At 47.0% G+C, this 125,574-nt stretch overlaps 3 protein-coding genes and 3 non-coding genes across 6 annotated transcripts; all 6 read left to right on the forward strand.

Moving 5' to 3' along the window:
• Positions 1-40,833: 40,833 nt before the first annotated feature.
• Positions 40,834-95,484, forward strand: LOC121360646 (CXADR like membrane protein). The gene is given in 9 exon segments (XM_041480660.1): positions 40,834-40,950; positions 41,645-41,961; positions 41,963-42,003; positions 82,657-82,814; positions 83,463-83,664; positions 85,207-85,374; positions 85,937-86,059; positions 88,480-88,621; positions 91,844-95,484. Coding segments are annotated over 8 exon segments (1,236 nt in total). The 5' UTR covers positions 40,834-40,950; positions 41,645-41,851; the 3' UTR covers positions 92,136-95,484.
• Positions 95,485-98,499: 3,015 nt separating this feature from the next.
• HSPA8 (heat shock protein family A (Hsp70) member 8) lies at positions 98,500-103,951 on the forward strand. The gene is made up of 9 exons (XM_041480663.1): positions 98,500-98,655; positions 99,792-100,001; positions 100,429-100,634; positions 100,721-100,873; positions 100,961-101,516; positions 101,763-101,965; positions 102,260-102,458; positions 102,735-102,967; positions 103,448-103,951. The coding sequence occupies exons 2-9, from the start codon at positions 99,797-99,799 to the stop codon at positions 103,631-103,633; spliced, it is 1,941 nt and encodes a 646-aa protein (XP_041336597.1). The 5' UTR covers positions 98,500-98,655; positions 99,792-99,796; the 3' UTR covers positions 103,634-103,951.
• On the forward strand, positions 101,597-101,693 carry LOC121360654. The gene has a single exon (XR_005956238.1). It is a non-coding gene; the product is annotated as a small nucleolar RNA SNORD14 (small nucleolar RNA).
• Positions 102,088-102,184, forward strand: LOC121360655. The gene has a single exon (XR_005956239.1). It is a non-coding gene; the product is annotated as a small nucleolar RNA SNORD14 (small nucleolar RNA).
• On the forward strand, positions 103,045-103,147 carry LOC121360653. The gene has a single exon (XR_005956237.1). It is a non-coding gene; the product is annotated as a small nucleolar RNA SNORD14 (small nucleolar RNA).
• An 18,664-nt stretch (positions 103,952-122,615) lies between the features above and the next one.
• Positions 122,616-124,596, forward strand: BSX (brain specific homeobox). The gene is made up of 3 exons (XM_041480560.1): positions 122,616-122,883; positions 123,639-123,835; positions 124,357-124,596. Exons 1-3 carry the CDS (start codon positions 122,616-122,618, stop codon positions 124,594-124,596), a joined length of 705 nt encoding a protein of 234 aa, XP_041336494.1.
• Positions 124,597-125,574: the final 978 nt, after the last annotated feature.

Here is a 125,574-nt window from a genome sequence, read left to right on the forward strand (position 1 = left end):
TGTCCATCCCCCCATGACAAATCCAGGGATGTCACCAGCACGAGGACAATGCCATGAGTGTGACAAGGAGCTCCTGTCCAGAGCAGGGCCTGACATTTCAAATGTTGGCCGCTCCTGAAAGCCTGGCCCTTCCTCAAAGACACATTAGGCGATAAAAGGCTCATCTACACGAATAACAAACATCCAGCTGGCCTGAGCTGCTTACCCAGCCCTGCGATTGGGAGGGCTTGGAGAGGGAGCACCAAGTGCCCTGAGATCTCTGAGGGCCTGGAAAGGAGCACAAAGTCACTCCTGAGGTCTCTGAGGGCCTGGAAAGGAGCACAAAGTCACTCCTGAGGTCTCTGGGGGCTTGGAAAGGGAGCAAAAAGTCACCCCTGGGCCAATTTATAGGATATAGGGTTTATATATAGGATATAGGATAGCCCTTATCTGGCTCCCACACCCATTTTGCTCTTCACGCCCCATAAAGCACTGCCAGGAATCCACCTGGCTGCTCCATTCACTCTCGATTTCGGGAATTGCCAGCCAGAGGAGACAATGAAAGGATGCAGCCACATAAAAGCACAGCCTGGCAGTGACGGAGGAACCCCGCCGGGAGCACATTAAAAACAAATCACTGGAGGAGCAGCTCCATTGATTCCTGCAGAGCTGCCTCAGCTGCTCAGGAGCAGGGGGAGCTCGGCTTTGTGTCCCCCAGCTGCAATCCAGATAAGCTGTGCTCTGCTACAAGTGTGCTCCCCTGGAAAAACACAACTGCTGCCGTGTAAACCGCTAACGAGATTAAAAAGCTCGTTTTTATCTCAGATGTGCTGCTCCCCGAGAAATTCCTCTTGTCCATCCCCCCATGACAAATCCAGGGATGTCACCAGCACCAGGACAATGCCATGAGTGTGACAAGGAGCTCCTGTCCAGGGCAGGGCCTGACATTTCAAATGCTGGCCGCTCCTGAAAGCCTGGCCCTTCCTCAAAGACACATTAGGCGATAAAAGGCTCATCTACACGAATAACAAACATCCAGCTGGCCTGAGCTGCTTACCCAGCCCTGCGATTGGGAGGGCTTGGAGAGGGAGCACCAAGTGCCCTGAGATCTCTGAGGGCCTGGAAAGGAGCACAAAGTCACTCCTGAGGTCTCTGGAGGTTGGAAAGGAGCACAAAGTCACTCCTGAGGTCTCTGGAGGTTGGAAAGGAGCACAAAGTCACTCCTGAGGTCTCTGGGGGCTTGGAGAGGGGAACAAAGATCCCTGAGTTCTCTGAGGGTTTGGAAAAGGAGCACAAAGATCCCTGAGATCTCTGAGGGGGCCTGGAAAGGAGCACAAAGTCACTCCTGAGGTCTCTGAGGGCCTGGAAAGGAGCACAAAGTCACTCCTGAGGTCTCTGGGGGCCTGGAAAGGAGCACAAAGTCACTCCTGAGGTCTCTGGGGGCTTGGAGAGGGAGAACAGTCACTCCTGAGATCTCTGAGGGGGCCTGGAAAGGAGCACGAAGACCCTGAGATCTCTGGAGGAGGGCTTGGAGAGGGAGCACAAAGTGCCCTGAGATCTCTGAGGGCTTGGAGGGGGAGCTCAAAGTCACTTCTGAGATCTCTGAGGGCCTGGAAAGGAGCACAAAGACCCTGAGATCTCTGGGGGCTTGGAGAGGAAGCACAGTCACTCCTGAGGTCTCCGAGGGCCTGGAAAGGAGCACAAAGTCACTTCTGAGATCTCTGGGGGCTTGGAGAGGGAGCACAGTCACTCTTTAGGTCTCTGAGGGCTTGGAAAGGAGCACGGGCCTGGAAAGGAGCACAAAGTCACTCCTGAGGTCTCTGGGGGCTTGGAGAGGGAGAACAGTCACTCCTGAGATCTCTGAGGGGGCCTGGAAAGGAGCACAAAGTCACTCCTGAGGTCTCCGAGGGCCTGGAAAGGAGCACAAAGACCCTGAGATCGCTGGGGGCTTGGAGAGGAAGCACAGTCACTCCTGAGGTCTCCGAGGGCCTGGAAAGGAGCACAAAGACCCTGAGATCGCTGGGGGCTTGGAGAGGAAGCACAGTCACTCCTGAGGTCTCCGAGGGCCTGGAAAGGAGCACAAAGACCCTGAGATCGCTGGGGGCTTGGAGAGGAAGCACAGTCACTCCTGAGGTCTCCGAGGGCCTGGAAAGGAGCACGAAGGCCCTGAGATCTCTGCGGGTTTGGAGGGGGGGCTCAAAGTCACTCCTGAGCTGTCTGAGGGTTTGGAAAAGGAGCACAAAGTGCCCTGAGATCTCTGCGGGTTTGGAGGGGGAGCTCAAAGTCACTCCTGAGCTGTCTGAGGGTTTGGAAAAGGAGAACAAAGTCACTCCTGAGCTCTGTGAGGGTTTGGAAAGGAGCACAAAGACCTCTGAACTCTGTGAGAGTTTGGAAAAGGAGCACAAAAACCCCTGAGCCCTGTGAGGGTTTGGAGAGGGAGCACAAAGTCACTCCTGAGCTCTCTGAAGGTTTGGAAAGGAGCACAAAGACCCCTTAGCTCTCTGAGGGTTTGGAAAGGAGAATAAAGTGCCCTGAGCTCTCTGAGGGCTCCTTGGCTCAGGGCCTGCGCTTGGTGCAGAGCATTTCCAAATCTGAGATGCCACAGACGGCTCAAAACCAGACAAAAAGGGTGCTGGAAGTGATCTACCAGGGCAGAGGCTGGAACATTCTCTGTCCAGAGCAGCACTGCCTCTCACAAGTTTGGAGCTAAAAGCTTCAGGGACTCGGCCTTGTTCTGCTCTCACCCAGAGCTGATAAGTGGGAGATCAGCTCCAGCTCTCTGCACCCCAAGGTCTCATTAAAATAAATTTAGCAGCTTCTGTCAGACTACCAAGGCAGCCCAGAGCCTCTGTCCACACCAGGCATTTCTCAAACTTTCCCTTCCTTGTGGCACAGGGGAGAATTCTTTCAGCACTTAGGCTACTCTAAGACTAAATAATTACAATTTCTCCTTTCTCTATCCAGCCTAGATCCCCAATGCTGGCAAAGGCAAGGAGGAGCAGATGTTCAGGTCAGGTGAGATTAAAGGGAAATGTCCCATATTGGTTTCCCTAGCCTGTAAAAGAAAAGGTAGAGACTAAAATGAAAGTCAAGGGAAAAAAAAATCTCAGATATGATAACTGGTTCTGCTGCTAAAAGTGACAAGAAATTGGCCAAAACCAATGGAACCAGTGGCAGCACCAATGAACTTGGCTTCAAAAATTACCTTGGCCTGAGGAACTGGTTCCACTCTGTTGATTTTGCCTTGCCAGCCAAGCATATGGCCCAGCAACCAAAGTGTGAAATCCTAATTTTTTATTGGGCACCCCAGAGGCAGGAAAAGTTAAACATTATAAGGGAAAAGAATAATAGCAGAAGAAAGAAAGAAAAATCAGGAAGAGCCGAGGAGAAATTGATAAATTAGGTTAGAATAAGAAGTTTCTATGTGTACATCCGGGCTGGGTGACTCATGATATAAAACATCACCCAGCCAATGGAGCTGTTTGAAGAGGTCTCCAGGGAGGAAAGCAAGGAAGAAGGGAATAAAAATGAACCAAGACAATGATGTGGATGTTTTTTTCAGTCACAACACAGCCCAAGTGGAGGGTGGGAAGGTGGGTGAGGTGCGTGGGTTAAGACACAAACAAGGATTAAAGGCATTTTGTTAAAGCTGGATCCAGATAAAGGTTTGCAATTCCCAGCCTGGTGATCTGAAACAGATTATCTGTGACCATTTCCCAGCACAAAGGGTGGAACTGATTGTGGAAAGGAGCCATTATTCCCTGATTTTCATTAGAGCTGCACCAGCCCTAGCGCAACCATGGAAAACAGCAAACACTCACATGGGTGGGATGAACGAGCTGCTGATTTTCTCCATCCTGCTTTCCCAACTTTTCCAGGTGTCCTGTTTCCTGTAGAGCTTTATCTAGCCCAGGGTCCTGCAGTCCTAAGTGTGATCAGAGACCTGCCATTGTCATGAAGCCAAGTCCTGAAAGCTTCTCTCCAGCAGGGCTGGTGGCAAACCTGCCTGGTTTGGCTTAGGGGTTTGGAGCACGCTGCTGTCACCAAGCTTCTCATTTTTATCTCTGCTAATCCCACTAATCTCTTGCTCTTTAGTTAAATTAGGCCCTCAGTAGTTACCAGTATTTATGCTCTGAAGATTCAGAATGGGGTTACAGCAAATCCAATTTCTGTTCCCTCTTGAGTGAAATCTCAGAACTCTCACTGAAGCAGGTAGGAAATACTAAATTAACATTTTTGTGAGCATCTGAAGCACCCCACAAGGGAAATCCCAAGAGAATCCATAAAAAGAAGGGCACATACACCAAAGAGAACAGACTCTGGGCACCTTAACATGAAATTACACAAATTAAATGCTCTCTCCACCAATTTCCTCACCTGTAAAAGGGGGAAAGCATAAAAAAGCATCAGGACCATAAATTCTAGGACAAAGCACCACCACTGAAAGGCAATGCTGACCCAGGCCTAACAGAGCTGTCATTTCCCTCCCCAGAATTTCAGGTTTCAGATCTAAATCTGGTAACAAAATTGGGTTTGCACCTGGAAGGTAAATGCAGAAGCATGTTCCAAGGGTGAGGAAAGGTGTGAGAAAAGGTGTGAGAAAAGTCTTCAGAGGAAGAACAGTGAGGGGACAGGGGCTAAAACTGAGCAGAGGAAGGGAACAGGCAGAAGACCAGGGAGTAAAAATAGCTTGGGTGAATTTCTCATTTTGCTTGCCATCAACACGTTAGTGAAGAAGAAATCACCTTGGATGAACGTGTTCCTTATTTTCTTAGAGCTGCATCCAACAAAAGGAGTTTTCAGAGCAGCCCACGGCTCCAGCCTGATTCTTCCTCTGCCTGAAGTATTTACTGGGCACAGAGTTCCTATTTTTGGCTTCACAAGTGCCCTGAGCATCTCATTTCCACCCTGAGAATCTGCCTGAGCTCTACCAAAACCACACTTTCAATTGTCCCAGTCACTGCTCAAAGGCCACAATCCCTGACACAAATTCTCACAAAGATTTTGTGTCACAAAATCCACCTGGATACAACTTTAACAGATTCCAGGTGTACAGAATGCTGTGCAAATTTGGGGTGCAAGTCCTTAATATCCTTAATTATACCATGGAGGTAAAAAGGAGGATTGTCCCCTTCAACATGGACATGAGAACATTTAGTTTTTCCATAGATATTTATACCCACAGGAAGAGCACCCACTCCATGTACCTTGAATTTCAGATCCTCTTTTAGAAACAGCCATTTTTAGACCCATTATGGCATTCACATTCTCTGAAAAAAAACCCTTTGCCAGGATTTTTCTCCTGGGAAGCTGAGAAGCCTCAGAGAAAAAGGAAAACAATTCTTATCTCATTTGCTTCTCCTGTGTTTTGCTCATGTGGAATGTGTTTGGAGATTGTTTACCCACAGGTGATTGTTTCATTGGGTTCTGGTGTGAGTTGTTTTGACTCTTTGTCAGTGCCAAGCTGTGTCGAGACTCTGGAAAGAGTCAGGAGTTTCATTATTATCTTTTTAGCATTGAGTAAGTATCCTTTCTGTATTCTTTAATATAATATACTATCATAAAATAATAAATTAGCCTTCTGAGAACATGGAGTCAGATTCATCATTCCTGCCTTTGTTGGGGCATTCCCTGCAAATAGAAGAACCCGTCACTTAATTGAACTTGGGCTCTCCATTGCAATAATTAATTGTGCCAGGGAAGTTTCTGGAAAGTGCAATCCAAACCCACAGCTGGTGCCTTGCATGTGGATAATCACAGGTGGGGAAGTGCTCCGGGTGCAATAAACACTCCTCACCATTTCCCTCCCTTCCTACTGCTTGCAAGTGCTCTGCCAGCAAATCCTGGGAGCTGAGAGATCATTAATCACTTGGGTACAAAAAGAATATTAACCCAGCAGTGCTCCCTCCTGGGACTGAGGCCTCAGGCAAGCAGTAAGTCATTAGCTGGACTCTGCAGCTCCACCTCACTCACAGCAGAGCACCAGAGCAGCTCCTTGATTAATTTTTTATTTCAACACAGATTATCTGTTAATGTTGGAGGCTGTTTGTCCATTTTCCTTGCCAGGGAGTTAATTAAAAGTGTAACAAAGAGCAGCACACAGTTCCAGGAGTGAGTTTTTCCTGTGGTGTCATCACAGAACCTAAGGTGTAGATGGTGCCAAGTCCCTCCTTCCTGACCCCCCAGATTCTCACAAGAGCTACTTCAAATTTTCTATTTGAAGTATTTTATTTTATTTTATTTTATTTTATTTTATTTTATTTTATTTATTTTTCTCTCTTGTGAGAGTAGCTCTTTATCCAAGTTCCTCCTTCCTGACGCCCCAGATTCTCAAAAGAGCTACTTCAAATTTTCTATTTAAGTATTTTATTTTTCTCTCTTGTGAGAGTAGCTCTTTATCCAAGTTCCTCCTTCCTGACCCCCCAGATTCTCACAAGAGTTACTTCAAATTTTCTGTTTGAAGTATTTTATTTTATTTTATTTTATTACTCTCCCTTGTGAGAACAGCTCTTTATTCCTGGGCAGAGGATTGGGATGGAGCAGACCTGTGGCTGTGTGCAGTCAGAGCCCTGCCAGCCAGGCATGGGTGCTGTACATGACCTAGCTGGGAATGGAAATGTGAGTGAGAGCTGCAGAAATCTCCCACTCAGGCAGCACTCCAGCCCACCCTGAGCCTTGGCTTCCACCTCCCTGCCCCACCAAGAGCAGAGATCCCCCAAACAGCATTGTGAAAAATTAGTATTTTATGATTGGCTTTTTGCAAATATTCAAATCAATATAATGTGTGTTATGTTAGAAAGTTATGCTGTATTAATTTTCTTAAGTAGTGTGTTAAATATAGTTTTAGATTATTACATAATGTTAAAATAGAAACTATGCTATGTAAGATACTTTTAAAAGAGAGAAATGAGGTACTCCCACAGAGATAGCAGCCACAGGACACCTGAATTTTTCAGAGAAAGAGAATTTATTGCTCCATTATCAGAAGAAACTAACTAACTTCTTCCTGCCTCGCTCAGCCCTGAAGAGCTGTCAGGATTCAGAGGAAGAAGCTGACACTGACCAGACAGAATCCTGTGTTTGAATGGAATTTATGCATCATCTATGAGGTGTATGAATATGCAACAGGCTGTTGCTTTTAAGGGTTAATCCTCTGTTAACCTGGGTCCTTTTTTGGGTTTATTTTGCCCACAAAGAGGTACCTGGACTGTCCCTAATTCTTTCTTCTTATTGTCTCCTATTGTCCTAAATCCTAATTGTGCAAATTTTTATTACTCTAATTATATTACTATCTTTATAACCACTTTATTACTATTAGACTTTTAAAATTCTAAAAACAAGTGATTGGTGTTTTTTGCCCAGGAGGAGGTATCTGGACTGTCCCTAACTCTTTGTTTTATTGTCTCCTATTGTCCTAATACTAATTGTCCAAATTTTTATTACTCTAATTATATTACTATCTTTATAACCACTTTATTACTATTAGACTTTAAAAATTCTAAAAACAAGTAATCGGCGTTTTTCACAGCACCAACACTTTTGGGTTCTGACTTTGTGTTCTGCAGCTCAGCTCAGCAGAGCTCAGGGGAGGATCCATCCTCCTCCCCTGCACTGCTGCCTTCCACATCCTGTGCAATTAGCTGGGAGCCGAGCCTGCCACATTTATTAGCTGGGAACCAAGGCTGTCACAATTATTAGCTGGGAACCAAGGCTGTCACATCGGCTGAGCCTTTCCTGGGTGGATGGGCTCCCTCCTTGCTGCAGGGCCAGGAGGGCAGCGAGGCTCTGCAGCCCCGGGCTCCCTGCCCTTTCCACTGTGCCGTGTGTCACAGCGAGGAGTGTCGCAGGCACAGCAGCCTGCTCTCCCTCATTAGCTTCTCCCGGCAGACAGAAGGGCTCAGGGTGGTCATCGTTATCTCCAAACAGAAATTCCAGCCCCTCTTCCTCCTCTGGTAGGTGTGGAATGCCGTGGTTGACTCTCACAATTGAAAGGTGAATATTATGGATATGTTAACAGAAGTTTTACGGGTTTATAGTTGTGTTTCACCCCCTTGTGTTGTTAGCAGGGGCAGTCAGGATATCAAAGACACAGCACAGCAAAGAAGGAATCAATTACAAGACTTTGAGAGAGGCTAAAGGGTTAAAAGGCAAAATATCCATTGTGTGGGTGAGCACATGATGGGAAAAATCCTTCGCTCCCGGCTCTGTAATATTTTCTCTATTCAGTCTGCTGTTGTATTTTTTTGATAAGGTTTTAATAAACCTTTTAAAATGTTTTGAAAGTGAGTAGCGTTTCTCACACTCCCAAAATAGCAGGCACAGGACACGAGCAGCAGCAGGTTTGCTTGACGAGGAGGAGGTGGTGGAAAAACTCAGGGCAAGAGTTCAGAACTGGGGAGTGGGCCATAGAAAAGCCTAAAACAGCAGAGCACAAAACTAGAACCCAGCATGGGCACCCCCATCCATCCCTCCTGCCTCTTCTGGGGGCAAATCTGAGACTTCAGCTCCTGCAGCCCCGAGTTTCCAGGACATTTCCCATCCCTTTCAATTGTAACTCTGTTTTCACCTGGTTTAGACAGCCAGGTGTCACCAGCCTTTCTAAAAGCCCAATTCCTTCATTCCCATCTTGCCCAGCAGCCAGGGGAGGAAGGAAGCTGGGATGAGGATGAAGAGAAGCCCAGGGGAGGTTGGGATGAGGATGAAGAGGGGCCCAGGGAGGAGGGGAGGCTGGCAAGAGGATGAAGAGAGGCGTGGGTAGGTGTGAGAAGTGCTGGGAACAGCACAAAGCTGCTAACAGAAATAAAACTGTGCCTCCACAGGAGCTGGATAAGCTGAAAAGCACAACACCTCTGCTGGGTTTGCAGACAGGAGACACCACGTGGGACACTCCACCCCCAGTTTTGGGGCTATAATTCCAGAGCTGGATCATCCAGCACCTCAGGAGAACCCTCAGGCACATCAGGACAGACCCCACAGCAGGGAAATACCCACAAACCCAGGGCTGGTAAGAAACTGGGACAGAATAATTCTCTGAACAGGAGCATCAGCAGGCTCTGGCACAGGCTATAGGACCACTGGGGGGTTTCCCATCGAGGTTTCAAGCCAAAATCCCACAAGCAGACATGGGGATGGCCCAGCAAGAGGTCTCAAATCACCCAAAGGTAAGGAAAAGGGTTTAGGGTTTAGCTCTTACAGGCTGTCATTGGTTTGGCTGCAAGGAGAATGTGCCTAAAACAGGCAAATTTAGGAAGTCAGGAGGAGAGCAGGAGAAAGGAAAAGCTGTAGTGCCAGGTTGGTTCCCACTAGAACTGCAGAACATTTCTTGTGTTTATCATTCCAGCATCCTCCAGGACGGTGCTGGCAGCCACGGGCACAGCTCTGTTCACTCAGCACTGAGAGAGCCCCAAAATCAGCCCCAAAATCAGCCCCAAAAATCACAGCCATCAAGTGCCTGACCCTAAATAAAGCCCCAAAATCAACTCCAGCACAGTCATCAATGCCTGACCCTAAATGACCCATTTCCTGTCCCTACAGGAGCCTGCTGGAGCAGGGCAGAGCTCCAGCCTCCTTTTTAGCCTTCTAATCATTCATTTTATATTTAAATTAAAGTTTAAAATACAGATCTCAGCCTCTAACAGGGTGGATCCTGCTGTTCATGGAGGGACAAACCCCAGGCTTTTGGGTTCGAGGCCAGAATTTCAAACCAGGCACAGGCTATAGGACCACTGGGGGGTTTCCCATCGAGGTTCAAATAATGTTCAAATAATTCCAAATAAACACTTGTGGGTGTGAAAGAGAGGAGAATTCCCCAGTGAGAGCACACCTGACCCACTCGAGTTTTGCAAGGAAATAATTTATTTCAGAGACTCCAGGACTAAACCCAAATATTTTTAACTTCACTCTGCACCTGCACACCCAATGAAGATTTATCAGAGCATGGAAGCACAGGAGAGTTCCTGATTTGCATCTCATTAACATGGATGTTTATTGCACTCTGCAGCTCCAGCTCTGATTCCAGGGCAGAATTGGGATAAACAAACTTGTACCCCACAAACCTTTGGGGCAGGCGAAGTGCACAGGGCAGCTGAGCTCCAAAATGCAGGAGCAGGGGAAGATAAAAATGGAAAATTGGAAGAAAAATTCAATAAAAAATCGGGAAATACGGTGTTATAATCAGCAATTTTACTTTTTGGCTCAAAAAATAAAACATGCCATAAAACCACTGGAAATGTGACAATTCCTTATGGGATTGCTGTGCTTTCTCCCTTTTTTTTTTTTTCCCCACTGTGTTTTTTACTTTTTGCTGCTTCATATTTCTGCTCATCTCCAAACCAGCTGAAGATTTTTTTTTCCTTTACCAAGAGCCCACAACTCCAGCAACCTCAGCCCTTATGACATAAAGCAAATTTGGTCCAAGAGAAAAGCTTGAAAATCTGTTTGGAATAGAAAAAATCACTAAGAAAACACCCCAAAACCCCCATGAGTGTGAATAGTTCTGTTAAGTAAGATATATTTATAAGTTACTCATGTTATTAAAGAGCAACAGATGCTTGGAGATCTCTGTAAAATAGATCAAACTCAAACTCATGGCTTAAATTCCCCTCTGACACGTGCACATCACTGCCTAAAATCCACATTATACACAGGCAATTCAACTGCAAGTTGTTTGTCTTTTATAAATGAAAGCTTTGCAGAAAGTTAGCAAAACCACAACAGGATTATTCCCTGTCAGGTGTTGCCCTGTGTTTCCTTCTCCTCCTCAGGGTCTCCTTCAAAAAGAATTTTTTGAAGACATCAGGGAATCACTCCTGTGTTTGCTGCTTTTCAAAATATCTCATATTATTCTGTTATTAAATATTATTAAATATTAAATAGTAAATTAAATTTAGAATTACATATTATTCAATTATTCACTTGTTATTTATCCTGGTCTTGATCAGGGATCCAAAATTTAGAATTAAATATTATTCAATTATTCACTTGTTATTTCTTCTGGTCTTGATCAGGGATCCAAACACGCTCCTGCTTCTCCACTGAAGGATCAGAATCCTCTTTATTTTGTGAAATTAAAAGGAATGAAGACTCTAAGCCAGCAGCACAGAGTGATGTTTGCAAGGTGAGCGATACAAACCCCACATATTCCCAAGAAATTCAACTTTTTCCACCCCTTCAAGGCTCCTCACTGCTACATCCACACATTTTTACATCATTTTCCTCCTCCATCCTCTCTGCCCTGAATTCCCCCTGACTCCTTGGCACACCCAGAACCTCCAAGAGCTCCTTTTGTGCTCCCTCCTGATGTTCTTTGGTCTGGGAACTCTTGATCTCTGCCTTCCCAGCCAGCAGCTGATGAATTGGCAGATTAATTTTAATATCCCTGTTCTCAAAAGAAAATTGGTGCTCTGAGGTGTTGAGACAATGTTCTTTTCAGATCAGAAATTGAATTATTCCACTCTGCTGCTTCCAGGTTTAGGGAGGAGGAAAGGCAACAGGAGCTTCAAGGCTCAAACTTTTGGTTTTCCAAGACCAAACTCCAGCCTTGTTGTTTATATTCACAAAATACAGGTTGTAAAAGGAAAAACAATAACTATTCAGAGCTCATCTAGTCCAGATAAAGCAAGATGCAGATCAGGGTCATTCATAAATAAATGAAATTCTGCATAAAGCCCTTATTTATTTAACATTTACCCAATAGTTTCAGGCTTCTTGTATTGAAAAGGTCAAAAGCAGATGATGGTAACAGCACCTGATATCTCCATATTGACCTTAAATTTCTTTTTCTCTCTTTGCCTCAGCGTGTTCTCATGAAAAATGCACAGAAGCATCATGGATTAGATATGAAATTAGACAGAATTTTGGTTTAAGATAAATAAAACAAGCTCGGGTCACCAATGCATAAATTCCATTTACATGCTTGCAATTACTCTGAACAACAGGACATGAAGCTGTGGAAAAGATTAAAGATAAAAAAGAGGGAATGTTTCCTAGATTCAAGTGATGTTTTTTCTTTTCAGTGTGACATTTCTATCCAGTTCCCAGCAGTGTGGGAACTCTGCAGTTCCTGCATCCCCTCCATACATTGACAGCACACTGCTAATGTTTCAGAAAGGTTTTCTGTCAAGCATCCAGAGCATCCCAGCCCCTTAAAACCTCAAGATTAACGGTGTCATCTTTTATTCAGGGCCTAATGCCTGCTCCTGAGGAGGATCACTATTAATGAGATTAGCTGGGTGTGCATTTGGAGCTGAGTGTGCTCACAGAATAATCAATGCCTGGCCAAAATCCTGGGCTAGGCTCAGCCCAAACTCCAGCCAAGGATTTTTGGCAACTGTTTGTTGCTCTAAGTAATGCCTCCTCTCAATATTTGTGTGAATTATATAATATATTTGGGTTCATCCTGAAAGCACACAAACAAATGGCTGTAAAAATTGTGGTCCCACTGATACTAATTTGTGGCAAAAGCTGTTCTGAGAACTCAAATGAGAGATCTGCACCGACCTAAGCCTGCTAACTCCCATCTAGCTGCTATTTCCAGGGCAATCCCTTCCAAAAGGAAGCTAGGAATACTTGTTGACAGGCAGAAAAGCTGCTCAAAAAAAAGAAAATCAGAGGAAAACCACCACAGAATGAAGATACAAGAGCAGAGTGTTTGGTTTTAAAATTGAGTAGCTGCACAAGTGGTTTGGAATATCCAGGAAGTCCAAAAAATATCCAAAAACCACTCTGTTATCAGAGCTGTCTGAACACCTCATCCTTCCTGTGCCAGCCCTTGGTTTGGAGGCTTTTAATGCTCCGAGACACTGAAATCTCGTGGGATGAGCAAAGCCCAAAGTCCCCGAATTTCCAATCCCCTCCGCACCCCCATCACAGCCTGTTCCTCAGTCCATGTTAATAGCTTTACCAGCAGCTCCGAGCCAGCGGCAGGGCTCTCCCCGCACCCTCCAGAGGGGCCGCTCCCAGAGATTTCCACTTTTTATTCCCTCATTTATCCGCCTGCCTCCAGCGCCGGTCCCGGTGAGGATGGAGCAGGAGCGCGGCTCTTACCTGGCGCTGTGGCAGTGCCTCGGGTGAGGATGGAGCAGGAACGCGGCTCTTACCTGCTGCTGTGGCAGTGTCCCAAGTGAGGATGGCAACAAGAACACGGCTCTTACCCGGGTCCCGGTGCTGTGGCAGTGCCTCAGGTGAGGATGGAGCAGGAACGCAGCTCCTACCTGGTGCTGTGGCGCACCAGGTGAGGATGGAGCAGGAACTCGGTTCTTACCTGGCTCCTGGTGCTGTGGCAGTGCCTCAGGTGAGGATGGAGCAGGAACACGGTTTTTACCCGGGTCCCGGTGCTGTGGCGGTGCCTCAGGTGAGGATGGAGCAGCAGCTCGGCTCTCACCTGGCTCCGGGTGCTGTGGCAGTGTCCCCAGTGAGGATGGCAACAAGAACACGGCTCTTACCTTGCTCTCGATGCTGTGGCACTGCCCCCGGTGAGGATGACGACAAGAACACGGCTCTCACCCGGGTCCCGGTGCTGGGGCAGTGCCCCCCGTGCGGATGGAGCAGGAGCACGGCTCTCACCCGGTGCTGTGGCAGTGCCCCCGGTGTGGATGGACAGCAGCTCGGCTCTCACCTGGCTCTCATTCATTCAGCAGCCGCGGCCAGCGGGGCATCCCACTGCGGGGAGGAGGATGCGCTCCGGGGTGCGGGGACGCTCCGGGGGGATGAGAGGCGGCCCAGCCAGCACAGCCCCCCGTGCCGGAGCTCATCTCAGCGCCAAGGACACGCAGAGCGCCCGCTCGGCGGCTCGGAGCCTGGTAAAAGCCTGTTAACCCTTCCCCGGCTGCGGCGCTGCGAGCGGCGCTCCCGGATCCCCGGGGATGTTCCCTCCGTGCCGCCAATCCCGGCGCTCGCAGCCGCGCCTCTTCCACGGCAGGTGGGGTTTGGCAGGCTGGAGGTTGGAAAGGTGTCAAACCAGCGATCTCCTCTTTAAAAACCAAAAAAAATCCCTGATGGGGAAGGTACAAAAACCTCATTATCAGCAGAACGAGGGGGTGCCATGGAAAGGGGATGTCTGCAGCGACTGAATCCCAAACCCATAGGAGTGGAAGTGGAAAGGTGGCTTGGATCTTACAGAGGAGGGGTCTGAATATTTGTATTTCCTCCTTTCACAGCAGTTTGGAGCATCTGTGCCCACCATCTGCAGCAAGAATGCAGTTCTTGGGGAGTTTAAGGATTTCTTTGTTCCCAGAATCAGAGGGGTGAGGGCAGCACCTGAGAAGTACCTGGCAGAAATGTCATAGAGACACAAACAGATCAGATTAATGGGCAATCAGGTCCCTTCCAGCATTAAAGCCCTTGCACTGGAGCACACCAGCCCTGCTGCCAGAGCAAGCTCAGAGCTCTCATTGATTCTCTCTCCCCCACCGTGATCACTTTCCCTTTGCACAGTGCCTCAATTCCATTTCTCTCTCAGCAATGTTTATCCTATTTCTAAATCAATAGTTCTTATCTCAAAGTTTGCATACAAATACAGGTTATGTAAGCCTTCTGTCAAGTTTTTAAAATTCTCTACAAATTAATTTCCCACAAAGAACCAAATATTCCTTCCCTAAAAACACCCCCTGGGGACTTGGACGCCAAGCTGTCATTAACTGTAATGAACCAAAATCCACTGTGGGGGCTCAGGTTCAGCTGCCTGGTCCTGCTTTTCACCACAGCTCAATACAACACCTGAGACTTCCAGCCCTGACAGAAGTACCAGCTCCCATCCTGGGGTTGCCAAGTCTCAGGGGACAGCCTGGCTTGTGCAATGGCAGAGAAAACAGACTGGTTTGGAGCAGGCTGGCACAGCCCATGCTAATCAGAGAAAGAAAAAAATAAAATTACAAAGCACATTTCCTCAAAGGCTCCTGCTCAGGAACAAACTCGCACCACCAATGCACCAGGGTCAAGGAAATAAAGCACGTGGGGAAGGCAGCAGATGGCAAAAAACCTTCACAAAGCAAAGCCCAGCCAGCACATCCTTCCCCTCCAGGACAGGCTAAGTCAGGGCTTCCTCTCTCCTGAAAACCCAACCAATAGTAATGAACTTTTCCACTTCAATTTTCACCTGCAGAACACAGATGTGTCTTCCAGGCAAGGAAAATGCCTCTGTTCCTCCCTCTCCCACAGCCCTGCTCAAAGAAAATTTAAAATTTTCTCATTTCATCTGCATCCTGCATTGCTTTGTTCCCTCTTTCCAGGAGCAGATCCAGGACTGGGTGTTCATTTCTGGTAAAATGGGGGTGGCTTGTCTGGCAGGGTCGTGGTGGATCCCCATCCCTGGAGATGTTAAATTATGGATGTATTAATTAAACTGGGGACATGGGTCAGAGGTGGCCTTTGCTCTCAAAGCAAACCTCAGCCTTCCTCCCAGAGTTTCAAGGCAGACATTGGCAAACTCCAGTGCTTGTTCTCTGGAGTGAGAGATGTCCTAGAAAAACAACTTTTGCCAGCACAGGGGAGCACCCCAGGCAGCAGCCAAAGCTGCAGGCAGGGGCTGAAGGTGCTGTCTGTGCTCTTCCAGCACAGACCTTCTTCTGTGAGCCCTCCTTGCCAGCCCTGGGGGAGCAAAGAGGTACCAAAACACAGGAGGGACACCTTAAAGAGACATAAATCCCCATGGCTCACCAGCAGAAGTGTCCACCCACATGTTTCATGCTTCATTAATTAACAATTTAGCTGCTAATGATGCTCACTCCATATATAACCACAGTTCCATTAGACAGACTCTTCACCCCACATCAACCCAGTGGTCAAAGTTCCCCTCAGAAAATAAAAATCCCAGAAAATGTGTCTGGGGTTAAGAGGCACAAATTCCAAATTATTGATTAGACCCAGAGTTCTGAGCAGTCTGAGACAATCCACAAATAATCTGTTCCATCAGATTTGGTCTCAGGCAGTGAGTGCCATCCAAGCAGAGCCAGAGCAGGAGGATCCTTCACCCTGCCCAGCCTGACGCCTTGGAGCTGCTGGGATCCTCATGGGCACAACAAGGAAAAGGAAAATCTGACATTCTTTGAGTCCTCCAAGCGGAAAAGAGTCTCCCCTAATTCCCAGGATGGAAGTCCCTCTTCGCAGAGGGTGGAATTTCCTCATTGCTCTGATTTAATGCTGCAAACCTGCCAAGATCCACCAGTGCTGTGGTTACCTCTGGACTGTAGGGCATTGACAGGTAACCAGCAGCACACCCATCCCAAACACCTCACTCAGGCTGTTCTCTCTGATGTTAATCCAGAAAATTTGCTTAATTAACTTTTTTCCTTTGAATTTGTCTTCTCAGGAGCACAAGCAGCATGAAGCCCATCCCAGCATCCAGTAGAAGTAATAAACATAGCACAGCTCCATCCCTTGGTGTCTCACTGAGGAAACTCCTGGCCTGGACTCCTTAAAAAGCACAGAACAGACTGGGGGTGTAAAGCATTTCTCACTCTCTTCTGCAGGCAAAACAATCTGTCTGCAAGAAACCACCCAGCCACCCTGAAAATCCACATTTTAATCAGAGTCTGGGGTTAGTCTACCCAGACTTGAATAAAAAATTGTGCTGAGGAGCCACAATTTATCAGGGAAATGCAGCCATTATTCAAACACAGCCCTCACTGCTTCGCTCCGTTATCTCCATCCCTCTTGCTTTGAGTGCTCCTCTATAAAAAGCAAAGCTGACCCTTTGCAGGAGCCAACTCCTTCATGCATCACCCGCCAGCTCAGAAAAACATCCTTGAAGGGAGCTGTCAATGCAGAGCTTAAAATATTCCAAGGATGACAGAGTTACACGGGGATTTCCACGGGAGCAGACACGGCGACTTTTGGAGGTAACAAATACAGCAACGACACCAAAAAATCACACTTATTGTGCTCCCAGCCAGCAGGAAATTGGACATCAGGTTTCCACCTGCCTGTTTTCAGATCTAAATCTCTTCCCTTGGAAAAAGGAAAAAAAAATCTGTGCCCCGTTTTGCCTCCCCTGGGCTCTAATCTCTCTTCTGCAAAGCAGGGAGTCAACACAAAGCCAACCCAGGGCTTCTGAGAAAGGAATTTGACCTCACAGACTCGTGTGGATGTTGATAAGCTGCAAAAGAAAAACAGTTTCACAAACAGGAGAAAAAAACCCAAACCTCAAACATTTGACTGAGCCCACCTAGACGTGGGATTAAGTCTGTCTGCACAACAGGTTTGTATTTATTCCCCTCGAATATTGAGTTCTCCGCAAAGACTCAACTCAACAGTAACAAAAAACCAAGTATGTGGGTTTTAACGAGGGAAAAAACAATAATGGTAAAAAAAAAATCAGTCAAAAGCTGCCTTATCACTACACAACCAGAGAATTCCTTATTCTCTGAGCAGAATTAGCACCTAAATTGTCTCCAAATGTTGCAGTTGCAGCCCTTCAAGGCAGAAGTGCAGCATCCCATAAAGGCAGAAAACAAATTGGCAGAGATGGGATCAGAATTTAGGAGCAGCCCCTACCCAGGCTGAAGAACTCCCAGTTTTCCCATTTTGCTCTCCATACATAATTTTTTTTAGGGCCACGCGTTCGTTTCAGTCCTGGAGCAAGCAGGGAACGCAGCTGGGAGCTCAGCTCTGCAAGAACAACTCCTAAATTATAAATTATCCTGATTTCAAACCAGCCAGGAACTGCTGGGATTCACTTCTGCTTTTCCAGCTGCCAATTAGAGGGAAAAGCCAAAAAAAAAAGGGCCTCATCCTTCACTTGCAAGTTCTTCAGGGAGACCTGAGGGAAAGTGGAATTTGGCCCTCTCATTCCAGCTGGAAAGAGCTCTGGGGATTTTGGAAGGAGTTTTGAATGAGTTAGAGATGGGATTTCTGAGGTTTTTAGGTGATGTGGTTTATTTTTCTTATTTTCTGTAAAGGTAAGAAGCATGAGTTTGGTTTACACCTTTACTGTATACCACAAGGTTTCTAGCAAAAGATTTTTTAAGGATTTATTCATTAATAAAATATTGTTAACAAGGTATGGTTTTGACTTCATTTTTATGTATTTCATTTTATGGACTTATAGTGTATGTTTTTTTAGCTAATCATGTTATTACACACAAACTTATAGGATTGTATTTTAAACTTCTTGTTTATTTTTGTAACTACTTTTATTTTTTATATCTTAAACTCTAAAACTCTAAGTTATCGTCTCTAAACTTCTCTAACTTCTCCAAAACTCCTACTCTCTTCTACTTCTACTGTTTCTACTTTAAATTATAAATTTACATTCTTGCTTTTAACACTGAAGTCTAGAAATATTTTCTAAAGTCTCAAATCAAATCTTGTGTTTAAGCTTTAGCTTATGGACCCAAAATTCTGAGAGTTTCTTTTATTTCAGATCCCAACAGACAGCAGTGGGATTTATCTCTGCTCCCACTACCTGTAAATTGGAATCTGAGGACTGGAGCAGGGAGAAAGGAAATTCAAGAGGAAATTGAGCAGCTTCTGGTGGTTGGGATGGGGACTCAAGAGATTTTTTATGATTTAAGAGGTCACTGGACATCAACTCAATCCCCTTGGGCAGAAATGTCCCCACTGGGGATGGGTGGAAAATGCAAATCCAGTGTCCAGGAGAGCCTGGCTGTGCCCTGTGACACCAAAAATGGATTCACCTCCTCCTTAGGCAATCCACAGTGCACTCACCCCCTGCTCGTGGAAAGTGTTACCCCCAAATCCTATTGTACAAGTTAAACTGCTCAGACAGCTGCACAGAAAAATAAAAAGCTGGTTCAGCTGCTCAAAATGTTGAATTCACAGTCTGTCAGCTCATAATTGCTGCACAAACATAAAAGGAGTTCCTCAGAAATGGGATTTTTTTTTAAGACCCAGTGCTTCTATTAAGGAAGCAGGGCCCAGGCTTTGTTCCTGCTCCTTCTGTATTTTTTTGCCACATAACCAAATTTAGTTTCAAATAAGTGAGGCTCCAGATTTAAAGTCTGTGCACAAAAAGTTGATCCTGCTTAGTTGTGCACTGGGGAGGGAAAATAAATCCCGGCTTAGGGCAGAATTAGGACCTGCCCTCTTGAGCCAGAATTCAAGTTATTTTTCAGAGTCATGGCCATAATTGAGGGCTTTTGCTTGAAAGTCAGGCAGAGAAAAGAATCACAACATCTCCACTGTGGCCCTGTGGTCATTGCCACCGAGGCCAGGAAAAGCAGAAATCTTAAATTCTCCAATTACATCAGACACAGGCAGGCAGCAGTAAACAATAAATACCAGAGACAGAAAAGTTCACCAGGCCTCAAGGCTTCTTCTTTCAAGGGCTGGGGTGTTAAATAATAAATGGGAGATTAATACAGCTCTCCATCAGCAGGGCAGGCCCTGGGGGAGAGCTCAGGGATGGAGGCTGATTTTATTAGAGCCATTTAGAATATTCCCAGTGTCTGCCCCATCCCAAACCCGCCCCACATGGATAAACACGGCATCCAAATTTAGCTCTCTGATTTCCCCCCTCTTCCCAGCACTTCCACAAACAAAACCTTTGTAAAAATAAGATTTTTGCAGCAGCAAAGAGAAAAGAGTGAAAAACCAGCAGGATATCAAGGGTGTAGCTCCTGCTAAGCAGTAGAAGTGCTCCTCTTTGAAATGCGATGAGAAAATTCCAATGAGAGAGGAGGAACTGCATGGAGCATATGGGAAGAGAAGCTCTTGTTTTGGGCGTTTTTTTTAACTTTTTTCTGCCACATTTCTGCCTAAACTCCCCTTGAGCACCACCAACCTATCCAAGGCTGCTTTACCCCATCTCCAAACACATTCCCAAAATTCTTGGAGGCCCTGCAGGATCGCACCACCAACCTATCCAAGGCTGCTTTACCCCATCTCCCCTCCAAAGACATTCCCAAAATTCTTGGAGGTCCTGCAGGATAATCAAGCACAGATATTCCCATTAAAATGCTTCCTATTCCATCCAGATCTGCTGCTACCTCTGGAAAGGCTCCAGAGGAGGAATCTTTTTTGGGTTTAAATGAAGTGACTTTGTGTGTGTCACCTGGGGAGCCCTGTCAGAGGCAGAAGTGGAGCTCAGCTGAATTCCTTCTGCATCTTTTAACTGCCTGATCATGAAATTTTATCTTCTTGCAATTCATTGGAGAGCTGTGTCCAGCCAGGGACTAAAATAGAGCTAATAGGCCACTGTTCCTTTTTTATTATTCCTTTGGAAAGGAAAATCTCTGCTTAAAACCCCAAAAATCAAAGTTCCTTCGTTGGGACTTCTTCCCATTGCTGCTGGGAGAATGAAGGATTGATAAAATGATAGAAAGCTGGAGAAATAAAGGTGATTTTAGTCCTGGGAGCCAAACCCTCCCTAATTCCAAGGGGTTCAAGGTGCAGGCACTAAATTGTGTGTCTGGTGTGCACATGGACTCAGCTGGAACAGAGATTCCTTTTATCCAAGGGACGAACCTCCCTGTCCTCTCTCCTCCATCTCCCCACAGGATTATTGCACATTCTGGTTATCCCAGTGGCCTCCAGCCAGCCTGCTTCCATCAGGAAAGGGCAATTCCTTCTTTCACAGTAAATTCAGGATGCTGCCACGTGGAGCAGCCACCAATCCCACTCAGGAGTATCAGTGAGGTGTAAATGAGCTGAAATCCAGGGTGACAATTCCTTTCTGACCCTCATTTCCTTATGGATTGGCTTTTCCTTGCACACACAGAGGCAGAAAATGTTGTACCTGTTGCAAACATCCCTGTGAGACAGACAATGGGGAAAAAAAACCCCAAAAATTATTCTTTAAACAAAATCTTAAACCTAATAACTGATAAAAAATAATGAGAAAGGCATGTCAGCCTTAGTTATGGCAAGCTAAAGAAATCCATTCCTTAACACAATGTACCTGGGACAAATAAGCCAGTGCAGCAGCAAATTTGCTTCTTCTGGAGATAAAGATTGGATTACTTCAGTAGGAGGCAGAGAAAACTCGATATGAAATCTGAGGATTGTACTAATCCAATGCAAGAGACAAGCCCTTACATGGGAGAATTGAGAGAGAGAAAGCACTTGCCTGTCTCAATAAAAAAAAAGCTGGAGAAGCCTGGCAGAAAAAATTCCCTTCAGTTCCTCCAGGATGAAGTACAGGATTTGAATTTTAAGCTTTCCAGTACAAGACATTTCCATGCAAATTCTTTCTTCTGTTGTCTAGATCCAGACTAGCTGAGGCTGAGATTATTTATTCATTGCTCACCCAATGGAAAGTGTTAATATTGCACAGTTTCCTGGGGTAACAGCATTTCAGTCTGTTGAACAGCAGAGTAAAATATTCACAGCAATCACTCTGGGAGGATCTATCAGGAAAAAATATTCACAGCAATCACACTGGGAGGATCTATCAGCAAAGTAAAATATTCACAGCAATCACTCTGGGAGGATCTATCAGCAGACAGCCTCGGGGGGGAAGAAAAATGTGGTGGCACTTGCCAATATTCCCCTTCTGTGTAACAAATTCAAAGTAAAACCTAAACCAGGAAAACACAGAGGCCATGTCACAAGTTTTTATTTACCCCCTATTTTCTGTTGTATCTTCAGGCTCCATTGCCATGATTTTGTGCACACTCAGGTCACTCTGCTCTTTCCCCAGGGCCATTTTCTGGGTGAAATGCTCCAAAGAACACCTGTGTGTTCACAAGTGTGACCTGTCTGTAGGGACAGAAGGCAGAGGAAGGGTTGAAAATTCCCTCGTGGATCCCCCTCATGGGGACGCTCCTAAAAAGTTCTGTGCCAGGAATGAGAGACAGACGGGATTTTTGTTTTTTTGGCCTTCAGGTTTTTGTTTATTTTTCTCTTACCAGAAGTTCTGCATGCTGTCTACATCTCAGACTTAGTGTACAAAGAGAAGGCACCAAAAGTCACCTGACACACAGGTTTAAGGTCTTTTAAAGGTGTTTTGTCCAATTAACTCTTAGAACATACTTTATTTCTACCTTTCTACCAATAACTAATTATTTGTCTGTTCACACAACACCTGCATTGTGGCTCTTTTGAACCAGTCACTCTGTGCCACCAACAGTGCAGAAAGTGGAGTAGAAAAACAAGGAGATCAGACAACGCCCAAAATCCTTCATTTTGTCTCCTATCCACCTCTGTGGACCAGACCCAGAGAAACGGATGCACCTCCATACTAAAAACCCAAAACTCAAAGTTTTTCACCCCGTGATAAACTCTACTAGTATCTATGTCACACACTTGCAGATTGTGGTAATCACATATCCTCTGAACAGAGGGAGACACAATTCTCTCTCAGGATTTTCCTGTGAAGCTGTGAGAAAGTTCAGAGAAGAGAATGAGGAACAATTCCTATCTCCACTTGCTGCACCTGTTGTTGTGCACATGTGGAATGTGCTATGGAGATTTGTTTACCAAAGGGTGGCTTCTTAATTGGACACTAGATGGTGTTTAGATTAATTAACCAATTAAGTAAAAGCTGTATCAGACAGTCTGTAAGAGGTACGAGTTTCTTAATAGTATAGTATGATGTAATATAGATGAATAAAGCAATTAATCAGCCTTCTACAATCATAAAGTCAATGCTAATTATTCCCCATTCAGGGGACCATTGCCATGACAGTAGATTCCAATTCATCCCAAAGCCTTGGAAGCTCTCTCCATGGATGAAGGTTAAAAGCAGCATTCTCCTGGGGACCAGAATATCTCAGGACAGGCAGAGAAATATTCCCTGTGCCCTGGGCTCCAGCAAGGCAGAATCACTCTTGAGACTTCTTGCTGTGATTCACTTTTTCATCATCGTTCCTTTGGGATTTGGGAGATGCAGAGCAGCCTCTTGGCTGATGGGAGGTTGGATGGCAAGAAGCAGAAAGATGTGTCTGCTGGAATCAAAAAGTGTTCAGCCAGTCTCCAGAGAGCAGAAGGAAAATTAGGAGGAGACTGGGTGCCCTGGAGGGCAGAACTTGTGGCAGGCAGGGCCAGCAGCTCATCCCTTGCTTTGACTCCTAAAGGTTGTGGCAGCAGCAGGTCTGCCAGCCTGGAACAATCCCAATTATTTCCAGTGCTACAGCAAATTATGGACCTTCCAAGGAAGAATCCGTGCCAAACCATCTTTTCATAGCTACAGGGGATGCATCAAATGTAGAAGGATGAATTTTTTGCTGGTATTACCCAGACTTGTGTTCCTGCTGCAGCTGTGCCCTGCTAGACTTTGTTACATAAGCACAGCCAGTGCTTGCCCAGAGGCTGAATTTCCCTTTTTATAGGGAAAAAAAAGGCTGAATTTCCCTTTTTACAGAAAAAAATCCGGGCAGATGCACTCCCCGGGCTGAGCAGGGGGAAATGAAGCTCTATCACATCAGTGTACTGAGAATGTGCATTACCTTGACAATTTTCTGTCACAGGCTCCAGCCCTTCCAGCCTCCTTCAGCAGATCCACGCCTGATCCAAGTGTATTTGTCTGAACTGGAAAAGGGAATGAGCTTTGCTACACTTTGCTCTGCAAAAACTGGTGGGCGGGAGAGAAACTTTAAATATAAAATCCACAGGGCCTGACCCAGCCACTGAAAAATAAGGAGGGATTTTGAAGCAGTTGATGTTAAATTTGGGTTTACACAGATCTTGTTCCCCAAATGCAACCACAAAACACTTTGTGGAAGCATCTTGATTTTTAATCAACTTCTGATGGCAGGGTAGAGTGATGCCTTGTGCAGGCTGGCCTAGAACAGAGGCTGGACAGAGCTAAAGAATAAAGCAGGGATTGATTCAAAGGATCTCCTCCATGGATGCACCTTGGGCAGCACAAGAGCCCAGCCAGGGCTGCACCCAAGATGAACCCAAATGGTCCCAAAATGCACGAGCGCTCACGGGGTCTCTCCCTGGGATCAGCTCTGCTCCATGTGCACATTGCAGTTCAGTGTCCAATTCCAGCTCAGCCCCTGCACTCCCATCCTGCTTGTTTTTCTCTCTCCAGCCCACGGGGTTTGTGCTCCTGGGCTGAGATTTGGATCATTTGTCCTTGGTGCCCAGCTGGAGCAGGAATTGTTTTGTGTCCCTGCTCTGTGCAGAGAGCTCCCCATCCCCTGATGTGAACCCAGACCCACACACTGAAGCAGCACAGAACCTGAAAAATAAAAACTCAAACCTGAGGCATCAGTGTGACACCTGGCAGCTCAGGGTGAGGAATTCTGTGTCCCCCTGGGAAAGGACACAGACTCCCTGTTGGGCAGGTCTGTCCTGGTGTGAATCTCTGCCTCAGTCACATCTTTAATGTTAAGATTTTGGAGTGCAGAGGTCACCTCTTCCCCCATTTTTTATTCATACCCACAGCAGCTCTTCATCACCACCTTCCAGCTCAAATTTCCTTTTCTCTCATGCCCACACCCTTCCCAGCCACTCTGACACAAAGGACTTTGGCCCAAAAAGCAAAGGATTGCATGAATCCTGTTAACCGCACAAATCCTGGCTCATTTTGCCTGCAGGGGTTTTGTTGCATTCTGCACAGCCAAAAGCCCAGGTTTTTGTCAGGTGTTTGCACAGTGCTGGAGGACACTGCTGTGACAGCTGGGAGCAGCTGAGGCTTCCCTGCCATCTGTTCCCTGTGTCCCTGTGCAGGGAATGGCCATTCCTGTGTCCCTGTGCAGGGAATGGCCATTCCTGTGTCACTCTGCAGGGAATGGTCATTCCTCTGTCCCTGTGCAGGGAACGGCCTTTCCAGGAGCATCTTCATCCTGCGTCCCTGTGCAGGGAATGGCCATTCCAGGAGCATCTTCATCCTGTGTCCCTGTGCAGGGAATGGCCATTCCAGGAGCATCTTCATCCTGCGTCCCTGTGCAGGGAATGGCCATTCCAGGAGCATCTTCATCCTGGCTTTGCAGGGCCCCAGGAATTTTCTTCAGAGAGCAAACCCTGGTGTTTGGCACCAAAATTGGAGCACATTTTGCACCCATAGCACCGCCGAGGGGTTTTTAAACAGCACCAGTGCTCCCTCTAATGTGTAACCCTGCCTTTGAATTTTTAATTCTTATGGAATTTAGGGGTTTTCTTCCCCATTGTTTCTTTTATCTTTCAATGTCCAATTTCATTTATCAGCAAACCTACAATTTACTTGTCAAAGCAAATATCTTTTTCCATTCATCAATCAGTGGAATCCTTCCCATTGTTTCTTTTCTCTCTCAGTGCTGGTTTTATCTACCAGCAGCCCCACAGCTTGTTTGGAAAGACAAATCCGCTATTCCCCTCATCGTGGAACAGCTCCTGCAAAGAAATGAGCTTTAATTCCTGTGCTTTCCTTCTTGGACTTCCCAGACTTTTTGCTTCAAACTCTCCCCAGACTTTTTACTTCAAACCCTTCCCAGACTTTTTACTTCAAACCCCTCCCAGACTTTTTGCTTCAAACCCCTCCCAGAGTTTTTGCTGCCCAGGGTGTGTTCTGCAGGACTGGAAATGCTCCCTGCCACATTTCACAGTTCATTTTCAGAGCAATGTACCGCTCCAGGAAAACATCACAGCAAGGCACCTTTCATCTCCTCGGTGTCTTTCTTTGCTTGCTTTTCTCTGGAGCTTTCACAAACAGCCAGATGGAAACAGCACTAAGGTTAAAGCCAAGTGTCTGCCGTGTGTAAGAAACAAAAAACGTTTAGAAGTCCTTGTAACTTCCATGAGATATAAAATTAAAATAAAAAGTGCTTGTATGGATGCCGAATGTGTTTATTATTTGGGGTTAGGGTTAGCTTTAAGTTCCACTTTGCAGGAGGTCCAGAGATTCCAGCTCGGCAGGGGCTCCACCTGCTGGGACACGGGACAGCCTCGGGCTGGACGAGAATGAAAGATACACGATGAAAAATCATTGTATTTTCACAAGGATGAAGAAATATATATTCATTGGTGTCACGAATTGATTTTTTTTTTTTTTTAAGAACAGCGCAGAAAAATCAAATTATTTCGTTTTTCAAAGGCAGCTCATCAATCCTGGGGAGTTGAAGCTTTCCAGGACAGACCCAGATGTTGGAATATCAAGGAGCTCCTTCTCCATGCCTTGTTTTTATCCATTTCTGCTGGATGTGGGACTGAACTATGTTGATTAAAGTAGTTAAAAAGCACTTTGAAATCTTCAGCAAAGCCCCGGTGCCCAGTGTCTGTGTGATTAAAATTTCCAACTAACGAGCTGCACTTGGCACTGCATTTCTTTGATATGGATTTGATAGAATTGCCCAGAAACTCCTTTGAAAAATGCAAATTAAAATCGACCAAATATCTCTTGTCTCTGTACAGCAGAAAGAAGAGTAAAAAAAGTAATTGTTAACAAGAAAATTGTTGTAAGGTGAGGCAGTAAAACGGGAATTAAAGAGCTGGGAGCATCCCCTGCTCCCTGGGTTTCAGCCCTTCCTCCCGGCCGAGCCCACGAGGTGGCACCGTTTCTAAAAGAATAAAAACTCAGGAATTAATTATTTCATAATCCGTTAACCAGCGGTCAAACACAGCCCCTGAGCTTTGGTGGAAGTTTGGAGCTGGCTTTTACCCAAAAAATTAGCTTTTAAATTCCAATTCTTCCTTTTAACCGACACTGAGAAGGAAATAAAAAAAAGTCGGATTAAAAAGAAATATAAAGGATTAAAAAGAAAGAAAAAGTCGGATTAAAAAGAAATAAAAATATTATAAAGAAATAAAAATTATAAATTATAAAAAATATAAAAGTATAAAGAAACAAAAAGTCTGTTCTGCATTTCCAGAGCACATCAGAGAACTCAGAGAGGCTCTTCAATGCCCCGAAAAATCAAATTACACCCAGGCACCCCCTCCAAGGGGCGGGATGAGCCTCACTTCGGTCTCCACAATATAAATTATAGAACCTTTGGTCTCTACAATATAAATATTTTGTTTTAGCAGCAGCTGCTGCCTGGATCCAGCTTTAATTAACCTGGGCCTGTGGTGCCCCAGAGCTCTCCTCCTGTTGTGCATCTCCTCTCCAGCCCTAATTTTCGTAACAATAACATCAACAGAAGCGCCCTCATCAGTTCCATTGCTTTTGACATCTGCCTCAATATTTAATGATGGAACAGCCCCTGCCTTCCATCTTCCCATCCCTCGCTCCAAGCCTCAGATTTTTGCCTATTTCCATCTCCAAATGATGAAAACGCTCCCATTTTTTCTGCTCAAGCACTGAGAAATGTTGAATTTCCATTTAGCAAAATAATACCGATTTTTCCCCTCTCCCAGGAGCAGTTGAGCAATGTCAGTACCCACAGAACATTTCCTGCAGGTGTCTAATGAAAATAAAATTGTCCCCACTACAAATTAACAGAGAAGGAGGGAATTTAAAAGCCTGCATTGAGTAGATCTAATTAACATGTCCTAACTCCTGAAAATCCAAGCATGGTGATGCCACCCTTGAATTAAGCTCATCTTCAAAACCTTCAGTTGATACAAAGCTGAGACCAAAGTTAAAATCAGACCTTGCCTTCACCTCGTTTTTCTGAGCACAAGGGACAAGTGACACCAATATGGGTGATTTATTCATCAATATTGCAAAGACAGGAAAGGAGAATTTATCCTCAATTAACTAAACCAATACTAAAAAAATAAATAAAACTAATAATAAATAAAAATTAATTATAAGAAACAAAACTATTATAATAAATAATAAAGAAAAATCACAAAGAAAATTGATACTAAATGAAATATCAATAGTAAACAATAAAATAATAAAATTTATATATGAAATAAATAATAAGTGGTCTTATTTTATTTCAACTCCACTGGCTATTCCCAGCCAGGCTGAAGAATCCCAAGGGTTTCCTGCAGAGCAGGAAAGCTGCAGGAATCCTGAGCTTGTGCAGCTAAAGATCACCCTGCCCTTCTCCAGGCCCGCTGTAATCGATGTGACAGAGGAGAAGCTGAAACAAGGTGACATTTTCTACTTCGCTGTGCAAAACGCCGGCCAGGAGTGGGTTTGCATTCCCAAATCAGCAGCAGCACCTTTCCAGCCGAGGGGAAACATCCCAGAACTCCCCCGGCACCCGCACAGGCACGGATGGCAGAGCCCTGCAAAGGTGCAGGGTGAGCTTTCCTCCAGGGCAGCGACACAAACCGGGCCCAAAACCCGCTCAGATTTTCCCCGTCTATGCCAAATTCCTGTTTTCAACCACCAAAATCTCCCCTCACCTCACTACACCCTTCCCCTGACTGTGGGCATCTCCTCATTTCTCCTCCTCATCATTTTCCAGTTGCTTTTCCCTGAGCTCTTGTGGAAAGGAATCCCCAGACAGGCCAAATGGGAGCTCTAATTAACACAAGGAGCAGAACCTAACAATGTTCACAGAATCACAGAACCACAGAATTACAGATTACACGATCAGAGAAGCAGGGAATCACAGCATCACAGGATCAGAGAATCCCAAAATCACAGAATTACAGCATCCCAGGATCAATCACAGGACCAGAGAATCGGAGAATCACAGGATCACAGAATTACAGGATCAATCACAGAATCACAGGAGTACAGAATCACAAAATCACGGGATCACAGAATCCCAGATTCCCAGAATCACAGGATCACAGCATGAACTAGGTCAGAAGAAACCTTTGAGGTCATCAAAGGCCATTCTCAGGTGGCACAGCACTGAGTTGATGCTGCTTTAATGGGTGCTTTCCATGAAATTCTCAAATCCATGATGTGTTCATCAGAAGTTCTGGAAGATAAAGGAATTTTCTCTCTTTTGTCTTTCGCCAAGTTCAACTCAGCTCCTTCAGAGTGTGTTTGGTTCCTGACTGTTCTTGCACTGCTCCTCCATCTGACCCTGAAACTTATCAAAAATAACATCCAGAAACAAGATTGCAACAGAGGCTCCGGAAGCAGCAATGCTGACACTCAGTCAGGGGCACTAATCCTGACAGAGCACGAGCTGTGAATTATTCATCAAGTGACATTTTCCTCTCCTCTTTGTGGGCAGACACTGGAAAAGCCACAGGATGTGGCAGATGATCTGTAACATTCTCCATATTTGGCTGGAATATTTTTCCTTTTTTAACAGGCTTTTAGTTATGTTCATTAGAGTGAGGAGCTTTATTCAAACACCAAGGAACAGCTCCCAAAAATTCCAAAAGTTTCACCAAACATGGAGAAACCCAATTTTTGAGGTGCACATCCAGCTTTAAATTCATGTTCAGTAGAGGGAGGAGCTTTATCCAGACACCAAGGGACAGCTCCCAGAAAAAGCAGCTTTGAGCTCTATTATGCCAGACTGAGGGCAATGAAATAAAATGGGAGAAGACTGTTCCAAGTCCAGAAGTCCCACCAAACAAGCAGAAACCCAGTCTTTGGTGTGCACATCCAGCTCTAAATTCACACTGGCATCAGTTTTGATCAGTAGAGGAGACACTGGAGTTATTCCCCTGCCTGCTTTCTCCATTACAGAACTCCAACCCCTTGCTGCCCCCCAGGCTCCTCAGGCTCCTCTGCAGCCAGGTCCTGTCAGATCTGCTGCCAAATTATTGCCAGGAATGGCTGAACCTGTCAATGCAGGGCTTGGAGTGAGCAGCCACTCACAGAGCATCAGTGAACAGAACAAACCACAAATCACCTGGCCCTGAGCAGAGCTGCTCTCTGTTTCAGAGCTCTCTTTGATTCCCAAAGATATTTGGGATATTTGCTGCTCCATCCCTCCATCCTCAGCCCTTCAACAACTGCAAAGCTTTCACTTGGAAGTGACTGAACAAAAGACAGGAGAGGGGAAGGAAGAGTGAGCTGCACAAAGGAGATTTTATCACATTTATGATCACCTGGGCAGGTGAAAGTTGTCTCAGCAGAAGGCCCCACCACAGACTACATTTCCTAGCAGATGGCAGAAAGCACAGCTGCTTTTTGCAACCTTTCTCTGGGTGGAATTCAAAATAAACTCTAGCTCTCCTTCTTTTCTGAAACTCAGAGGATTCATAACTCCAATTGTTCAGTGAAGGGATCAAAATCAGCTGCCAGATATGGGTGGTGGTGCAGGAAAAGCTCACAAAGATTGGAAAAGACCCCAAGGATTATTAAATTCATTCTCTGTCCAAGCAGCCTCTGATAAACCGGAGCAGAGCACCGAGTGCCACAGCCAAACTGAGTCAGACCAGCCAAGGAGATCTGATAGAGCAGTTGGAGTTAATGTCCTTTTATTCTGAGAGACTAAAATCAATTTAAACTCCAGACTAACACCAGGCAAAGGCCAGACCGTGGCCTGTCCCCTCTGTCAGCAAAACTCCTTCAGGTGTCCACAGCAACATCAGTGATCCCGTGTCCCCCTGTCCCAGAAGATGAAATTGTGGTGAGTTTTCTGTCCCAGAAAATGAGCTTCTGGTGAGTTTTCTCCCCGTTTTCCTCTCCCTGTAAGGAATGGGATGCTATAGTAAAATCAGGGTGCCCCAGACATGGGGAATGATTGGCATCTGTCTCCATTGATTCAGAATGCTCAGTAATTGTTTTATTAAACTATATTATATTACATTACACTAGATTATATTAAAGAATACTACACTACAAAGAATGCTAAAGAAAAATCCATGACTGTCTTGAGACAGCCAGGACGCAGCTTTGGCCCATTAGGCCAATTAATATAAACAACCATCTCCAGAGTCCAATTAAGAACTCCCTTCAGGTAAACAATCTTCCCAACACATTCCACTTGTGCAAAACAACAGGAGCAGCAAGTAGACATAAGAATTGTTTTCTCTTTCTCTGTGCTTCTCCAGGAAAAAACCTGAGAGAGAGAATTATCTCTGTGTTAGAGAATGTGAATGCCCAGGATGCAGCAGCAGGGAAGGGCTCCATCTGCACACTTGGCAGTGCCAGAATCCCACCCAGCATCCCCCTGCTCACACACAGCAGGACACAACTTCCTACAATTTATCTCCCCAGGAGCTTTTTTGCTTCATCATCTCCCAGACATGTTATTTTGTCTTCAGCTCCAAAGGGACACATGATGTTCTGGCGAAAGATATTTGCATTTTGAAAGCATTTCCATTAACTGGCTTTTCCTCGTTAGGTTTTTGTTTTTTTTTTTTTTTTTTTTTTTTTTTTTTGGGTTTTTTCCCTTTATTTTTTTAAGGGACATTTTTTTTTTTCTTATTTTTTGGGTTTTTTTCCCTTTACTTTTTGAAGGTCACATAAATAATTCAGGGCTACATGCTGAAAGAACATGAAAAGCTCAACTTTGGACAGGGACTGGAGCTAAAGGAGAGATTTCCACGAGCAGAGGATCACAGCTCATCTGAGTGCTGCTCCACTCAGCATGCAAAGCTGTTCAAGCACAGCAATAATGCAGCACAAAAACCACACAGAGGTGCTTCAAGGGATTCAGCTGAGCACAGGAACCCTTGATCCTCTGACACAGGCAGAGGGAGGTGGGCCACCTTGTCTGGATGCAGAGCTGAGTGACTCAGATCAAAGCTCAGGGCTGTTTATGCTCTGTGAAATTCCTCAGCAGTGCTGGTGGGGGTGGGAGATAAAAAATGGAGATGTGAATAGACCAGATGAAAATAATTGGGTTTATCTTTCATTTCCCAAGCTCTGTAGAGTGAAAATAGTTTGGTTTTTGTCCAATCTCTGAAGGTAATGTGCAGAAATTAGCTGTAAACTCTGCTGGTTATTAAACAAAGCAGCTTCCTCCAAAAAAAATCAATACACAGGAGTTCTCCTGTATACGGAGCCAGAAAAATTCCAGATTACACCTCAGCTTTATACATCTCTTAAATCAAAGTTTCAATATTTGATTTAATTCCTCTAAGGCAGCATTGGAGAGGGAGGAGCACTCCCTCCTGGGTGGGAATTTACACACTCCTTGCAAGAATTTACACTTTGCAAGAATTTACATACTCCTTGCAAGAATTTACACACTCTTGGCAGGAATTGACACACTCCTTGCAAGAATTTACACACCTTTTGCAATAATTTACACACTTTTTGCAAGAATTTTCATACTCCTTGCAAGAATTTGCACACTTCTTGCAAGAATTTGCACACTTCTTGCAAGAATTTACACATCTTTTGCAAGAATTTACACACCTTTTGCAAGAATTTACACACTCCTTGCTGCCTGGAGCTGCTGCCAAGGCTGGCCTGGTTTGGGCAGCAGCTGCTGGGGAGATTCCCAGGGATGGGGCTCCCATTCACAGCCCAAACTCTGCACTCACAGCACAGTCCCTGTCCCCTGCTCACAGCCCATCCTTCAGCACAGCCTCAAGCCCTAAAAGACTCCACCTCACCCAAGCCATGTTCGCAGGGTTGATTAATTCCCTGAAATGCTTTGCCATGACAAAAGACACGAGCGCTGCCCCAGACAGACCTGTCAAGTTTCTGTTGGGAGCAGGAAACGAGTCACCTAAACCCGGGATCCACTTTCCTGCAGCATCTGCTCCTCATCTGGGGGCAGAGCAGTGACACCGAGCATCATCACACACACAGGATACACGACTGGGATCCAGCAGACACGGGGAAGTGCAGCTGGCAGCCCCCAGGGGTGAGCCAAAGGGCCTGCTGCTGAGCAGCTTGCTCCAGTGACAGAAGGAAAATCCTGCTCCTGGAGAAGGAAATTCCGTGTTCCTGGCAAAGGCGCCGTGTTCTGGCTGGCTGTGCTGCAGTGTACAAATCACATTTCTCCCCCACGCTGAGCGGTTTTCATTCCTGACCTCTCTGTCCTTTCCCCTCCCCTCCACCTTTTAAAAATATTTTGCATTTTAAGACGGTCGTGGAAAAAAAAAAAAAATGTTTGAGTTTGGAGCTTTTCCAGGTTGGAGCCTTCACGTCCCTGTCAGCAGAAGCCTCTGAGTTAAGAGAAAGAAATTTGCAAAAATCTGACACCTGCCACTTTCCATTGAGCTTTGGGTGGAAAATGTCCCTGGCCTCTTCCATTTTTAATGTCAGAGCCAGCCTGGCGGAAAAGATTACCTCAGGTAAAGTCATTGGGAACAGGAGCTGCTGCCAAAGCCCTCCCTCCACACAGCTCCTCCTTTTCCAGGGATAATCCTCCACGGGGGAGCTGCTCACAGCCCCCACAGCCAGGATTTCTGCTCTCAGGGGGTATTTGGGAGCCCGGGAACCAATCCTGATGGGATTTTCCTCTCCAGGAATGGGGCAGAGGGTCTTTGAAATCCCTTCAGAACAAAAAACAGCCAATTTCTGGAGCTGGAAGAGAACAGAACAGGATTTCTGCTCTCAGGGGGTATTTGGGAGGCCAGGAACCAATCCTGATGGGATTCTCCTGTGCCCTCTTCAATTCCTTCACAAGAATAACCAGCCCATTTCAGGAGCTGGAAAAGAACAGAATTTCTTCCTCTCCTGGTGTATTTGCACCCAATCCTGATGGCATTCTCCTGGGCAGGAATGTGGCAGAGGGTCTTTGAAAATCCTTCACAAGAAAAACCAGCTCATTTCAGGAGCTAGAAGAGAACAGAAGAGGATTTCTGCTCTTGGGGGGTATGTGTGAGTCCAGAACCCAATCCTGATGGGATTCTCCACACCAGGAATGGGGCAGTGTCCTCTTTGAAATCCTTCACAACAAAAAGCAGCCAATTTCAGGATCTGGAAGAGAACAGAACAGGATTTCTGCTCTCAGGGGGTATCTGGGAGCCCAGCACCCAATCCTGGTGGGATTCTCCTCTCCAGGAATGGGGCAGAGTATCCTCTTTGAAATACTTCACAAGAAAACCATCTCCTTTCAGGAGCCAGAAGAGAACAGAAGAGGATTTCTTCCTCTCCTGGTGTATTTGTGAGGCCAGCACCCAATCCTGTTGGGATTCTCCTCTCCAGGAATGGGCTCTGTGCCCTCCCTGAAATTCCTTCCCAATAAAAGCCAGCTGGTTTCAGGAGCTGGAAGAGATGCCAATGCAGGAACCTCCGCAGGTATTTGACAGCTCTCAAATGCCCTTGTTAGTCTTCAAGGGGAGAATCTCCTTAGGTAAAAGTCTGGTTTGTTCCCAAATCTATAGGATTGTGTATTTTAGCCCTCCCCAGCCTGGGCTGCAGTGATAATAAATGAACAGCCTCCTCCTCTTCTGCATATCAGCACTTGCAGAGCTCTTTTGTGCTACAAACTGGGGGAAAAAATATCTAAGGATCTAGCAGAGCTTCCTAGAGTCAAAAAATTATTGAGACTGCTCAGCTTTAGGGTCAAATACATTTGGATTGAAGTGAATCCCATGGAAACACTTGGATTCCCTCCTCAGCTCCCTGGAGAGACCAAGATCTCCAGCCCAGCAGAGACTGGAGACCTGACAGGGCAGAATTCCTCCTCAGAAAGGAGCTACAGAACCACCAGGGCTGTGCCACCAGGAATAGCAAGAAAGAAAAGCAAACAATTACAAGAAAAGCAGACAACTCCAAATTAAAATAATGCTGCCTTGGAGGTGATGCATTTCTGATTAGATTTCTGATCTTACTAGACAGCAATCAGGTCACTCAGACATGGAAACCTGGAAGGAACAAGGAATTCCTGAAGGAAACTCAGTAACAGAAGAGTTGAAAAATGGTTCCCTTGTTACTGTACAAGATAGAGCAGTTGTGGCACGACTAGAGCAAGATTTTACCAGATAGCACAGTAAATAAGGCTCATCTAATTAGTACTGGACTAATTACTTTAAAAAAAAAAAAAAGAACACCAAAAAAAACCCCAAACAAACAAACAAAAACCTTGATCCTTCTGAAAAAAAAATAGGATTTGAGTTCTGCCACAGCTCCTATCCCTGCCAGCACATGGAGAGCCCAGCTCTGCTTCCTTCCCTGCAGGGGCTCCGTGGGCATTCCTGCACCCCCTGGATCCCCCAGGACTCTCCAGCCCCACTGAGCTGCTGGCAGGGCTGGGTGCCCTGGCTCAGGCAGGAGGAGCCCGTGGAGAGCCCAGGGCAGGCTCACCCAGCCCCCTCTCAGCTTAATGGATTCCTTTAGCACAACACAAATTCCCCTTTTTAATCCAGAACCGTGCTCCAAGTGCCACTTGGAGCTGAATATTATAACTTGAATGTTCCAAAATAGAAGGAAATAAAAGCAAAAGAGATGTCATTCTTTCCTCTCTAATGCCATAAGATACTGATGCTCTTTATTTATTGATGGAGTGCTCTCACTCCAGCCTAGCAATCTCAACATCTTCATGAATATTTCTGTGCACAGGGGAAGGAGATCCTTCTGCTGCTTGCCTTTCTGCTGGGACCATGAAAAAAAATTCGTTTCCTTTGAGATGCTGGGCTATTGTCATTTGGCTGCCAAGAAACAGGAGCAAACTCATCTTGGTTATCTGCTCTGACTAAACTCCTTCTAACCCACAGAAATCCAGGTTCAAGTAGGCAGGAAGAAATATTGAATATTGGAAAAATATTCATTTAATAATGATTAATTCACAGCATGGCAAGGGCTGTTCCAAACCCTTGAACCAGGAATGGTGGGAGGAAGAGAGGAACAGAACAGGGAAGGAGACTCCCATGAATATATTATCATTCACAGGATTATTTAAGATAAACATGTGGTACATAAAGCTTTGCTGCAGTTTCTGGGAGTTTCATTCATGACAGCAAAGAATTTTCTCAGCTTTCCAGCAGAGACATAGAATTCCTCAGTCCTTGGAACAGCCACATCAATACCCACAGCAATTACTCCTGAGGGTGATTTATCAGCCCCATGTGAGGAAAAGAAGGGGGAATGGGATTCCCTCAGAACATGAATGGCACTGGATGGGTCAGTCCAACACACTGATCTGAAACGAGAATTCCAGCAGGAGCCTGGCTCCAGGGCCTCAGAAAGGAGGAGAAATAGATCTGCTGTCAGAAGAGATGTTCCTGTGGAACCAGAGCAGACAGGAGCCTGGGAGGGGCAGCTCCTGCTCAGCTCCTGCCTCCTGGGAGGAAAGAGCTGCTCCCTGCTGCCTGGCCTGAGCAGTTATCCCAATATTCCAGTAATTCCTGTAATTCCCATTATTCCCTTTAACCCCACTCCTGCCTCTTCCAGGCTGCCCCAAAGCCCAACCAATTTGCTCAGAGCCCAGAGAAGGAGCATGAGGGAAGAGATGAGACATTTCCTGCTGTGTTCCTGCCTTTTTATTCCACTGCTCCCGCTCTTCTGAGGGCTGAATTTCATCCACTCCTCAAACACGGACAGGGAAACTTCAAAGAGCAGATCCCTTGTGCTCATCCAAGATTTCCTCTCTCCAGTGTCCTCTGGGTTTAAATGGCTTTGATTGGTGCACTTGGGGCTGTCGGGAGAGGGAACAAAATGATAATAATATCAATATTAGCGAGCAGGAAGCTTCCCAAGTGTCCTTCAGCCAGCCAGAGTCAGCGTCACCACCCCAGTGACCACGCTGGCACCTGATGGGAGCTGAAGGAGCAGCTCTGGGAGCCCTCACTCCTTGCACTTCACATTAAATCAGCAATACCCGTTAAATGATGATCTTAGCTGGCGTTATTTAAACATAACCTGGCAGGACATTGGCCTGGAGCAGCTGCAGCAGGGGCTGAGGGAGGATGCAGCTCAGCTGTGCATGGGTGTGCGTGAGGGGCTGTGCCAGGCCCTGCAGGAGCTCCAGCACGTTTCCAGGCTTATGGACACCCAAACTCATTAAAACCAGGCTGAAAGTCAGGGTTTTGTAATGGATAAAGTAATTTTTTGACAGATTTGATGTTGCATTTGCGTCGCCCCCAGATGAAGGAAGGAATGATGCATCTGACTCTATGTTTTCAGAAGGCTAATTTATTTATTTATTTTATGATATTATATTAAAGAATACTAAACTATACTATACTAAAGAATACAGAAAGGATACTTAGAGAATGTTAAAAAGATAATAATGAAAACTCGTGACTCTTTCCAGAGTCCTGACACAGCTTGGCCCCAATTGGCCAATAAGTCAAAACAATTAATGTGAAACCAATGAAACAATCACCTGTGGGTAAACAATCTTCAAACACATTCCACATGTGAGCAAAACACAGGAGAAGCAAACCAAATAATATTGTTTTCTTTTTCTTGGAGGCTTCTCAGCTTCCCAGGAGAAAAATCCTGGGTGAAGATGTTTTTCAGAAAATATGAATGTGACAATTTGAGGCTTTCCATTTGTAGGTACCTTCCTTAAATATCAAAAAGCTGAGTTTAGGCACAGGGATTTCAGGGAATCTTAAAAGAAATACCTCAGAGTTGTGCTCCTGTATCAGTGCAACAGGACTCCAAATTATGGTTTGCAGTAATTAAATGGAGCAGTTCCACTGGGGGTGAGCAGCACAATGAAACAGAGAGTTAAAACACAGAGAGCAGAAGTGGAGAGGGCAGGGATGTGGGAAACCACAGTGACCATTCATTCCCAGAGGGAAATGCCCTCCTGGAGCCTCCCCTGCCCTTCCCTGGGGCGAGCTTTAGGCCCAGTGACACCTCCTTGAGTCCTTCTTCAGCATCTTTCTTTCTGTTTTCCTCCATTTTACTCTCACTTAAATTCAGTTTATGCACTCAAATCCCTCCCCAGCACACTTAGGAAAAAAGTAATTCCAGAGTGCTGAAAAAATCCAAGGATTTTACCTTGCACTAAAAGAAACAAACAATTTGTCTTTTTCAGAGCCATTACTTCCACATCAATTCCTCTCCCTGGTCAGTTCATTCAGCTTTTCCTCCAACACTTTCTATTATTATTACGTATAAATTCATGAATAACAAAAATTCATTATTTTCAATATATTCATTCATTCTTATTACATATAAATTAATGAATAATGAAAAATTAAGACCTGTAAGCTTACAAGCCATTATTTTTTTTGCCAGCTGTCCCCTGGCCCTCCCTGTTTAATCCCCTGAACCCCACACCTGCATTCCTCTGCACCCTCACATTTTTTCCTTGTAGCTGGGGCCTGAAACTTGAAGGAAAAGAGAAATTCTTGTTTGCTTATGATGCCTTGGTGCATTTTTTGGACCAGTGGGCGATGTTTTCTTCTCAGAAGTTTTCTAAGAGCTTGGCTTGTAAACAAAAGTCTTGTACTGTAAAAATATTTCAAGATTTTATGGTGATAAAAATTCAGCCTTGTTGGTTTTTACCTGGTTTGCTTTCTAGCAAAGATTCAGTGTCACGGGTTTGTGCTCAGTTCTTTGTTTTTGAAGCATCAGTGTGAAGTTAGAAAGTTAAAAATGCTCTTTCTTTGTGTGAGGATTAATTTACTTTGAGTCTATTGAGTTACAGCCTCACAGAGGAAAATAAGAATATAAAACAATAATAGGAAAATAAGACTATAAAACAATTGTCTTGTTTATATAAAACAATAAAACTATAAAACAATAAGAATATAAAACAAAATAAATTGCTTTTCCCTCAAACAAACAAAAATAAACCTTGGAGCTCTGTGCACCGAGGCTCTGAGCTTTAAAGAGCTTTTTAATTGTTTTTTCCCCCTCAAATACATTTACTGACACTGTGAGTGCTGAGCCTCATTGAAGGGATATTTTCCTACTGATACTAAATGACTAATTGTGCTTTTATAATCAATTATTGAAGGCTGGCTGAGAGAGGAGAGCTCCTTCAACAACCACTGCTTAACAAAGCAGGCTCTGCCTCCCACAAAATATAAATCAGCCTTTCCTCCAGTGCTGATTGTGAAAATAATCTGTGTGAAGGGTTTTATTTCTCCCCTAACATTTTTTGTTGTCTGTTTTGAGGTTTGTTTGTTTCGTTTGGGTTTTTTTTTCCCCTTTGTGTTCTTGGTGCTTTATTTCAGTTGCGACCCCAAAAATGGAACAGAAATGTTTGTTTTTTTTTTTTCTCAAAAGATTGAAAGTGATGAATGGATTTTGTTCTTTTAGTGGTTTTATCAAGAAGCTGCTCAGATCATTTAAACTGAGTGAGGGAAGTTGATACAGGGAATCTTGGAGAAGGGAGAAAATTGAATCAGCACCAGGGGGGAGTCAGCAGCAATAGTGGGAGTTTTGGGCAGAAAATGCAGGTTTTTGATAAGTTTTGGGTGGTGGGGACATTAAAACACCACTGAGAAGAGAATGAGCAGCTCGGCAGCCCTGGGGGACAGCTCAGGCTCAAGGAGGGCTTTCCTTGGAGGAGGAAGAGCAAAGTGAAAGGAATAAATCGATCAACCAAAAAAATCAGTTGGGATTAGAGAAAGAGTCCTACACATTCTAGGGGGGTATAAAACCATGTTAAACTGTGCTGGGCAGGCTCCTGGGATGTGAGATTTAAGGTTTAAGGTTTAAATTTAAGATTTAAAGGAGTGAGTGTGTTTTCTGAAAGGTTTCATCATCCAAATGTCAAGGGGCTGAAACTGAGGCAGCTCCAAAAAAAACTGGTTTGTGCCCAAGAGGATTTCTGTAGATTTTTGTAGCCAGGTGTTTTAATCTGAGTTTAAAAGTTGGGCTCTGTCAACAGCAGTACAGAAACTCTGAAATACTGAAAAACTGATTCAGTTTATCAGTTTTTCACACAACGTTTTGCTTTAATGCTTATCTCCAACATCAGTTTCCCTCTCCCTGGTGAGAATTCCTGATGCATCCCCCAAGGAGCAGCAGCTGAGGCTGTCACAACCCTCCTGGAAGGAATTCCTCCCTGCTGGAAAAACACAAAGAGCTGCAGAGAGGAGTTTTTCCCCCAAACCAGAACCAGCGTGGGCTGAGTGTGTGAGCAGCACCTCTGCCCTGCTTCTGCCCTCAGTGCAACTGTGCAGGAGCCAAAACCAGAGGGACAACCCCCAGTGCACCCCAAAGGAGGAGCTGATGTGGGAACAGGGATGGGATGGGATGAGGATGAAGAAAATGAGATTTTTCACACTCAACCTCCCTTTCCACCTCCATCCTCCTCCCCTGAACACCCGGGCCCCCTGGGATGGGAATTTGTTTTAATAGAGGAAACCCCCTTCGAGGTGTTTCTTCTAAACCAGGACAGAGGGGCAAACAAAACTTTATTTTAAAATAAAGTTTAAAAACTTTAAACCCTATTTGAAAGTAAAGTTTTGTTTGGGGGAGGTTGGGCAGGCAGTTCAGGGTGCCAGCACTCCTCTGCCTCTCCCTGGGGAGGAATTGATCCTATTAAATCCATCAGGGAATTCACAGCAGAGCCAGGGACATCTTCTGTCACACTCCTAATGCACAGAGACAAGCTCTGTGCTGCCTGGCCTGCAGAAAAATGAATTTTTCTCCATTGATTCATGTCCTGCTCTGAGAATCGAGGGGGGTTTAGGTGCATTCATTAAGGAAATCAGGTTTGGACAAGTGTGTGGGGAAAAGTTCTGGAGGAGTCTTGGGATTTGGTTATGTGGGATGGCCAGAGCTGCTCTGTGGGAACTGTGACATCCACCTAATCTAGATTGGATTTGGATAATCAGTCTAGATTAGATAAAAATGCTGTTTAAAACATTGTGATACAGAGAGAAAATCAGTTCTGGAGAGGAGGAGCCAAATGCTGCTCCTGTCTCCATCTGAGGCTGGGAGGGGCAAACAAAACTTGGATGAAACTGGGTGCAGAAGGATGATTTTTATCCCTTTTATTCTCTCTGGATCTATCCAAACCTAGGGTTTGATTTTGGTTCTAGGATTCAAAGATCTGGGTTTTGATCTTTGTTGTCTTCCCATAAATACCTGCAGAGCTCTGTCATCAACACCAAAGGCACCAAATTCCTTCAGAGCTTCCAAGAGTTGTGCCCCTCGCTGAGGGCTTCATAAATATTTCTGTATTCCTTAAAAAATAGAATATCCTGAACTGAAGGTGACCAAAAGAATCACCGAGCCCAGCTCCTGGCTCTGCACAGGGTTTGTTTTCATCCCTGGAGAGGCAGAGTAGCATTTTAGCCCTGATTTTTTTTTTTTTTTTTTTTTTGGGAAAGTATAGAGAAGTGGTGTGTGGGTGGAGTAACACAGGGAAAGGGAAGAAAGCTTGGAAAACTGGAGGGTGATGTCCCAAACCACAGGCTGGCAGCCTTGCCCATGGTTTGCTGCCTTCCTCGAGGCTTCACAAACACTTTCATAACTGTTCTGAGGGGAGGAATTTCTGCTCTGTGTTCCAAGGCACCGAGGTGGGTAAATCTGATTTATTTCCCTTCTGCTGTGCGTGCTGGGTATTTCTTTGGGGGGTAACTGAGGTAATTTTAAAATCTTACTCCCCTGCACGAGGGTGAAGCTGGAGCTGGGCTGTAAAGGTGTCTCTGTGTGCCTTAAAAGCCCTTTGGGAGGGAGTTAAAACTCACACTCCGTAGCCACCAATTTCTGCTTGATGCAGCTTTGCCCTCATCGGTGAAGCGCAGCTACGACGGGAATTAAATTCGTTTTTAGGGGATTTCTTTCCCTCCTAAAAACACAGAAAGAAAACCACGCAGCAGGCAGAGCGAGGGTTCAGCACGCCTGAAATCTCCAATTTCCAGTGCAGAAAAGAGCCCAAAGCTAATACATCCAGGGGAGTGTGTTTATCCTCCTGAGGAGCTTTTTCCAAGAGTCTCCCTCCAACCCTTGAGTGTCAAATCTGATTTTTTTTTTCCATTCTGGATTTTTTTTTTTTTTTTTTTTTTTGCTGCCTCCAAACTTAACTGTTTTGCCACTGGAGAAATCCTCTTGTTTCTCTGTTAAATATCTTGCTGGAAATCAGCTCTACCTCACCCACATGACTGGTCTTCACTATTAATCCCAGCTGATGGCAGGGAGGGGCTCTAGTGGGAGGCAGCCATGTGGTGAACATTGAGCTTAGTGTTTTCCCCCTGCTTCTCTCCTCTCCAGACAGGCAAAATTGTTCTGTGCTGCCGTGGATGTGAAGTCCTCGCCGTGCTGCCTCTGCCTCTTCTCCCCCAGAAACTCCAAGGGCCCTGAATTTGCAGCCCCAAAAGAAAAAGAAATCCATCTGGCTGGATCTGGGTGGAAGATGGACCAGGGGGTGAATAGCAGGAGGGAAGAAAGAGTGAAGTTGGTGATTTTTCTGGCACATGGATGCAATTACACTCAGTGCATTCCAGAGGCGTTCCTTTGAATCCTGTGCAGGTCTGCCTGCCGTCCTTGGGAGAGAGGAAGAAAAAGAAAAAGGGAGGAAAAGTCCCTCTTGCTGGGAGACGGAATGTCTGCATTTTCAATCCTCTTTTTAGGTAGGTTGGCTTTTTTGGTGTTGCTTGCTTTTTATTTAATCAAACTTCCACGAGTCTGCTCCGTGTGCCTGAAATTCATTGCTGGTGAGTTGGAGAAAAGGGGTTTGTAAGGAGGAAACTTTTATGGAAAAACTGTAAATTTCAGTGGTGTTTGAGCTCTGATCCTTTTCTGAGCAGGTTGACAGCCAGAGAGCTCTGATTATCCAGCCTAATTTTAAAAAGTGCTGGTCAAACAGACTCGTTTGGGAATGTGTGTTTCTTGCTTGAAGAGAGCAGCGCTTTTCAGGGATAAAGGAGAGAGGGGCTTGGAGGTCTTGGGAAAAACAAGGTGAATAAAATGTCTTTGTTCCAGGCAGAGTGTCAAATTTGTGTTGCTGTGTGGAATTGTTGGGCACTGAGCATTCAGAGGTTGGAAAGAAAAAGGGGTTATTGTTTGCAATGGATGGCTGAGATTAGAAACAGATGTGTTGGAGTGCAGCAGGGAGCAGTTGGGGGAGAGAAGGATGAGAGAAGGGGGAAGGAGAGAAAGAAAAGAGGGAGAGAAAAGAGAGCGAGGCTGATTTGTTGAGGAGGACAGGAGCAAAGGAAGGAAAAGGAGAGCACAGGAAAGCTGGAGGGAAAAGAGTTGGCAGCCCTGAGGTGTCTGAGGGGCTCCTGCAGGGAGCTGTGCCTCCCTCCTGCTCACCCCGTCCTGCTGACAGCTCCAGCCCTGGCTGGGCAAAGCCTGCCCGTTCCAGAGCTGCTGAGGAACCTGGCACAGGTGTGCCAGAGAGGGCTGGGCTCTGCCTCCCTGGGAGGAGCCGAGGGCATGGGGCTGGCAGAACAGGATTTCGGAGCAGCTCTAAAGGGTTGTGGCAGGGAAAGCCCAGTTCAAGGCTCCCAGGTGTGGAATGTGGACTGGAGAGGGGAGGTTTGGTGGTCAAATTCAACGTTTGTGCAGCTGCTGATAAATGGAGAAGTGGCTTTGGCCCTGGGGATTGCTGTCAGCAAAGGTTTTTCTCTGTAGGGCTCTGAGGTTCTTTTCTGTAGGGCTCTGGGGTTTTTCTCTGTAGGGCTCTGAGGTTTTTCTCTGTAGGGCTCTGGGGTTTTTCTCTGTAGGGCTCTGGGGTTTTTCTCTGTAGGGCTCTGGGGTTTTTCTCTGTAGGGTTCTGGGGTTTTTCTCTGTTTTCTCTGTGAGGGGTTTGGGTGTGCTGGGGGATCTGGGCAGTGCAGGCAGCATTTTGTCCCTGCACATCTGCTCTGGCCCTTTGTGCCTCTCTGTGGTGGGGAGTGTTTGAGAGAGCAGGGCCAGGCACAGCTCAGTCCTTCAGGAAGTGGCTCTGTGGAAATTTGGGACACAGAAGGGTGAATTGCTCACCTTGCTGGTGGAGACAATGGGGATTGCAGTCTTTGATCCTGTTCAGCTGCTGAATATTCCAATTTGTGGAAGGTTTGGAGAGAAAGGAACAAACTGTTGCTGCGGAATAGGTGGGTTTGTCTGTAATATAACAACAACTTACCTTTGCTGCTTTTATCTAGAAAACACAAGTGGCTTTATCAATTGTCTAGATTTACAAGGCAGGTGTTTGCTAGGGAAGGCAGAAAGCCTTCCTGGAATGGGGAATTTAAATTATCAATGTGTCCTCAGCATCTCCACTATGATAGGAACACAGGAATACTCAACAAAAGACACTTTGCCCTCCCCTGGAATCGGGTTTCTCAGCCTCTCCTGTTCAAGCACTGGTGAGGGGAGAATTGTCTTCAAAACTCCAAAACCTGGAATTTTTGTTTCCTGGTCCTACAATGGCCACTGAACTTTACCTGAGCTTTACCTGCCCTGCCAGCAGAGGACTTGGTCTGTCTGCTCCTTGTCCAGCTTCGTTCACCAATATTAGAAGCAAGTCCAGGGAAAAGGAAGGAAATGGTGTGGTTCCCTGTTCCTGGATCCTCCTGAACACAAGGAGGATAGGGAGTCTGATTTGCTGCCTAGAGCCTGGTTTTGTGCAGTAAAAATCTACAGAACTGCCAGTGATATCTTGCTATTTTTTTATTATTTTTTTGCTGATAAAGTGAAGACTAATGTGGAAAAAAAAGGGTTTTAGAGAAGCCTTGAGAGGAAGGTTTGTGTTTTCATCATTAAACATCCCAATAATGTGGCTAATATACACAAGCCTTGTCTTTTCCACTGTTTACCTCTCTGGGGCACACGAGCAGCTGTGTGAGGAGACAGGAAGCCAATCTGTTTGAAGGAGACTTTATTAAAACAGGACAAGATGAAAGACTTGGCTGAGTGTGGACAAGAGCTCACTTTGCCAGGAGAGGCTGAGGAGGGGAAGGTGGCCCTGTGAGTTCAACATGATTGTGACCAGCTGAGGAGTGAGAATCAGGTGTCACAACCTCCTTTTGTGTCACTGCACCCTTGAAAAGCAGAAGTTTGAAGTGGTTCTTCACTTCAGAGTGGAGAAAGTTTGTAATAAGATGTTGCATTTTTCACCCAATAAAGAAGTAGGCAATGCTTTCATTGAAATGTGTTCCTGAAGTTTACATTTTATGGGGTGGAAAATCTCTGCCTTTCCCCCACTCCAAGTCAATCATGAATGTTTTTAATGACCCAACAACTAAGGAAAAAGCTCATTTTCTTGTGATCAGAACAGCTTGGAGGGGTGATTATTTGTATGCCTGGCTTTGTCCCTGGTTCCGTGTGTCCTTTGTCCCTGGTTCCGTGTGTGCCTTAGCTCAGTCCTTCAGGAAGTGGCTCTGTGGAAATTTGGGACACAGAAGGGTGAATTGCTCACCTTGCTGGTGGAGACAATGGGGATTGCAGTCTTTGATCCTGTTCAGCTGCTGAATATTCCAATTTGTGGAAGGTTTGGAGAGAAAGGAACAAACTGTTGCTGCGGAATAGGTGGGTTTGTCTGTAATATAACAACAACTTACCTTTGCTGCTTTTATCTAGAAAACACAAGTGGCTTTATCAATTGTCTAGATTTACAAGGCAGGTGTTTGCTAGGGAAGGCAGAAAGCCTTCCTGGAATGGGGAATTTAAATTATCAATGTGTCCTCAGCATCTCCACTATGATAGGAACACAGGAATACTCAACAAAAGACACTTTGCCCTCCCCTGGAATCGGGTTTCTCAGCCTCTCCTGTTCAAGCACTGGTGAGGGGAGAATTGTCTTCAAAACTCCAAAACCTGGAATTTTTGTTTCCTGGTCCTACAATGGCCACTGAACTTTACCTGAGCTTTACCTGCCCTGCCAGCAGAGGACTTGGTCTGTCTGCTCCTTGTCCAGCTTCGTTCACCAATATTAGAAGCAAGTCCAGGGAAAAGGAAGGAAATGGTGTGGTTCCCTGTTCCTGGATCCTCCTGAACACAAGGAGGATAGGGAGTCTGATTTGCTGCCTAGAGCCTGGTTTTGTGCAGTAAAAATCTACAGAACTGCCAGTGATATCTTGCAATTTTTTTATTATTTTTTGCTGATAAAGTGAAGACTAATGTGGAAAAAAAAGGGTTTTAGAGAAGCCTTGAGAGGAAGGTTTGTGTTTTCATCATTAAACATCCCAATAATGTGGCTAATATACACAAGCCTTGTCTTTTCCACTGTTTACCTCTCTGGGGCACACGAGCAGCTGTGTGAGGAGACAGGAAGCCAATCTGTTTGAAGGAGACTTTATTAAAACAGGACAAGATGAAAGACTTGGCTGAGTGTGGACAAGAGCTCACTTTGCCAGGAGAGGCTGAGGAGGGGAAGGTGGCCCTGTGAGTTCAACATGATTGTGACCAGCTGAGGAGTGAGAGTCAGGTGTCACAACCTCCTTTTGTGTCACTGCACCCTTGAAAAGCAGAAGTTTGAAGTGGTTCTTCACTTCAGAGTGGAGAAAGTTTGTAATAAGATGTTGCGTTTTTCACCCAATAAAGAAGTAGGCAATGCTTTCATTGAAATGTGTTCCTGAAGTTTACATTTTATGGGGTGGAAAATCTCTGCCTTTCCCCCACTCCAAGTCAATCATGAATGTTTTTAATGACCCAACAACTAACTTCAGAGTGGAGAAAGTTTGTAATAAGATGTTGCATTTTTCACCCAATAAAGAAGTAGGCAATGCTTTCATTGAAATGTGTTCCTGAAGTTTACATTTTATGGGGTGGAAAATCTCTGCCTTTCCCCCACTCCAAGTCAATCATGAATGTTTTTAATGACCCAACAACTAAGGAAAAAGCTGATTTTCTTGTGATCAGAACAGCTTGGAGGGGTGATTATTTGTATGCTGTGCTTTGTCCCTGGTTCCGTGTGTGCCTTGTCCCTGGTTCCGTGTGTGCCTTGTCCCTGGCTCCGTGTGTGCCTTGTCCCTGGTTCTGTGTATGCTTTGTCCCTGGTTCCATGTACCTTGTCCCTGGTTCCGTGTGTGCCTTGTCCCTGGTTCCGTGTGCTTTGTCCCTGGTTCCGTGTGCTTTGTCCCTGGTTCCATGTACTTTGTCCCTGGTTCCGTGTGTGCCTTGTCCCTGGTTCCATGTACTTTGTCCCTGGTTCCGTGTGTGCTTTGTCTCTGGTTCTGTGTACTTTCTCACTGGTTCTGTGTGCTTTTCCCTTGGCTGTGGGCTGCAGGGATGCTCTGCCCTGCAGGAGCTGCTGCCTTTGGGACCAGAGCAGGAGCTGTGCCAACCCCAGCCCCTCACCCCCCTCTCTGCCATCCTGCCGCGGGCACTGACCCCTTCCAGCAGTGCTGGGGTCACCCCCACAGGGCAGGAAAGCAATCAGCTCCTCAGGGATTCCGTGGGAGCCCTGTGGGAGCCGGGGTCACTCTGGGGTGCTGCGGAGAGCCGAGGTCCCTGCAGAGCAGCTCAGCCCTGCCCTGCACGCTCTGAGCTCGGGATCTCTTTCAGAGCTGTCCCAGGGCTCTGACCCCACCGTGCTGAGCCCCAGCTCCTCCTGTCTCACTGCACAGCAAAAAGGTTCTGGAGCAGCTCCTTGTGAGGAATTGCCTCTGACAGCCGGCATTTGCCCAGGTATCCACGGCTGGTAGCTGGGAAATCCGAGCTGATGCAGAGCTGGGGCTGCCCGGGGCTGTGCTCTGCTGGGAAAGCCTCCTGCTCCTGCTGTGGGAGCACAGCCAAGCTGTGGGGTGCCCTGGGCTTGGCATCCTGCTCCCCAAACCCTCCCATTCCTGCTGTGGGAGCACAGCCAAGCTGTGGGGTGCCCTGGGCTTGGCATCCTGCTCCCCAAACCCTCCCATTCCTGCTGTGGGAGCACAGCCAAGCTGTGGGGTACCCTGGGCTTGGCATCCTGCTCCCCAAACCCTCCTGATGTGGGAACACAGCCAACCTGTGGGGTGCTGGCCTTGCCATCCTGCTCCCCAAACCCTCCCATTCCTGCTGTGAGAGGATGGCCAACGTGTAGGGTGCCCTGGGCTTGGCATCCTGCTCCCCAAACCCTCCCATTCCTGCTGTGGGAGCACAGCCAAGCTGTGGGGTGCTGGCCTTGCCATCCTGCTCCCCAAACCCTCTTGCTGTGAGAGCACAGCAAAAGTGGGGTGCGCTGGCCTTGGCATCCTGCTCCCCAAAGCCTCCCATTCCTGCTGGAAGAGCACCCTTGAAAGCAGCAAACCTGTGGCGTGCCCTGGGCTTGGCATCCTGCTCCCCAAAGCCTCCTGCTCCTGCTGTGAGACCACAGCAAACAGCAACCCCTGGCCTTGCCATCCTGCTCCCCAAATTCTCCTGTCCTGGGCCACAACAAAGCAAAACCCCACTGGGATAATTGGATTTTAAAGAAGTGCCCCTGCTCTCAGTGAGGATTGGGAAATTAGTCGGATGCTGCTGCCTAGGAGTGGTGGAAACCAAAGGAGAGATGTTTCAGGGTGCTTAAAACAAAGTTTATGGATTTTTGTTTCCCAAAAACCAAAGGAGAGTTTGCAGGTTCCTTAAAACAAAGTTCATGGACCTTTCTTTCCCAAAAACCAAAGGAAACATATTTCAGGTTCCTTAAAACAAACCTTGTTTCCCAAAAACCAAAGGAGACAAATTTCAGGTTCCTTAAAATCAACCTTGTGGACCTTTATTCCTGTTGATTTTCCAGAAACAGTAAAAAACCAAAGGAGAGTTTTCAGGTTGCTTTAAACAAAGCTTATGGTTCTCTATTCTTGCTGATTTCCCAGGAGTAAAAACAGTTTTTAGGTTGCTTGAAACAAATCTTGTGGACCTTTATTCCTGCTGATTTCCCAGAAATAGTAGAAAGTAAAGGAGACTTTTCAGGTTGCCTAAAATGAAGGTTGTGGACCTTTATTTCTGCTGATTTTCCAGATATTTCCAGAATTTCTCAGTGATAACTGGAGAATAGCAAATATATTGCATATTTTCATTTTCTTTGGCTCTTTCTCTTGCCTTTGACTGTTCTGTGGTGCTGAAGGTTGGTGGTACAAGAGCTTTGCCTCACTTTTTTCTAACATTTAGCACAAACTTTGGCTCAGAAATGGTGTAAACAACAACACCAAAACAAAAAACAAAACAAAACAAAAAACCCAAACAAAAAAAACCCCAATCTGCAGCTGGGAAAAGAAGTTTTGTGTGTGATTTTTTGTCTTGATTTCACCTCCCCTCTGTCACTGGCTCCTGAAGGAATGCAGGGATCTTGGTGGTGTATTTAGCTTTAAAAAGGGACTGTTCTCCCCAGGACAGCTTCGTGGAATTGATAATTTCTCTCAAATTCCAAGAGCAGGCAACAAAACATCAACAGTGGGAGATGTTCAGGCTGCTAGAGGAGTTAAACTCGGGTTTAATTCCAAGTCTTTATTAGAGCGCTGCTCTGGGAATACCTGAGGAAAGGGAATAAAGGAGAGCAGAGGATCTATTTGGCTCCCCAGGGGGAATTCAGAGGAGCCAGACACAATTGAGCTGCTCTCTGGCAGAATGTCAGGGTTAACACTCCTCTGAGACACTCCAGTTCTTCCAAAGCCAGGGATGGTTTGCATCAAATATTTGCTGTTGAGACACTTGATGATAAATTGCCTGTTTTTTCTCTAGTGGTGCTTTGTTTTGTATGAAATAGTTGGGATTTTTAACATTTAATACCAAATAAATTTTATTTTGGAGGTTTTTTTTTTTTTTTTTAAATCCAGAAAGGTCATTTTACCATGAGGAGGAAAAGGGAGAAAAAAAACCCCTGCCAGAGTGAGGAAAACAGCCAAATTTGTGGAGAAAAATTCATTTTTATGGCAAGTAGAGGCGGAGGGAAGGCAAATTTTCTGAATTTCCCATGGAAAACAAGTGGTGTTTTGCCTTTGTACCCACCCTGGCTTTGTCTCCTCCACACAAAATTAGTGGTTTGGTTTTGGGGGGCCCTGGCCCACTTCAGAAGGATATTTTGTGTGAGAGCAGCACAAGTTTCTTGGCAGAAATGCCACTGCACAACGGGCAGGGAGGGATCCTGGTGTTTATCCTCAGGATCACAAGCAACACCCCTGTTCTCCTCCAGGCAAACACAGGCCTTTGGAGGGGATTCAGCAGGTTTGCAGCCTGGGATTTGTTTTCAGAACCAGAAAGAGACGTAAACAGACTTAAATGTGTTTGGAAACTCTTTTAGGTCTAAATCTTTGTTACACTGGACTAAAAATTATGTGTAATACCGAAAAAAATTGGTGTTACAGTGCTACAAATGTTGCTGCAAGCTGCTTTCTGTGCCTTTCCCCCACAATTTCAGTCAAAATTCACCTTAAATCCCTAGCTAAGCAATGCCCTGTGTTAGCCCGGGCTGCAGGCAGTGTTTGTGCCTCTGAAATGTGTTTTATTGTGCACATTTGTGTGCTGCAGAAGAGGCGGCTCTGGGGGCAGAAGGAGCTCGGTGGTGCCTTGATGAAAAGATGAATGGGTCTGGTTTGGTTGTTTTTTGTGTTTGGGATTGTTTTGGTTTGTTGTTGTTGGTTTTTTGGGGGTTGGTTTTTTTTGGGTTTTTTTTGGATTTTTGGCGGGGGTTTTTTGGGTTTTTCTTTGGTTTTTTTTTTTGTTTTTTTCCCCCCAAAGTTATGCCTTCATTTGTTTTTAGAAATGCTCAGTTTACAGAAGCAGCCCAGCAAAAAGTCAAGGGTGAAGCCAGGTCAGGGAGGTCTGTGAGCAGAGCCTCGGATGACAGGACAGTGCAGGATGCTGGGCAGGAAGCACAACAATGGAAAATGTGTGAGAAGTCAAGAGGCACGAGGCTGAATTCCAGCTCCTCCATCTCCTGGGCTCTCTCCTCCCCTCAGCATTGCTGGGGACAGTGGCAGCCACCTCTGTGCTCTGTCACTTTTCCTTTAGCCCCACCAGGGCTAAAATGTGTTTCCTTTGAGTGCAAGGGGAACCTGGAGCTCTGCACTGGTTATCAACCCAGAATAAATAATAAATTATATAAATAATATAAATAAAGCTGCTCCTTCTTGCCTGAAATATCCCAGTCCTAGAAAAGGAGATGGGGCACCAGGCCAGGCTCTCCTAAAGCACACCTTGGCACCCAGGTTTATTTATCTGACTCCTTAATGAGCTCTGGCTCTTCTTTGCAACAAGTTGTAAAGAGAGCAGAGCAGCTCTAAGGTGCTGGATGTGACAGAAAGCCACAAACCCCATCCTGTCCTCATCTGCTCCTTCCCTTCCTCCAGGAAATCATCTGGCAGCTGAAAAAGGCAAATGTTTAACGGGGAGCTTCCCAGCCCCTGCCCCAGGGTGTCAGATTCGCTGTCCCACGAGGATCAATACCCATCACAGCCTCTCTCTCCTCCTGGGGAGCTGCCACCATGGGGTTTTTTTAGGGTTTTTTTGTGGCAGGAAAACCAGGCTGAACCCTGGCTGGGTGGAAAGGTTGGAGCTGAGCTCCGTGCCTGCAGCTGAGCTGCCTTTGGAGGGAAAAGGTCACTGAGGATTGGGGTGGGTTTGTGACATTGCCTGGCAGCAGGGAGGCTGCTCTGAAATGGAGCGTGCAGGGTTGGAGGCAAGGGATGACCACGGCTTGGGCTCCCTGAGGGAAAGGGTCACTCCAAGAGAGAGATTTTGTTCCCCCCACATTGCACAGAGAGCATCTAAAGCACATCTGAGACCGGGGGAAACTCACACACAGGTGGCTGCTGATGGTGATGGGGCGCTCGGAACACGTCTAAATTAAAATAATTTTAACTTCAAGTCGTTTTCCTCCTGATCCATCCCCAGTTGTGGGCATAGCAGTGATGTGCAGGTCATTAACAAAGAGCTGAATCCAAGCTGAAATCCTTCACCTGCCACCTGGAGGGACTTGGCTTTATTTTCTAATCAGATATTTCTCACATATTAATGGGTTTTTTTGGTACCACTGTGCTGATGTTAAAAACAGGACCACACTCCTGGTGCTAGATGCAAAACTACCCTTTTAACCCCTTTTACAATAACCAAATTAATAGTACATATTTAACAATTATCACCTATTTTACAACCGTTTCTAACCTATTTTTAACACTGAGGAACTCCGCTGGTGGTGTGAAGTGCTGCTGTGCTCTCAGAGAAACCTCACAGGAAGGAAATCCTGGGCTCTCAATTACCTCGTGTGGCACATGGAAAAAGGAAAATGAGTTTTTAACAAACACATGGAGTGTATCGTGGCTGTGAGGTCTTCTGAACAGATTCTTTCCCCAAGTGCCTGGATGGGCTGTTAGGAAGCCTTTTCAGAAATTAAAAAAAAAAAAAAAAAAAAAAAATAATAATTACTCCATTCCACTCCCTTTGTGCTTCAGCAAAATATTGGAATTAGGTGGTTTTCCAGTATTTGCAATGTTTGAGATGGGTGCTGGATGAGTGTCACAGATTACTCAGGCTGTGGTTTTCCTTGCAGATTTAATAGAATTTCAAAAGTCACAGGAATATTTAATAGAAATTTGGACTTTTATTGGCCAGGTGGGGCCAGAAATCACAGGGTGTCTTTGTGTGTGTGTGTGCTTTCATCTAACACAGCCAGCCTGGAATATTGACCTGAACCAGAGCCAGGCACTTCTTCTATTTTTTTTTTTTTTTTTTTTTTTTTTTTTTTTTTTTTTTAATTTAAAAAAAATATTGCAGGGTTTTCAACCTTGAAGGCAAATCACTTTATGACTTCATTGTTTAAATTTAGGTTTTGTTTTGCGGGGGGATCGTTAGACTTGAAGCAAAAGCCTTGTAGCCCAGGGACTGTCACTTCTGATTACTTCCAGTGACACTTCCAATTATTTCCAATCACAATTCCAGGGACAAGAGGAAAAAAGGAGCCACGTTCTCCAACATCAGGGCTTTATTTTCCCCTTTTTTTCCTTTTCCTTTTCCCTGAACAAAGCAGCATTTCTCGAAGCTGCGCAGGGAGAGGCGCAGAGGCAGATTCGGAGCCAGAATTCCAGGCTGGATCTGCTGCACTGGGGCTGGGGTGCTGGGAATGCTGCTCTGGCTCCTGCCTTGCTGGGCAATATGAAGGAAATTGCTTCATGCTCCCCAGGCACGGCTGGCACTAGCACTCCAGAGCAGCAGCAGCAGGCTGCTCAGCCTCCCTGCCCTCCTGGGAGCTGCACAGGAGCTGCTGCTGCAGGGCAGGACACAACACGGGACACAGGGATCTGCTGGGACAGCCTGGGGGACTCCCAGGGACACCAAACACAGGACTTGGTGCACTGAGTTTGGCACAGGGTTGCAAAAAATCTTTGGGAGACCTTGAGAGACTTCCAAAGACACCAAACACAGGACTTGGTGCACTGAGTTTGGCCCAGGGACACAGAAAATCTCTGTGAGAACTTGAGAGACTCCCAGGGACACCAAACACAGGATTTGGTGCACTGAGTTTGGCACAGGGACAAAAGAAAATCTCTGTGAGAGCTTGAGAGACTCCCAGGGCCACCAAACGCAGGATTTGGTGCAATGAGTTTTGTCCAGAGATGCAAAAAAATCTGTTGGGAGAGCTTGAGTGACTCCCAGGGACACCAAACACAGGATTTGGTGCACTGAGTTTGGCACAGGGACAAAAGAATCTCCTGGGACAGCTTGGGGGACTCCCAGGCACACCAAACACAGGACTTGGAGTTTGGCCCAGGGTTGCAAAAAATCTTTGGGAGAACTTGAGAGACTTCCAAAGACACCAAACCCAGGATTTGGTGCACTGAGTTTTGTCCAGAGATGCAAAAAAATCTGTTGGGAGAGCTTGAGTGACTCCCAGGGACACCAAACCCAGGATTTGCTGCAGTGAGTTTGGCCCAGGGACACAAAAAATCTGCTGGGGTAGCTTGAGGGACACAGGAATCTCCTGGGGGGAGCTTGAGTGATTTCCAGAGACACCAAAAACCAGGATTTGGTGTAATGAGTTTCCCCAGGGGACACAAAAAATCTGTTGGGAGAGCTTGAGTGACTCCCAGGGACACCAAACCCAGGATTTGCTGCAGTGAGTTCTGCCCAGGGACACAAAAATTCTGCTGGGAGAACTTGAGGGACAGAAGAATGTGCTGGGGGGGCTTGAGTGATTTCCAGAGACACCAAAACCCAGGATTTGGTGCAGTGAGTTTGGCACAGGGACACAGGAATCTCTTGGGGGGGCCTGAGGGACTCCCAGGGACACCAAACCCGGGATTTGGTGCAGTGAGTTTGGCCCAGACCAGCCCAGGCTGCTGCACCCTCCCAAAAACAAAGCAGGAGCACTGCCTGGTTTCCAGAGGTCTCTGTAGCCTGACTTGGAAGCCCTGGAGCACCAAACCAGTCTGAAATGGTGTCAGAGCTCTCAGTCACACTCAGTGCAGCTCTCACTCCCCCAGTGCTGCTGCACAGGGCCGTGAGGCTCTGCTGAGCGTGGGGGTTGGCAGCTCTTTGCTTCATTTGCTTCACAGTGGTGCAAGAGCTGGGCTCTGCCAGGAGGGGATTAATATTTATATTAATATTTTATTAAGACTTTATTTATAATATTAATTTTTTATTAATACTGAATTAATGTATATTTGACATTTGGGTGCTGTATTAATGTTTATTTACCATTTGGATACTGAATTAATGTTTGTTTATTTATATTCATATAAATTATGTATTTATATATATTTGTCTTTATGTTTATATTTATATATACTTGTATATTGCATTAGTATTTACTATTTGTACATCGTGCAAATGGATGAGCAGCAAACCTGGAGTGGTGCTTAGAGCCAGATTTGAAGAACCTGAGTTAATTTAGGATGCTGGACCTGAACATTTCCAAAACAGCAGCAAATGGATGTACCTTTACGTGGTGACTGACAACTTTTAACTTTTAAAATAGAAATTAGATTTATCAGTGACCTGGCTGGGTGGTTGCTGCTCCCTGCCCTCAGCCCTGGTGCAGTTTGGATTTTGTGACACTTCAACACGGCTTATTTCTCACTTGGGCACAGGGCAGCCACAAATCTTTTGTCAGTGAAGCTCAGAATCTCAATTCCACCCGAGCAATTTGACATGGTGCTTGTGTGGGAGCTGCAGAGGGTTCCTGCCATCAGCTCTGCTGCTCTGGGGCATTTTCTGTTTGGGTGCCTGGGTGAGGTCGGGTCCATGGCAGTGACACTGAGGTGGCACTTTGGGACAGCCTGGTGCTCCTCCAGGACTCAGCATCTCATCTGCTCTGTGAATTCTGTGATTCTGTGAAAGGAGTTGTTTGGATCCATCCAATGCCATGGAGATGTTCCCACAGTGCAGCTTTGTCTGTGGTCTCTGCTCTGGGCAAATCCTCTCCTGTTTCCATTGTTTCAAGCTCTTGCTTGAGACAAAGAGAATTTTAGCCACACAAAGCAGAGCTTTTTGTGTTGACAAATGCCATGATTTTTTTTTTTTTTCCTATTCAAGGGGGAATATGAAGCAATGGTGAGTGTTTCTGGTCAAAGAAGCATTCAGGATGTTGAGGTTCCAGCCTGGATTTTGCCAGTGATTCATGATTTAGTGATTCAGGACTCATTTTTAAATGCCTCCTCATTTTAAGTGTCTCCATTTCCAATGCTATAAGGGATTAGTGCTGTGGAATTTGTGAGTGTGGGGACACCCGAGCTGGGTCACACCAAAGGAGGTGACACTTGGGGTGACATTTCCTGTGTCCCTTAATCACCCCAGGTTTTGGGGGCGCAGTGCAGAACTGAAAATGCTGCGTTTGACAGCTTTGTGCTTGTTCTGCACTGGGAGAGCCCTCGGGCCGTGCCAGCCTCTCCCTCCTGAGCTGCAGCAACGGGGCTGGAGAGCCCAGCCAGCCCGTTCCACCAGCTTTAATGCGGGAAGAGGCTTCCCATGCTGTGCCAAACGCATCCCGGCTTTCCTGCCTCTGTCAGCTCCTTCTTCTTAGCCCGAGGCTACCCCTGGAGCCAACAAAACCCACAATTCTGCAGCTGTCACTTCGCTCAGGCCCTGTGTGACCTGCGAGGAGGGAGGCTCCAAAGCCCTGGGCTGCTCTGCCCTGCAGATAACCATGCTGAATTGCACCAGGCTTCCTCTCCAATGCCTTGGGCTCGCATTTTTCCTATCGAGCAGCCCCTGGGCGTGCTGCTCCCATTGTGGGGCAGCCTGGAATGCATTCCCATTAGGAAAAGGCTCCAAAGGCAGCGGTGGAGCCTGCGGAGCTGTCACAGGGACCGTCCTCTCTCCGTATCTGCCACAGGAGAAGCCAAAACCGGGATGTGAATGGAGGAAACTTGGCCTTATTGCCTAGTTTTCTGGCTATACTGATATTTTTCTGACTATATTGATATATTTTTCTGGATATATTCATTTTTTTCTGGCTATATTCATTTTTTCCAGCTGTACTGACATTTTTCTGGATTTTAAGTGCTCTGAGGCAGGGATTGTTTCTCTGCCTGTTTGCACTGTTCCTTAAAACACTGCAGCCTCACATGTCTGTGTGGGAATCTTACGTTTTAACCAGGTTTAAACCTGATTTTGTCCCTGCCTGCTGTCCAAACGAGCCAGGCACCTGGTTAGCATCTCTCTGTGGCATTCCAGAGCATAAATTCCTGCACAAAAGCTGGGAACTGAAGATACCTGGCTTAAATGAACTCTTTGTTTCCTTCCCTTCCTCCTGACAAACACCTTTAAGCAAAAAAACATGCAGGGGATAAAACAAAGCTGACAACAAAAGCTGATTATTCATGCATGCAGAATGATTTTAACTAGCCAGTTAGGCAATATTGACATTTTCCTGCCTTGTTAGTGGTTTCTGAGCTCTGCTGGAGACTGTTCTTTGTTCACAGGCACCAATGCTCTGACACGGCACAAGCTGCTGGGTTTTTAGGGTTATGATGGTGCTGCAGGGCAGCTTCTATCCCACCTCAGAGAATGTAGGAATGTGCTCCCTGCTGATGGAGTCACAAAATTATCCTTGGTCTCCTTAAAAAAGAAAAAAGACCAGAAGTTTCTCTCCTCAGGTAAAAACACACCTCACGGGACCTTGGGGACCTCACCTCAAACTTAAGGATGCCAGCTGGACAGAAGCCAAAAGGTCCCAGCTGAGCAATTCACTAGAAAAAGAAGAGAACAAAGGAATTAATCACTTTTGTGGGGTGTTTTTACCAGGAGCAAGAGCCTCTTGCCCTAACTCAGTTTTTCTCTGTAAAGAGCTTTGTTATTTTGCCTTTTATTAAAACTTTTCTGTTTCCAACAATGCCACAGGAGCCATCCTGCTGATTTGATGCCATCTGAGGTGGCTGAGCTATCTCGGGTGTGATACAGATCTCCAAGAGCTTATGAGACCCTACTCAAAGAGACCACATATCAAGAGAATGTTAAATGAATTTAAAAACTAATTATTTGCTGTGAGTGATTTACTACTGTGCCTTCACACCCATTTTTACCACCACCTCATGGATGCTGTGCTGGGCAGAAGAATGTCCTTTATTTTGACCAATAAAATTCCGTTTCCCCCGAGGAGAACCCTTTGAATGCAAACCCTTTTTACCACTTTGCAATGGCACATGACATATGCAGGAGCCTTTCCCCTCGCAGTGCCACTCCTGCCAGCCTCCCCCCTCCCAGAGCAGCCTGGGAGCCTCTCCCCCACCCTGTGATGCAAACCCAAATGTGCAGCATCCCTTTGCTGCTGGCTGCAGATTTTCCTTTGGTTCCAGCCCTCGGGCTTGTCCTCTCAATATTTCCTTTTCTGCAGCGTGGAAAACCCAGCCTGCCCAGAAAAAAACCAGCAGCTCCAGCAGCTGCTGGCAGCCTCGGTGCTGCTGAGACAGGCTGGCAGCGTGCTGGAGCTCTTTTAACTCGGTGTGCTCATCTTCTCTTGGGGTTTGGGGCTTTTAGAAGCCTTTGATGGGGTCTGGGATTCTCTGTCTGTGTCATTTTTCCACTCTGAAAGCTCCTGGTTTGGCAAGTTGATCTCAGGAACAGCTTCAGCCCATGGAAGGCAAATTAATTTCCAGTTCCTGCAAGGATGGAGCTGATTCAGGCAGGAATTAGCACTGCTCTTCCACCCTTGCTGCTGATTTAAATGCTCCTTCATATTTTATGATCATATTGTAAAAGCAGAACAGAGAGGGGGAAAAACCTCCAAAGACTAAGAAGCAAAGAAATTCTGTTTTTCTAAAATATCTGTGTGGGGGTTGGAACAGAGCTCACTCAATGCTCTCTCCTGGAAAAGGTGTTTCCTACCTGGAATTAGGATCTGCCAGGCAGGGAGAGTTAATTGCCTCAAAACTCCTGGATTTAGGAGCTTGTGATGTTCTTGCCTCTGAGGAGATCCAGTTCTCTTCTTCCCTCGCTGATTTAATGTCCCAGCTTTGTTGTGACTTCTGCTGTGCCCCTGAAAGCTTTAATTCATGGAGGGGACAGTGTGTGGTCTCCCTGTTAGCAAAACTGATAATCTTATCAGCGAGTGAGGGAGAGGCTGTCAGAGGCTCTGGGACTGCTCTGGGTGAGGAGAAGGAGCTGGGTTTAGGCTGGCTCTGGGTTCTGGGAGGAAAGGGCGGGAGCAGCTCTGTATTCCTGCTCTGCTCGTGGTTTGAAATCATTCAGGGGCTTTATTTTTCTGTGTCAGCACTGTCAGAGCCTATAATCCTCAAGCAAAAGAGGCCAGCCTAGCCCAGCAAGAGAAGGACTTGGTGAGGAATCCCCTTCAGCAAGGATGTGACAAGCAGACTGACAATGTAGAAGAAAAGGGAAAAAAATATCCTGAGCCAATATGCATAAAATTAGGGCCTGATTATGAGGCAGAATTAAAAATAAACCGGGAAGAATTCCCCTGGTGGAGGGAGCTGGTGGAGCAGCAGGATGGGCAGCTCCTGGTGCCAAGAGCAGTAATTGAGCAGGTAATGATGATGAGAGTGCCTAAAAAGCCTCCCTGGCTGCTGGAGCAGATAAATGGAATTCCTGCAGCCACTTTAAACAGCAGCCACTGCTCATCCCCTCCTGTCCTCCCTGATCCGGAGTTGTGCATTATGGATGAACGTTCTGGAGAGGCCAGGGAAAATGTCCTGGGCAGCTGGGGGAGATGAAAAATCCAGGGGCATCAGGGCTGGGCTGTGCTCGGGGGTTCAGACAGGTTCTGCTGCTGGGCAGAGGAGCTCTGAGCAGGATCTGCCCTTCAGGTGTCCTGGAAAACTGAGCAGGATCCTTCCCTCGAGCTCCAGGTGAGCTGGAGACTTCCTGCAGAGCAGTGGGGACTAAAGCATGGGAAATGGCATTTAAAATGTGGTGGTTTTATAGCAAAAAAAGCCAGAATTCCTTGTAAGGAGGTGAGATGGGAAGACAAAAATCTGTGTGTTTTCTTCCAGTTCCAGTGGTGACTCTGTCATATACTGGAATGAAAATTTTCAGTGCTACAATTCTATTATATTGTTGATTAACTCATCTCACCTCACCTCCAGTCCCACCAGGTACTTTTAACAAGTCCTTTTGGAGCCTCAGATTCCCCAGCTGTAAAAATAAAAAGGGAAATGTCTCATTATGTAATGGAATTTCTGGTCTTGAGACAAAAAGGGGAGTATTGGCAAATAGTTTGATTATGGTTTTTATCAGGCTGCCCTTTCCGAAGAGCTTATAGCTGCTGTCTGCTTGCATTTGTATTTGGTGTCCCTGGGATGGAGCTGTGCCCTGACAGAGGCAGCTCTTCCAGCATTTAGGGAAGAAGGCTTTGAAATCTTAAGGAGCCACACAAGCCCTTGTCTGAATTCTTTATAAATTTTGTAGGAAATACACTCAACCATACTTCCTAAAAGAGGAAATGCTTGAGTCCTGTCTCCTGTGTTTAGAATAAACAGAGTCCAGATAATTTAATCTAAAAGGAAAACGCTTTTGAGGATAAACAGCCTGAATAAAACATTTCTGAGCAAGGCCATGTCCCCCCTCAGAGCAGTTTGGATCCTGCAGGATGCCAGGAGCAGCTCTGAGCAGGGAATTGGCCTCACCCCAACCCAAACCCTGCTGAGGACACCCTGTCCTGCCTGGTACCTCCCACCACCCCAAAAACCAACCAGGACCCGCAGCTGGGCACATCTGGCTGGCTGGTTCTCTAGAGATGTCCAGCATTGCCTGGCAGACACTTTGGGGCTGTTTCTGGATTTTAATGAGGGCCAGATGGAGACTGGGGCAGTCTGGGCTGCTCTAATCTGCAGCTATTTGATTGTTTTTATTTTATTTTATTTTATTTTCCCTTATCCCTTCTCTACTAAGCAAAAATAACAAACAATTTCCAGTGTGATGAAGCTGTTGCTGCTTTCTGCTGAGCTGGCTGGGCTGGAGGAGCCCAGGAGGGCAAATCCAGGCTGGAAAGAGGGAAATGAGGGATTTCTGTCGCTCCAGATGCAGCGAGAAGAGCAAACAGAGAGGGGAATTGTCACTGCAAGAGTCACACATGAAAGTGTCCTGGGTGCCAGGACGTGCTGAGGGTGTGGTACAGAAAAATAGGGACAGTCAGGGCTGAAATACTGCTGGCTTCCAGTTATTTCTTATATATATTATATATATGTATTTAAATATTAAATATTTAGAATAATGGGAATCTAGTTATTTTGAATATTCCTTAGCATAAGGTAAGAAAAACAGTTTAAATACAGTTATTTTAAATATTCAGTATTTTTAATAACTGGAAACCAGTTAGCCGGCACTTTAACTTTGCAGTATTTTAAATATTCCTTTACCTGTTAGCTTGTTTCCAGTTATTTAAAATATTTACTTAACCTGTTATCTTGTTTCTAGTTATTTTAAATATTCACTTAGGCTGTTAGCTTGTTTCCAGTTATTTAAAATAGTATTTTTCCTGCTAGCTTGTTTCCAGTTATTCAAAATAGATCACTTTACCTGTTAGCTTGTTTCCAGTCATTTATGACACCTCAGCTGTTATTTTGTTTCCAGTCATTACCAGGAGCAGGTTCGAGGGCAATAACACCCAAAGGGGTAAAAACTGCAGCCCTGCCTTTTCCTGGGCTGGCTTTTCCCCATCAGCAGGAGGCGATTCCCTCATTTACCCGGATTCCTCCTGTGTGTCTCAGTTATCCCTGGGAATCAATTCCCTCATTTAGCCCGGACTGTTCCCGTGTGTCTCAGTTCTCCCTGAGAGCCAATTCCCTCATTTAGCCTGGATTCCTCCTGTGTGTCTCATTTATCCCTGGGAACCAATTCCCTCATTTAGCCCATGTTGCTCCTGTGTGTCTCAGCTCTCTCTGAGAGCCAATTCCCTCATTTAGCCTGGATTCCTCCTGTGTGTCTCATTTATCCCTGGGAACCAACTCCCGCATTTAGCCCAGGTTGCTGCTGTGTGTCTCAGTTATCCCTGTCCCATCAGCAGCAGAAAATTCCCTCATTTAGCCCGGATTCTTCCCGTGTGTCTGAGTGATCCCTGGGAACCAATTCCCTCATTTAGCCCAGGTTGCTCCCGTGTGTCTCAGCTATCCCTGGGAGCCAATTCCCTCATTTATCCCGGATTCCTCCCGTGTGTCTGAGTAATCCCTGGGAACCAATTCCCTCATTTATCCCGGATTGTTCCCCTGTGTCTCAGCTATCCCTGGGAGCCAATTCCCTCATTTAGCCCGGATTGTTCCCCTGTGTCTCAGCTCTCCCTGCCCCATCAGCCCTGCGAGCTCTCAGAGCTGCAGCAGGAATCTGTCCGGGCAGCCAGGTGAGAATTCCACGCGTGTCTCAGCTATCCCTGCCCGGATCAGCTCTGGGAGCCAATTCCTTCATTTACCCGGAATTCTCCTGTGTGTCTCAGTTATCCCTGTCCTATCAGCAGGAGAAAATTCCCTCATTTAGCCCGATTGCTCCCGTGTGTCTCAGCTATCCCTGGGAGCCAATTCCCTCATTTATCCCGGATTGTTCCCGTGTGTCTCAGCTATCCCTGGGAGCCAATTCCCTCATTTACCCCGGATCGTTCCCGTGTGTCTCAGCTCTCCCTGTCCCATCAGCCCTGCGAGCTCTCAGAGCCGCAGCAGGAATTTCTCCAGTGAGAATTCCACCTCTCCTGCACCGATCAGGCTGCAGCCACGCTCCTGCCTGTTGCATTAAGATTTTTTTAGTGAGGCACCAATTTGTCAGATTAAGCCTTTCCTGACCCTGAGGATTCTGTTCAGCCTTGATGGAATGGACCCGGCTTGCCATGGGAAAAAGGGAACCAAACTGGGGAGGGAACTTGAGCTGAGATTTTTCATGTTTCATGGCCAACATCTGAGTGAAAATAAAAACTACAGACACTGGCTGAGTTTATGGATCTGAACTGCTGAATTTGAGTGGATTTGATGCTGAGCTGAATTTTTTTTCATGTTTCATGGCCAACATCTGAATGAAAATAAAAACTACAGACAGGCTGAGTTTACGCTGAATTGGAGTGGATCTGATGTTGGCTGTGATAAAGACAAGAGGTTTTCTCAACGTGATGGAGGAGCTGGAGCAAAAACAGTCTGAGGAGCCTTTTGAGGGGTTTGAGCTTTGGCTTTGGGAGAGTTTTGTGCAGCCTGGGGTGAGGAGCAGCCCTCCCACACCTCCCTGCAGCCTCCCAGCCACGCTCTCTGTCTCTGGCTGGTTCAGGACAGAGGAAATGTGTAAATAATCAGAATGTGGGGCTTTGTTTAGGAGCTGGTGCCTGCAGAGCCTTTGCTTAGTCTGGGTCAGGGAAAGGTCCCTGCAGCACACCCCGGGCACAGGCTGCTCTCAGCAGCTCCAGGAATGTGAGCTCTGGCAGGCTGGGGATGGCTCCAGGCTGTGGTTGCTGTCACACACTCTGAATTTTGTCCGATTGTGCTGTCTGCCACCTCTTGCTTTACCTGCTCAGGTTTTAGAGCAAATATTCCTGGGTAAGTGTCCAGGTGAACAGCAGGCTGGGTTGCACCCAGCCCAGATGGAGAGTGCTGGGATAATCCTCCCTCTTTTCAGGGAATCTAAACTCATTGAGTCATGGAAATTCCAGCCTGGCTTCCTAATGAGCCCTGGATCCTAACTGCATCTGACAACTGAGGCTGGTTCATGCTCAAGCTCCCCGGGATCAGGACAGCCCCTGCTGCCTCTGCAGAGCCCTCTGAGAACTCTTCAGAAGGGGAATTTAAGCTCTGCTAGCTGGAAGTTTGGCAAATGTGGGATAGAAACTGAATTTCAAGCAATTTTGTGTTTCAGTTTTCTGTTTCACACAAAAAGATGCTGCTGGAGATGCAGGCTGTCAAGCTGAAAATGCTGTGGTGATGTTGTGTGGCCTCTGCTGCAGTAAAAACTGCTGAAACTCCATCAAAATCACTTATTATGTCTTGACAGATCTGTTGCCAAATGGTGCTTTTCATTTTTGCAGTTTGATTATTGGTTGAGAATTAAATTTTGCACTTAGCATTGCTCACCCCATTGAACTGTTATGGGCTTAAAATCCCTAAAAATTCTGAGCTAAAGCTGCTTCTGCATCACCATTAAATGCAAATATAGGTACAGAAATTTGTTTTAATGACTGCACCAAGTCAGTTCTTGGACTCTAAAAAAGGCCATGCAGGTGTCTGACTCACTTTCCTGTTTTACTTTGTCTCTTCAAATATCTTTTGTGACCCATCTCAGTTTCATATTAGAGGCCTGACTTCTCTTCAGCCTTATAATTTGTTCTAAAGATATCCACAAGGCTGCTTTTGTTCTGGTGAGAAACCCCAGGGAGTTTGAGGCTTTGTCAACCTCACCAGCTCTTTAAAATAACATTTAGCAAACACGAGTTCAGAAAAAATAGAAAGCCAGAGGAACTGGAATGCAAGTCCAGGCTGCTAAAGGGGTGGCATTTAAATGGGTTAGAAATTGTGAGGAGTTGAACTGCAAAAAAAAAAAACCCTTCAGCTGTTTGATTTTTTCCCCCAGCCACTCAATAACATAAAGATTTTAAATCCCAAATTCTCTTTTATGAGTTCCTTCATCAGTCTTAACTTGCCTGGTGTCCCGTTTTGCACAGAAATTTAAAGATGCCACAATCACAACTTTGTTGGTTTTTTATGCAGCACCTAAATAAAAGATATCCTTGGCACTGCAAAAAAACCTTCAGCTGTTTGATTTTTTCCCCCACTCAATAACCTAAAGATTTTAAGTGCCAAATTCTCTTTCATGAGTTCCTTCATCAGTTTAATTTGCTTGGTGTCCCCTTTTGCACAACACATGTAAAGATGCCACAATCACAACTTGGTTATTCTTTATGCAGCACCTAAATAAAAGATATCCTTGGCTAATCCAAATAATATCAAGACACATCTCCAGCTGGCATCTGGAATTTGCCCAATTTTTAGCCAGAAAAAAAGAGCAGAAGAGACTTTTTACTAAGCATTAGATGTGAAGGCTTCAGATCTTTATTTTTCAATGCCTTTGGAACAGATTCCCCACATCCTCCCAAAAGCAGGGAGGCTTGTTTGTAGCATTTATCCTGAATTGTTTATTTATTTGATCTTAAAAGTTCTTTGGGGGAATCTCTTATCAGCTCAGCAGTGTGGCTGCGGCGGTAAATAGGAAGCTGTGACATTAAAAGTAATTGACATTAAAATGTTGTGACATTAAAATTAATCATGTTTGATGGATGTTAGAGACTGAATCCACAAGGCTCCCGGGTTCATGTTCCAGCAAGCTTTGACATTCATTCTCCCCTCACTTCCTGCAGCTCTTATGTAACTGCTTTCCCCACCACTGGGCCCGAAATTGGGAGCTCCTGGAGGGAGCTGGGTGGGGAAGGAGAAGGGATTTCCTTGGAATTCTCCACCTGGGAGTGGGAGGTAGAAGAGCTCCTTCAGTGCCCATCCAGGGAATCTGTGTCAGATATTTGGGATTGGCACAGAAATGGCCACGTTGGGGTCTCAATCAGCATGAGATGAAGATAAAAAGGATCATTTTGGGGCCTTAATCACCATGAGACAAAGAAAAAATTATCATTTTGGGGTCTTAATCAGCACCAAGACATGAACTTAGAAGGTATCATTTTGGGGTCTAAGTCAGCACCATAAAATGAAGAAAATAAGGGTCATTTTGGGTTCTTAATCACCATGAGACAAAGAAAAAATTATCATTTTGGGGTCTTAATCAGCACCAAGACAGGAAGATAGAAGGGATCATTTGGGTTCTTAATCAGCATGATGAGAAAAATATAGAGGGGATCATTTTGGGGTCTTAATCACCATGAGACAAAAAAAAATAATAATAATTTTGGGGTCTTAATCAGCACCATGAGATGAAGATAAAAACTATAATTTTGGGTTCTTAATTACCATGAGACAAATCAAAAAAAAGGATCATTTTGGGATCTTAATTAATACCATGAGATGAAGCTAGATGGAATCATTTTGGGTTCTTAACCTCCATGAGACAAAGAAAAAAAAAAGGATAATTTCGGGGTCTTAATCAGCACCAAGACATGAAGATAGAAGGGATCATTTTGGGGTCTTAGTCAGCACCATAACTTGAAGATAAAAAGAGTCATTTTGGGTTTTTAATCAGCACCATGAGATGAAGCTAGAAAGGATCATTTTGCTCATCCATCCTTGGGATGTTGGAGCAGAGCTGCTGGAGTTGGTGTGGAGCCTTTGTTCCCTGTGCTGTGACAATTCCAGACAGAAAAACCTTGCAAAAAAACCCCAAACCCCACAAAAAACCCCTTGGCCCTTGCAGTGTAAACAGTGCCATTACTTGTTGCCATTTTTAGTAATAATGGGGAAATATTTCATTCCTGTCACAACAGTGCCAGGTTCAGGAGGAAACATTCCCAGCTGCCAGCTCAGCTCCTGTGGCACCAGCACGGGGTGAAAAGAAATTGAGTTTTTTTTTCTTCAGGGCCTGGAGTTCTCAGAGCTGCAGGGGCTGTGGTGTAACCTGATTTTACAGCCAGGAGTATGGGAGGGCCAGGAATATTCATTAATTCCATATTTTTGGGGGCAAGAACTGTGTGGAAACTCTTCCAAAGTGGGAAGAGCTCAGGCAGAGCTCACCTAGAGCTGCTCCCTCCAGGCAGAGAGGCAGAGATGCAGCATTTTGTGCTTCCAGGACATTTTCCAGCTGCCTTTTTTAGCCATGTGGAGCTGGAGGGGCCTCAGAAGAAGGAAGGGATGTTTTGGGCAGGAAGCCAGGTACCTCCTCACAGCCTGAGCTCGGGGCTGGCTTCACTCACTCTCCTAGCTGGAAACCAGGAGGAATGAGCTGATTTGGGGTTTTTTTCCCTTCCCACTGTGGGCTGTGTACGATGCCAGTCTCTGGATGTCAGCACAGTGGGGGCACAGCTTTTTTTCCACAGTTACCTTGCATGAAACTCCATGAAATTTATAATTTTTTTAAGCAGAAAGACTGGGCCATAAATTAATCTGGAGTTAAAGCTTGGCTTCGTGGTTAGGGGACTGAAATCTGCCAGCAGCCAGGTGAGAGGTTTCCTTTGCACGGACCTTGTGGATTGTAGATTGATCCCAAAATCTGCCACAGACTGGGTTCCTCCCAACCCTGATCAGTCTTGTTGCACCCTGTGCTTTCAATATCTGGTTTTTTTCCCTTGCAAACTGAAAACAGGGAGGGTTGGGAGCTTCGGTGAAGAGAACACGGAGGTTTTAGCAGGGGGAGTTGTGATTTTTGTCCTTTTTTATTGTCCACGTGGCACTGTGGGGTATCTTTGCTTATGCAAGAAGGAAAAGTGAAAATAAGGAGGTTTAAAACAGTGAATAATGACAATACTGAACACAGCATTTCCTTTTCTGGGCGATTTTCTACTTCTCTTTGGTGTTACACCCCTGAGGGAGGCTTAGAATTGGAAGGGACCCATCAGGATCATCAAATCCAGCCGGCCTCAGAAGAAGGAAGGGATGTTTTGGGCAGGAAGCCAGGTACCTCCTCACAGCCTGAGCTCGGGGCTGGCTTCACTCACTCTCCTAGCTGGAAACCAGGAGGAATGAGCTGATTTGGGGTTTTTTTCCCTTCCCACTGTGGGCTGTGTACGATGCCAGTCTCTGGATGTCAGCACAGTGGGGGCACAGCTTTTTTTCCACAGTTACCTTGCATGAAACTCCATGAAATTTATAATTTTTTTAAGCAGAAAGACTGGGCCATAAATTAATCTGGAGTTAAAGCTTGGCTTCGTGGTTAGGGGACTGAAATCTGCCAGCAGCCAGGTGAGAGGTTTCCTTTGCACGGACCTTGTGGATTGTAGATTGATCCCAAAATCTGCCACAGACTGGGTTCCTCCCAACCCTGATCAGTCTTGTTGCACCCTGTGCTTTCAATATCTGGTTTTTTTCCCTTGCAAACTGAAAACAGGGAGGGTTGGGAGCTTCGGTGAAGAGAACACGGAGGTTTTAGCAGGGGGAGTTGTGATTTTTGTCCTTTTTTATTGTCCACGTGGCACTGTGGGGTATCTTTGCTTATGCAAGAAGGAAAAGTGAAAATAAGGAGGTTTAAAACAGTGAATAATGACAATACTGAACACAGCATTTCCTTTTCTGGGCGATTTTCTACTTCTCTTTGGTGTTACACCCCTGAGGGAGGCTTAGAATTGGAAGGGACCCATCAGGATCATCAAATCCAGCCCTGGCCCTGCACAGGACATCCCAAAAAATCCCCCTGAGAGGTTATCCCCAACTCCCAGATTTGGGAAGTAAAAACCAGTTAGAGATGAGCTTTTTTGGGGCTGTTCTGCTGGAGATTTCCAGCAGGGGATGCCCTGGGTGAAGGGGGTGAGGGTGAACAGCAGAGCCCAGAGTGCTCAGTGCTTTTATCTGGGATTTCTTCTCCCTGAAAATGCCTTTTTAAAGCAAGGGGGAGAAGCTGGGTCAGCTCCTATTACAGAAAATGGCTTTTCATAGAGAACTCAAACCAGCAAAAAAACCCCACGAGTGCTGCAGAGAGCAGCCAAATATTTTGGTGGCTTCTCGTGGCAGTTCTGGCTCCAGAACATTGGGAATTTTCAAAGGCAAAATGAATCCCTTGGAACAGTAAATTGCAATAATTCAAATTCCTTGCAGGAAAGGAGATTTTGTGGGGTTTGCAGATGCAAACCTGGGGTTGTCTGCATTTCCAGGAGCACAAGAGGGAATGGAGCCAAAGGAAGCAAACTGGGCTGGTTGAGCTCCCCAGTTTTTGCCTGAATTCCCCAAATTAAAGCTTTTAATAATATCAGATACTCTGCTAAGGTAAAACCTTAATATTTGCACATTTTGTGCCTCTTTTTGTGCTGCTTTGTGGCCAGTTCATGATTTATTAACAGTCATTTTTTGTGGCGCCTTGAAATTTCAGTGCTGCCCGAGTAAATATTGGGGAAAACCCCCAATATTTCATGGAGGTTTGTACTTGCAAAATCATAAACCAATATCAGGTGATGGATCTGACCACTCACTTGTTTATTTTTCTCTCTATGTGGTGGGAAAAAACTGGTCCTGGAGTGAAAGTGGGGACAGCTGGGACCTGCTCACAGATAGTGTCAGCACAAAAAGAGGCTGAATTCATCAAATTTCAGCAGGACAGAGGTTGAATTCCTCACAGTCTGAGCTCAGCTATCCCACAGACCACCCAGGCTGGCTTTGGAGCTCCGAGGGAGCCCCCTCCTCCTGCTGGGAGCTGCCTGGGCTGTCACTGTGGTGACACCAGCTGGGGCACCTCAGGGGCTTCTCCGCACTGGGGGAAGAGCTCTCTGTGCTTTGGGGGGCAGTTCAGGAGCTGCAGTGAAAGCTGGAGGTTTAAAGGGTGGGATTTGACTCTCAGGGGTGTCTCTGACTCCAGACCTGGAGCTTGGCACAGAGCAGTGTGAGCTGGAAGGGGTTTCTGGCTCAAAGCAGGGCCAGTTCAGCCCAGCTCAGCCAGCCCAGTCTGGAACAGCCCCAAGGATGCTGATTATGCAACCTCTGAGCCCTGATTCCATGATCCCACAACCTCTGAGCCCTGGTTCTTGATCCCACAACCTCTGAGCCCTGATTCCTGATCCCACAACTTCTGAGCCCTCATTCCATGATCCCACAACCTCTGAGCCCTCATTCCATGATCCTAAAATCTCTGAGCCCTCATTCCATGATCCCACAACCTCTGAGCCCTCATTCCATGATCCCACAACCTCTGAGCTCTCATTCCATGATCCCACACCTGTGAGCCCTCATTCCATGATCCCACAATCTCTGAGCCCTCATTCCATGATCCTAAAATCTCTGAGCCCTCATTCCATGATTCCACAACCTCTGAGTCTTCATTCCATGATCCCACACCTGTGAGCTCTCATTCCAGTGCTTGACTGCTCTCACTGTGATTTCTTTCCCTAAAATCTGTCTGGGATTCCCGTGTTCAGGACTCCTCTCATCCACCTCTGAGAAGTCTGGCTCAAATTCCTTTAATTTTCTTGTTCCCTCTGTCAGCTTTACACATTCCCCCCGAGGCACTGCAGCTTTTCCTACACAGATTGGAAAGGACAGAAGCGAGATCAGAGAAGCTGCAGCTTGTCCAGGAAGCCCAGCCTGTGCAGCAGGGCTTCGAGCTCTCCTTCAGCTCCAGCTAAAATACTGCCCAGTGTGAGATAAACACTGGAATGAGCCCAACTGAAGATGATCAAGGGACTGAGTGTCTGCTTGGAGCAGGAATTTGGAGTTTTTTGGGAGGTTCTGACTCCTCTGTCCTGAGGTTCTAAAGCACTGCTGGTCAAACCGAGCTCTCACTTTATGGCAGGTTTTACAGGTATTTTGTCCTCAAAAAGTGGCTCTGAATGATGATGTTTTGATCAAACAAAATCCAAAACAGCTGTTCCCAAGAAGGGAACGGTGTGGTACAGTCTGGTTTTTGTTTTCCCCAATGCTTTCCAATATTTATTCAGCATCAGCTTTGTGATAAGTCAGGGCTGTGGCTGACACCCCTCTTGGTGCTGAGGAGATCAGCTGGTCAAGCCATGGTGGGGACCTCAGGACATGGGAAATGTTCAGTCATGGTTGCAGTAAGGCAGAAAAATCATAAAGAAAGGCTTCCTAAAGTCTGCCTGGCCTGTCATTTTTCTAAGGCAAGCTGGCACTTTGCAAGTTCCCAAGTGAAAGCAAACCTGGTGTGAGCAGTTTGTTAACATAACAATCTATTCCTGGTTGAAAATCAACCAGCACCTGTATAAACTGTTATAAAAATGAAAACTATCCCTCACAAAAAACTCTTCCTGCACATACACCCCGGGGGTTTGAGTGACCAATCAATACAGCATTGATTATTAACCAATAATTGCAAGAAAGCTGCTGACCAATTGGAGTCCCACAGGAGGTCTGTAAAACGGCATAAAAAGAAGTTATGTGAATTAAAAAGGGCTTTTTCCACCATGAAGTGTGGAAACCCAGAGCACTGGGAATATTTCTGTCTGCTCTGGGGTGCCCTGACCCCCAGGGCAGCACTGACTTTGACCCTCATTCATGGAGAAAGTTTCCAAGACTTCAAGATAGACTGGAATCCACAAAAGTGAGAAATAGATTATAGAGAGTGGTGTAGGTGTGTCACTTGGTGAGAAATTGAGGGTTTGGGATTTTGAGTATCTTGTGGATGGAAGCTGGATGGAGGGCACAGGGTGTTGTCCTGGGTTTCTTCTTCATGCTTCTTCTTCTGCTTCATGGGTTTGGGTGGCATTTGGTAACTGGGCAGAAAAATCCACATTGCAGCTCTGTGGGATCAGTTATTGGGTTAAAAGGGGAAATAATCTAGGTGTCAGTTCTTAATTGGATAGTTTAGTCTTAAAAGACCTTGGAACAAGAGATTGTTGGCCATTTTGTGCCTTCTAAAGAAAGGCTGCAGAACTCACAGTACTGAGACTGTTTCACCTGAGTCTGAACATGAAATATCATCACAAGTGCCTCAATGCAGACCCAGAGAAACCCACAGCGAAGGAAATGGAGTCCATGTGGTTTATTCCCATTAGTGATGGTTTCAAGGCTTGGGAGATGGGCTGGGAAGGAGGGTGGAACCCATCCCGGTCCTGAGAGCCCCATTTCCTCACTCCTCCTTCTCCCCCTGACCTTCTCAGCATGTTCCCCCACCAGGTGCCTGACCTTTTCACATCCCAGCAGCAGAATGCTCCAACTGCTGCCTGAATCCCATTTTCACCTCCTCCTCCTCCACTCAGACCCTGCAAGCTCCATGCTGCCTCTCCAGGGCTCCGTGCCGTGCTGTAGCTCTCAGCCAGGCCTTTTTTAGGCTGATCCCCAATTCCTGTCCTTCCAAAGGGCTCTGCAGCCTCACTCGGGGCATCCCTGGATGAAGGAGGGCTCTGTGCCAGGGAGCTGCTTTGCTCTTTCCCAGCAAAGGTCACAGGAACATTTGGCAGGCGCGATGCTCGACATCTTCTCACTCGGGGCAGCCCCAGCCGTGGCCCTGGGCTTGCACAGATCCTCTGGCTCTGCAGGACCCTTGGTATTTGCAAACATGAAAAATCCCTGGAACATCTCAGCCGCTGGCAGGGGAGCCCGTGGTGGGCAGGGAGGAGCATCTGCTTCCTTCCCAACCCCATCCCTGACACTTGTTAGGAAAATTCATCCACCAACACCAGAGGTTGATGTCCAAAAAGGAGACAGAGGAGCCCTGGAACTTCATTCCAATCAAGGGAGAGGCCATGGGGCTTTCCCCTGGGGTCTGTCAAATTTTTGGAGGACTCAGCCTCCTTTTTATCCCAATTTCCCAGCCACATTTCCCTCTCTCTTTCCCCATGGCTGAGGTACTTGAGAGGTTCAGACTTCCTGGAACACCTGATCCCAAAGATTCCCCTCTAATGTATAACCCTGCCTTTTAATTTTTAATTCTTATGCAATTTAGGGGTTTTTCCCCCATAGTTTCTTTCATCATTCAATGTCTAATTTCATTGATCAGCCAACCTACATTTTATTTGTAAAAGCAAATCTCTTTCCATTCATCACTCAGTGGAATCCTTCCCATTGTTTCTTTTCTCTCAGTGCTGGTTTTATCTACCAGCAGCCCCACATCTCGTTTGGAAAGACAAATTCCTCATTCCTCTGGCACTGAAACAGCTGGATGTGACCATCAGAGTGATGGGCTGAGCTCCCTGTCTCTGGAACCTCATCCCTCTCTGGCCCCTCCAATGGTTTGCAGGTTTGATTTTACCTCAAGGAATACCAAAGCTTTATTTTCATTCTTCCCACCTGTATTTTTGACAGGTTGCTAAAACTGGAATTGAAAAGTTGTAATTTGGCATCTTCCTGAGAGAAAGGAAATGGAGCTGCTTTCTGCTTTAGTCCTTCTGCCTTTTCCAAAAATCTTACTTGGTGACTTCACTCGTGCTTTGAACTTTTAAAGATCAGGATTTTGATGCACCTACACTAAAACTGTACAGGTTTCTAAGTAAATAAGTTTAAAAACCTAAAGCCAACAAATAAACATGATTTGAAAAGAACCAACAAACAGGTTTTCCCAGAAATTTTTAAATCTCCCAAAATTTTCACAGAAGCAAAAAAAATTTCAATATTTCTTCATTTTCTGAGGCGGTTTCTTAGGCTGAAAATGTTGCTGCACTTTTTATTGTGTATGGTCGTGCCCTTTTTAGGTTTGTGGGCTGTTGTCAAGGGGAATGGATCCAGAAGTTGGAATTTGGCATCCTCAGCTCCCAGGCTGGAACCCTGTGGGGAGCAGAATCCTCCTCAGGCTTTTTTCACTACAGGAGAACACCTTGGGTCAGGAAAACAAAAACATAAATATATATAAATATATATATATGCAGGAATCTACCATACTTTGTGTTAAATAACATTTCCTTGTTTCCTGTGTCTGAGTTTCCCTGAATTTCAGGATTTTGGGATCACTTGCAGCAGCTGTGCAGTGCTGTCAGTCAAAAGAGCTGCTGTGCTCCCCTTTGGAGAGGGAGAATTCCTTCCAAATCGTGTTTTGTCTCATTTTAAAGTCCTCAGGGGCGTTCAGTCCAATCCTTGGCTTGTAAATGTTGTTGGGCAGGAATTTGGGATCAGGTGGGGCCTCTCCAAAGGCCAGGTGGGGCCGTGCTCACACAGGGTGTGCAGGGCTGCAGCGAGGAATTCCCTGCGAGATTCCAGCTCCCTAAAAAGCAGCCGGGGTCCCTTCCAGCCCTTCCAGTGGGGTTTGCATTCCTCACAATCCCCACTGGCGGTGCTGATTCACAAGCTGCATCTACAGCTCCACCTCCAGCCGGAGCTCAGCGGGATGTCCAGATGCTTCAAACCCTGCCAAGAGTGGAAAAAGTGAGAGGAAAGCTGCTCACATTCTCGGAGTCTGCTTGCAGCTGGTACAGGGCTGTGCCAAACTCCAGGGGAAGTGCAGGGAGGGAGCTGAACCTCAGTGATGAGAATTACAAATCTGAATTTCTGGTTCACACCAAATGCAGTGAAGGATGAGGATTAAAGAATGAGGTTCCTTTCATTTTGTTACCTCTGGATTAGGAATATTTAAAATAACTGGAAACAAGCTAACAGGTAAAGGAATGTTTAAAATAACTGGAAACAAGTTAACAGGTAAAGGAATGTTTAAAATAACTGGAAAAAAGCTAACAGGTAAAGGAATATTTAAAATAACCGGAAACAAGCTAACAGGTAAAGTGAGTATCTTAAGTAACTAGAAATAAGATAACAGGCTAAAGAATATATTTAATAACGGGCAACTAGCTAACAGGCAAAGTGAATATTTTAAATAACTAGGAACAAGCTAACAAGGTAGGTAAATATTTTAGATAACTGGAAACCAGTTAACAGCTTAAGTGAATATTTAAAATAACTGGACAAGATAATTGGCCCTGCCTACAACAGAATTGAGGAGAAAGAGGCTGCAAGCAGTGGATTGACACTGTTGATGCCTTAGGATTTTGGCTTTTCTATTTTCTATCTATTTGTAACCCTGCAGTTCTTTAGTGCAGAACTCTAAACTCCACACACAGTGGGAGCTGCTGCTTCCCCGTTTGGGGCAGACACAACAATTCCTCTCCAGGCCTGGCAATCAAGGACACCTCACTGCCTCAGGCCTGAGAGATGGAAACATAAGGGAGTTGGGGCAGCAAACTTGGGGTCAATGACTTCATTGGCTGAAGCTGGAATTGGCAGATTCACCCCCAAAATGCAAATGGACCAAACTTATAAAAATGTGAAACCCATGACCCATTGTCCATTTTTGGGTGTAGGCCTTGGGGGGCTTCATCTGCCATAAATACCTGAAGACCTGAAGGAATAACATTTTCATTCTCTTAATTTTCATTCTCTTAATTTTGCCTGGCCTCTGCTTTTAGGCAGCCCAAAAAGGCACCAGCGTGTCCACCACTCCTCTGGGCGAGGCTGCTGCTGCTCAGCCCCTGCAGTTTGCACCTTGGCTCCATCTCTGAAGCCTTGCAGAGTTTAACATCTCCCTTACAAGGCTTGTGGGGGTGATGGGGAGGAGCTGCTGCTCTTCATCTTGTGCCTCAGGGCAGCTGTGGCCGAGGCTTTGAGGCTGAGTGGAGATGAAAAGTGACAGAGTGTTAATACATTAGGCATTCATTTTGTATCATATTAGTGGTGCTTGTAGTGGGTAAGTGAGATGTCAGAGCCGGTTATGTGCAATTAGGAGCCCACAGCTGAACATCCCGTGGAGGTAACAGGGATGGGATGAGCAGGGAGTGAACCTGGGCCTCAAAAGTGCCCCAAACCCTGCTGGGAGTGGGGTCACAGGGATCTCTGCTCTGCAGAGAGCAGCCAAATATTGCGGTTGCTTCTCGTGCCAATTGTGGCTCCAGAATGTCAGGAAAAAAAAAAAATTTGATGGGAAAAAAGGGAATATCAGAGAGGCATTGGTGTTTCTTCCCTCCAGGAGTCTCAGATCAGCCCTGACAAACTCCCAGCTGCATCACTGACAGGCCTGGCTGAGCTGGTGCTGTGAACAGGAGACACCTGGCTCGATTCCCTGATAAAGTCACCAGGGCCAAAGGCAAAGGGATTTCACAATTCCTGTGCACAGGCACTCCCTGAACCACTGAATTGGGAGGTGCAGCGCTGGTGCCTTGTTTCTGTTCTTCCGTCTCCAGATGGGAGGGAAAGCCAGAATCTCCTGCTTGCACTGGAACTTTTGAAGTGCAGTGAGAGAAAGGAAAGCACATCCAGAGCTGCTGGCTGCCTGGGAGGCTCCTTGGCCAAGGGAAGGCTTCAGTGATTAATTTCCCAATACTCCCAAGCCTCTCTAGACTTTGGATTTGATGTGGGTTGGTGCTGGAAGTTAACTCTGCCATTTTCAGAGACAGAATCTTGCCTTTTTATTGCAGTTAAGATTTCTAGTTGCACGTGGTCGCTGGGTACTGCAGGATTTGTTTTTCACTTGTCTTTAATGCACAAGGGAATCCTGAAGATTTTCCTGAGGAGTATTGAACCCTTCCTCTGGGGGCATTTCAAAGAATGATGATCCACCTTGTTTAGACTCCAGGAAGAGTGAATTTACTCACACAGGGCGTGCACTGACGCTGTGCTGGTGCAGCCACCCCACATCCCTCCCCTGGCTCATCCAAGATTTCCAAATGAAGGACTGCTGGCCACTGTTGATATTTCTGCTGGTAAAGCACCACCAGCCCAATTCCAGCCCCACTCCTGTTGCAAGCCTCTAAAAACCAGAGGTTTTTTTCTCTGGTTTTGTTGGTTTTTCTGCTCTCCCCTGCCTTGCTCCCTCCTCTGCAGTCTCAATTCCAAACTCTTCACGTCACCACTTGGAAGCTCGGCCGCGTGCAGGACTGTGCTGTGTTTGCACAGCTCCCCCAGCCTCAGCACATGTGGTTCCAATTCCAGAGGCTCTGCAGGGCTGTGTGGATGGGGATGGGGCTGGCCCGACCCCTCTCCTTCACCTCGGGGAGGGGGAGCCACCTCTTATCCAGCATCTTTCCTACTTGGGATGCTTTCACTGCACTGCAACCAAAGGCGGGCGGAGGGGAGGCGGCTGCAGGCAGCGTGCTGGGGCCAGCCCGTGGTCACTGGGAGCACTGGAGCTCTCGGGAGAAGGCAACCCTTGGCCTGTGTGGCTGTGCCAGCCAAGGAACACAGCGAGCAGATGTCCCAGGGCACAGCCTGCGCTCCCTTAATGACCCCCAGGAGACTGCGGCCGCCTCCAGCCTCCCCTCCCCGTGCAAGGAATGCACTGGGCTGTCTGCAAGGAGACGCTGCCTGCTGTTTATTTTGGCCTGAAATGCTGTCAGGGTAACTGTTAGGGCTGGTGTGGTCGGAGCATGAGTGGGGCTGTCGACCTTTTTGGGTTCTGCTCATAACTCTGGGATGAAACAACACAGCTTTCCCTCGTCCTGTTTTACCCGCAGCAAAAACTGGGGGAGAGAGTCCGAGGGGACATAAAACCCTTTGTGTGCCTGTCTGTGAGCACTGCTGAACAGCATCAGTGCAGGAAGATGTTTTGCTTCTCCAGAGTTTGATTTTAAGGCCCACTGAGCCTTAAATACTGGAGTGGGGAACTCATCTGGGGTGTCCTCAGCACTTCCAGCTCCCCAGTCACGCAAGCAGCCCTGCAAGTCTGACTGCAGATGGAATTCCTTGGCCATAAAAGTCATTGTCAGCCTCCTGCTCCAGCAGCTGAAATTCTGAATCTGCTGATTGCAAAACGCTCAGGGCTTTTTTCATCAGCACTGGATGGGGGGCAAGCTCTTGTTGTTACAGAGGAACTGAGTAAATAATTTCCTATAAGACTCCAGCAAGAGGAGACTCCAACAGATGTGAAGCATCCTAAATTCCTGGCATGAGGGAGTGGTTCAGAGCTGCAACATGGCAGGCTGTCCTTTTTAACTCCCAAACACTTTATTCCTGCACATGCCTAATTTAGACACATCCTGTTTTCAGACACTTTGATTTTAGCACAAAACAGTGAGGCAAATGAAGGATTGTCCAGCTGAAAGAACACTGATGTAGTTCTGTGGATGTTTATTCTCTCTGGGCTGATTTAAGTAGGAAGTTTTTGTTTATTTGGGTTGTTTTAAAATGAAGTATTTCAGCAGTTCAAGTCTGGCTGAGAGCAGCTATAGCACAGGATTTCTGCATGCACTGAGATGTTTAGATGTTTTTTATCCAACAGCCTGGATTTTGGGAAGAGCAGGTGAGTCAGGACCACAGGGAATTCACAGAATGACCAGGGTGGAAGAGACCTCCAAGATCATTGAGTCCAACCCAGCCCCAACACCTCAACTCAAACCTGGCCCCCAGTGCCACATCCAGGCTTTGTTAAACACACCCAGGGATGGTGACTGCACCACCTCCCCAGGCAGAACATTCCAGAACTTTATCACCCTTTCTGTGAAAAACCTTCTCCTGATATCCAGCCTTCCTGCTTGGAAAGCTCCCATTTTCCCTCAGAGGAGTGGCACGGTGTGAGGATGACTTTCAGGAGGATGCCAAGGGGATGGATGTCTGCAGGGGACATTCCTGTGCAGGGAGGATGAGACGTGCCCTGGCACCGGGGCTGCTCTCTGCTCCTGTCACACCTGCACCCAGCCAGGGCTGTGATCCTAACGAACAAAAGCAGGCAGAGCAGCCATCACAGGTGAGCTGGGAATTGTTCAGACAGGGTACAAACCGTGTGTGTGTGTGTGTGTGTGTGTGGATACCACTGGAATTCCTGCCTTGCTGCTCTGTGCAGGGAAGTTTTCCTCAGCAGCAGATTCCAGGCGTTTCCTGAGTCACTTCTGACCTCACAGGTTGCATTTCTGCTCCTCCCTGGACATCAGGAATATTCTGTTGCAAACCTCATCTTTGAGGAAAAGCCAAAATAAATCAGAAAAAGCGTTTCTGAAGGACAAACTGCACAGATGTCCCTGAAGAAGCTGAAAGTTTTGAAAACCTGTTCTGGATATTCACATTTTAAGTGAGCTTGGTGTAGGCATGGTTTGGGCTAAGCTCACAAAGGTTTATTGTGCATTTCTTTTATCTTGATTCTCTGAATCTTTTCTAGGCTGTTCCTCCTAATTCCAGCAGTTAAGTGATACAGCACAACCTATTACTTTTTAAATAGCAAAATCTATTTTTAGCTTTGCTCCCTAATTCAAACCTTCTGAACCTAATGAAAGATTTAAGTCTGGAAGCTCTTTAGCTTTTAGGATGGGAATTTGCCTACAAATAAAAACGTCAGCAAAGCATTTATTTCCCCTTTGATTCTGCTTGTCTGGTGATGTATATTTGATGTTGGGATATGTGGGGGGTGTGTACACACACATAATTGTAACGGGTATGGAAACTCTCTGGGCTTCAGCGCAGCATGGGCATGAAAACATGGGATCCTGGAAGGATTCAGGCATGAAAACTCTGCTTTGGGGGGACAGAATTTGTGATAAGGCCAAACACAGTCTGGGTTCACTCAGCATTTGCTGCTTGCTGTGTTGCACAGGCTCCTTCCCTCTGCACCCATTTCAAAGGGCTGATTCTGCTGAAATTCAACCCCTTTTATGACACACACTCACAAGGAGAAGTCCTTAAAACGCTGAAACGAGTTCTGAGGAATTCCTCAAGCCTGACATCTTCGCTGAGTGATCCAGCCTGTTGTCCATATTTATATTTTTTTTAATTTAAACTCTGCCACGTGTGCAAGGCAGAAGGGGCTGGGAGGGCTAAAATCCCCTTGGAGTCCTTCCCCTGGTCAACCTGGGCAGTGTCTGGATGGTTTGGATTGCTTTCATTTCAATCTCACTTCTAGTTTCCATATTCTCAAAATCTTTTGCCAGGCACTCGTATTTATAAGGCTCTCCTGTTTCATCTTCCCCAACAGTGGAGCTTGATTAAAATCTTTGTTGCTGTGTTTTCCTCGGAGATTTCAACGCGGGGAGGGATGAGAGGGTGGCTGTGGTGGTCTGCAGGGTGTGGGGTGAGTTATTGTCCCGGGAACAATGCAGGGAACAGTCACACAGGGTCACTGCTGTGCCACCCAAAGCCTTCAGGACAACGCTTCCAAAAGCACTTAACCAAAAAAAAACAACCCAAAAAAGAGTTGGGATAAGCAGGAAAAGCAATGCCAGCTCCTCCTGAGCGAAGCCACAAGCAGCGATTCCCGAATTCCTGAGAGCACAAAGCGCTGCCCGCAGGATGTGGAAGGGACTGAGGGTTTGTTGGGCAGGAACTGCGGAGCCGGCAGAAATGTGGCATTGCTCCTGGACGTGATTTCTGGGAAAATCGTCCCTTTTTTCGTCCATTGTGTGCAGGATCCAGCCCTTGAGGCCACCCCGGGCTGGGGAGCTTTGTGAGGGAAGGTTTGGAACAGCTCAGGGATAAATAAATCCCTTTGCAGCCCCGGCCCTGTGTCCTGGAAGGGCCAGACACTCCTCTGGCAGTCTTTTAAATGAAACTTCAACTTTTAACCATGAAAATGGTTAAAACCTTATTTATTTATTAAAAATCTCATTTATTTGGACTGTCCTTGCAAGGTCTCACCTCCACAAATGCAGCTGCAGGGAGTGTTTATTCTTCTTTGGATAAGAAAACCTAGAAGGGACCTGCATCTGTTTCTAGCTCCTTTTTCTCTCCTGTGCCATAAATTCCTGCACATTTCTACACCTAAATCACCATTTCATCCCTGTTTGCTGCAGCAAGACCCTACCCAAACTGTGGAAAATGTGAGATTTGCTCACGTCGAGGTCTTTTGGGATTTTTTGTGGGTAATTTCTCTACCTGGCTCTTATGCTGGTTTATCGTAAGAGGCTGTTTTATTTTCCTTTCAACATCTGTGTGACTGGAGGGAAATAAAGTGAGATTCCTGTCTAGAGAACCTGCAAAATTTAAACTCCTGTGGGAGTTTTCAGGCATTGGTAAAGGATTAATAAGGATTAAAGAGACAAATCGGGGGGTTTAAAATAAGATTTTTTTTTTTCTAATATTATGGAAAAGTTTGCACGGTGTGTGTTTGGTTATTGGGTCAGTGATGAACCAGCTCCAAATTATTTCTGATTCTTTGAAAAAATAAAGGATGCTGTAGGAATTTGTCACTATTGCACTGGATGTCTCCCTGGTTTTTCTCCCCATTTAGAAGATGAGTTTATAGGCACAGAGCTCTTCCTCAAACCCACAGATAATTCCCGGCAGCAGCAAGAATCCCTCTAAGGTGTGAGCTCTGCTACACCCAGCCGGTCTACACCAGAAAGGAACAAAAACTGCCATAATCTCGCAGAAAAATTATAATTTCACATGAAAAACCTCAAGCAGGATGAAGTTTAAAAAGTCAAAACAGCTGCGAGGTTGTGCACGAAGCCTGAGAGCTCCACAGGGCTTGGAAAAAGTTGCAAACGTCGCGTGAATGTCCCGGTTGTGGCGCCTAAATTAAGATTATTGATCAGTGATGTGGCAGTGGCGGCGCTAATGAGGGCAGCCCGCAGCAAGGCGAGCTCCAGGGAAAAGCTGGATCCGTCCTGGGCAGGAATTCTAATTGTATTCGGCAGCTGGAGCTTGGAGAGCAGCGAATCCAGTGATAAACTGGATTACTTTTGCCTTTAAAGCAAGCAGCTGATGGGAAGGAGCTCTCACTGGAGAGCTGAAGCCTTGGCAAGGCTCCACCTGCCCTAAAATTCTGGGCATTTAATGTAGTGGATGATAATTGCTGGTAAAGTGTTTGGGAAGGAGAAACTAAATCTCCAAATCTCAGCAGCTGAGGGATGGTCATGGCAACTCAGGGCAGAGCTGGGAATGGGAGCAGGAACAGAAGGAATTTTCTAAAAGTTGGTCCTGAAAAAATGGAGAAAAATGAAGGAGAGTCATGTTGGATGTCAATTTTCTGTCTGTTTTTCACTTGAAAGTTCAGGATCCACTGTTTAAATAGCATAAAAGTACATTCTAGTATATAATAATATTAAAAATATAGGAATAAATCCAGCCTGTGTGATTGGAACCTCTTGTACTCCTGCTCTGTCCTCCCAGGATTCTGTGCTCAGCCACACGTGGGACTTCCCAGTGCTCTGAACTTCCCCAATTTTCAGCACTTTCGCAATATTTGGCCCAGGAAGCAAAATATTTCCTCCCACTTCATTTCACAGGATAAAAAAAAAACAGCTTTAGGGTTTTGTTTTGAACAGCAAAACTGCAGCACAACTCAAGTGCCCTGAGAAGATTTACACCCCAAAGGCAAATGGCAGCCCCACGGAAATTTGGTTGGGGAATTTTTAATTTTGACCCGGGGGACCCCCGACCCCAATGCCTGCGACTTTCCCTCCTCTGATCTTGCGGGTCAGTTTTAATTGAGTTTGAACTTCCCACGTTTACAAGTTGGAGATGGGCAAAGCCAAGAACTGGTGGTGGATTTTTGTCCAGTTTTCAGTGGATGCAGAAGAAAAGCCCGAGCAGACAGTGCCTAAGGCACAGCTGGCCCAACACCCGATTTCCCTGCGGCATCTCCGGGCACTCTTAGGGCGTTCACGGCCGCTTTGGGGGATTTTGTCTCGCATTCCAAGGGCTCTGCTTCCCTCTAGCGGGTTCGCTTGGCACTTCCCTTCTTATTTCTTTTTAAAATCCTGACAAACTATTTTTGACAATTTTTTTTTTTTTTTTTGGCGTTGTTATTCAAAGTCACTTCCCAATCCCACTTATTCCACACTTTCCTTAAGTTTAATCCTCTTCTTCCCAGGCTGGTTTCTTATTTCTGAAATACATAATATTTCTGATATACATAATATTTCTGACATACGTAATATTTCTGATAGATATATATATTTCTGATATATATATTTCTGATATACATAATATTTCTGATATACATAACATTTCTGACATATGTAATATTTCTGATAGATATATATATTTCTGATATATATATTTCTGATATACATAATATTTCTGATATATATGTCTGATAGATATAATATTTCTAATATGCATAATATTTCTGATATATATATTTCTGATATACACAATATTTCTGACATATCTTTCTAATATAGATAATATTTCTGATATTCATCCTATTTCTGACACATATATCTTTCTGATATACATATTTCTTATTTCTGAAATACACAAACATCACCCAGTGTTAGGGAAGAGACTCCAAGCCTTTGCCAGCCTGATGAAGGGATAATTGAAGGAAGATTTTTTGGGTGGAAATAATGCTTTCAAAATCAGGTGATTTCAATACCAAGAGGTGAGGGCGGGGCTGGGGAGGTTATCTGCAGTTTGCAGAGGGTGTGGGAGCGTTGGCAGCTCCGGAGTGTGAAGCCATCTGCTGGTGCTCCAGGATCGGTGTGAAAACGCCTGGCTCTGCAGAGATGTCTCCTCAAATCAGCTGCACTCTGTGCACGGAGCTGAGCTGGGCACTTCGCTTGGATGCTGTGAAGAAAATGAGGAAAAATCCAGCAAAAAACCCACCAGAGATGCACCCTGGTGTTGTAGTTGAGAAGGTCACAACACAAAGCAACACTCCATTTTCAGAAGGTTTCAAACCTGTTTTTATTACAGCATGGATGCTTTTTATACAATCTTACAAAACTCTTCAGTTTACCCTTTACCCATTGGTCACGAAACACAAAGCGCTCATTGGAACAGGCAGCTGCAGGTTTCTCTTATTTATCCTTCTTTCTTTCTTGGTTTCTGTGTCAGTGACCTTGGTAGGAAATTCTTTCAGGGGTAAATGTGGATCCTCTTATCAAACTCCTCTCTGGCTCACAGAAGTCGCTGTAAAACTCTTCCACACCACAGAAGTACACTTGTACAAGTGCCCAGTGTAAACCTCCAGCAGAAATAAATGCTTTTTTTGTATCATTGCACCACCACTGGGGGTGGTTTCCTTTCCTTCTTTATTTTCTATTTCCTTTTTCCTTTCTTTTCTTTTTCTTTCCTTTCTTTCCCACTCTTCTTCCCTCACTTCTTCTCCTCTTCTTTCCCCCCTCTTCCCACCTTCCTTCTGCCTTTTCCCTCTTCTTTCTTCCTTCTTTCATCCTTCCTTTTCCCTTCTTTCCCCCTCTTCCCACCTTCTTTTCCCCTTCTTTTCTCCCTTCTTTTCCCCTTCTTTTCCCCCTATTTCCACCTTCTTTTCCTCTTCTTTCCCTCTTCTTCTCTCCCTTCCCCTTCTTTCTTCCTTCCTTTCCCCTCTTCCCACCCTCTTTCCCCCATTTCCCCCTTCTTTTCTCCTCTTTCCACCTTCTTTCCTCATTTTTTCCCCTTCTTTCTACCTCTTCTTCCCTTCTTTCTCAGGGTAGAAACCCAGGTTTGCTTCCCCACCCTGCCCCAGGCTTCCTGTGTGACCCTTGACAAGTCACTTCCCTGGGATGTGCAGCTCCTGGAAGTGCTCAGCTTCTCTCTGGCTCACAGAAGTCACTGTAAAACCTCTCCCACACCACTTTGAAATGTGAAAATTTGAAATTTGCCTTCCAGCTTCCTGCTCCATTTGGCTCTGCGAGGCTCAGACTGAATTCAAGAGGGTGGCAGAAGAAAACGTGACCCTGCCCTGCCACCACCGCCTGGGGCTGCTGGAGCAGGGCAGCCTGGACATCGAGTGGCTGCTGCACATCTCCGAGACCGTGCAGAAAGCGGTGGGTTCGCTGAGAAAATCACTTTATTTCTGCCCTCACGCCACCAGCCCTCCATTCACCAGCACTGCTGGGATGATTTTGCAGGTTGTTCTGGCAATGAGAGCAGGGTTTGGAAAACAGAGCTGATTTAGAGAGATTTAGAATGTGGAAAAGTTGTTTGATATCCAACACGGAGCAGGTTGGGTTACAATGGATTTTATTTTTTTTGCTTTTAAATGTAGTCAGTCTTCATTAGATCAAGGTCAGAAGTGCCCTCCAGGCTTTCAAAATAACCTTGGGGTTTGCAGGCCAAATTTTCGAATCCTTGGTTTCAGTACAACACACAGTAGTTTAGTCCTTATAAAAATGAGGTCTGCAGGGACTTAAATTAGCACAGCCAAGCCTCCAGACTGCTTTGATGTGTTGTGGCAACAACCGATGCCTGTTTCTACACTTGTACAAGTGCCCAATATAAACCTCCAGCAGAAATAAATACACCTTTTGCATCATTCTCGGGGCAGAAACCCAGGTTTGCTTCCCCACCCTGCCCCAGGCTTCCTGTGTGACCCTTGACAAGTCACTTCCCTGGGATGTGCAGCTCCTGGAAATGCTCAATTTGTTGTTCCATGTGAAAATAAAACGACAACTCAGCGTCTGCTCTACTCCCAGGTGATCACCTACTCTGGGGGCCGTGTTTATGATGACCTGAACGAGGAGCAGAAGGGCCGTGTCTCCTTCACCTCCAACTTCCTTGCTGGAGATGCATCCCTGCAAATCATCTCCCTGCAGTCCAGCGATGCAGGGAAATACATCTGCAAGGTCAAGAACGCTGGCCAGTACGAGTGGGCTCGCATCACCCTCAAGGTTGTGGGTAAGGACAGTTCCTTATTCTCCCAAAGGGGAAAAAAGAAATCCAGGCTCACTTCCTGGGGAGAGATTGGTTTCAGCAGGGTATAAATACACAAAGACATCTCAAGATCGGGTTTCAGTGCTCAACTTTATATCTGCCGATGCGTTTTTTGGGCACAGGAAGAGCCTTAAGAACTGGTGTGATAGAACTGAACTAAACACTGAACCCTAAAACAAATTCATAAGGATCTCATGCACAATGGCTCCAGCAGGAAAATATCAAGCTTCCCATCTGATTCTCTCTAGTAGGTTTCTGCCTAGCACAAAGACACCTCAAGATCAGGTTTCAGTGCCCAACTTTACATATGCCTTTGTGGTTTTTTTGCCACAGGAAGAGTCTAAAGAACTCGTTTGAGGCTGGTGTGATAGTAGTGAACTAACCTAAAACAAATTCATAAGGATCTCATGCACAATGGCTCCATCATGAAAATATCAAGGTTCCCATCTGATTATGTCTCTAGTAGGTTTCTGCCTAGCACAAAGACACCTCAAGATCAGGTTTCAGTGCCCAACTTTATATCTGCCTTTGCATTTTTTGACCACAGGAAGAGCCTAAAGAACTGGTCTGAGGTTGGTGTACTGAACTAAGTACTGAACCCTAAAAGAAATTCATAAGGATCATCTCAGGCACAATGGCTCCATCATGAAAATATCAAGGTTCCCATCTGATTATGTCTCTAGTAGGTTTCTGCTTAGTGATTCCAGACTTGTCACTTGCCAGAGCTGTTCCTCTGTTCAGCTCTCTACTTCCTGGCAGCAAATTAGTCCACAAATAGGCACAAACATGCAAAGCCATTCTTTCCAGAGGATGGCTGTGATCTCAGCACCCAAAGCAGCCTGATATCCTATCTCAGCTGGCCACCACCCTGCCCACCCTCCTGCTGGGCACTGGCACTGCATGTCCCAGCACCAGAGCTGACCCCAGCCCGTGGAGTGACACATGAGCAGCTGGGGGTGGCATTTCCCTGCCCTGATTTCAGTTTATTGCTTTTCACACTCTCTGTGATCCTCTGGAAGGATCCTGCAGCCTGTCAGGGCAGAAGGAAGAACTGGAGAAGGGAAGGGAGGGAAAGATATCCTGGAAATTGTGCCTGGAAGAGGAATGTGGTGATAGAGCTCCAAGGGACCACGAGGCAAAGAGTGTGAGAATGTCACTGCTGTGGCTGAGCCAGCCAGCTCCTCTAAAAAAAGCTAACCCCCTAAAAACCTTCTGTTGTGTGCCCTATAGGGGAAGGGAAGGGAAGGGAAGGGAAGGGAAGGGAAGGGAAGGGAAGGGAAGGGAAGGAAAGGAAAGGAAAGGAAAGGAAAGGAAAGGAAAGGAAAGGAAAGGAAAGGAAAGGAAAAAGGAGAAAGGAAGGGGTTTTAGTCCCCTAAAAACCATCACTGGTGTGATTCCTTAACGCATTCCAGGGAAGGCAGCTCCTGGAAGCTGTTTAAATGCCAAAGGAAGGGTTTCCAGTGAGCAAACTCTGCTGTGACGCCATGACCTGTCTTCTCCTTCTAGAGAGACCCTCCAAGCCCAAGTGCTGGCTGGAGGGGGAGATGCTGGAAGGGAAGGAGCTGTCCCTGCAGTGCCGCTCCGCCTCGGGCACTGCTCCCATCTCCTACCGCTGGCAGCGCCTCAGCGAGGAGGACGAGAGAGCCGAGCAGCTCCCGCCCAACTCCAGAGTCAGTGAGTCGGGGCTTTGCTTCTCCCGAGCTCTGGGATCACCGCGTGATGCTCCAACACTCCTCCCACCGCTGCGGCTGAGCCTGGGGGGTGATCCTCCTTTCCCCTTCTTTCTCCCTTCTTTCTTCCCTTCTTTCCCCCTCCTTTTCCCCTTCTTTCGCCCGTCTTTCCCCCTCCTTTTCCTTTCTTTCTCCCTTCTTTCCCCCTTCTTTCTCCTTTCTTTCCCTCTTCTTTCTTCCTTCTTTCCCCATTTTTTCTTCCTTCTATTTTCCTTCTTTCTCCCTTATTTCCCCCTTCTTTCTCCTTTCTTTCTCCCTTCTTTCTTCCTTCTTTCCCCCTTTTTTCTTCCTTCTATCTTCCTTTTTCTTCCTGCTTTCACCTTTCTTTCTCCTCCTTTCCCCCTTTTTTCTCCCTTCTTTCCCCCTTCTTTCTTCTTCCCTCCCCCCTTGCCATTGCTCTGGAGCTGGTTTCACCCCACAGATCAATTTGTTCCTCTGTGCACCCCCCACAGCCGAAGTTTCTCTCTCCATTTGACTAACCCCGGCGGTGTTTTCCCCCCTCGCAGACATCTCGAACCCCGGGCAGGTCCTGCTGAAGAACCTGACCCAGATGAGCACGGGGCTGTACCAGTGCGTGGCCACCAACGAGGCGGGGCAGGAGAGCTGCGCGCTGCAGGTGACAGTGCAGCGTAAGTACCGCCCCGGGCAGGGACACCGCCGAAAACACCCGGCCTCGGTGGCCACAAAGGACGCAGAGGAGTCCTGCGACTTCATTCCAATCAAGGGAGAGGCCGTGGGGCATTTCCCCTGGGGTCTCTCCAATTTTTGGAGGACTCAGCCTCCTTTTTATCCCGATTTCCCAGCCACATTTCCCTCTCTCTTCCCCACTGGCTGAGGGATTTGAGAGGTTCAGACTTCCCAAATCTCCTAACACAGACCCCCCTCTAATGTGTGCCCTCCTTTTTTTTTCCCTTGTGTCAATTAGTGCTTGTAACAGACCCAGACATCTACAGTGATAAAACCATCATCTGGGCTGCCATTCCAATTTGGAATTCCTATGGAATTTCTGGTTCTTCCCATTGTTTCTTCCATCTCTCAGTATCCAATTTTATTTACCAGCAGACCCACAGTTTGTTTGGGAAGACAAATCTCTCTTATCCTTTCCATCCATTCATCAATGGCATCCTTCCCTTTGTTTCTTTTATCTCTCGGTGCTGGGTTTATCTCCCAGCAGACCCACAGCTTGTTTGGAAAGACAAGTCAAAGAATTCAAAGAATTCACACAGAATGACCAGGTTGGAAGAGACCTCCAAGATCATCGAGTCCAGCCCAGCCCCAACAGCTCAACTCAACCCTGGCCCCCAGTGCCACATCCAGGCTTTGTTAAACACACCCAGGGATGGTGACTGCACCACCTCCCCGGGCAGCCATTCCAGAACTTTATCACCTTTCTGTGAAAAACTTTTTCTTGCTATCCAGCCTGTATTTCCCTTGGTGCAGCTCGGGGCTGTGTGCTCTGGTTGTGTCAGTGCCTGGAGAAAGAGCCCAGCCCCAGCTGAGCACAGGCACCTTTCAGGAGCTGTGCACAGTGCTAAGTCCCTCATTCCTCTCACTCAGAACCGTGTCCCTGCTCCACGGGGGACCTGCTGCCTCCCAGCTCTCCCTGGAAAATTCCGTGCTGCTCCTTTGCCCTTTCATACTTTAATCCCGCAAAACAGCTCTTATTTATTGCACTTTTGATTCACACAGCAGCCCTCACCTAAAATGACATCACAACCTGAGCCCAGATGATGGTTTTATCACTTTAGATGTCTGGGTCCGTTAGAAAAGTTGATTTTCAGAACGATTTATGAAACATAAGCAGGGAAAATGGTAAGTTAGGGGTAGCTCTGGCTGGAGTGATTGCATGAGGTGAGTCTCAGGTATGAATTCTCTCTGTGGGTATTCCACCATCCCAAATTATGCATTTGCTGCACTTGGGACAGCAAAATATCTAAAGGCAGTTAGAAAGACATGGACTAATTTGCAAGATAAAAAGTAACTTTTGATATAATTTCATCAGGTTTAGCCATTTGTGTCCTGAACAGCAGAGGTCAAAATCGCCTGAGGAAGCCCACAGGGGTGTGTGCACCCAGGCTGGGTGTCCTTTACATCTGCATGCCAGGAAAAGGGTGGAGTTTATCACCCAAAGCCAAACAATGGAGTTCAGCAGCTCTCCAAGCCGGACCTGCTGTGATAAGGCTCCTAACAAAGAAGTCTCCTCCTGGAGATTCCACAGCTTTGGAATTTTTCTGCCCAGCCATGCCTGAAATAACTGGAATACGGAATAAGGAAAACCGGTTTGCCTCAGGCATGTGAAGTAAAAGCATCCAGGCAGCTTTTATGGCAATTGAACTGAACTGGTTTAAATCCTCACTTGGCTTTGCTAAACCCTCCTGAGGGACTGAGCTTAAGGAAACACCTTTCAGCCAAGCCCAGCCTGACCACTTTTATCCAAAAAGGCTGTCATAAACTATCAGCAAAGGGCCCACAACCCATGGGAAACGTTCTCTCATTGCTTGGCTGATTTGGATGAAAAATACCCTGCCCAGGATGGTTTCCTCTCCTGCTTTGTCTGCCTCAGTCAGGTCACTATTTCTCCACATTTGAATAATGAATTTCAGAATAAGGCTGTAATCACTCAAGGGGAGTTGAAGGGGGGTAAAAATCCTCATGGGGAAACATTAAAAGATTAAACATTCCTCTGCCACCACCTCTGCCTTGGGGTGCTGCCTGGTGCCATGTTCCACAGGGGCTGCCCTGTCTTTGTATTTTCTGCATTTTTACGCTCTTAGAAGGGAATTTTTCCTCCTTATTTCAACTCTGCCCCACAGCTGAAGGCACAGCACTTGTGGTTTCACCCTTGCAGAGGTGACAGCTTTGCTCCCTGCCAGCTCAGCCTAGCTGCAGATAAACTGGTTCATCTTCTGTGTGGAGACACACCTAAAAAAATAAAACTCCAGCGTGCTGTCCTGAGTTCCTGAGTTCTACCCAGTGCTGGGACTTGTAGCGTGGACCAGAACCTCACCACAGCAAGGGCTCACCAATAAATTTGGTTTTTGGACAACAGATGCACAAAACATCAGCATGATCGCCGGGGCAGTGTGTGGAGTGGTGCTGGGGCTCTCCCTCCTCTTCCTGGTGGTGAGGCTGACCATAAGGAGGAAAGAAAAGAAGAGATACGAGGAAGAGGAGGCACCCAATGAAATCAGGTAACGCCTTTTGTTTAATCCCACCTCCCACGCTCCCTCCCCTCTTTGCACCGCCGTTTGAACTGACTGTAAGCAGATTTAAGTGTCTGCAGAGTTTGCTCTGAAAAGTTTTGCTCTAAAAACTTTTAAAGTCTCTGTGAAATGCCACTGACAAATTTCTTGACTGTGAGAATCTTTGTGAAAACTTCCCAGAAAATCAGATTAAAATCACTCCTCCTCTCCCCTGGCAAATTAGCACAGACCTCAACCAACTGTTTTCTCTCACATTTGTAATTTCGGTATTTTGAAGCATTTGCATATTCTTTTATGGTGTTAAATTGAAGTCACTTGTCCGTTGTGGTTCTGAGAGGGTTTGGGGGTGGTTTCCTTTCCCTCTTTCTTTTCCATTCATTTTTTCCTTTCTTTTCTTTTTCTTTCATTTCTTCCCCCCTTCTTCCCTTCTTCTTCCTCTCCTCCTTGCCCCTCTTTTCCCCTTCTTTCTGCCTTTTTCCCCCTTTCTTCTCCCTTCTTTCCCCCTTTCCACCTTCTTTTCCCCTTCTTCACCCCTTCTTTTCCTCTTCTTTCTTCCTTTTCTCCCTTCTTTCCCCCTCTTTCCCTCTTTCTACCATCTTTTCAGCTTCTTTCTTCCCTCTTTCCCCTTCTTTATTCCTTCTTTTCCCCTCTTCCCACCCTCTTTCTCCATTTCCCTCTTCTTTCTCCCCCTCTTTCCACCTTCTTTCCCCTTTTCTCCTCTTTCCCCCCTTCTTTCCCCCAGTTTCCCCTTCTTTAACCCTTCTTCCTTCCTTCTTTTCCCCTTTTTTCCTTTCAGCTGCAGCTCCTATTTGGCACACACAGCAGACACTTTCCCTGAGCCCTCCTTGAGCCTTTTGAACAACTGTTCCCCCGGATTTAGCTCGGGGTGAGCAATTCCCCGGGCACGGAGGGGAGCAGGAACACGGGGAACGCCGACTCCTGTTCCTGGAGCTCATCTGTTCCCTGCCCTGAACTCCCCTAAGCTGAGCTTGGCCTCCAGCCAAGCCGGCCTAAACTCCTCAGGAAGGAAAGTGCTGGAAAGATCTATTTCCAGGAGTGAGTTTGAGCTGCTGCTGCCCTCCAAGAAACAAAGCCTTGATCCATCTTTATGTTTATCTGTGCGGCCACCTGGCCTCGGGTGACATCTGTGCACCACCAGGCACCTCTGAAATCCCCTCAGCTGCTGAGCACTCGCAGCTTTTTCATCTTCTTCCCCCTTCTTTCTCCTTTCTTACCCTCCCCTTCTTTTTCTTCTTCTTGCCTCTTCGTTTTCCTCTTCTTTCTCCTTACTTTCCCCCACTTTTCTCCCTTCTTTTTCATCTTCTTCCCTCTTCTTTCTCTTTTCTTTCTCCTGCTTTTCTCCCATCTTTCCCCCTTCTTACCCTCTCCTTCTTTTTTATCATCTTCCCTCTTCTTTCTCTTTTCTTTCCCCTGCTTTTCTCCCGTCTTTCCCCCTTCTTACCCTCCCCTTCTTTTTTTATCATCTTCCCTCTTCTTTTTCCTCCTCTTTCTCCCTTCTTTCTTCCTTCTTACCCTTCCCTCTTTTTCGTCTTTTTCCCCCTTCTTTTTCCTCTTCTTTCTCCTTTCTTTCCCCCACTTTTCTCCCTTCTTTTTCATCTTCTTCCCCCTTCTTTTTCCTCTTCTTTCTCCTTTCTTTCCCCTGCTTTTCCCTTCTTTTTACTCTTCTTTCTCCTTTCTTTCCCCCACTTTTCTCCTTTCTTTTTCATCTTCTTCCCCCTTCTTTTTCCTCTTCTTTCTCCTGCTTTTCTCCCTTCTTTCCCCCTTCTTACCCTCCCCTTCTTTTTCCTCTTCTTCCCCCCTTCTTCACAAAGGCAGCCTCTGCTGCTTTCTTCCCCTTTTCCCGTTTCCTTTCCTTGCCCTTTCAGCTGGAGCCTCTCCTGTATCACCTTTCACGCCTGCCTGTTACATCCTCCCCCTCCCTCTCTCTCTCTGTCTGTCAGGACCCGGTCGTGGCGCTTCTCTCCTCACCCACAGGGTGGTTGGAAGCGGCAGAACCGGTTTCAGGCAGTCTTGCCCAGGCCATTTGTCGTTCTCAGGATTGCGGAGCAGACAGCTCAGCCTGCTGCTCGCTCTGACACTCGCTGTTCACTGCACACGCACAGAGCCGGCTGTGAGCAGCGCGTCTTTATTCCAAATTCATTTACCAACACTTGCGGGGCAAGGGGGAGTTTAATCCATCGAGTTACACAGCAGAGAGTCTGGACAATTTGCAGGACATTAAATTAAATTCCCCCCTTCTTTCCCTGGGCAAATTAGTACCGACCTCAACCAACTGCTTTCTCTCACATTTGCGATGTCAGTAGTTTGAAGAATTTGCATATTCTTTTATGGTGTTAAATTAAAACTGCTTGTCCGTTGTGGTTCTGAGAGGGACTGGGGGTGGTTTTCTTTCCCCCTCTTCTTCCCTTCTTTCTCCCTTCTTACCCTCCCCTTCTTTTTCCTCTTATTTCTCCCATCTTTTTCCTCTTCTTTCCCCCTTCTTTTTCCTTTTCTTTCCTCCTTCTTTCTCCTTTTATTTCCCCCTTTTTCTCTTCTTTCTCCTTTCTTCTTCCTCTTTTCTCTTTTTTCTCCTTCTTTCTCCCTTCTTTCCCCCACTTTTCTCCCTTCTTTACCTTCTTACCCTTCCCTTCTTTTTCCTCTTCTTTCTCCCTTATTTTTCTTCTGCTTTCCCCCTTCTTTTTCCTTTTCTTTCTTCCTTATTTTCCTTTTTATTTCTCCCTTTTCCCCCCTTTCTTTTTCCTCTTCTTTCTCCTTTCTTTTTCCTCTGCCAACCCCTTCTTTTTCCTCTTATTTCTCCCACTTTTCCTCATTCTTTCCCCCTTCTTACCCTCCCCTTCTTTTTCCTCTTATTTCCCCCTTCTTTTTCCTGTTCTTTCCTCCTTCTTTTTCCTTTCATTTCTCCCTTTTTTCCTCTTCTTTCTCCCTTCTTTCTCCTCTGCTTTCCCCCTTCTTTCTCCCACTTTCCTTCCTTCTTTCCCCCTTCTTACCCTCCCCTTCTTTTTCCTCTTATTTCCCTTTCCTCTTCTTTCCCCCTTTTTCCCCCCTCTTTTCATCTTCTTCCACCCCCCCTTCTTTTCCTCTTCCTCCTCCCATTCTTTCCCCCCTCTTTCCCCTGTTCCCAGCAGCAATCCCCAGGCTTTCCCCGAGCGTTCCCCGCGGTGTTTGACCCCTGTGCGTGTTCCCTCGCAGGGAAGATGCCGAGGCACCCAAGGCGCACCTCGTCAAACCCGGCTCGTCCTCCTCGGGCTCCCGGAGCTCCCGCTCGGGTTCCTCCTCCACCAGGTCCACAGCCAACAGTGCCTCCCGCAGCCAGCGGACTTTGTCCACCGAAGCCACCCCCCACCTGACCCCTCCCCAGTACAGCCAGCGCCAGCTGGACAGGAAAGAAGAGCCCAAAAAAGTCGATTACAACCACCTGGTGAAGGTGGCGGTGCCCGCGGTGATGGTGCCCGCGCAGAGCCGCGCCTTCCAGACCGTGTGACATCCCCGGAGCCGAGTCCCCTGTCCCCAGCGCCACTTGTCACAGCACCGGCCACTTCGCAGCGCTAGGGCAGCCAGTTCTCCTCCTGGCCAGCCTCATCTTCATCACTCGGGATTGTTCACGCCGCCAGAAGCCCTCCCACTCGCTTCTTTCTGAGCCTCGCTAAGGTTCTGATGCAGATTTAAGAAAGATTTGTTGGAGCTTCTTTTTAAATTATCTTTTTTTTTTTCTTTGAAAATGGAACACTGAGCATTAAAAACCTACGACAGCAAAGCTGTGCTGTCGAGTGAAACTGTATGAGTGAAAAGAAGCCGAACCTCAGGATTTTTTAAAAGGGATCAACAAAGACTTAAAGATGCATAATATTCCAGAGAGGTTTCGTGGGGAGGGAGAAGTCTCTCGGACTGGTTTTGGAGAAGGTTCTCGAAGATGTGTTGTCTTAAGGGAAGAATTTTGAGGCTGAGGGTGTCCAGCCCCAAAGGGAACTGACAGGTGCTTCACATTTTCTGCATTCAGTGAAATACTGGAGGCTGCAACTAAAGTGGAAATTAAAGGACCACTCCCAAAGGACAAGAGATGCAGTATTAAGGTGTCTGAACGAAACTCTACTAAAGAGAAACGACCTTTTTCTGTCAAGAAAACAGAGGTGCTTTAATTGCCAGAATAAACTTAGGGCCAGGAGCCTGACTCTGCTTCCACGGGCAGCACTGCAGAGCCACGGGAGCCCCACTGGAGGGGTGCCCGTGGCTGCTGAGCCTTAGAGAGAGGAGAACTGGGCACTGAAGCCAGCAGGGAGGCAGTGACCTGGGCACTGAAGCCAGCAGGGAGGCAGTGACCTGGGCACTGAAGCCAGCAGGGAGGGCCACCAATGCACCAAAAAGCCAGGATGGAGCGTTGGAAGAGCTCTCGGTCACTGCCAGCTGGAGAATTGGCCAGGTTTGGGGGGAGCTGTGCTGGAGAAGCCTTATGGAAAGTTCTCCCCGAGACTGAGTGAACAGCACTCCCCAGCTGACCCCCAGGGAAGGCCTGAAGGGTTCCCTGGCAGAGGAAAACACACCTGGGACAGGTAAACAAGCACAAAACGCTGCTCCCACCAGGACATTTTGTGTGTGCTGTCCCACTCCTACACCAAACGCTGGGCCATGTGCCAGGGCTGAGGTTTAAACCTTTAGCAGGACCCTTAAAAAAATGGCAAGAATTGTAAAAAAAATTTTTTTTGTGAGCAACCAGGTTAAGTGTTTCCACGGAATATGAAGTTAGGAAAGGATGGGAGGTAGGGACAGAAGCAGAATTCTGCTGCTGATGTTTTCCTCTGAAGGACTTGGCTCTGACCACTGCTACACACAAGACACTGAGCTTGTAGGTTCTAGATTCCTGTATTCCTAGACTGGTGATTTTCTGTTTCAAAAATGAGGGTGTTTGGGGTTTTTTTCCCCACTGGAGGGAGGGAAAGGGTTTCTCCAATTTGTGGAAAGAGCCTACAGAAGATGGATGAGCACAGAAGAACCACAGATCTATAATTCTTTCACTCCAGGATTGTTATTAATCTCCTTTTCTGACTGAGACCCAGAATTTTAATTCCTTTACTTGAGATCTTTGATGACCTGATCAAAGCCAAGCCCTGCTCGGGCTACTTCCATATGGGAAAGAGTTTCCAAACTTGCCCTACACTATGTGAGAACTTCTCTTCCTAGGAGCAGTCACTCAAAATTCCATTTCTCTACCCCAGATTTAACCCTTGGCAGGACAAATTCCTGATGCTGTGCAGGGAACACAATCCCAGTTTTAATAAGGGAGGCCTGGCATGAGGTGTTTGATAGCTGCTCCTGCCATGCCAGCTGCTGGGGGTGGATACTCTGCCATTCCACCCTGGATGCTCCGGGATCCATCCTGGATCAGCTGGGTGGGAAACAGCAGCTCTGTGTGCCTGGGATTCCTCTGCAGTTGGTTTTATCCTGAGCTCTGAAGGTTCAGATGCTCCAAAGCACTCCTGAGCCACTCCAGAGCTGGGAAAATTCCAAAAGCAGGCACAGGATGGTGAAAGCAGCTTGTGGGTTCTTCTGTGGGTGCTCACTGTGCTGAACATTCCCTGAGCTGCCCCTGAGTGATGGGCTTCTGCTCCAGCCAGGTTGTATGAGCTCTCAGAGAGCTTAGCACACCCGAGATAGCTCAGCTACCCCAAATGGCATAAAACCAGCAGGATGGCTTCTGAGGTGGTGTTGGAAACAGAAAAAAGGTTTAATAAAAGACAAAATAACAAAGCTCTTACAGAGAAAAACCAAACCAGGGGCAAGAGGTTCTTGCTCCTGTAAAACACCCCACAAAAGTGATTATTTCTTTGTTCTCTTCTGTTTTTAGTGAATTACCTAGGTCAGACCTCTTGGACTCTGTCCACTCAGCCCCAGTTCTAAGGTGAAGTCCAAAAGGTCCTATGAGGTGTCTTTGTACCAAATTGAGAGAGAAACTACTAGGTTTTTTGCCTTTTTAAGCAGGAAAAGAATAATTTAATCACTCTGTCAGCAGAGGGAACATTCCAACATTCCCACACCTGAGCATCCTCACCCTGAGCCCCAGAGGTGCTTTCCCTGAGCCTCCAGGAGCTCTCACCACAAAGCCAGCGTGACAGTCCCAGCAGCTGAGCTGGCCAAAGGCTCTGGGGCACCTTTGGTCCCAGCCCAGACTGGTAATTAGCAGAGAGGCTCCTCTGCAGCCTGGAGGGAGGAGAATTTGCCCTGGCAGGATTTCCTGGAGCCGCTGGGCAGCCCTGGCAGCCTCTGCTGCTGTGGAACCTTGTGCTGGGAGCTCTGCTGGCAGGGCTGAGAGCTCTGGGGGCTTGGGGAGGGTCAGGCAGAGGGGCAGAGGCTGGGGCATCCTCTGGGGGATCCATCCTGGCTGCCCCAAGCCCTGCTGGCTCGGAATTCCCAACCTGCCCAGGTATCTGCTCCAGCCCACACATCCACTCACAGGGAAGGGTAAAGTTCATCACCAAAGGGAGCAGGAGAAAGGGATCATTCCAAAGGTACTCTATTTTCCAAGCTCCAGCCCATCAGGAGTTGCACAAGGGAAGCAATTAAGCCAAACCCTGTTTTGTAAAATAGTGTATTAAAGCATTTACTGTCATATACCAGCTATTAATTGTGTGATTAAATGCCTACCATGTTATGTAGCTTTTTGTTTCTCAGCAGCTAAACTAAGCTTCCATCTCTGCTACCTGCTATGATTGGTGTACTTGTACTGTGTCTGAACAACTCAGAGGAAAGCAAATATTTATTATTGATTCCTTTGAATCAATGATTTAATAATTTTTTTTTTGGTTGGTTGTTTTATAAATAAAGGTGCTGCAGCTGAAGCGCTGCAGCTCAACTCAACTCGTGCCATTTTCTGTGGTGTGATGGGTTTCAGGCTGTCAAGCTGAATCCAAGGGGGAAAAAAAAAAGGATGGAGTTAAAAATACCATTTTTAAGCTAAGCAGGCCTATGTGCATATTTGCATGGGAAGCGTGGGGAAGCTGGGCTTTTTTTCCTGGGTATTTTTCAGTCTAAATCAGGTGACATTTCACAAAAGATGTGAATCCCTGGGTGATGGATGGAAGCAAATGTGGTTTTCTATGGGGATAAACCCCAGATATTTGGGTAATCTGGGATATTTGGGTATCTGGGATATTTTGGCTGAGGATGCAGGTGCTGGAAGCCAAGCTGGTAAATAAATAATGGCAGCACAACAACTCCTGGTGGCTTCATCCTCACCCTGCCGTGACCTTCCTGCTGAACCAGCCCACGTGCCTGGCTTTCCTCATGAGCTCCGAGGTGAGGAGGAAACCTTGAGCTGTGCTCAGCCACTTCAGATCTCTGCAGATAAACCTTGGGAGGCAGCTGGGGGTGGGATTTAGGGGAGCTAAAGGTGCTGTGCTTGGTTTCTCTCAGCCTTCTCTCCCCCCAGGGTGTTTTGCAGGGGTGTTCAGACATCAACACTCCTCCTTGCTGAAATGTGGGAGCAAAAATTGCAACATAATCAGTATTTAAAACAAAACAGGGTGACAACACAGTGGTCCCACAGGTGTGGCCTGTCTGTCCCTAACTCAAGAGCAAACGCTGCTCCTGCTCCCACTGGAGTTGATGACATTAAAAACCCTGGCTATGTTCAGAGAGGAGTTGTGCAGTCGCAGACTTTTGTACAGGATCTGGAATTTGGGGTTATTTTTAACCCGGAGCAGTTTGTCCTGACATGCTGAGAGGAGGGAACCCCGTGGGAAAGGGAAGGGAGGGCCTTGGAAATGGGTGATTTTCAAACTTCAGCAAATCAAGTGTTATATAAATAAGTGCTGCTGTGGTGAGCAGCAGGAATGCCTTTGATAATCTCCCTTCTCCTCCCAAGTCTGTTTTAAACACTGAAAGGAGAAGCAGTGCTAGATCCTTCATACACTAAATTCACTCCCAAAAATAACGTTTCAATCCATAACTTAAAAAAAACCCCTCCACACTAAATACTTACACTAAATACTTAAGCCTGCCAAGTTTTAATTTATGTGATATCAAGCAAACGAGCTCCTTTTGTCCAGTTGAACAGCCTCTAATTTCTGATGGGATGAGTCATTTGCAAACTGCCCTCCTCCCTGCACTGACTCACTGCAGTCCCACTGCCTCCCCTTGCTCTCAGCCCGCTCTCCCGAGCGTGCTTGCACATCTAAATGTCACTGTGGCATGCCAAGCTGCTATTCTTAGGTCCTGCCCAAATTCTATCCATGGATTTTTAAAAAAAGGCAACCCTAAAAAACCACCCCAAAGGCGAACAGCAAGGGTGCCGTGGTGGGCTCAGTGGGGATTACTCTGAGGAGCATCTCTGGAGGAACCTTGGAGCAGAACAGCACAGCAGCTGGACTCTGGCCGGCGTGGAGTGTGCTTGGCACGCCTCACCTGGCCAGGTGTGCCAGCTTTGGACAGAGCTGGTGCTCCATGGCACAGAGCCCCTTCTGCACCAAATTCCAGCTCCAAAGCCTGCCTGCCCTCGGATGCCACCCCAAAATCCCAGCTCAGCTTTCAGCCCTGAGCAAGAGCAGGAGCCACAAACCGGCAGGACACCAGTGACTCCCCGCTGCTGTGGGCTGCCACTGGCTCGCCAGCTGTGTCACATCTCCCTGTTGTCACCCCAAATTGCCAGGAAAAGGGATGTTGCCACCCTCGCTCAGGATGTGGCTTGCACAGAGGAATTATCCCAGACCGACATGAGGAACAGGCCGAGCGATCTGCTCCTGTGCTGGATTTTAAGTGTTACCAAGAGCATTTTTGTCTAAAGGTAACCTGGGAGAACCTGAAATGCTTTTTTGTGCTGTTTTTACCCCTGTAAAGGGAAGCTGCCTTGCCTGCTGTCCCCGTGTGCCGTGTCCCAGAGCCTGGCCAGGGCTCGTGTTTGTGTTCCCTGCTCCCAGTGCCTCCCTGGCCTTTATTCCCTGTAAATATTGGATGCAGCCACAGCCCTGAGCGTGACCTCGGGTGATTCCCAATCTCTGCCCCGCTCCCCTCATCCCTAGGGACACCAACAACCCTCTGTTTTTCACCACTTCCCTTCCCAAATAAATCAATCCATGCCGGGAGCTGGATTACCCCCACACCAACGGGTGACACCCTGTCCTTGGCCTGGCCTCAGGCCGATGATTGATGGGAACATTTAGGGTGGATTATAAAACGTGGACATGCCAAAATGCCTTTTTCTCTGCGGAACAAGAAGCTCCAGTGCGCAAACCACCACAAACACGGCTTCCTGCGAGAGAAACAGGCCGCGGGGTGAAGCGGGGAACGCTCCCTTGCCTTGCAGGAGGGAACATGGAGGATGCTGATTGTACTGAGGGGATTTGCTGAGCACACGCTGCGGGAAGCACTGGGGAAACGCTAGGCGATGGCTGCGGGGATGAGGCTGGGGAATGGCGCCGTTCCTGAGGGGAAGGAGGGATCTCGGGGCGCACCGGGGGATCGCCCCTCATGGCGCCGCCATCTTGAGCTTCCCCTTCCCCGCCGCTCTCCTTCCCCACCGCCCTCTATGCAAATCACCCGCCATTCCCGCGCGCCGATTGGCCCCTCCCGCCCCATTGCGAAATATGCAAATAAAGACGTGGCGCGCCGCGCGGCGATTGGCTGAAATGCCCGCCCTCTCCCTGCGCCACGCCCTCCATCCGTGTCGTCACCCGCGGCGCGGGCTCTGATTGGCCAAAGCGCGAGGAAAGGCGCGCCCACCGCGGGGTTTGGGGGGGCGCGGGGAAAGCGCATGAAGGTTCGAGAACGCGGGGCCGGCCGGCGCGCAACGCCCCCTTCCGGCCTGCGTCACGCACGGCAGGGACCAATCACTTGTGACCGGGGGGGCGGGATCTGCGCGGTGATTGGTCAGAACTGTGCGAGGGAGGCGTGGCCTTCTGGAAGGTTCTGGGCGGGTATAAAAGGGCGGCGCGGCGGTCGCGGGGCATTGAGCGAGCCGGAGCTGAGCTGAGAGCCTGCCCAGTGTGTGAACGAGAGACCGGGCCGGACTGCGGGTAACGGGGCTGGGGGGGCACCAGGCGGCACGGGGAGGGCGGGTTGGGACGGGGCTGCCTTAGAGTGGCGTAGGGCGGGTGTTGGAGGCAGCTTGGAGGTGACCTGGAAAGGGCGGAGGGCCCTCCCGGGTGATTTTGTGTCCTCAGGAACCGTTGTGCTGCGGGATGGGGAGGGAATGGCGGGTACTGACCCATTTTGGGCTGGAGGGGTGGTGTTTTTTATCCCGGTATTTCCACGTTTATCTCATCAATGTGGTCTGCCGCGGGAGGGGGAGGAGCGGGGACTCCGCTTCCCTCCCCCCCCCGCCGACTCCATTACTTTTGAGACGGGGGAGGGCTCGAGGAGGCGCAGCGCCCATCTTGCCTCGCTGGGGGGCGGCCTGGGGCGGTGCCGGGACATAGCGGGTGCTGCAGTGCCCGGGGGTGGAGAACGGCCACGTGTGGGATGCGGAGGGGATGGCTCCGGGGGGGGATCGGTGTCGCAAGGGGCTGGGGCTGCGCTGGCACACGCGGCCCGCCCGCCCGGGACTCCATTTCCCGGCAGCCCCCGGACACGCCCCTCCCCCGCGCTCACGTTGCGCGGGCGGCGCGGGGCACGGTGGGATTTGGAGTCCCTGGCCACGTGGTGCGGGGGACACCAAGTGGCGGAGGCGGGGAGTGCAGCCGGGGGGCGCTGCGGGGCCACGTGGGAGAACGGGGCTGGGATCGCAGTGGGATTCCGGGCTCATCCTGGGCTGGGATCGCAGTGGGATTCCAGGCTCATCCGGGGCTGGGATCGCAGTGGGATTCCGGGCTCATCCGGGGCTGGGATCGCAGTGGGATTCCAGGCTCATCCTGGGCTGGGATCGCAGTGGGATTCCAGGCTCATCCTGGGCTGGGATCGCAGTGGGATTCCAGGCTCATCCTGGGCTGGGATTCCAGGTTCATCCTGGGATTCATCCACAGCGGTTTCGGCGGGAAGGGATCCAGTTGCAACCCTTTACAATGGGACACATTTCACTAGAGCAGGCTGCTCCCAGCCCCACCAACCTGCCCGTGAACATTTAAATAAAGAAATTACCACCATTTTCCCGGTCAAGCTGTATCATCTTCACTTTTAACTAAATTATTCATATTTTTCTTTTTTTTTTTTTCAGACAAGATGTCGAAGGGACCAGCTGTCGGGATTGATCTTGGCACCACCTATTCCTGTGTTGGCGTGTTCCAGCATGGGAAGGTGGAGATCATTGCCAATGACCAGGGCAACCGCACCACGCCGAGCTACGTGGCCTTCACAGACACAGAGAGGCTCATCGGTGATGCTGCCAAGAACCAGGTGGCCATGAACCCAACCAACACAGTCTTTGGTAAGGCTGCAGGATTGGCACGCTGTTTAGTGATTAAAGAGATGTTTCCTGGCTGTGTGCATCACTAAAAGGTTTTCTCATAGCAGTTTTATACTTTAATTATTTCTAACCAGAATAAATTTGTGATAACAAGCTAAAATTTATTAAAGGCAGGGAAAATATTTGCCCTGTAGTAGGTTTTTCAGGGTAATCAGTCTTGGATAATCTTAATCAGTTGTCTTAACATAGTTTGTGGTTCAGTATTTTGGTGGTAATAGCACTGAATTTATGCACGTTAAAGAGATGAAATTTAGTGAATGCATCTGGGTCTTAACAAAGCACTAATAATGTTAAGGATCCTAATCTAGAATTTTCTGCAATTTTAGTAAAAGTTTTAGGTTTTTAGTTAAAAGTGACCATTATTAAATATTCAAATTATCTCTTCCAGATGCGAAACGGTTGATTGGGCGCAGATTTGATGACTCGGTGGTGCAGTCTGACATGAAGCACTGGCCCTTCACTGTGGTGAACGATGCTGGCAGACCCAAGGTGCAGGTCGAGTACAAAGGCGAGACAAAGAGTTTCTACCCAGAGGAAATCTCTTCCATGGTTTTAACCAAAATGAAGGAAATCGCAGAGGCTTATCTTGGCAAGGTGAGTCTGGGACTGAAGTGGAATGCTGTGTGAGTGGTTGTGTGTGAGGATTGCCATCCCTGACTGTGCTGTTGCTGTGTTTGCAGACTGTTACCAATGCAGTAGTGACTGTCCCAGCCTATTTCAACGACTCCCAGCGCCAGGCCACGAAAGATGCCGGAACTATTGCAGGGCTCAACGTCCTGCGGATCATCAACGAGCCCACAGCAGCTGCCATTGCCTATGGGCTGGACAAGAAGGTATGGAGGGGTCTCTGTGCCTGGCGAGGGAGGAAGCTGTTTCAGTAGAAGTAGGAATTAAATAATGAAAGAGGCTGTTTCCTGCAGGTTGGTGCTGAAAGGAACGTGCTCATCTTCGACCTGGGCGGCGGCACCTTCGATGTGTCCATCCTGACCATCGAAGATGGCATCTTTGAGGTGAAATCCACAGCAGGGGACACCCACCTGGGTGGGGAGGACTTCGACAACCGCATGGTGAACCACTTCATCGCCGAGTTCAAGCGCAAGCACAAGAAGGACATCAGCGAGAACAAGCGGGCCGTGCGCCGCCTGCGCACCGCCTGCGAGCGCGCCAAGCGCACCCTGTCCTCCTCCACCCAGGCCAGCATCGAGATCGACTCCCTCTACGAGGGCATCGACTTCTACACCTCCATCACCAGGGCTCGCTTCGAGGAGCTCAACGCCGACCTGTTCCGCGGCACGCTGGACCCTGTGGAGAAGGCGCTGAGGGACGCCAAGCTGGACAAGTCTCAGATCCACGACATCGTGCTGGTGGGAGGCTCCACGCGCATCCCCAAGATCCAGAAACTGCTGCAGGACTTCTTCAACGGCAAAGAGCTCAACAAGAGCATCAACCCTGATGAGGCTGTGGCGTATGGGGCAGGTAATTGATCGTTCTGCAGCTCTTGGTGGTTTCCACCTCAATCCTAAAGCTTGCCAAAGCTGTAGGAGTTCCCCTTGGACTTGCAATGATGAAGCAGATTCCAAAGCCATTCGTAGTTTCCACCAGAGGTCGAAAGGCTTGTGATGGTGCAAGTACCTTCCTTGGATGTCTGAGCGAGCCCTGTGCACCAGCAGAGTTCACAGGGGATGGGTTGCAGGGGTTTTAATGCTGTGTCTCTCTCCCCAGCTGTGCAGGCTGCCATCCTGTCTGGAGACAAGTCTGAGAACGTGCAGGACCTGCTGCTGCTGGATGTGACTCCCCTGTCCCTGGGTATTGAGACAGCTGGAGGGGTCATGACAGTCCTGATCAAGCGCAACACCACCATCCCCACCAAGCAGACCCAGACCTTCACAACTTACTCTGACAACCAGCCCGGGGTGCTGATCCAGGTGAGCACTGAGCTCTGGGGTAGTAACAGGACACTGACAGTGCTTTCACTGGTTAACACCTTTCTTGGTTAGCTAATTTTTAGGCCAGAGGTATTAAATTCCTGTAATTTGTAAATTCCTGGTTGCTGTGATGAAAGTGACTCCAAAGCCATTCGTAGTTTCCACCAGAAGTCGAAAGACTTGTGTTGGTCCAAGTACCTTCCTTGGATGTCTGAGCGACCACATCCCTTCAGGGTAACAATTAATTAACCCATTATGACTTTAATGACATAATGTGATGCTTCTCCTCCTTAGGTGTATGAAGGAGAACGTGCTATGACTAAGGACAACAACTTGCTGGGCAAGTTTGAGCTGACTGGCATTCCCCCTGCTCCCAGAGGGGTCCCTCAGATCGAGGTCACCTTCGACATCGATGCCAATGGAATCCTGAACGTGTCTGCTGTGGATAAGAGCACTGGCAAGGAGAACAAGATCACCATCACAAATGACAAGGGTAAGGATGTGCTGTCCTCCCCCCTGTCTGTGGGAGAGCACTTGAAAAAACGGGCATGTCAAGCTGTGCCTGTTGTTCTAGTCTGAACTTGGCTGTAATCAGCCTTTTCATCCAGATTTATACCTATGTGAGCTTTTAAGCTGCAGTAATTAATAAATTATTAAGAAGGCATGTTCTGGGTCTCTTCTGCCCCCCCAGGTTTAAAGTGTGTAATGTTTGGGAGTTAGGGATCATTCCCTGAGGACAGTCCATGCTCATGGTTTGTGTTCTCTGCAGGCCGGCTGAGCAAGGAGGACATCGAGAGGATGGTGCAGGAGGCAGAGAAGTACAAGGCAGAGGATGAGAAGCAGAGGGATAAGGTGTCGTCCAAGAATTCCCTGGAGTCCTACGCCTTCAACATGAAAGCCACCGTGGAGGATGAGAAGCTCCAGGGCAAGATCTCTGATGATGACAAGCAGAAAATCCTGGACAAATGCAATGAGATCATCAACTGGCTGGACAAGAACCAGGTATGTCAGAGTCCCTGTTCAGCTGCCAGGGGCTGGCTGAGCCACAGGGACAGTTCAGGCTCGAGGAGGAGCACTGGTTGCTGTGATGAAAGAGATTCCAAAGCCATTCGTAGTTTCCACCAGAAGTCTTTCCAGAAAGACTTGTGTTGGTCCAAGTACCTTCCTTGGATGTCTGAGCGACCACAGCTGGGGAGCACAGATAGTTCCCAATCCCTCCTGTTCCCTGGCTGCCTTCCAGGGGTGTGTTATTGTTCAGGAACAATGTGAGATGCCAAACCAAGCAGGAATAATTGTGCCTCTAATGCAAGTCTGCCTTGGTGCTGTGGGGCTAAACCAGCCAAGATTGTTGAAATGTGTGACCCAGGCAGTGCTGCTGTGCCCACCAGTGCACATTGTTGAAATGCATCACCCAGGCAGTGCTGTTTCCCTCCTGGGCTGTGCCCTGGAGCAGCAGCACCTGAGCTCTCGTTTCTCTTGCAGACGGCCGAGAAGGAGGAGTTTGAGCACCAGCAGAAGGAGCTGGAGAAGGTTTGCAACCCCATCATCACCAAGCTGTACCAGAGTGCAGGAGGGATGCCCGGTGGGATGCCTGGAGGATTCCCTGGGGGTGGAGCTCCTCCCTCCGGGGGAGCCTCCTCTGGCCCAACCATCGAGGAGGTGGACTAAGGACCCTGGGAAATGCATTCCACTAGCAGTTAGTGTTGGAGGAGACCCCCAGCTGGGGGTTGGAGTGAAGGACCCAATCCTGTAGGCACATCTGGGTTTATTTTGCCAGATTAATAACTCCATAACTGAGCTGCTGTAAAAAAAAAAAAAAAAAAAAAGGAAAAAAATTAAAAACTGAACAAAAGCATTTTTTTTCTGGGCATTTTAAATACTTGAAAGTGTGCGCAGGTGGGAGATGAATACCATTGCACTTTACAGTACTGTAAATGAGTGGGAATGCAATTCATGTCCTAAAGAATAAAAACTATTTAATGGGCATCACACTGTCTCTGCCTTCACTTGATTCTACCAGCTGACCAGTGGAAATAAAAGGAAAAAAACCTAAATTCAGGTAATTGGTGCTGAACTGAGCATGACCCCGGTGGGTATTGCAGTGGGAAAAGAGGTTTGGAACAGGGGCTGCTTGAGCAGTTAGAGCCTCGGTGGATTTTTGAGAGGAGAACTTGCAATGGATTATTTCTGAGCTGTGGCAGACAATTTCAGGATTAACCAGGTTGGAAAAGACCTTTTCCAACCTGTAAGTTTATCCTGCAAGTACAAGAATGCTGGATAATTAGTTTTTCTTTAAGGGATTACTGGCTGAAGTATCTCAATTTGTGGGATGATTCAGAGGTGACAAGGTGGAGAATTTGCTGGCCAGGGAGGAGGCCTGGGGTGATGTTTTCAGCAATACTTGGCTGAAATAATAATATAAAAACTAATAATATTTTGTAAATACAATAATATATGCAAATGTTTTTCAAGAATATTTGAATACTGTTTTATGAAAAAAAAACCCCACTGCTGTATGTGTAAATAGTATCAGTGAAGGAACAATTGACTTGCAATTAAGATCAGAAAATTCCTAGAGCAGTGCCAGGTGGAGGGAACTTGGGATGATCCAGTCTGGGACTCAAAAATATTTTGTGTTAGGGATCCTGCCAAGGGCAGGGGCACCAACAAAAAAAAAAAAAAAAAAAAAAAAAAAAAAAAAAAAAAAAAAAAACAAAAAAAAAAAAAAAAAAAAAACCACCAAAAAAAACAAAAACAAAACCAAACAAACAAACAAAAAAGAACTAAATAAAAACCCTTCAGGAACGGTGAGAGCTGGCTGTAAGGAAAGGCATGGACAGACTGGTTGGAAATTTTCATATATACCTCGTCCTGGTACCAGGGGGTAAAGCATGGGTTTATTCCTAATCCTGGTACCTAACAAGACGTGGGTTTATACTTAGTCCTGGTACCTAACAAAGTGTGGGTTTTACCAACAAGGTGTGGGTTTATACCCGTTCCTGTACCTAACAAGGAATGGGTTTTTACCTAATCCTACACCTAACAAAATCTGGGTTTATTCCTAATCCTGTGCCTAATAAAGTGTGGGTACCTAACAAGGTGTGGGTTTATTCCTAATTCTGGTACCTAACAAGGTGTGGGTTTATTCCTAATCCTGTACCCAACAAGGTGTGGGTTTATTCCTAAATCTGTACCTAACAAAATCTGGGTTTATTCCTAATTCTGTACCTAACAAAATCTGCATTTTTACCTAATCCTGTACCCAACAAGGCGTGGCTTTATTCGCACCACTCTACCCAGCACACACAGGCACTCAGCACCCTCCTCCTCCTCCTCCCTGCCCTTCCTCCCCTCTCCCTCCCCACCCTCATCCCCTCCCTGCTGATTTCCCACCAGTGCCTCCCTCTCTTCCCGGGAATGATTTCCCACCGGGCAGCAGGGCTGATTTCACTCATCAAATCTCCCTGCACTCCTTGCACATGAAATGTTTAGCCCGGCCCCAGCGAAGCACACCGAGTGTTAACGTGTCGCAGGCTGCCTGCAGCCAGCATTAGGCTGTAATTTGAAAGTGAGTGAAGTGATAATGCCACGCTCCCTGCTTTTGTGAGCCTGCATTAATGCAGCTCTGCCAGCACCAGGCATCGACTCCCACTAATAGTGTGAGGGAGGGTGGCAAAATTGGGGCTGATGCAGGAAATAAAGGGTATTGACCAGCCCACTGCAGTGCCACAGCGGCCTTTAATCTATTACTGCCCTTGATGGGGGTGTTTTAATGCAACTTTAGTGACAATCACATTTGCAGTCCCCACTCTGCCTGCTGCGAGGGCGGCAGGGCTCGGGTCAGGCTGTGGCTCAGAGCTCATAGGTATTGATCGTGGCCAGGCTCAGGGCTCTGCCTTATAATTATTTCATTAAACCATTTAATGGTTATCAAATATGAACCCCTCTCCTGTTCCATTTAGGAATTATTGCAATTGTTAATCCATGTCAAGCTTATTTCACTGAAATTGGCTGATGTTCCCAAGTGCTCACTGTGCCCTTCCCTGTGGATTGATCCCAGGAGAGCCCTTGGGGCTGGATCCCAGTGATCCTGCATTAAAGATCATCCCAAATGAGAGCAGGACATCCTGGTCCCCCTTAGAGTTGGTTTTTGGAGGAGTCACAGGGGAGGAGATGCTCGGGCTCTTTCCTTACACCAGAACCTGGAGGGACAGACTGGAGCCAGGGCAGGTTTGGGTTGGATTTTGGGGAAGTTTCTTCCCCCAGAGCTCATAGGTATTGATCGTGGCCAGGCTCAGGGCTCTGCCTTATAATTATTTCATTAAACCATTTAATGGTTATCAAATATGAACCCCTCTCCTGTTCCATTTAGGAATTATTGCAATTGTTAATCCATGTCAAGCTTATTTCACTGAAATTGGCTGATGCTCCCAAGTGCTCACTGTGCCCTTCCCTGTGGATTGAGCCCTTGGGGCTGGATCCCAGTGATCCTGCATTAAAGATCATCCAAAATAAGAGCAGGACACCCTGGTCCCTCTCAGAGCTGGTTTTTGGAGGAGTCACAGGGGAGGAGATGCTCGGGCTCTTTCCTTACACCAGAACCTGGAGGAGCAGATTGGAGCCAGGGCAGGTTTGGGTTGGATTTTGGGGAAGGTTCTTTGTGGGATTTGGGCTTGTTTTTTTTCTATTAAAGTGAATTGTGAATTCCTCTTCATTTCACTTTTCCTCCTCATGAATGGCACATTGAGTCAGGGTTTAATTCCTGAAACTGGAAAATCCCAGAGGAGCTGTGGGAATCCCAGGGACTCTCATCAGCTGCCCCAGGGCACCCTTCTGCCCTCTCTCCCAGCCCAAATCACCCAGATGGATAAAAACTGGATGAGCCCAACTGTGGGAAGCCTTTGGAATGCATTTGTATTCCAGATCCATTGGAGCCTGTATTCCTTGGCACCTTTCCATTAAAGCCCTGGATGCTCTGGAAGAAGCTATATCTTAATTTGAACAAAGTGATTCCAGTTTCTGTGGGCAGGCAGTGCAGTTCCTGCAGAGTCCTTTATCAGTATTCTGTGCTGCCTCCTGGCAGCTGCTCATTTGCTGTTGCCTCAACCTGTGCTGACCTCATTTTCTCTCACAGAGCAGTGAAGGATTTGGTAAAAATTAGTTATATTAGTGGCTCCCGATCCAGCCAGTTTATTTGTGATATGACAAATATTTCAGCCATTAGGATCTTTCCATCTCTTAGCAGCTTAAATGCACTCACTTATATTCCAAATCACTGCTTAATTTAAAAGCCTATTTGTGCAGATTGGCGCAGGCAGGGAAAAAACCTGCGGAACACTCACCCCTCCAAAGAGGGCTGTGGGATTGGATCCCCACTCCATAACTTCACAGTGCCTCTAATCACTCTGAGCACGCCAGGAGCACAGCAATTCCACGGAGGAAGGGGGGCAGGAGCTGGGGGTGCAGGGCATGGATGGAGGCTGGCTGTGCCTCAGTTTCCCCTCATGATGCCTTGGGAAGGCTGGCCTAGAACAGAGGCTGGACAGAGGCAGGGCTGAGATTTGGATCATTTGTCCTTGGTGCCCAGCTGGAGCAGGAATTGTTTTTGAATTACTGCTCGTGCCAGTTGATGTTTGAAATCAAATTTAAAGATAAAACAGCTCTAAATTTTTACAGTAGGTTATGGCAGAGAAATCTGAAAATAATTATCCTTGATACATTCTGCTGCACCTTTCACAATCAGGGAGTGGTGGAGACACATTTAACTGCAAGGAAAAGCTTCACAAACCAGAGCAAACTGTAATTCTTGCTCAGGCTCACTCCTGAACTTGCAAGGCTCTGGGAGTTCAGATGCTGATGGAAGTGGATCGATTTCCCCCTATATTGAAAGCTTCCAAAAAAAAAAATCCTCCTCAACAAAAAAAAAAACCCCAACCCACCTCCCGGGCTGCAAGTCCCATGGTTCCAATTAAAATCACCTGTTAACTTAAAAAGGTCTCTTTTTAAAAAGGGTTTAAAAGATTTTCATTTAATTGATTCAATGTAAAATGCCCTTTACAATTACCACTATAAACTACTTGTTTCCCACTGAGTAAGACCCAATTTGAGATGTTTATCAAGACTTTGCACTCTTTCCACTCTCCATACTGAGTTCTTAAATTCTTTATTGACAGCTTGCATCTGTCAGCCGGGGATATTTTTAGTTTGTGGCAAGAAAGCTTTTAAAAGGTTGTAATGGCTTGATTTTGCAGTCTCTGTAGCCTCAAGAAAGAAATCAGCTCTAAATGGCCTCGTAAGTGCTGGGTGCCCCTCATTTCAGAGCAGGAAAATGCCAGGATTTCACAAATTTCTCAGTATTTCCATAAAGGTTCAGTGCAAAAATCACCCTCCCCCTCGGATTTTGGAATTTTTTCTCTCTTGCCATGAACTTCTTCACAATTAATAAAATTGTGGCACTGATTGGGTCCTCCTCAATCTCTGACTTTCACTGTTGGGTTTATTTAGAACTCTGGGGCTGATCCCTGTGGGTGCCTTCCAACCCAGAATATTCCATAATTTGTCCTCAAAATACTGATATAATAACAATAACAATAACAATAACAATAATGTGATAGAAAAATAATCATATAATAATAAAAATAATACTAATGCTGATAATTCCATTGAGGTGAGTTTGCTGTATAAAACCCATTTATTTGACCCCATTTGCTGTCTCATTGTGCAGATTTAATTTCATTTTTTCAGCAAGAAAATGATGCAGAAATCAAAGCCCAACTTGGGTGTTTGGAGCCTTGGTGGATTTTAGTCTGGGGAGTTTCCTTTGGGGAAAAGCAGCTCCCTTTTCCTTTCTCTTCTCTGGGGAAAGAAGAATTCTCCAACTTTTCAGCTCAGGAACACTGAATTATTGCAGAGTTTTGAGAAATTATTTGATTTCTGTAGCCCTGTCTCTCAGAGCTTGTGAAATACAAATATTTTAGCAGCAAAAATCCTTTTTTTCTGCAGTTTTACACCTTTGGCTGAGGAAATAAATTCTTCAAATCTTCGAATCGAGGAGGGTTGAAATCTTGTAGTGCTTTGAGGAATCAAACAATTCCTGTAACCCCAACTCTCAGAGCTTGTGAAATATTAATATTTTGGCAGCAAAAATCCCTTTTTCCTGCAGTTTTACACCTTTGACTTGGGGGAAAAAGAATTCTCCAACTCTTCATCCCATGAGTGTTGAATTCTTGCAGTGATTCAAGAAATCAAACAATTCCTGTACCCCCCCAACTCTAAGAAATTGTAAAATACAAATATTTTAGCAGCAAAAATCCCATTTTCTACAGTTTTCCACCTTTGACCCCTCAGGTTGCAGGAGCCAGGGAGGGAAGGGTCTCTCTGCAGAGGGATCTCCACCTGCTGCCCCCAGGGAGCTGCTGGGAATTGGCTTTTCCCAGAAAAACTGGGGAAAATTGGGAAAAAAACTGGGAAAAACCTGGAAAAAACTGGAGAAAATGGGAAAAATGGGGGAAAAAAGGAGAAACTGGGAGAAAAATGGGGGAAAAAAAAGGAAAAAAACTGGGAAAAGCTGGGGAAGCTGGGATTTGTGAGTCCTTCAGGCACCAGAAGGAAAGAGATTTTCCTCCCTGGCAGTCAGCACGGATAGAATTGAACAAATGGCACCCCAGGAGAGGTTTTTGGTTTTTTCTTTTTCCTTGTAAACCCATTGTGTCTCCATTAAAGGAGAAGGAAAAGGCTTCCCTCGAGCCCCTGCACCTTGAGCATCCTCCCCAGCACGCAAAAATAAAACACAGCCCTCCTAAAACAGGGCCTGGATCCCCTGCACTTTGCTCTGCCTGCATTTCAGCCTTTTCCAACATTATTTTTGGGGAAAAAAGCCATTTTTGGGGAAAAAAAAGCCATTTTTGCTTTTTTTTTTTTTTGGTGGCTCTCTCAGCAGCAATGCCACGATTTCTCATGAATAAAACACGTTTTAAGTGTGCTTAAACCCAGCCCAGCTCTCTGACCTGGCCTTGCTGCTGATAAAATCCCCTCCTAAATTTCCAAAACCCCTCCTAAATTACCCCAATTACACTTTGAGAAGCACAGAGTTTGTTTCCACACTTTAAATTCAATTTCTACCCAGACCAAGAGATAAAACCTCGCAGCCCCTGACTAATTACAAACCACAACAGGTTAAAGTGTCCAGCACCAAGGTGATAAATATGGGCATAATTATGGGGTTATTGTAGGGGCTTAATTAGGAGAGCTGTAATTAGCTTCTTTTTCCCAATTTTCATTGAGCAGCAAACAAAAATCAAATGGAAAATATTTTCATTTAAAAGGCATTCTCAGCATAGGGGTGCTGGAAGAGATTTAATTATTCATTGTTAACGACAAGGGGGAGAAATCACTTCTTTTGTGCCAGGAGGGGGAAAAATTGAGGCTGTCAGGCAAAAAATGAACACCCAGCAGCTTTCACCTGGAATTTTGGTGTCAGCCTGTGAAGAATTCTGGGAGTCCTCGCCTTCACTTTGCTGAGGTTTCATCTGCAAACTTTAATTTGCAAAATTTCCTTCTTTTTCGGGGGGATGAGGGGGTGCTGGGCACTGCCAAGGAGAGCCTGGGCTCCCCAAATTCCCTGGGTTTGTCCCCAAGAACCCCAAATTTCCTCTTTTTTGGTTCTTAAACATCCCAAATTTCCTGGTTTTTAGTCCCCAGGCACCCCAAATTTCCTGGTTTTGTCCTCAAGCATACCCAATTTCCTCTTTTTTGGCCCCCAAGATCCCCAAATTTCCTGGGTTTAGGTCCTCAAGAACCCCAAATTTCCTCTTTTTAGGTCTCCCCAAGCTCCCAAAATTTCCTTTTTTTGTCCCCTAGCACTACAAATTTCCCCTTTTTTTGTCCCCAAGAACCCCAAATTTCCTGATTTTTGGTCCCCAGACTTCCCAAATTTCCTGGTTTTTGGTCCCCAAGCACCCCAAATTTCCTGGTTTTGTCCCCAAGCACCCCTACTCTCCTGATTTTTGGTCCCCAAGCACTCCAAATTTCCTGATTTAGGTCTCTAAGAACCCCAAATTTGCTGGGTTTGTGTCCAAGCACCCCAAATTCCTAGCTTTGGTCCTCAAGCACCCCAAATTTCCTCCTTTTAGATCTCCAAGCACCCCAAATTTCCTGATTTTAGATCTCCAAGCACCCCAAATTTCCTGGTTTTTGGTTCTCAACCATCCCAAATTTCCTCTTTTTTTTTGTCCCCAAGCACCCCAACTTCCTGTTTTTTGATCCTCAAGCCCCCCAAATTTCCTGGTTTTTGGTCCCCAACCACCCCAAATTTCCTGGTTTTTGGTCCCCAACCACCCCAAATTTCCTGTTTTGGTCCCCAGGCACCCCAAATTTCCTGTTTTTTAGTCCTCAAGCCCCCCAAATTTCCTGTTTTTTGGTCCCCAGGCACCCCAAATTTCCTGCTTTTCGCTGCCTGCAGCTGCTCAGTGCTCAGGGCTGTTTCAGGAGCATCTGAGGGGGCTCAAACACCAAGGCTTGGAGCTGAGCTCTGCTCCTCCCAGCACCCTTCCAAAGGAAAAAGGGAGAGAACTGAAACTTTCCAGGTGTGGCTCTGCCAGGGAGAGCAGCAGATTTTAATTCAGGTGCCCAGGGTCTAATGAAGTCTTTCTGCTGTTGAAATTTGAAATATTTGTGCTGTCAGAGCCTCCTTGAAGCTGCCAGGGGCTGATGGAGCCTGGAAAACTCTCCCTCTGCATCCCACGGGATCTCCATCCTCTGGCTAAGGGGAAAAAACCTCAAAAATCGCTCATTTTCCTTAAAGTTAAACAAAATAACCAATCCGTGATCCCTGCTGGCGTGGTGGCAACAGGGCACGAGGCATATTTAACATCTCAGGGATTTTTTTGGGGTTTTTTTTTTGGGTTTTTTGGTTTTTTTCCCCAAGGAACCCCTGGTGCTCCACATCCCCCTGGATTTGGCTGCTCATTTGCTGGCCCTGAAATCCTTCCCCGTGCCCGAGCTGAGCAGATGAGCCTCCAGGATCCTTCTCTTTCTTGTGCATTTAGGGGTGAAAAATCGGCAGCAAGGATTCAATTAGCATCATATCTGAGCCTGCATCCACATTTGGGCCTGACAAAAGCAGCATCTGCTTCATTAGGAGTTGCTTAATTAATCCTGACATGGCCAGTTATTATATGGTAACAATGTCCTCTGGGTGAATACTTAGAGGGGAAGGGATGGGGCAATCGTGAAAAGATGATTTTCTTCTTTTTTTCTTGGAGCTCCTTTCAGCATTAAAAGCTGGGGCTGACCTCGTGCCTTGCCTCATTCACAGAAAAGTGATTTCTGACTTAGGTGGGGCTGATTTTCCTCTGGAAGTTTGGGGTTATTTGTAAATTTTTATAGATATATATTTATAGATTTTTTTTTTCAGCAGAAAATTCATGGTCAACACTGGCAGGAAGGTTCCTAAATCATGTGGGATGGATTCATGTGTTACATGACAATCAAAGTTGCCTTAATTGCTTTTCCTGAGGATGATTAAGACCAACTTAATCAGGCAGGATCTCAGTGGAAAAGCTGGAAACTCCTTTTGGAGCTCACAAACTCTTCTCAAGCAGCTCCAGAGCTCTGCTGTGGTGGGAGGAGGTCAGCAGCTCTGTGGAATTGCAAAAACTCCTGAATTTCCTCGGGGGAAATAGGAGGGTGTGTGCTGAACCCCAGGTTGGGGTGGCATGGCTGGCACAGAGCAGCTCAAATCCGGGATTTTGGGGCAGGAGGGGAGGGAGATCCAGAGCTGGACTCTCAGAGCCAGCCTGCCCCGGGGATGGGAGCTGCTGGAAACGTTAGTGTTTAACCAGGGCAAGGAACTCCCGAGTTTAAATTCACTTCAACACCTCCCGAGGGCTTCTGCCACAGAATTCGGGCAGCACCGGTAATTCTGTGTGTCCTTCCTTCCTTCCTTCCTTCCTTCCTTCCTTCCTTCCTTCCTTCCTTCCTTCCTTCCTTCCTTCCTTCCTTCCTTCCTTCCTTCCTCCCTCCCTCCCTCCCTCCCTCCCTCCCTCATTGAATCCCAGATTTACCAGAACACACAAATCTGAACTCCTTTAATCAGAATTAATCCGTGCAGAGTCCTCTCCTCCCCAGAAACCGCCACGAATCCCAGAATTTGTGAAATTCCCTTTTCCAGCCTCCCTTGATCCCAGCAGCTCCAGGTGCCTCGGATTTGGTGGGAATAACTTCTTAGGGAGCATTAATAAAACTTGTTACCCTAATTGGGAGAAAAGCTGGAATAAAGCTGGAGGCTTGGGGCATTAATGGATGGCAGAGGGAGCAGGGAAGGAACCAGGCTTCCTGTCCTTTTAGGATTGGATGGCAACGAGCTCCCAACCACCACAGCTAAATTAGAGAAGATGGCTTTCCATAATTTCTCCAAACAATCACTTAATGGGAGCGGTGTAATTCCACGAAATAGGTGAATGGAGTACTGATCCATTTTATGGAACCATCAATAAACGAAACCTTGCCTGCTTTTAAGATTAAACTGAAGGAAAAAAAAAAAAAAAGCCCCAAAAAATAAAAAGCCTACAGGCAGAGAAGGGAGAAAAAAGAGTATTTATCTTTACACAGAAAATTTGTGTGCTAGTAAAGTGCAGGCAGTGACAGGAATTTCAATTATTTAATCAAAAAGAAAATGAAAGTGGCTTTAAGTGTTGTGATTTGAGCCAGTGAAATCTAATGTGGGCTCACATTGAATATGAGGAAAATGGGAAGAAAATTAAAGCTGCTCCTACTTAAATCATGTGGTTACAAATGGTAAATTAGTTTCTCGATGTTTTCATTTAAGTGTTTAAGTGGAAGGTTTTATTCTTAATGTAGTGTTGTGACACAGAATAAAAACCTTATCTGCCTCTGTGGCTTTTTTTCCTTCCCCCCTCCGTGCTGCTGCCTTAGAAGGCAAAAGGGGAAAAAGCTGCAGCGGTGTTCGGCTGCTTTTGTGAAAATTGGGAGGCAATATGCTTTCACCACAGGCTCATTAAGGTAATAGATGAATAATGTCTATTAAAAATGCACTAGGCTAAATGAATTTAATGTGTGTTGGGAGTGAAATTGCGCTTGCTGGAGGATGCAAACTGGAAAATTCTCTTTTTTTTTTTTTTAATTGTTGGAGTTATTGGGGGCTTTAAGGGCTGATGTCTGTTGGGGAGAAATGCACACACTGAGCTTTTATTTGGGAGTGTGAGAGAAAGCTCCTAAAATCCTAAAATCCCTCCGTATTTTGGGGAATATTTTCTATGATTTGTTGATTCCCGTATTTCTGGCTGTTTTCCAAGCTTATGGCCCTGGCCTTGCAGGTTTCATTTTCCACATTATTTCCCAATAACCACTGGCAAACTCTTCTGCAAAGGCCAAGGCTGGGGCCCTCCAAACTCAAAAGAAAACAAAATTGGGCAGAAAACCCTTTATTTTCTTTTTTTTTTTTTTGCATTGTTAATGTGGTGATTTCACTGCACTGAGCATCTCCACCATCAACTCTGAAGAGCAGAAAACACATTTATTATTTATTATACACATTGTATTATATATATAGTTGTATATATTACATAACACATTTATCATTTATTATACACATTGTATTATATATTATATATTGTTATATATATTACACATTTATTATGTATTATGCACATATTGTAGGTTTTATATATATTTATATATATTATACAACACATTTATTTATTATACACATTATATAATATATATTATATAAATATAACACATTATTTATTACACCTATTATATGATATATTATATATATAGTTATATATATTATACAACACATTTTTTATTTATTAACTAGGAACCCCATTCTTAAAAATTCCAGATGGATGGGGGTTCAATCGAGAGCTAAAAGCCCCAAATTTCCTCCCATCAGTAAGAACTCAGCACCTTTTGGGGTCTGTGGGATTTTCTGTCCCATTTCTCCAGCTCCAAAAGGAAATTCCAAACTCCCTGCAACGATTTTCAGGCATTTCCAGCCTCCTGCCCAGCCACTGCCATCAGGAATATTTGGGCAAATGTATATTTGAGGCTGCTAATTGTCCAATTAATTTGACTTAAATTGGCTTCTAGGAAGAGGAGATTTAGGGAGGCACATACAAGCAATAATTTTTTGTTGTTGTTATTTTTTGTGCAGGAAATCACATTAAAATCAAATATCAGGAATAGCTGGGCTGAATCCAAAGAATGGGTTTGAAAAATCATCTAAATGTTTTGTTATTGATTTGTTAAGAGGTATCCACCTGCATCACTCCTTGTTTTAATGGGCATTTTAACATTTCCCTTTAAAATTAATATTAAATTTAAAATTGATTTTAAAATTAACATTGTATTAAAATTCATACTGACCAATGTGAGGAAGTGTTTTGAACATTAGACACCATTCCCTCACTCCAAATTCCTCACCCTTGGCAATGGCCAAAATGCCATTTCAAAATGCAATTTCCACTTTTAAAGCATTATTTGAAGATGCATTTGTGAGCTGCTGACTTGATTCTCTCTCTTTTTTTTTCCTTTTTTTTTTTTCCTCCCCTTTCCCCCCCAGACCTGTCATCCACTTCTGGAGTGCTTAAAATAAAGTGCACAGATACAGAGGAAGCTGAAAGAGTCAAGAAGGCAGATGATACAGAAATGTTTTGAGCAAAGTGTGTTACTCAGATCTCTCTAAAGTACATTTCTGCCTTTATTCTGAAGGCCACAGCACAGCCAACTCTGCCTAATGCAAGTAATGGAACCAATCTCTCCCTTTGATCATCAAAAAGGTGATTTTTTTTTTCCCCCTTCTTTTTTTTTTTTTTTTTTTTTGGTTGTAAACCGGTTTTGCAATCTGTTTGGGGCAAACATGAAAGAAAACGAGGTTTAATTGTGCTGCAATAAAGGACGATTCTTTTAATGAGGAATTGTGTCACACGGGAGCACCTCAGGTGGGAGTGGTGGCTTTGGTGTGCAGAAGGTGATGGAGAAATTGGTGCGCTTAAACTGGGTGCCAAAACCAAGCCAAGTGCACTGGGGCTTGTCTTAAGTGATTTATAAAACCCACTTCCCACTAGAACTGACCTTTTAACTGCAGCCTGAATGGAGGGTAGAAAATGTGAGTGCAGAGTTTGTGAATAACCACAGAAAGGCCCAAAATACAAACCCAGAAACGGGAGCTGAGCAGAGATCTGGAGATACACGTGCTCATGCCCCAGTTTATCACCACTCCTTCCCCCTCTGCATTCATTCTGATGCATCAAATACAATCCAAATGCTTAGAAAAGTGGTTTTGTTATGCCACAGGTTGGAAGTTTTCTGGGTGTCTAACACAGAGCTGGGTTTGGGGTCAGCCTGGATGCTCCCAACAGCTCCCCCTGACCTTGGAGTGCAGATTTTTGCTTTTGAGGCTTCACAAGGAGATATTTTAAAGCTGGAAAGCAAAAAAAAAATGAAATCAAAAAGGGCTCAAAGTATTGGTGGTTTCATTTTCACAAAAAACATTCAGGTTTTTGTGCTCTGGTGGGTTTTATAGAAGTGAACTCCTCGCTTCCTCCAGATTGGGATTATTTCTTTATTCCAAGGGTTTCTCTGAGTGGGAAAGGCACGAGAGGTTTTCCAGACTGGGATTATGTCTTTTTTCCAAGGGTTTCTCTGAGTGGGAAAGCACGAGATGTTTTCCAGATTGGGATTATTTATTTATTCCAGGGGTTTTTCTGAGTGGGAAAGGCACAAGAAGTTTTCCAGATTGGGATTATTTATTTATTCCAGGGGTTTTTCTGAGTGGGAAAGGCGCGAGAGGTTTTCCACAGAGCAGCAGAGTGTGGCAAATAATCAGAGGGAAGCCACAGAGAACAGGAGGAAAACAATGGGAGTAAAATCAAGGCTGGATGGGCAAGAAAGGGAAAAGGAGGATTATCCCACCCCAGAGGTTAAAAGCAAGGATGAACGTGGCTCATACACCACAAAATCAGGGAACAAGGGAGGTGCTGAGCCATTAGTGCCAAAAAGGGTGAATCAAAAGGTGCAGTTGTGCAGCTGATCGTTCCACAGCTGGAATGAAAGCAAACCACAGAGCATTAATGTGCTAAAGGCAACAACAAAGCAGGGGCACAGCAGCAGGAATGGATTTTTTGCAGAGCAGAGGATTAGCCCAGATCCCAAAGTACAGATGGTCCTGGGTGAAATAATCACCCCTGCCCCGAGGGAGTCAGGGGTGCCCAAGGGTTGGGAGCACGGGCAGGAACTGAGAGGGAGCCAGATGAAGAGGGGAATAACTGAAAGCGGGTCCCAGGGAAAGTTCTGAGCCTCTCTCCTGGTTTCTGATTCATTGTGAAGAGAAAGGAAAAGAAAGAGAAGGGGAAAGCGAGAGAAAGAGAAAAAGAGAGAAGGAAGAAAGAAAGAGAGAAGAAAGAAAGAAAGAAAGAAAGAAAGAAAGAAAGAAAGAAAGAAAAAGAAAGAAAGAAAGAAAAAGAAAGATTATTTTTCTTTCTTTCTCTTTCTTTCTTTCTCTTTCTGTCTTGTTGGTTTTTGGAAAACACCCTGCTGAAGCTGAAAACAACCATTAGGGAATGAAGAAGGTCTCAATTAATAAGTGTCACTTTTAAGGGAAGTGTTTGGATCAGACCTGCCAGTGTTACTGCTTGTATTCTCTGCCTTGAGGAAATGCTCATGGTTATCAGATAGTGAGGCAAATTCTCAGTACAGAGATAAAATTCCGGATTTGGGAATGAAACTGCTGAGCCCACCCATGGATAGCTGAGTTTGGGAGCTGTGTAAGGAAACTATAATCTTTTTACACTTTCAATTTTTATCCCTTTTTATCCCAAGATTCCTGCAGTTCTTGGTGGGATGGAAGCCTCAAAAGTGCCTTTCTGTCTCAAAACCTCCTCCCATCAGCAGCACTTCCATGCCCCTGTGCTTTTCCCTGGGCACTTTAGCCCTGGAATTATTGTGCTTTTCTGGGGAGGTTCAGTGATTTTCTCAGAATTACACAGAGCTGGCTTTTAACCTGAGTGTTTACTGTCTGGGGATAAATCACCAGGCTGATTTCCCCTCTAGTTCCCATTCTGGCCTTTCTTCCTCTCAGCACAGATGAAGGACAGTGCCAGGCTGGGCAGTGACAAGGTTTGAGGCAGCAGGAGCCAAGGGATGAATTGTGAGCCTTGGAAAACTTGGATGGATCTTCCCCCACCACCAACCCTCGTTAGGAGGCAAACTCCTCTTTGAAGCTTCATTTCCCCTCCCTCAGCCCTGGGACAACATCAAACCCATCCTCTGAGCTCTCCTGGAGGGCACAGCAGAGGCTTTCCAGCAGAAATATTCCCAATATCCCAAGCTGGAAGGGACCCACGAGGAGTTCAGCTCCTGTTCCTCTGTGGCAATGCTGAAATGGCAGAAAATTTCCAGTGCAATCCCAGCCTGGTGCTCCAGGGGTTCCCACTTTATCTCAGCTGAGCTGGACTGATAAAACCCCTCATCACCAGCATCCACCCCACTCCACAGGGCGCCAGCTGAGCCTGAGCTTGAGGAGAAAAGGCAGATTTGGGCAAAGGCTGACAGGATGGGGATGGGGAGAGGGGCTGGGGCAAGCCAGGAGTGCTTTTGCCTCTCCCCAGCAGCAGAGGCACTCGGGAACGGGAAGCGGCTGAGGCTGAAGCATCAAGCAAGGAACATTCTCCATTAAGCCAAGCTTTGTGCTCAAAAGCCCTCTCTCGGTGTTACATGTGTGGCTACTCAGCCCGGGCTCTTCAGCCCTCTCTGCTGCAGCCAGGCTCCCATTTGGAGCCTATCAAGGCTGTCTGTTTTTAATTTAACCCTTCCTTTTGGAGTGGATTGGTCTTGAAAGGCATGAAAAGGCCGGGCTCCAGAGCTACCTCACCTCTTCAAGAGGCACGGCAAGGTAAGTGCCTGTATTTTTAAACCACACCAAATTTATCCCTAATGCAGCACACTGAAATAAAGCTGCCAGCATCAATGCAGACGTGCTGACCTTTGAAATGACCCCCGAGGTTTTAAGTCAAATACATTTCTGTTTTCCTGGGTAAAATTCTCCAAATGATCTTAAGTGTGCGAGTGTTTATCTAAGCAAAGCACGTGTGTTATTAAATCAGAAACTGGGGGTGCATCACTTCCAGCAAGTTTATAAACCTCTTGGAACCCTTAAAAATCAGTTTTATTTTATTGAAGGAGCAAGAGACAAGCTCCACAGCAGTGTGGCTGTGGTTAGATAAAAATCAGGAGGTCTGAGTTGTTTTGGGTGCCAGGCTGGGCTTCACAGAGTCCCCCAAGGAGTTTAGGGGGGATGGAAAAAGGGACAATTCTGCTCCTCCCCTCTGGTCCCTCCCAGATGGGGAGGGAAACACCCAGTGAGTGAAACAGCCCAATCTGTAGCTTCTCCCTGCTTTCCCCTGATCCTGATTCTGATCCTGATCCTGATCCTGACCCTAATCCTGATTCTGGTCCTGCCCCTGATCCTGCTCCTGCTCCCAATCCTGATCCTGCTCCTAATCCTGGTCCCATCCTGATCCTGATCCTGATCCTGATCCCAGTCCTGATCCTGATCCTGATCCTGATCCTGATCTTGATCCTGATCCTGATCCTGATCCTGGTCCTGATCCCGATCCTGATTCTGCCCCTGATCCTGGTCCTGATTCCAATCTTGATCCTGATCCTGACCCTAATCCTGATTCTGGTCCTGCCCCTGATCCTGCTCCTGCTCCCAATCCTGATCCTGCTCCTAATCCTGGTCCCATCCTGATCCTGATCATGATCCTGATCCTGATTCTGCCCCTGATCCTGATCCCGATTCCAATCCCGATCCCAATCCTGCTCCTGCTCCCTCTGCTTTTCCCTCCTGGGTGTGTCCCAGCCCTGCAGGCTGGGGCAGTTCCTGCTGGGACACCTCCCCAGGGTCTGTTCTCCCGGAGTTTGGCAGAAATGGGATGGGGTGTGTAGGGAAAAGCCTCTGTTTGTGTCCGTGTGTCTGTCCAGCCTGGCAAAGGGCTAATCCAGGGTCCAGGGGCTCTCCTTGGCGTGTTTGGGGGTCCCTGGATGAAATCCACTCTGCTGGGTCCCCATCACCCCAGGGACCTGCAGAACAGGAAAATGGGGGAAAACAGGGAAAAGACTTTTGGGGCAGAGAGGACCAGCCATACCTGGAACCTCATTTCTGTCACAAAGAGCTGTGAAATGTTACATTTTTAAAAAATCCCTGGATGTGAGCACTGCAGGGGAGATCTCCCATCCTGGGGCTGCCGTCCTGTCCCTTCTCCACAGACAGAAGTTTTGTTGGGGTTTGTCCCCTCTGCTTCTTGCCCCAAACAGCAGCAGGGAGAGGCTGCGTGCCTGAAGTGCCACTGCACAATTTGGGGACGAGTTTTGCTGCAAACGAACACCAAGACACAGCCCCTTTCCTGCTCTGCCTCATTCAGCTGTGCCCGAAATCACGAGGAACTCCAAAAATCAGCCCTGTCCATGTTCCGAGCCCTGGAGCTGTGACCAACCTGGCTGCTGTGACACAGCTTTAATCTTTCAGCTCCGCTTTAAATACCCAAATTTACCCCCCCAGGAGCCGGGTGAAGCCCCGGCCCCCCCGGCAGGGCAATCGCAGCTGATGAAATGGCTCCTCAAGCAGCTTAGGCACTCCTCATTAACAGGGGGCATTAGCCCCGTTACATCACCCTGAATTCATCGACTCGATTGCTCCAGCACAGAAAGTTGGATTTTAAAATCCTTCAGCCAAAAAAATCCTAATGGTCATTTCAGGACGGGCCACTGCAACAGGATTATTGCATTTATCTATTTATTTTTATATCTAGTAATTTATTTATCTATTTTTTCCTGGGGGAAAAGAGGGAGAGGAGAGGAGAGGAGAGGAGAGGAGAGGAGAGGAGAGGAGAGGAGAGTTTTTTTATTTATTTTTCCTGGGGAAAAGAGGGAGAGGAGTTTTTCCCCCGGTCCTGGGGGCTCCTCCTGCTTTCCTACATCAGGATAGCTGATCCGTACTCTGCAGGAAAGGATCCGTGTATAAATACGTATAAATATTTCAAAAGATAAAAAAATCATATTACACATAAGAATATAACACGCGATATAAACACAAATGTAACGTATAAAACACAAGCAGGACCGCGTATATATTTAATATCCATAAACACACGCCGCTGGGCTGTGTGAGCGCTGCCTGTGCGCGGGCACTCCGGCACAAAACAAAGTGTGGGTGTGGCTCCAGCGGGGCACAAAACGCTCCCGGGGGGTTCCCGCTGGCACCGGGAGCTCTCCGGCCGCCCCCTCCCGAATTTTGGCAGCTGCTGAAGGCGGCACCGCTGTCCCAGCCCGTGGCTGTGCCCGGCAGAGCCGGCGCCGCTGCGGAACTCGCGAGCCGCGCACTCATTAAAGGCCGGCGCTCGCCGTTTCTATTCTTTCACAGCTTTTTTCCTCATCTATTTACCATTTACCAGCTCATCCATATGGAAGGCATGGCTTGCACTTGCCTGAGAACTGTACTTTTAGGACTAATTGATTCGGGTAATTAATTTGTTCTACCTGCTGGATCAGATGGAAACGCTGTCCGTGTGCCCAAGGATTAGCACTTGTCTTTCTAACATCTTTCTTAATTATCTAATAGCATGGGTTGTGCGAATTCTGCCTCTATTAGAACACTTTTACTATTAACGGGAGTGATTGGAATTGTGATGACAACTCGATTTCAACAAATTAGAGCTTAAAATCAGGAGATGAAGGAGAAGCGCCTTCTTTTAATTTCCCTGAGTTTAACATCAATAATTAGAGCAATTTTCCGAGATGCGAACCGAAATTATCTCGGCTATGATGTGGTGTATCACCCTCATTTGAGCAAATTGACTCCGGGGAAATGAATGGTGCAGATTAGAGGGGAGAGGAAAGGCAAAAGAAAAAAAAAAAAAAAAAAAAAAAAAAGAAAGAAAAACAGAGGAAAGACCCAAAAAAAAAAAAAGTGTTGGCGCAAGGGATGGGAACAAAACCGTGGTGGGATGAGAGCTGAGAGCGACGGGAGAAGCTGCGTGCGCGGGGACAGGTTGGGAGCGGAGCGTGGGAAAGAGCCGCTGGTTTATTTTCCCCCAAGTTTTGCTCTTTATTTATTTATTTTAAAAAGGAAATAAATAAATAAATAAAGGAGATTCCCCCCCCGTGTTGGTGGAGACGCCCCAAGCGCCGCGCTCGGAGCGGGGCTGAGCGCGCTGGTGCGGAGCGCTGCGCGGGGGAGGCTGCGGAGCGGCTCCTCGCCCCCTCCTCGCCCCCTCCTCGCCCCCGGGGTGGTTTGGGTGGCCCGGCAGGCCCGTCCCCCCCCCGCTCGCCATTGGCTCAGCGCGCATCCCCCTTCCCAGCGCGCCTCAAAGGCGCGCAGCGCCCCGCGCATCCCCGACGCGCCCGCCTCGCCTCCCCCGGCTCCGCCAGCTTCCTTCTGCCTGGGGGATTCATTTTTTTAAAAAAATTATTATCTCTATTTATTTTGACTGAGGATTTAAAACAATATTTATTTACATCGTTATTTTAATTTCTTCCCTGCCGGCCCGCGGTGCAGCCCCCTCTCTCCGCTCCCGCAGCTCGGCGCGGCTCCGTCCCTTGCCCGCTGCCCGAGGGGGCCCGAGCTGCCATGAACCTCAACTTCACCTCGCCCGTGCTCCCCGTCTCCACGGGCCGGCCCACCTCCTTCTTCATCGAGGACATCCTGCTGCACAAGCCCAAACCCCTGCGGGAGGTGCCCCCCGAGCACTTCCCCGGCTCCCTGGCCTCGCGCGTGCCCCTCTTGGACTATGGGTACCCCCTGATGCCCACCCCGACCCTGCTGGCGCCTCACCCGCACCCCGCCCTGCACAAGCCGGAGCATCACCACCACCACCCCTATTTCCTCACCACCTCGGGTAAGTGAGGCAGCACCTGCCGGGTTCGGGGCGTCCAGGCGAGGACTGGGGTGGGGACAAGGGTGAAAGAGCCGCTCTGGGGCGGCCAGGCATCTTTTACATCCCTGCATCCCCCAGGGCAGGAGCCGCTCGCCCCGCGGCAGCCACTTCGTTAGTGGATGCCCGAAACCTTGAGGCTTTCCCTCTTTTTTTCTTTTAATTATTTTTTTTGTTTTTAATCGCTTTTATTTTGGGAGCGATAACCTCGCTTTTCCCTCTCGTTGTCCAAGCGGGCTCCGCTTTTCCGCTCCTCTCCCGCATCCTGCGGCTCTGCCCGGGCCCGTTCCTTTTCTGCAAGGAGAAAACCTCCAAAGTTTCCCAAGCTGTGTGTCAGCGGGGCCGTGAAGGATAGCTTCCCCCTTCCCAGTCTTTTCCAGGGCTCCCTCCGTTTTTTTCATGCCCGTTTCGTTGTGGTTTCCTCGCCGGGAGGGTTCAGGTGGCCGCTCCAGCCTCGAGTCCCCTCCGGTGGCTTCACCTTCCCCGGGGTGGGCTCTTGGAAAATCCCCCCGTTTTCAGCACAACAAAACCCCCAAACCCAAACCAATCCATCGACCTCAAAAACGAAACAAACGAAAAAACCACAAAAAAAACCCCAAAAAAACAAAACCCAAAGAGGCGGAGGGAGAGGCCACCCCGAGCAGGAAAAGTCCGGCATTCCTGGGGGTCCCGGCTCCTTGGCCGACCGCAGCGCGGGTCTCCGCCCTGTGTCCCCCCAGGAATGCCGGTGCCAGCGCTTTTCCAGCACCACGCTCACGCCGAGCTGCCCGGGAAGCACTGCCGCCGCCGCAAAGCCCGCACCGTGTTCTCCGACTCGCAGCTCTCGGGTCTGGAGAAGAGGTTTGAGATCCAGCGGTACCTCTCCACGCCCGAGCGGGTGGAGCTGGCCACGGCCCTCAGCCTCTCCGAGACGCAGGTACGGGGAGCGGGGACTGGCTCTGGCACCTGTGCCCAGCCCTCATCCCATGGGTCCAGCATCGCCCGCATCCCTGGGAGCATCCCCCAAATCCTGAAGAGCATCCCTCAAACCACAAAGAACATCCCCACATCCCAAAGAGCATCCCCACATCTCGAAGAGCATCTCCCCATCCCGAGGAGCATCCCTCAAATTCCAAAGAGCATCCCCACATCCCAAAGAGCATCCCCACATCCCGAGGAGCATCCTCACATCCCATCCTTTCCGCATTCCCCGGATCACTTCCAGCATCCCAGCACTCCGTGCAGCATCCCGCATCCCCTCCAGCATCCCCCACATCACATCCCCTCTGAATCCCCACATCCCACCCTCTCAGCACCCCCGCATCACTTCCAGCATCCCCGCATCCCCTCCAGCATCCCCACATCCATCACACCCAGCGCTCTTCTCCCTTTAATTTTTACCATTTCCCCCCTTTTTTTTGCCCCCAATCTTTCTCCCACTTCCCCTCCTTTCCCCAGGTGAAAACCTGGTTCCAGAACCGCCGCATGAAGCACAAAAAGCAGCTGCGGAAGACGCAGGACGACCCGAAGCAGGCGGGCGGGGAGGAGAGCCGGGAGCAGAGCTCCCCCGAGCCCGAGCTGCCCGAACCGGCCGGAGCCGAGCCCCGCAAGGGCCCCCCCGGCCCCTTCCTGCTGCAGGACCCCGAGGACGAGGTGGACATCCTGGAGGAGGGGGACATGTGCCCCCACAGCCTCTAGGACAGCCGGGGCTCTCCTGCCTCTCCTTGCCCACCTGGCCCCGCAGGTCGCCCCCGAACGGCTCGGGAAGGGGGGCACGGCTCGGGAAGGGGGTGTGGATGCGAGGGGAGCCCCCTCCCCTCCCCGGGGCGAAGGTGGCGATGCCCCCGAGGGGGCCGGGACCCCGCGGTGCCGCCGGTGCCCCCCAGCATCACCCCAAAGCTGGGCTTGGCTCGGAAATCTGGGGCGGGGGGAGTGAAACGAGCCGAGTTTGTTTTAGCTTCCCCCTTCCCTCCGAAGTGTCGGAGTTTTCCTCGCTCCCCGAACTTTCCTCGGGTGTAAAATAAATGTATACTCGTGGCAGCGTCTTGTGGTTCCTGGGAGCGGCAGGCAGGGCAAATTTCACCCTTTATTCCCCGAATCCCTAAATCCTCGCCGCTCTTCCCACGCTCGCAGTCTCCATCCCCAGCGCGGGAGGTCGGGCAGAGCTTCCAAGACGTGCATAAATAAAAATATTTGTAAGAAAAACCCTCCGAAGAAACAGGTAAGGCAAAAATTCCCGTTTATTTCATTCCGCTCTGGGGAAGTGAAGGGGGAGCATCACCAATAATTCGATTTTGCCACGGCTGCACGGAGCAAACGGCGCTCCCAGCCAGAAAAAAGGGATTTTCTACAACTTGGAGAAGTGTCGGCAGCCTGATTCCTGCCCGGCTTCCAGGTGTGGATGCCGGATAATTCCCTTTTTCTCTGAAACAGCCCCGGAGCGGGTCCCGCGTTCGGCTCCCGCCTCCGTGCGCCCCGTGTCGCGCTCAGCTGGAGCAGCCCCGGCCGCGCTCGCTTTGCCTTTACCTCCCTGCCAGGGAAATGGGGTTCATTTCCAGGTAAATTCAGATTTTTTTTTTATCGTTTAGGTTTGGTTTTGGGCTGAGCTGCTGGCTGGGAAATGCGCCGGGAGCGCGGCGGAGGTTCAGCATCTCCGGGGTGATGTTGGGATTGGGA

The sequence above is a fragment of the Pyrgilauda ruficollis genome, unplaced genomic scaffold (genome assembly GCF_017590135.1).
Source record: "Pyrgilauda ruficollis isolate IOZ18807 unplaced genomic scaffold, ASM1759013v1 scaffold52, whole genome shotgun sequence".
NCBI lineage: Eukaryota > Metazoa > Chordata > Aves > Passeriformes > Passeridae > Pyrgilauda > Pyrgilauda ruficollis.

Bases quoted from the DNA above. Each gene is read 5' to 3' on its own strand.
- HSPA8 (XM_041480663.1), top strand. From the start codon at position 99,797: ATGTCGAAGGGACCAGCTGTCGGGATTGATCTTGGCACCACCTATTCC. The intron at 102,459-102,734 runs GTAAGGATGTGC...TGTTCTCTGCAG, and splicing joins CACCATCACAAATGACAAGG to GCCGGCTGAGCAAGGAGGAC. The intron at 102,968-103,447 runs GTATGTCAGAGT...TTTCTCTTGCAG, and splicing joins ACTGGCTGGACAAGAACCAG to ACGGCCGAGAAGGAGGAGTT.
- BSX (XM_041480560.1), top strand. From the start codon at position 122,616: ATGAACCTCAACTTCACCTCGCCCGTGCTCCCCGTCTCCACGGGCCGG. The intron at 122,884-123,638 runs GTAAGTGAGGCA...GTGTCCCCCCAG, and splicing joins CTATTTCCTCACCACCTCGG to GAATGCCGGTGCCAGCGCTT. The intron at 123,836-124,356 runs GTACGGGGAGCG...TCCTTTCCCCAG, and splicing joins TCAGCCTCTCCGAGACGCAG to GTGAAAACCTGGTTCCAGAA.